Raw genomic sequence first — 121,896 nt, 5'->3', positions numbered from 1 at the left:
CTCCGTAGACGGGCTCTGATATTACCTTAATCACTGTCTTGTTGGCTAAAACACGGCACCATTTTGAAACATATCAGCAACTCCTAGCAACTGTTAGCTAGGCTTAAACTGCAGCGTGGTTAGTTGTAGCACAGTGTTACAACTAAGCCGCCAAGTGTACAACGATAATGAAATGAATACCAGAGGTTTGAGTACTTATTTATATATTTATTTTGCCACATTTAACTTTGTTGGACTTTCACAAACAATGTTGGAATTTAAATGTCAGAGTATGATTTTTTTTCCACATTTGTTTACTATGCATTGATCACTTGTTTATTTATTAAAAAGCCTGTTTTTCATGCAATAAACTCTTTAAAATGTGATTATTTATAATAATAGTTTTGCATGCAGCTGCCACACACAAATATAATTCAATAGCAATTACAATATTTGATTATTTTATTTATTTATGTATTGCAAAACTGTGCAGCCCTTTCATATCTCTATCCATGATATTGATCCATAATAGAAATATGATTGGATTTGGGATGGATGTATGGATACCTATCTATACAGATGTACAAACAATTATCAAACTATACAGATAAAATAGTACTGAATTATGTGTGTTACACACAAGTGTTACAACTAACCCCGTTGTCTGTTACAACCCCAAGTTAAGTTTGCACTTCTGTCACTTTCAATGCAACTGTACGAAAATGGTAGGTCCAAAAACTTTAAGTGTTCATTTGTAGCAGAGATGTGTATGTTGCTTGTGTAAAAAAAAAAAAAAAAAAATGAATCTAACTTAATTATTTTTTAAATAATTGAACCAAAACCCAAATGTGTTTTTGTTGTGCACCACTCTCCCCTATAGCCTAAAAAAAATAAACAAAACCTATAAGCTAACTAAGGTTTAGAGGTGCTACCTATACCCTGCACTAAACAAAGATGAAAATTACACTTCCCTAAGCATCCTCTCTTACCAAAAACAGGACAAAAAGGCTCATACACAAAATAAAGAGGCTCTCTCTCCCCACACTTCCCAGCTAAAGCCACAAACTAGTAGTTAGAAACAATAAAATGGATACAATTGAATTCCCCACACAAGGATAACCTGGTAAACAACACTAAGGAACCGTTGCTGGAACACGATTAACAAAGTCCCACTCGACAGACAGACAGACAGACAGACAGACAGACAGACAGACAGTAATATAACCTCCACTTCTGCCAATATAATCTGGCGTGACAGATACCCCTCACTGCAGTACAGATCCAGGGGGTGGAGCTGGATCCAGATCCAGAGGGTGGAGCTGGATCTCCTTCCACTGCAGTTTGATTGGAGTTTTGCCAAAATACATGTCATTCATACTTGTGTTGTTGCTCTACCGTTTTTCGCATTTTGAGTCGTAACAAGTAAGTTATTGTTATTCTTTTGATGGAAAACAAACTTTTTTTAATAACGTTTTAGACAGCAACATAGTGTCGGCCCATATCCGGCCCACATCTGGGCCATGTGGAATCCATGTATACCAGATGTGGGCCGATACTATGTTGCTGTGGGTAGTTTTAGTTTGTACATTGTGTGAATTTGCACCTTATAATTATGTACAGTGGTGGGCAATAACCAAGTATTTTATTAGAATATTTTCATTTGGAGAAATGTTGCTTTTACTCCAAACCATTTAACAAAAAATAATGTAAAAAAATGTCACCTTCCCTGAAAATCCTGTAGTTACATGTCAGAATAAATATTTCTTAAAAAGAAGTGTAGCATATTCTTTGATTGGCTGATCCTCTCTCAGTGGTCCACAACAGTATTAAGTAGGCACTTCTACTTTTATTGGAGTAATATTAAATTAAGTTCTCTTTCTACTACTAAGTAGAAAATATATGTGCTTTTTACACTACTGATTATGCATAATATTATAAAACTGTATAGCAGCACTATCAGGTTATGGATGACTTCACAAGGGCATCTGACTTAATTTATATAACATAAGAGCATCTCACTAACATAAATGCATGCAAAATAGGCCTACATTACCAGCACAATGAAATAGAAAACAAACAACAACAACAACAACAACAACAACAACAACAACAACAACAACAACAAAAAACGTTTATTTACACACAAGGTAAAACAGACTGAATACAGTAACTTTGAACACGAAACATAAGGAAACACACATTAGGAGCACATCGTAAGCACATTGAACGTTAACAGAATAACACACCAACATTATGGAAACCACAGGACATTAAAAAGTAGAACTTACACACAAAATTAAACAAAAAACACTAATTTCATTCTTTCACACTGCACTGCATCATGCACACACAAACACACTCAAATGTTGCAACTTACTCTTAAAATTGCGGGCTGGAGGAGTTGGATCTGGATCCAACCTCGCCCCCTGGATCTCGTGTTCTGCAGAGAGGATCATCTTCAACGACAAATAAGGAAAAGAAGGAGGAGAAGAAATTGCCCACAAACCCGATTGGTTATCGTCTAGGCTATTTAAAAATGCATAAATGAATCTGTTAGAATAGGCATTGTTTAAATGGCGCGACAGCTTAAAACATTTAAATATCAAGCGCGTCCATATTAGTATTGACAGTTTATTACGCAAATGCTCGAGGTTCAAAAAATGTTTCTAGGTAGGCAGCTCACTTGAGTCGTCGGTAATCGGCCTAATCAGTTTACAGGTGCGCTTGCAAGCTTTCACAGAGGATGTTTCTCCAAAGGATATTCTTTGCCACTTCCCTTATAACTTTAATACTCCTGTTTATTGTTGTAACCTTTTACTACGGAAACTACACCATAAAAGTGCGGTAAGAAACGAAAATGTAGGCTACTGAATTCAAATATGTGTCATTCTGAAATTCAACATTTTACCTTTATTAGTACTGACTTACTATCATGTAAAGTCACAGGCTATAACTAGAGCTGCAATCCCTTTTTCTTAGTCAGTATTTCAACTTTCGGGTGGATGAAGACAATGTCACAGATTCTTTGCACGGAGTTGAGGCTGACGCAGAAGAAAACAATGTTCCTCTTGGGACTCAGCCAACACTTGTGCCCTTTATGGACAAGCACAACTTTACTGCTCAGCCCCAGTGGAAATTTGAGGATCTGTACCGATTGGATGCACAGTTTAAACCGAGTGTAAGTGCAGTAGACAACAACAATAACTTAGAGAAAAGTTTGTGAACATCCTGCTAATGGGTGACATGACCCTGCTGAAAAAGAAAAAGCTCTTAAACCAGCCTAATAATTGTGTGCTGGTCTAGATTGTTCTGTTAACTGGCTTTCACAGCTTGGTTTTGGGCACTTTTCACTCTCTCTGTCGTTTCTTTAATTCATTTTGAACTAGCACTGTGATGACCAAAATACATGTGAAACATGTTTAACCCTATAAAGCCATTTGATACATTAATTTCTAAAGCTTTTCAAAAGTTGCTGGAAAACCTGTCTTACACAATCTTCTAAATCTGCCTAAATTTTTTTTTTCCTGTGAAATCTTTTTTTTCTTTTTCTTTTCTATAAGACGACGGATCATTTTTATTATGACCGCCATTTTTATTATTTATTATGACCACCATTTTTATTATTTCGCGAAAGCGGTTATATAGGGATTGTCAAAGTTTTTTTTTTTTTTTTTCGTCATCTACTGAATTTTTCGTCAACGATACCAGGGACACCGAAACACCGGGGAACATGAAATTTGGTGGGCATGTAGCCCCACTAGACTTTTACGGAAAAATTTCGTTTGGTCCCCGGGGGCCAATCCCCCCCCCCCCCGCGCTGCCCCCCCCCCCAAACCCAAAAATGCAGTTTTTCCTAAATAACTACCTGAACCGTGGCACCGAGGATGAAGACATTTTTATGGTATGTCGCTCTTAAGGGCCCACATCAACCTAGCCCATAATCACTCATTTGTGATTTGCGCCCCTCCCATAAAAAAATTAAAATGCAATATTATTCTGCTTTAATCGCCCCTATCTGCAGTTGAGATGTTCAGAACTGCACTATATTTCATGTGTATGATTAACTGGACATCCTCTGGGGGTTTGCTAAGTTTCGTAGAATTTCATCCATGGGGGGGTATAAAATAAATTCATTTATGTGCACATTTAGTGACTGTACACTCATCGGCCTGTAGATGGTGGTGTTGAGCGAAGGGTTGCTGGTTTAGGATGATACTGTCACTAAGGTTGCCAACTGTCCCGAATTAGGCGGGACGTCCCGTATTTTGGGCCTAATTTATTTGTCCCGTGCGTGACCTCCCGTGTCCCGTTTTTTGACAAGCTGATAAACCACTGACTGATACAACAGCAACAACAGCAGTGCTGACCATGACACTTGAGAATGATCACCGACACCTGTCATCATCCAATCACAGCTTTAATCACTGTTTTGAAACAAATCATTGTTTGATTTGCGAACATCCTCTGCCGTCTGGTCGCTTCCGCTTCAAGCCGGACTCGTCTCGCGCTAACGGTAATTTCCTTTCACTGTCCACGTTTTGATTTCGGCTAATCAATTTTGGCGAATGCAAACAACGTGATTATTGTTCATGAGTCTAACATCCAGCCACGCAAGAAAACATGTAATCTACCTGAGGGAATAATATGCTCAAAAACATGTCTGATTATTATTAATGTTTTAAAGCTTTTAGAAAGTACATAGAAAGCTTTTGTAACATTATCTTAACTGTCACTTTTGATTAATGTAATGCATCCTTGCTGAATAAAAGTAGGCAATTACTTTCTTTATTTTTTATTCCCAAAAAATAATCTTACTAACCCCAAACTTTTAAACTGTAAGCCTAGTGTATAATGTTAAAAAAGCTTTCTATTTTAGATAAATGCTGTTATTTTGAACTATTGTAATGTGACTTTTTTCATGTATGACATTAAAATTATTTTTAGAATTAAATACATAAATAGGTTAAGCAATACAAATGTGTTTATGTCTGATAACCTTTTAAACACAAACTTAACTGCAGACACTGAAATGACGTACACTGTGTGATACAGTACAAATATTTTGAGTGTCCCTCATTTTCCTATAAATAACCACGATTGTCCCGCATTTTCCTTTTCTGAAGTTGGCAACCCTAACTGTCACACACACACATGCAGGAATACAAACAAACGCAAGCATGCACACACACTGACATCCACACGCACAGACACACACCCATACACTTATTGAGCCGTAAAAGACTGCTTTATCAAATATGATTTAAAAAAAAACATACAGTACTTGTCGAGTTTGGAAACATTACAATTTTTTATGTTTTTTTTTTTTTTTAAAACAAGTCTCTTATGCTCACCAAGGCTGCATTAATTTAATCAAAAATATAGTAAAAACAGTATTGCGAAATATTATTTCAAATTAAAAGAACTGTTTTCTATTTGAATTTATATTAAATGTAATTTATTCCTGTTATCAAATCTGAATTTTCAGATTTTATCTTTACTCCAGTTTTTAGTGTCACATGATCCTTCAGAAATCATTCTAATATGCTGATTCGGTGCTTGGGTATCATTTTTATTTTTAATATTATTATCAATGTTGAAAACAGTTGTGCTGATTTTGACAGGTATTGTATACAAAAAGGTACAATAAACTCTTCCATTTACAGGCTTTAGACGGTTTAATATGTTTCCACCATGTTTTTCAGGAATGCACGGCATCCTTGCGAAATTCCTCTAATCCAGAGTTTATGGAGAAGTTTATTCCGAACATTCAGCTGTTTTTACAAAGCGATCATCTCAACGTGAGTGAGTGGAGCCGGCTTTATCATTTTAACAACCCCTTTGGCTATATGGGACTCAATTACACAGGTTTGTTTAATCATAAAGCATGAACGTGATCATAGGTGGTTTATTATTATACCACGAAGCTAAAATAATGCTGTATTTCCTTCTTTTTATAGCCATAAAAGCAGCTGTTGACACCATCCCTAAACTTGCTTCTACCCAGTTACTACCAGTACCTACAAGAGCGAAAGATAGCTGTATTCACTGTGCTGTTGTTGGGAATAGTGGCATTCTCAATGGCTCCAGGCTAGGAACGGAGATTGACTCTAATGATTATGTGTTCAGGTAAATCTTAGAAGTTATCAAGAACAAAACGTGTCTTTTGAAAGCTATACATCAACTTTTTTATGTACTTATTTAATAAAACCACGTATTTACTTGTTTATTTCTGATAGAGTGAATGCAGCCATTATAGCAGGACATGAGGAGGATGTTGGGAAAAGGACATCTGTTTATGTGCACACAGCACATTCCTTAACCCAGTCCCTCATGTTACTCAAAAACAGAGGTTTCAAACAGATTCCTACTGACAAGGTTGGCTTAACGATCACTAATGTTCTTTTGAGCTGCTTTGGATGAACCTCTAATAGTTTTTTTGTTGTTGGCCTTTTTATGGAAGGACATTAAATATGTTCTAATCCCTGAGGGTCCAAGAGATTACAACTTTCTCGAGTCCCTTATGAAGAACAGAAAAATACCATCAGGAGCATATAATGGACAAACGTAAGTCATTATAACGGAAATGTAATTATCAATCAATATTTGTCATCATAAACCAAAAATAAGAGCGATTAACCTGGTTGATGATTGTCGTCTACACACTAATATTGATTTGTTTACACATGCCTAACGGTCAATGATTTATTATTTTGAAGGCCAAGGAATTATTACAGTGGGCATTTTAATGAAAGTTCTTACTACGTCCTCCATCCAGACTTTCTGAGATATTTCCGAAACAGGTGGGGGCTCAAATGTGCACACATTAGTTATGTTAGAATATGTTTAGTGCATGAAGTAATTTGTCATTTAATGTCTCTCACTTTTCATTTTAGGTTTCTTAAAGCAAAACAATTAAAAACTAAAAGATGGTGGTTGGTCAGACCCACTAATGGCGCATTTACACTTATGCTGGCTATGCACACGTGTGACATTGTAAGTGATATATGCACAGTTGTTTACTTATTAGCATTCATGTTTATTTGATCAGATGACCTATGAGTGTATCATTTTATAGTGATGCCTTGTTTTTCTTGCTCTTCACGTAGGTGAGAGTCTATGGTTTTAGCACGGTCGACTATCGGAAATATCCAGCCTACTACTATGACACCAAATACACTAAACTAGTGTTTTATGCTAATCACGATTATAGTTTAGAGATGAAAACCTGGAAGAAATTTCATGACGACAAATTAATCTGGCTGTATTTGGGAAAATCTGATATCTAAGTGAATCTGGGTTTTTTAAAAGTAATTCAGCTTCCTTAATGACCCAAATAATTACTAGAAAGGAAATATAGTGTTATTTCACATTAAGAAAGAGGTGTTACTTGTTGCAAATGTTTTATAACTTTTTGCATTGTTAGTTTCTGCTTTGTGTGTCTGTATTCTGAAATAAACAATAAATTAACTGTAAAAATTCCAAATTCAATTCTGCTTTCTTATATCATTACGTACAAAGAGCATATTAGCGGTCAGACATTCAGTAGTCTTTTGCGTTTAAGATGTTAATTATTAAAAGTCATGGATTATATTGCATAGGCTATATAGTGGTATAAGTCGTTTCTGCAAATTGTAACATTTAGGGAGTCAGTAAATGACAAATTAATATCTAGTTTATGGTTGCAGGTAAACGTAAAAAATTAAAATTAAGCCTTTTTTAAGATTTACGCAATTTAATTAATGGTAAAATGTCATCAAATCCTTACGTAATTTAATTGAATAATTGAACAGTCTTTAATCATTTTTTTAAATAAATTACGTAAATGTAAAAAAAGGCTTATTATTATTTGTGTGTGTGTGTGTGTGTGTGTGTGTGCGTGTGTGTGTGTGTGTGTGTGTGTGTGTGTGTGTGTGTGTAGGAACTTTACATTACATCGTTCAGGCACCAGATGTCGCAATTACTTTAGAAACAACAGTGACTTCACATTAGGATGTCAGTCTTTGATATATCTCCGAAATTACTATCAAAGCATATGGAGACATTTGTGAGATAACTGTTAGTTTTGTCTTATTGATTAACACACCCATGGTATAGGCCTAATACAAACTGTACATGTAACATGCACAGATATAGACAGCTTTAGAACATCGCATCCATCAATGTAAACATTTAGAGAATGTTATATAATATATTGGCCATTATCCTTTTGTTTCTTTTCTGGAATCGTTAAATTGAAGCGGGAGACTTAAAAGCGCACCTTTCAGGAAGAGAGTTACACCGGCGAGGCGCGTGACAGACGCACGCGCGCTCACGCACCGGCCACTTGTGTTGTGTCAAACACGTTCAAGCATGGCATTGCGCTTTTGCGATTTCCCCAACAGGAACATAAATCATAAACGGGATTATTCTTATTGAACTACTTCGGTTTCGTGGAATAATTGGCTTTAAGAGTTGAATCGACCTGACTACGTATTGGTGAGTAGCTATGTTACAGATCTACATGGCAAGCGTATTCCTTATTTAGCTTTTGATTAAAAAAATATTCAGACAAGTAACTGGTCAGGAAAGTTGTCATTATTGTTTAGGGTTATTTAAAACATCGTATTATACGTCCTACGGTACTTTCCATAACAACCAAATAATCACAGAAGCGCTCTAATGTTGTCTTGGAAATGATTGGTTGCCTGTTTATTTCAAATGAAAGATAAATTAAATACAGTTGTGTTTACACTCCACTGGTTTCTTCAGAAACTGTGTTTTATGCTCAAATATATTAAAGTGTATTATGATTATGATAACACTGTATGTGTGTTCTTCCCATAGGTTTCCATGTGATGTTTCTGGCTTTGAGGATGGCTTACATTCAATATATACGCGCTGCTCAAGAACAAACATGTGGCATAGGACCTTAAAAACGACTTCAATACAAATTAAAAGCTTAATGTACTGAATGTTTTGTCCATATTTAAAAAAAAAAAAAAAGCCAAATCCTAGGCTTCGTGAACCGAGAGAACCATGACATTGTGAATTCAGATTGTAACACACTTTTGGGAGCTGGACAAGAGCCATGGGCAAGGAGCAGGACCTTCTTCTGGCTGTGAAGAATAGAGACCTTCCCTTAGCTCATAAACTTCTGGCCAAGATCAAGACCAACCGAAATAGTGAGTTATTTTAAGGCACATGTTTTTCTTTTGCTAATCATATAGTTTATAGTTACAAATTCATCATGTACTGAGTCAATATGTTATCAGCTACAGATCATATTATACATAATGCTTTTTTAAAAAGTGTTTCACATTTAAAATATTTTAAATACGCTAAGCTGCAACTTGATACCCTGTGCAGTCATTCTTGAAAATGCTGTTATTGTGTCCCAGATTACTCTTCAGGTGAAGAATTCAGGTTCTTTATTTAACATTTGTGCTGCATTAGCAATAACGCTGGACTAATCACTGAATCAGCCTTGTATGACACTAAACAACTGCATCCAAACTGAACGTGAAAAGACCATTAGCATTTCTTGGCGATTCCAGTAATGTGCGCTATGACTTTATGTAAACACTAAGATGTAAACAGGTACCTTTAGACATCAACTCTAGTTGGAATAGTATGCCAAAACCTTTAAAACAAGTATGTTACTCAGTAGGGTTCAAGTTAGTGCAGTGCACCTGCAGAGGATGTTTTCAGGACAGTCTGTAAGTCTTTCCCAAGCAGATGGAGACCGTATCGACTGGAGGCCAAACAGGGTCAGTTCCTGGCGGGCCAGACGGTCAATGAACTCCCCTGCATATCTGAATGGTGATAGTCAGTCCAATTATGGTCATATTCTGCTACAGGATCGCAGTGTTATTAATATTGAATATAATTCTTGAATGTGTTCCCTGTCAGTCAAATTCATAGGCTATGGATCTTAATCAAAAGCCTTGACATGATTAAGTGCATTGGAGATTTTTGGAACTGGGTTCGTTTTTACGGGTTTACCGGGTTTGTTGTTTAACTTCTTATTTATTTATATCAAATTAATGTCTTTCTGATTTGAGCTGGACTTTGTTTCATTGTGCTTTTATAAAATTGTCAGAAAATTATTTATTTTGAATTCATTTTTAAAGTCGCAATGAAACTGAAGTAGCGACCGATCTTTTCGTATGTTGTGACGTACATATGACTGAAATGGATTATTGGAAAAGAAAAAAATGTAGGGCGGGAGCTTGGTTCTATCCTTCGAATGTTGATCGGACGGAGGCAGATCTGAATGTGAGCTTGAGGTCGAATTTAAGAAAATGGCAGGGATTAAGTGGACTGATTGGGGAAGTCCATACGCCACCAGAGAGAAGTTATGATATTTTAATTAAAAATGAAGAGGGGATAACCTATAAATCAAACGTATTTCAAGATGCATTTAAAATATATTGGGTGAATTTTCATTTCATGCCCACTTTAAGGAGTCAATCATTCACTCACAGTTTCTGTAGATTGAGCGTAACTTGTATTGAACCCGGAAAAACCTTGAAATTCCTTCTTCCATTTAGCTAAAATTTAGTATCTTGTGTTCTTCCCTGCCCCCACCTGTCTTGTTACAAATCAGGGATAACCCATATGGCAAACTGACAGATTACCTTTATAGAGATCTGGATTTCAGCACAGCATTCACTGTTCCTTAACAATGCCATGGGCTGCTTTGCTTTCAGTCGCTTTTGTTCCCTAAAAATGTAGTAGCCATGTAAATGACTGGGGTAAATACCTACAAGACACATAAGTTGACTCCAAGCCAGTGATTTTTTTTTTTTTTCACACAAAGCATGTTAAATGCAAGCATATACATGTTGTAATACTCTCTCCTCTTGCTCATGACAGATGGGTCAGGCTACTCGGGACTGTTTTGGAATCTGCTCAATGAGTTAATCCATGAGCGATGTTGTCAGTCATCACTAGATCTAGTATAAACTGTGTAAGCCGGCCGTTCCTTCAACTGAGCAGACCTGCATCTTACAGTCAGCTTTTAAATATTCATCGAAACTAGAGATAATGGATGGACAGTATTATTAGCATTATCTGAGAGCTTGCATACATTTTCTATTTTTAGCTTAATTAGCCTACAGAACACAAGGCTACTGTAGAAAACAAACGGCGCAGATCAGAAGACGCATGCATCTTAAATCTAGACTCACATTTATTTGCTTACAGAATGTGACTGCATGTGAATGCGCTCTTCTGAATTTGTTTTAAAGTGATCTTAAGTTTGTATAATTCCTGTTTTGCATCATTTCCGTGTTTCACGCCGTGTCCAAACAGTGAAACAGTAGCATGATACAAAGAGATAACCGATAACGGATATCTCATGTAAATCTGTATTTCTGCCCTAACCGGAGCGTTATGGCAATTTGATGATCATCTGGTTTCTGTTTTTGCGTGATGCAAATGATAGCGAATCTCTACGGGCTTCAAAAATCACAACACATTCACATCGTCATTGGCTTATGTACTAGGTAAAACAACGCAATTTCCCACTAATGTGGAAGCAAACATGATCTTTGGTATCAATATAGCCACTGGTCATATGATCCACCAAGCTTCAGCTCATTCAAAACAGAATATAATTTTTTTTTTTTTTGACAAAACGCTACTGGCCTGGTTATTTCCTATAGCATTAATTTCACACAAATTGGCAATTAAATAGGAGGACGCTTTCATAATAAAAATGTCAGTGCGCAGACTAGCAAGGTGAATTTGATCTGACTGTTTCTCTGCAGCTTTGTTTACAGTCTTCAGCACCAAATCAACCTTACAAAGAAAGGTGACTAAACCAGACTACGCAGGAGATAAAATCAGAACACCATGTCTGCTTTCGTTGTAACGATTTTATCGTCATCCAAGTGATTGACTGGGATCAATCTGTAAAGTTTATCTTCAATACCACCATCTTTACTTCCTCCTCGATGGTTGGGTAAAGATTATCATTTTGAGACGAAATAGACAGAAAATCATATATATTTATTAGAGGTGGGAATCTTTTGGAACCTCACGATTAGATTCAAATCGATTCTTGCGGTCACGATTCGATATATGCATAGATTTGATTCTAGTTTACTGTTTTGTGTTACTTTTCCTATTTGACTGCGGTTCAATAGGTCTAGATGAAAACAAAATCCCACTGAATTAAATGTGAATATTGACTCTTTTTTTTCTCTTCATTTTAGTCAACCCAATATTATAAAACAAATGCCCTTTAAGCTGACTGCAATCATTACACCGTATTCTGTAATAAAGCAAGGTACAATGTACAATTTTACAAAAAATGTAAAAGCATTTTTACATAAAAAATGGGAACAAAGCAGCAAATTACAAACAATAAGACAAATACAATATAAAAATACAAATAAAAAAACCTTGCGTTTTTCAGGTACAGTAGCATAGGTTTATTTAACATGTAAATACTACCAAAATTGAATCATCAAATGTAAAAATAAAACACTTTATAAGCTTCACTGTATGAATTAAATTGATTAAAGGTCTCGTATTATGCCCCTTTTCACAAGATGTAAAATAAGTCTCTGATGTCCCCAGAGTGTGTATGTGAAGTTTCAGGTCAAAATACCCAACAGATCATTTTTTACAGCTTGTTTAAATTGTCATTTTTGGGGGCTCAGAAAAACGCGCTGTTTTAGTGTGTATACCTTTAAATGCAAATAAGCTGCTGCTGCACGACCCAGGGGGCGGAGCTTCATGAGCTCGCGCTCAGTCTCTCAGGACAATTTCAACTCACGGAATGATGATAATATCAGAAACTCTCAGTAACGTGTTCATTTCGAGTCGGACAATAATGCCCACAGAGTCAGAGTGCTGTATAGAGATGAAACAGGTATAGTTTAGTAGTTTAATTACGGTTATTATAACGTATTTGTCATCTGCTTGTATGTAGGCTATCCATTATTTATTAATAGCCTACAAGTCTGCTGTCTGAATGATGATCAAACATATACTGATGAGTTTAATAAAGTTTATTGTACATCACACAAAAGATGAAGCGTCAGTTTTACTTCAGAAAATCACCGTAAGAGCTGAGTAAACACAGTAAGTTATAAGAAGTGCGCAAGTACATAAACGAATTTCCGTAGAGTTGAGGGAGCATTCCTGTGGGCGGAGGTTAGTCAAAAAACGGTTTTAATGACGTCATTAAAGAAGGAAGTAGAGGGATGTAGTCCAAATCGGCCGTTCGATGTAGGTGACTTCTGTTAAATAAAATATCTGGCTTGGCATTGAACTTTGAGCTTTATAATTTTACAGATATTATTTATACTCTAACAACAACATTACACACTAACTAAAGTTTGAAACGGGACCTTTAATATTAAAGATAAAAAAAGTCAAAAGCAGTGAGTTTTTTTTTTTTCAATTAACATTAAAGGTCCCATTCCATGGATTATTTTTATTATTTTATAATGTTTCCAGGGGTGCCCTTATAATGTTAGTATGTTTTTTAGATCAAAAATTGTTATAATTTAAAAATAAAAGGCATATTTCCTTGCCTGATTTCATTCAGTCAGGTCCGAATCTTCAAGATTGTGTAACCCTGTAGGCATTTTTGAGGAAAAGTTGTTATACCACATTTTTAGAAAGTTCAATGTCTCCTGAATAAGGATCCACCGTATAACATTGAAATAAGGGTCCCATTTTCTTGTAATTGTTATCGAAACAATAGGTGCATTATTCACAGACGAAAAACTACAGGTGGATAGGGTAAAATTTTTAAGTTAAAGATATCACCATAAAACCTTTCCAGTTTTTCACTTACATAGAGACAGACATTTTTTGTATTACAAGTTTTCTGAAATGTCATGTTTACATATGCAAATGAGGCATACTAGTATATATATATATACCAGTACGCGGTTCTCCCTTTCGGGCTAGCCCTGTCTCCTCGCGTCTTCACAAAGGTTGTCGAGGCAGCCCTTGTTCCTCTTCAGGATCTGGCTGATCCTAGCTCACTCTCGAGACAAGGTTTGCGAACACAGGGACCTAGTGCTCCGGCACCTAGCTTGTCTGGGCCTTCGGGTCAACTGGGAGAAGAGCAAACTCTGCTCCATGCAGAAGATCTCTTTTCTCGGTATGGAAATCGACTCGGTCGCCATGTGCGCGCAGCTTATGAGCGAGCGCGCGCAGTCACTGCTGACTTGCCTTCGTCAGTTCGAGGGCAAGAGTGCGGTTTCACTGAAACTATTTCAGAGGCTCCTGGGGCATATGGCATCCGCAGCCACAGTAACGCCGCTCGGTTTGCTTCATATGAGACCGCTTCAGCTTTGGCTTCGTGATCAAGTCCCGAGGTGGGCATGGCACGCTCAGAGTCGCAGTGTCTTCGACCTGCCGTCAGACCTTCACCCCGTGGACGAACCTCAGTTTTCTATGGGCTGGAGTGCCCATAGAACGAGTTTCCTGGCATGTTGTTGTATTAACAGATGCCTCCACAATGGGCTGGGGTGCCATGTGCAATGGACATGCTGCCGCGGGCTCTTGGACAAGACCCCAGCGCCTTTGGCATGTCAATTGCCTCGAGTTGCTGGCTGTACGTCTCGCCCTGCACCGCTTCTGTGCATTGCTCAGGGGTCGTCACGTACTAGTCCGATCAGACAATACCACAACAGTAGCGTACATCAAGTGACAAGGTGGTCTGCGCTCCCGCCGTATGTCGCAACTCGCCCGCCACCTCCTCATATGGAGTCAGAAGCACCTGAGGTCACTTTATATCCATTTTATATCCTGAGCCATTTATATCCCGGGAGACCTGAACCGTGCAGCCGATCTGTCTCGGTTTCAGCCTCTCACTGGAGAATGGAGACTCCATCCCCAGTCAGTTCAGCTGATTTGGGATCAGTTCGGGGACGCACAGGTAGATCTGTTTGCCTCCCACGACTCGTCCCACTGCGACCTGTTTTATTCTCTGACCGAGGGCACGCTCGGCACGGATGCAGTGGCGCACAGCTGGCCGCGGGTCCTCTGCAAGTATGCGTTTCCCCCAGTGAGCCTTCTTGCGAAGACTTTGCGCAAGATCAGGGAGGACGAGGAGCAGGTCATTTTGGTTGCCCCGTATTGGCACAACCGCACCTGGTTCCCAGAACTAGTACTCCTCGCGACAGCACCTCCCTGGCCAATTCCTCTGAGAAAGAACCTGCTTTCTCAGGGACGGGGCACCCTATGGCACCCTCGTCCCGATCTTTTAAACCTCCATGTGTGGTTCCTGGACGGGACGAGGCAGGTTTGAGTACCCTAACACCAGCGGTGATGGTTACCATCACTTCCGCTAGAGCATCGTCCACGAGACATGCCTATGCGTTGAATTGGAACCTCTTCGTCAATTGGTGTTCTTCTAAACTTCAAGAACCCACGAAAGGCCTGATCAGTGTTGTGCTTTCCTTCCTGCAAGAAGGGTTGGAGCGAAGGCTGTCTCCCTCCACCCTGAAAGTGTATGGTGCCGCCATTGCCGCACATCACGACGCAGTTGAAGGTAAGTCCATTGGAAAGCACGACCTGATCATCAGGTTCCTGAGAGGAGCGAGGAGACTGAATCCTCCTCGCCCTCCTCTCGTTCCCTCCTTGGGACCTCTCAGTGGTTCTAACTGCCCTGCAGAGTGCTCCCTTTGAGCCTCTGCAATCAGTGGAGCTTAAGTTCCTGTCAATGAAGACAGCACTCCTGGTTGCATTGGCCTCCATCAAGAGGGTAGGGGACCTGCAGGCATTTTCGGTTGACGAAGCGTGCCTGGAATTTAACACTTATGTGATCCTGAGACCCCGGCCTGGATATGTGCCCAATGTTCCCACCACACCCTTTCGAGACCAGGTAGTGAACCTGCAAGCGCTGCCCTTGGAAGAGACAGACCCAGCCTTGGCACTGCTCTGTCCAATACGCGCCCTCCGTGCTTACGTAGACAGAACGCAGTGTTTCAGGACTTCAGACCAGCTCTTTGTCTGTCATGGTGGGAAGCTGAAGGGAAAGGCTCTCTCCAAGCAAAGGTTGTCTCACTGGATAGTGGACGCCATTGCTTTGGCTAACCAGCAGCAAGGTCGACCATGCCCCCTTGGTGTGACGGCCCACTCCACCCGGAGTGTGGCATCCTCTTGGGCTCTAGCGCATGGCACCTCGCTAACAGACATCTGTAGAGCTGCAGGCTGGGCAACACCTAACACGGCCTCTGGGCGACCCCCACGTGTGTATTCCACTGTAAGCCTCTCTGAGCATGTGTCTTTCCCTCGGCAAGCCACCTTGCCACCCCTGGGTTTGAAATATTCCACCTGTGGCTGGACACCCTGGGGTCATGTGTATTCCAAGTCCCCCCCTTCGGGCTGGGCATAATTGCATATTTCCACTGATAAATGCTTCCCAGTGTACCTTGGTACCTTGGCATAATTCCAGCAGCCATTAAAAACTGTCCCTTTCATGTTAATGTTGTTTCATTGTTTACATGTTTAAATATTCTGAGAATGCATAGTTTAGTTCTAATGTTTAATGTTTAAACTGCAATAAATGCATTAAAACGTTTTTTTTTTTTTTTTTTTTTTTGCAGCCATTTTGTTTTTATTGTTTATGCCAAAACCGTGATGTTTACAACTTGTTATACGGCAGAAATGGATTCAGCACCTAAAAATCATATAGAAACAACACTTGAAGTACTTTTCCTCAAAAATGCCTACTGCATCTTATCCAGGGCTATTTATCTATTTTGGGACTCGACTATTTGAACGCTCTGTTTGAAGGGGCGTGTCTGCTGTGAGACTTCAATGTAAATGCCCTCTGCTGTGATTGGCTGACATGCTTGCATATGAAATATCTGGCATTACATGTGGAACTATCTGGAAAACTTTTACTATTACAGCTATTATACGTTTTTACTATTACAGCTATCTGGATTAACGAATCGTGAGAAGTTTAAGTATTTAGATCTATTCTCATCACATAAAAGGTTGCAGTGATGATGAGCATTGAGCAGATGACAGCCTGTTGATCGCGTGAAAAAAGATCTTATCATTGCAACGCAGTTTCTGCACTCTCACTAATGATTTCACCAATGCAAACATGAGGTATATAAATACAGTAAGAGATTCGTTGTGCAGTGTAACAGCGTCATTGATTTCATAACGAGTTTTGGAAAGTGTCCAGATAAACTCGCGCTGTGTGATTGACAGCTTGGGCGATTGGAAAGGGATTGTTCTTTGATCGCTTTCTGTATATTAATCACAGTTTAAGTAAGATTATTTTCATCCTACTAAGAGAAACGATGTGAAGTTAATCGCTACTTCCATAGTGAATCACTACTTACTGCTTGCTGGAATATAGTTGAAATTGTCCCCTTCGTCAGTATGAAACGCTGAGAGAAGCCTGCTTGATATTATCCCAGGTTAGAAAAACAGTTTGCTCTGTCCATCTCACCACGGACTAACAACTTCGAATTAAACTTTTGCGGTACCCGATTATAGATAAACATCAACCATGTCTGTTGACATTTCGCCATCAATATGCCTGTGTTCCTGTGGGCGGAGGTTAGTCAAAACACGGTTCTGGTGATGTCACTAATGAAGGAAGTAGAGGGGTGTAGTCCAATCCAGCCGTTTTTTGTAGTCAACTTCTGTTAAATAAAATATCTCGCTTGGCATTGAACTTTGAGCTTTATAATTTTACAGATATTATTTATACTCTAAAAACAACATTACACACTAACTAAAGTTTGGAACATGGGATCACGCAGAACGGGACCTTTAATGAAACAGGCGTTTATGAGGCTGCTGTCCCTTTAACAATGAATGCACGTATCTAATATACGGTTACGATTTTCTCAGACTGACACACAGACTGTTTACATTGAATACTCAACACGATGTGCATTTTGACATAATTGTGTGTGTGTAGCTGTGAAAGAGAACTGAACGCTTGTTTCTGCCACGAAAAAAAATAAAAAGGGTAACATGACTTTCTCAGTTTATCGAACAAATTAGTTTTCAATTAGAAGAAAGAAGAATGAAGGAACATATGTAATAATTATTATTCACTGATTGTTTTTAATATGGACATATTCGTATAACCCAGTGTGCGTAAAATAAATGGATAGTAGTTTGTAGAATGTTTTTTAAGTGAAACTTTGCATTTATGATATAGGTTTGTGTGAGTCTTTTGCAAGATCATTTACATTATTTTAAAAGTACATCCAGCCAGTATAAGCCACCCTTGTGCACAGTCACGTGGTGTGTGTTACATAACCGGCTCCTTTCGTTTATCTCCGCTCATCCACTGACAGTGAGCTCAGACACCTTGACAATTTTCCACTTGTTTTGTTCAGGGAGGCTTTCATCATGTGGCAGAGTGTTGTTTAAGAAATGATCCGAGATCCAGTGTTTTGGAAAGGTATTACAGTAAAACCTTTTCCCTATTTTGTAGTGGTAATTCCCTTTGAACACACTGTCACAAAGGCTCATGGGATAACAGTAATGTGACTGCTGGCTGGGTCTGGATGCTGAAATCCATGTGGGTAAACCTTATGCAAAGATGAGAAGTTTGTCTTTTGTCAGTCCATTTTTTTGTATTACAGTCTTCATTTCTAATGCCACCTTGTTCCAATAAATTGGCTTTTAGTTTTTACACACCGTTATAGAGTAGAGAGGTTGTTTGCTTGTATTTCACACTGTACTGTTTACTGGAACAAATAGTAGGTAGGTCATTCAACTCTACACCCCAAATTGATTCTGGCAAGCCAAACCCAATCAGAAGTGATCCATGTAAATTAAGTCAGTATCTAATCTGTTGAGAGCTTTACCTCCAACACCTGCTTGTGTCCCTTTAAAGTCCCTGTGAACCGGAAGTTGCAAACGACTTTTCTCCAGTGTTGTGACATATTTCTAAGTGAAACGGAATATTGAACAGAGGGTGGGGTTTTATTTTAGCGCTCCTCCTCTCCATCTCTCGCTCATAGCAGACTAACGGTTTGAGGGGAGTGGTTAAGCGTTTTCAACCCAAGTCGTCAAACTGACGACATCAGAGAAGGAACGCCATTCCAGACTGGAAGTAACTTTTCAGATTTTGATTAAAGATTACGACGGCAAACAATTTTATTCTGTGTAATAACTTGCACGGATTAATTGTTCACCACAAGACTAGTAATATGCGCTAACAAAGTAAATAGAGTCAATTTTGATTTCATGACGACTTTCAGAAAAGAAAAAAAAGGGTTTAGGATCATGAGACACCGACACATTTTTTTTTCTTTTTTTTTACATTGTGAATTAAGTCATTGAATAGTCCTTAAGTCACGACTTTTTTATTTATTCCATTTGACTTGAATAACACGTCTTTTCATAAAAAGGGCAAAATATGTGATCTTTTTAAAAATATTAATGACCTTGTCACAGTAATGGGGAGGGCGTCTATAGGGATCTTCTGTTTTTTTTGTTTGTCACATGACCACATAATGACTTTCTGCATGTTAGTTGCACCGCACTTACTTGATTTGGCTTATTTTATTGTCAAATTTTTCACATTTAGAACTTTAATTTTTTGATAAAATACGGTAATATTGTGAAATTCTTCTTTCAGTCACATGATCCTTCAGAAATCATTATAATGTGCAATTTGGTGCTCAAGAAATATTTCTATACTCTTATCAATTGTTGAAAGCGGTTGTACTGATAATGAATTTTTTTCAGGGTTCTTTGATGAATAGATCCCAAACCTTTTGAACGGTGCAGTATGCCGTCTTCTGTATTTAAATGGAAAATATATACTTGTGTGCATTCATTGGTATGTATGAAACATTGCAAGGTTGTCAGAATGATAGCGTAGCTTAACTGTAATACAGTGCTGCAAAATCAGACCTTAATTCATAGAGGTTTTGCAACAAGATGTTTGTCTTCTAAGTCTTATCATCTCTGTAAAGGTGCATTTCAAAATGGCTTGGCATTAAAGATAATCTAAGAGCTTATATTAGTTTGACATTTTCACAAATGTATTTTCAGTGACTTTATTTTTGGTAGCTTAAATGTGTCAAATTCCTAAAACTTGTGTATACTGTATAGGGCGTTGATTATGCCTTAGACACTCTCTCCTCTCACATGGTCACGGTTCTTCAGATTCACTCAGTGCCTGGTGGTTGTTGTGATTTTAACGTTTTTTTTGAGGGGCGATACTATTCATAAGTAAAGGTGGAAAGATGCTTTCAAGCATAAAAAAAATCAACAGATTCAGTGACAAAGAATGACTTGATATAAAGTGTCCTTTAAATTGGCTCATTATGTTTATTGTGTGGGTTTAGGGAGTGGTTGAGCCCTGTGCGGTTACTGTGGCTCATTTCATTTGAAGGATGCCCACATTAGAAGCAGCTCTTCCATTCAACGAGAAAAGACCACTGTTGACAGACACAAAGGGTGTTTGTGTTTCCACGCACGCTTTTGTGTGGATACTGTGAGTGAGGGAGGGAGAGAGGGACATAGATGGAAATTGAGAGATTGGGTGGGTTAGCCATGTCTGGAATGTTGTCATGTTGAAACTCGAACTCCTCTTGAAAGACCCACATCAACTTTTTTCTTCCCCTACAGTCATATGTAAAGTTCATAGCTCTGTTGGCATTGTGCCCTCTGCCCCCAGGCCGTGGGGTGGTCTGTTGGAGTACAACAAGGCCTGTGATTAGCTCAACACGAGCCAAAGGCATGGCTCACAGACCCCTCAGATCCATAGGAAACCGTTGACGGCAATTTGATAAAATGTCAGCATATACTTGTTGAATTGGCCAAAATAGATGTAGGGATCTGCATTGATCTGTGTGTACTCCACATGTATTTTTTGTTCTTTTGCTGCTTTTTCAGTTTAGTTTATTAAAATGAACTAATGCAACACAGTTCTTGAACATTTTGTCACAACATGGGGTGCGTTCATACTTGACTGGTTTAATTTGATTAAAACAAACAAACTGTGTTAGTGCAGTTCATTTGAAAAAGTGTGATCGCTGCCATCCAAACCCTGGTGTGCACCAAACAAGTGGAAAGTTTGATTAAATGAAAGTTTATTGAATACATTTGCATTAAGACTATATCATTTTTTTTTTTTTTTTTTTTTTTTTGGCAGTAACCATATACATAGAAAGCCAAATTCAGACAGACAAACAAGTTGGGAAGGGATTTGAGCATTATTTTTCAAAATTAACATAATCCATATATGTAGTTTAATTTTGTACTCTACTATATTAAAATTGTATTTTCTTGTTATATATATATATATATATATATATATATATATATATATATATTTATATATATTTTAATTATATAAATTATATATATATTATATATTTTATTTAATTATATATATATATATAATTAAAGGTTAGAGGTTATATATATATATATATATATATATATATATAAAGGTTATATATATATATATATATATATTTATATTTGTAATATTGTGGCCATGTTCTGAATGAAATACTAGCTTACTACTTACCATTGTGCAATGTATGTAGACCGGCTACAATTTGTGAAAAGTAAAATGATACGTTAAACATTATTCCATGATAAACAGTTTACACAGCACTACATTGCATTTTAAAATGGTTATTTTGCATTTTTCAGTTTTGTGTAAAAAGTCTGATCATGTAAAGTAATGAGTCAAGAACCAGGTGTTTAAAGTCATTGTGGAATATTACTTCATTACTCATCACTGAAAATGGAGGGTAAAGTTGAGTGTATTGTATTGTGGGATAGAGTGAATGAACACAATGTGTGGTTTAATTCAGAATAGCATACAACTCTTAATTCTGCCATATCCTTACATAAGTAAGAGTAATTATATAGAGGTGTATGCTAGTATTCATGGTGTGTTTCGATTCCTTTCCAGAACTGGGTATTTTTATTACTTATAATAGGTATAACTTATTTAATTTAAAGTACCCCTATTATGCTTTTTCAAAAATTACCTTTCAGGCAGTGTGCAATATAGATGTTTGTAAATGTATAAGGTCTGTTTTAAAGATCAAAATGCACAACAACAAATAGTTATTGTCTACTAAAAGAAAGAATCGATTTTGAACTGCTGAAACGAGTTATCAGCAATTCCAGTCTCACCTCCTGTTACCTAACTACATCCAGCCTGATGTCTACTTTCACCCGCTCTCAAACACTAGTTGTAGCTGTGTTTGGTTCGTGTTGACATTTCTAGAAGACTGTTTTTAGCGCTGCAAATTAGGGCTGCACAATATATTGAAATTATCGAAATATCGCAAATGTATATATCGTGATATGCATATCGCAATGACTTGCAATAACTGGGGTCATGAACAAAAGACAAAGAGAAAATCACTCACTGCTCTTGGCTGAATGACTTTTGTAGCTTTAATAAGAATCAGTATTTAATTCATACAGTGAAAACTAAGCGTTTTATTTTTACATTTGATTATTCAGTTTCTGTTGTTAAATAAACGTAATGTAGGATAACCTGAAACCCTAAAGCCCGTGGTTTACACTGATGTTAAAATAATACTTCTTATGCTACAGTAAAACACTGCTGTTCACTTCCAGAAGCAGTAGGGATGTTTTCTTGTCACAAAAAGAATGTGAAACACGTACAGTATGTAGGTTATATCATTTTAAATATATTTTAAAGATAATTTAAGTTTAATTTACACACTTTTTAAGCATTATCGTATCATATCGAATATCGCACGCATATAGCATTTTTCTTCAATATCGTGCATCCCTACTGTGAATCCACTTTGCATGCACTTCAAATGGGTGAGGAGTTCACCCAAAAATTAACTCACCCTCAATCCATCCTAGGTGTATATGACTTTCTTCTTTCAGCCAAACACAGTTATATTAAAAATATCCTGACTCTTCCAAGCTTTACTATAATGAGGGTGAATAGTATAACTAGAATAGAATAACTAAGATTTTGAAGCCCAAAAAAGCACATCCATTCATCATAAAAGTAATCCATATGACTCCAGGGGTTTAATAAAGGCCTTCTGAAGTGAAGCGATGCATTGTTTTGAAGAAAAAATTCCATATTTATAACTTTATAAACTAGAATCACTGGCTTCCAGTAACAGCCGTTACATTTATTAACCCCATGGAGCCTTATGGATTACTACTTTTTACTAATTTACTACTTCAATAGTAAATCTCAGTTACTGTTTACTCCCATTTTTTAAAGCTTGGAAGAGCCTGGTTATTTTGGCTCAGATTGTGTTTGGCTGAAAGAAGAACACTTTCAACACGTTGAAAGGTCACGCGTGTTCCGGTTCAAAAAGGTAGGGTATAGGGCGAAAAAATCGCCCGACATCGTTGTTTTACCATATTTATTTTATTTATTTACTTTTTGTAAATACTGTTTGACTTAGTCTTTGCACGTTTGCTTTGTGGTTCGGTACTTCCGCCTGTCACGTGTGATCTTTCAACGTGTCCGATCGTTGCGCTAGATAAGACTGGGATCCTTGGCTGGGATTGTGTAGAGCCCTTTAAAGTTGCATTGAAGCTGCAATTTGGACCTTCAAACCATTGAACCCCATTGAAGTCCACTATATGGAGAAAAATCCAGGAATGTTTTCCTCAAAAACCTTAATTTCTTTTTGTCTGAAGAAAGACATGAACATCTTGGATGACGTGGGGGTATAAATTCAGGAAATGTTAATTCTGAAGTGATCTAATCCTTTAAGTGAGCTGATAGCAATAGATGTCTATAATTCGGGAATAACAAATGCAGTTTTTTTACAATAAATAGGTTTTTTTTCTGATTGGTTTTAATCCAGAAGATGTGGGGGCAGGAATTCATTGCTCCCACTATGCTGGAGGGTACAAATAGTTATAGATCTAATTTCCTGCAGTGTGATTTGGAGCAGGAGATGGGATATTTTTTGAGGCTGATGGTCTTATATGGATTGGATGGAAAGGTTTCTAAGCAAGTGAATGGTTGTAGTGTATAGGATGTAAGAAAACAAAGAAAAGTTTAGGTTTATTAGTCAAAATGGGGCAGGCAGTTGTGTGTGTACTGACAGGTAAGTGAACACCGTTTACATTTACAGTTAAGATTCTTCTTTTCCACGTTTGAGATAAAAGCAGTCAGGATGCTGTAGTTCAGAGATAATTTAAAATGATGACACAGCTCCATGTTGTTTAGAGGACAGACATGTCTACTGTCACTGACAGTTAGGACAGTCTTGCTCTGCGTTCATCGCTAGATCACATTTTCCCTTCAGCGACAGGTGGAGCGTACGATTTTTCAATGTTTCTTTTTTTTTATGTTACAGTGCTTACAGTGATTCAAAGTCTTCTTTTCTTTTACCTCTCCACATCATTAGAACATTTGGTCTCACTTTATATTAGGTGTCTTTAACTACAATGTAAATGAACATATACTACTAACATATAAATTAATCTTTTGCTAGAATGCACTTACAGTATTGTGTACATGCATTATTTTTTACATTGTACTTAAAAATAAAAAAATACCTGCATGTAATTACAGCTGTAATTAATTTCTGTAATTACATCTATAATTACACCGTTGACCTCACCTTTCCTGTATACCCTTAAACCTACTTATACCACCAAACCTGTCCCTAACCCTACCCGTATCCCACCTCAATAGCAGCAAGAGTTTTTTTGCAATACAGTATGAACACAATAAGTACATTGTACTTATTTTTTGATGGAAATACATAGTAGTTAAAGACACCTAATATAAAGTGTGACCGAATATTTTAGCTTGCATTATAGAATCGTTAGTTCCAGATCAGCTTCACAGAAAATGCAATGATTATATCAAAATAATGTCCATATGGCAGTAATATACAGCTACTGTATAAAAGGCTACATGTTATGTGGTTAACTTCATGTATTATGTTAAGCTGAACCAACAAACGTGTGTTAGTCAGCAAATACAACTAGTGCTCATAATGTTTACAATACAAGGATTATGTTACAATATGATATTTGAAAGTTTTGTCTGTAGATCCAAAGTTGCCATCATCTGAAATCTTCGCAATTATCGGTATCGCCCGAAAACATCGCAAAGGCTGGATCTGAACAGATCCAGATATAATTGTAATACGATTATGCAATTAAGAATGCTTGGCTAAAGGGATGTCTTTATTTTGGATTTATACAGAATTTACGTCACAGAGTTCATCTTAGAGGTCGGGAGTTTAAACTCTGGGAAAATTCTCAGTCCAATGATCTAGTAAGCGAATTCATTCAAACAATCAGTTCAAAACGGCGCAAATGAAGAAAACCAGGCTTGTTACTTCAGTGATGGCAGAGCGAATAGAGACTGTGTTTTCAGTGAATTATTCATTCCACTGTGTATTTCGCTTTAAAACACGAGCTCTGTCATTTTGACAGATATGTCATCTGTCATCTTGGAATTGGTCTGTTTATCTGTGACTGATAAACGCATCGCGCTGTGTGAAATACAGACTGAACGGAACGTCAAAACATCCCACCGCTGGCCTGATGATATGCAAACTATGTTTGTCAGCTGGATAAAGCAAACCAGCATCTCGCTAGTAAAGTTTTGATGGATGAGGAATGCAGTCAAGGTAAAGACAAGTGAGGTCTCCAAGTGTCCTTTATTGAAAAGACACCTAAATTTACCTTGAAAAAAGCTGGCAGAAAATACTGTTTTGTGAGAATCATCCTTCAATCTGATGATTTACTTTGCTGGATATAGCAAATGACGACAAAATGAATGTGTTAAACAATATAAATGGTGTATGCTTAATTTAACCATAAGGGTGCGATTTAATCACAATTAAAATTACAAAGGAGCAATAGGGCTATATTATAAGTAAGAGGCAATATTTTATCATTTCTATGGGGCTTAATAGGTAGTCAATGTAGAGATGACCTGATTTTTGACCTGGTAAGAACTGTTTCAGCTGCATTCTGGATTTGGGCTAACTGTATCTTGTTTTCTGAAGATGCAATGACACTGGGACTAACTGCACTGGGACTTTCCACTGTTTGTATCACTACGCTTGTTAGAATTTGCATGTTCTAAAAAAGGAAAGAGAGGAACATTTAGGCTCGTTGCTTAAAGTTTATTCATGGAAATCATTCCTAATTTGGATTGTTAGGAATCCTGCATGGCTTATAAGACAGTGTTTTTGACAGGATTGAATAATGAGACCATCTGTAGACACTGGCTGATCTCTTGGAATTGCATGAGTGTGAGTTAATAATGACAGAATTACCATTTTCTTAGCCCTTTAAGACCGTTTTTAACAGAGAAATACTTTTCAGTTCATATGCAAATTGTTCTAACATCAATATTGTGCCGATGACAAAATAGACACGTAATGAATGCTACTCACTGGAAAAATATGACACAGCCGTCAATCTACCTTGTGTTTGAGTTCAAAACAATTGCCTGTTGAAAGTTTGAAACAAGTGCTTTCATGCCGTAACATCATCATGCCTCATACCTCTCTAATGGAGGGTTCAGCAGCTGACTGATTTGTTTGAAACATCACATCATGTCCTGACTTTTATTTCCATCTGTTTTCCTAGAGTTACTGGGCTCCACAAAGAGGCTGAATGTGAACTACCAAGATCAAGATGGGTAAGTTCTCTCATTTTCCACACGTTTAGTTCAAAATGTGGAGAACAAGGAAACATGTATGCAATATCACATAAGCAGAAGTGGGATATGGCTCTATATCAGAACAGATGATATAAAGGGGTGAATTCAGGGACACTTTTCCCCAGTGATCTCAAAAGCAAAAAGAGCCCCAATCAACCTGAATTCACATTACATAAATTTAACATATATTTTGGTGGGTCGTTTGGTGAGTCATCCAAACCTTCCCCCTTTAGAGTTTAATATTTATGTAGTAAACTCACTTGACTGAAATTTATGAATTTTTCATGTTTATAACTGCTGTCGGAGCAGATTGAAGCAAACGGAGCACATCAGACACAAAAGCTTTAATCACATGTGCAAGGTTTATGTTCATCTTTGGCTGATCAGAACATTGCACGTGTCCCACCTGTTTAAACACTGTCTGAAAATGTGCTGTTCTATCATGTCGATGTCCTTCTTTTTTACAAGAAGGTGGTCTATGCTTTCTGACGCTGTGACTAGTCAACCCTTACTCAATTTAAAAAACTTTAAAAATCTTGTTGAAAATTAATTGTCACAAAAACACAAATATGGGATTTTGAATCCCCTGTTTGTTTGAAAAACGCTATTATTAATAATTAAAAAAAACACCTGCCATACTAGACTCAACATACATGATATATGAATTTATTATTTTACTTGGCTATTGTTTTTTTTTTTTTTTTGTATATTGACACTCTTTGCCAATCTGTGCATCATTTCCCCACTCATGAAATGCGTCCTCATCTGTGCCTAAAGCAGTAATGAAGTTATCAAGAACATTAATTAATTAAACCTAGACGAATATGTTACCTGTAGGGAATAACTGAATATTTGACTCATCCACCAATTATAATTTCCTCTTTGTAGAGTCTTCTGAGTTTAAAATATTGTTCCCCTAGTAAAATAATTGGTGAAGAAAGATAAAACACTTGGCATCAAGCTGTTTAATTACTCATTACAAAATTATCTGTATAATTTTGCATTGCTATATTTAAGTGTGTGTGTTTTTAAATCAATGAATGATTTATTAAAGTGATTTATTTCTTTTTGACCAGTCCTGCATTAGATTATAGCAATATAGGGCCCTATTTTAACAATCTAAGCCCATGGTTTAAAGCACACTTAGAAATTCAGTCCGAATTCACTTTTGCTAGTGTAATGACAGGAAAAATGGTCTGTATGCCCGGCGCATGGTCTTAAAGGGTTGTCTCTATTCTCTTAATGAGTAATTGGTGTGTTTTAGGCGTAACGTCCAATAAACCAGTCAGAGTTTCATCACCCATTCCCTTTAAAAGCCAGTTGCACTCGCGCCAACAATGTGCCTGAACACGCCTCGTTTTACCCATTGGCGCACAAATGGGCGCTCAAATAGGCGCAAATGCATTTGCCATTTAAACAACGTGGCGCAGAATGATAACTGCGTCGGGCTGAAACTAGCAAAAAAACACTTGCGTCATGCCTGGCACTGCATTGGGCCGGGTGTATGATAGGGCCCATAGTGTACATCGGCTGTACACTGTAAATCAGATTGCATTAAAAATATAAACAGAGGGAAGTATGGGACTTGAAATTGTTCACACATTACTGTAAACATTCACACATAAATGTCTGGCATTAGTTCAGTTCAGTTTTTTAAACAGGAATTTGTATTGTAAGAATTAAACATAATACGTCCTATATTAACCTATGTTTGTTTACTGCATGCCCCGCAGAGTAGCAGACACATAATACAATTATATGTCTAAAGTTAAAGAGCAACTTGCAGGTTAGAAGACCCAACAAGTCAATGTATAGAAAAATAATGTAGGAACTAGATTTTCTTAAAAAAAAAAATTATAAATACGCTACAGTGGCTTCTGGAGTCGTTTTTGTGAGAAAATTTTACTTCCGCATCTGAAAATGGGCGTGACGAGCGAGAGTCGTGACGTAGCGCGAGGGAGAGCGGTCGATTCAAACAACAGGGAAAAATGGATTGCAGTGAAAGAGCTCAGGTTACAAATTACAATGGATGTGAATGAAGAAACCGAGTTCTCCGACGAGCATGCCTATGATGGCCCACAGGCATATAATTATGAGCCTCCTAGGCGAGATAGAGGCCAGGAGGGGGAGATTAGGGGCAGAGCCGGCCCGTCCATTAGGCGACATAGGCGGTCGCCTAGGGCCCCGCCTTGCCAGAGGGGGCCCCTGTATCTAACAATAATTATACTTAATAAATCGTTAATTAAGCATAATATTTAAAATTCACTTAGATGCGTGCATCTCGACTTCCGCAGTCAGAGAAGCCCCAAGCCCGACGCATTGCATGGACCTGACTAATCATGATACAGTTCACAGAGACGGTGAGTATCTAATAAATTACCCAGACCTACAACATACATAAAAAGGATAGCTCTGTATAGTTCAGACATGACAAATTTCCGAAAAAGATAATAAATACATAACAATAGAACGAATAAAATACGAAAACATAAGAAATATACACAGTAGCTCGTCACATGCTAATTTGCATAATACCGCCCGAGATATAGTGGGAGACCTCGAGTACCGTAATTATCACAGTATCCACACACACGGATTCCACCACACTTCTCTCCAAAATGCTCACGTTTTAGAAACAAGAGACTTTTTTTTTTTTTTTTGTGGTGCTCTTACCCTTTAGTAATGCTTAATTTCTTAGGCCTATATGAGGCATTTTGCATGACAGAAAATGTGCTGTCAAAAATAAAATACCAAATATTATAATCTCTATGGTAATATCGACTTCACATATTTGGATTGCCTTGTCTGTCATAACGTCACGAAGTCTCGTCAGAGTCGTAGTCATACAGCAATGCTATTTTTAGTTAATTGAAATAATAATATGTTAAACTGTGGTAGAAATGGCATCCAAACGCCATCTTTCTGGAGCTGAAAAAAGGAAGAGGAGAATGGTTGAGGAATAAAGACAAGCTCAAAGTAAAGGTGTGTTCTTCTGACTTCTATAAATAGTGCGTTATTTATTGCTGTATTATTAGTTTTACTAATAAATGTAACAATGCCCATGATCGCAGACAGACAGACAGACATGGAAAAATTGGGCCACATTCAGCGTGTTAAGAATTATCTACCCATGCATTTTGTATAGATTTTAATCCTCTGATGAAGTTATCGTAGTTTTTTTAAATTAAGGTGGACCATCTCAGACCTCAAAATGGCCGTTTTACCCCTTTTGATAGGCTATTTATGCAATTAATTTATATTAACTGTCTCTTTTTCTGCAATTTCTCAACTGAGAATAATGGTAATTAATAATCACTATTATAATTTTGAGCAAAATAATTGTGATTATCAGTTCCATTATTATCATGCAGTCCTAACCCACCCCATCCATTCTCCCTTACCGCTAAAAACAGGTTTCTCACTCTTTCCAAATTAATATTTAAACATTTCTAAATAATACAAAACATTTTTATTATTGTGATCATCAGTAAAAAGTTAAAATGTAGTAGCCTACTGCATTTCTAGTCATTATGCATAATTACTACTGCATTTACAAAAATACCTTTAATTTATGCTTTATTTTATATGCTTTATTTTTTTATGTGTGCTTTCTGTCTTTTATGTACTAGGCTAGGGCTATGCTAAAAATCTCTTAGTTTCTTAGTGTTTTTTCATATGTACGTTGAATGTTACACTTTTATAAACTTATATATTGAGCAATCTATAGCCTAATTTTATTTATATATATATATATATATATATATATATATATATATATATATTATAATTTATGTACAATTCACACATTTTACTTCATTTATTTGAGTTTCATGTAAATATTTTTTTCATTTTTGAATGCTACACTTAATACACATTTACAAACTTAAATATTGAAATTGTCATATGTGCTTTCTCTTCCTTCATAAAATTGTTATGAGAGTTTTTTACTCCAGTGGGGCCAATTTTCATGATCTTGCCTAGGGCCCCACAACCCCACGGGCCGGCACTGATTAGGGGAAGGAACAATGGGCAGAGGAGAGAAGTAGAGTTGTGGTGTCAAGAAAACCAGTGGCGAATAGGGCAAGTGACCTGGTGAGTGCAAGTTAGCACCGTGGCTAACGCTGGTTCATCTACTGTAGGGCTAGTACCTTGATGTTATGCAATAAATCTGCTTTAGCAAACATACGTTCGACCTTGTTCTTGATTAAACATCCATTTAGATTGTCTTAATGTAAGACAGCAACGTTTTGTCTTCTCATATTCTACAACCTACGATTCGAACGCTGAGACAGTGATTATGCAGTCCATCCAAGCTGGTTAGCACTAGCTACATTGACTAATGACCATGCCATAACATAAATAATGACAATACCTAAGCTACAATAACAACAGTCTAACAATCATATCTGTATAAAAATCCAGTAAGTTACGCGGTTTTGCCTGCAAGAGGGAGGGAGAGAGGCAAATGTCTCTCTGATGGCTTTTTGTTGGCTAACGTTAGGTGCTTGTGCGGACATTGCGAGTCTATGACGTCGGCGGTGGACAGCATGTGTTGTCGAGAGGTGGATGCCTATTGGGCCGTAGTTGAGGGTTTAGTTCCGACCACGTATATTACCTGCCTGACGCTCCATCCCGGCTTTGATGCGTGTTGCCTCAACCCGTTTTCACTGCAGGTAGCATACCTCAACTTCAGGCAGGAGCATGGCCCTCTCCAAGTCAACAGACCAGAGTATGTTTAGACGAAGTTATAACACCACATGCCTAATCTATTATAGTTGTCAGTTTTCTACATAAATAAACTTTATATCAAAAGAATGTGCATTATTGATGCTGAGGTTTTAGCAGATTTTCAAACTCAGATGTGCATACATACAGTTGAGGCTCTACAATTAACGTTACCATTATGGAATAGAATAACAGAAAATGTTACATCAAATACTTATCACTTAATTGTAGTGACTATAACAGGATTGTTAATATCATGATTGCCCCCTTCATTGCTCTAGACAATTCCGATGCACAGCCTACAGGCAGGTGGTCCGATGGGCATATGGGTTTCTGGGCAGGGAGATCAGGAAGGTGATACCTGCTTGTGTTGTGGTCGCAATCAGGAGGCAGTTTCCAGAGGAAGGAGGAACATACAGAGGCTTCCAATGGCCCCATATGGGAGGCAATCAATAAATATGTATTTTTGTACAAAATGAACACATCACACAAATTGTCTTGGTGTATAAAATGTATTTCTAATTTCATTGACAGTAATTAGGACTTAAAACGTGAATGACGTTCAAGATGGTGGCCGACTGCCTCATCCTTGGCGATTTTATGATGCGTGGAAAGAGGGGCAGGTGCAGCTGAGGACAGGATGGCGCTGTCTTCTTTGAGGGCCTGTGGTGACCTTATATATCCCTCTCTCAGGGAGACCATCAGGGCTGATGCATATTCTTGATGAGGGAAACAAATATTGAATCACATTCAGTTAAAGGGATACTCCACTTTAAGATGAAAATTCTGTCATCATATAATCACCCTCATGTTGTGTGTTGTAGTGTGATACACCAGCAATACAATACATTCCAGCATGAGGTTAGTGAGGTGATGATTTGATTCCATGATTATTTATACAGACAGTAGGCTATGCAATGCTGTTGTAATTAACAGTTTTGACCTTTTTCAATGAGGTTTTGGCTGCTATATTAGACTGCATTAGCTGTAGCCATATTCATCCATTAACCTTCATCAACATTTACCTGCTGTACATTCCAAGAAAAGAGAAGCCGGTGTGCTTTGGCGCAAAGTGCAGCATGAGTGAATGGAATGCCTCCAAGGAAAATGTTTGGTGTTGTGGTGAGAGCTGTCGAATATCCTTCAGCAGGGCCTTTCTGGAAGCAACACTTTCCAACTTTATCGCAGCTGTTGATCCTGTAAAAAACAGTGTATTTTATAAGTACTATTATTATTATTAGGCAATTAGTAGTATACTCAAACAAATCTTTGACAAGCACAATGCAAATGTGACCTCTGACCCCAATTGTACAGTCTATTGTACCTGGTTCAAGCCACTGCTTGTCTCTTCCCTCTCCTTCCAGAGGTGGGTGTGCACATTGCGGAAATGAAGGGTAGCTGTGTTCATGTATATCCTGAACATGGTTCAGCATGCTCTGCCACTTGGCCTCCATCTTATCAGAATCGCCATTTGGGGTGGAAGACGCAGTCCAGTATAAATGGTTGATGATGGCGGGTCTCCATAGCTTCAGGTCCTCACAATCCTTCTCCTTGGCCACAGTATCCAGTGCTTTTTGTAGACCTGTTCCAGAGCAGAAACGTGAAATATTGAAAAAGCTATTAGAAATCACAAATAACATCCAAACTAAGCAAAACTACGGCACCGACATTACGTTACATACTTTTCCCAATATGCCAGATGTCGTAGAAATGCCTCGTTCCTTCTGGACACAACTCCTCACGGACCCACTTAGCAACCTATAATATGCAACACATTAAGAATGAGAACATTTACTTCAAGTTCACAGTATAGTTTTACAGTAGATATTATGATATAGAGATCCATCTATCTATTCTGGTCTGTACAAGCATCTTTACCTGCCAATTTCTGTCAGTTATTAGGGTTGACACCTGCATGCCTTGGTCCTTCAGGAACCGCACACTGCGCTTCAGACCCTCTATCTCACACCAGGTGCTGCTTAGGACCTCTGAGCTCTAACAAAAAAAAAAAGATTTGATCATATCAGTAGCTTTTAAACCTGACACCTGATTTATGTGTCTAGCATATTATTAACCTACCTGGACAAGTTGAAGATCCAAAACCTTGTTTATTCGGTCTTCAATCAAGGAATATGTTCCATATTTGGCACAATGTCCAGGAGAGTCTGATCTATAAATATATAAAAGACAGGTTTTTTTTGGTTAATGAAAAAAAAAAAAAATCACAGACACTTTAGGTATCTGTTAATACTGTGTTGGCCTGTTTTCTGTATCCGCAATAAGAGCCGAATCATAATACCTGCAGTCACCAGAGAGGATCAGTCCACCCCCAATCTCCTTCAGCTCTCTGATGATCCCTCTCTGCTCATTCTGCCAGGCCTGCACGATGGTAGGAATTGTGTAGAGGCGCTGATGGCGGAAAAAAGTGCTGGCACTGATGCACTGCAGCCCAAACAGCTTCAGCATTCGGATGGTCTGAGTAGCCAAGCAGCCCGAAAAGTGAATGGCACCGCTGAGTAGAAGATTGCAGGCTGGCATGTTTCGGTGCAGCATATTTTGATTCTGCCAGTAACGCTGATAGCCACATGCTGTGCAGGCCTGACCGATGTATATGAAACAGGAAATTAATACAACTACTAATACCATTAATGTATATAGTACAAACACAGACCAAATTCAAAGTCACTCACACTTCCTCTGGATTTCCAGGGTAAGGCCATGATTAAACTCCAGACAAACAGTTCAAAAATATTCTCTTACCTGCTTGATTTTTATGTAAGTCCCTTCCTGGAACTCTATTTGTCCCTGGGTTTCTCCACAACAGACCGAGCAAACAGTGAACAGACACATCAGCTGGCTTAGGCAAACAATGAACTTGTCAGCCACACTGGAAAAAGAAAAGGAGAATGCTCATTAATGCTGACAGTGACAATTTGTGGACACAAAATCACAATAAAAATAGGTATTCATTTTTTTTTAACTTGAGGTCATTGAGGGATTCCTGTATTGGCTCTTCTGGATTCTCCTCATCAGATGTCTCACTACTAATCTCCTCGTCTGGGATCCAGACTGGGATCTGAGCCCTCTGCATCTTCAAAATCTACAGTGCTAGGTGCATCTATCACTTCATTACTGGCTGCACTCTCTGCCAAAATCTGAAAACATAGCAAAATCACACAATAAAATAGGATACAAACTTAGTTACCAACTGGATCAGTAATAAATCAGTAAATAAAAAAGAAATATAAATCCAAAGCAACTCTGACATGTCAAAAACCTTCATTCAAACACATTACTAAAAGCATTTTAGAATTTGATCATTTGAAACATGGCAGGTCACCTCTGACATGGATAAATGGCTTTCAAACAAATGCCTTCTGTACAATTGTGGCTTGTTTGCAGAACCAGCATTATAATGTCCCAGGGAGCTACAACAATTCGTTATTTCATGAATTAAAAACAACCTCAAATCGAATCTAGGGGATTTCTACATATTGAGTAATACATTTGGACCTTGCAATTTACTGGAGAGTATAACGTTAGCTTACGGGGATACAAAATCAGGCGGGAGGAACAGTTTGAATTGAAATGCGGGGGAAACGGGAGAGTTAGGCTAACTGTTAGCTGCCTGCCAATAGCTAAGTTATAGCATTGTGCAAACTGCTAAATTCATGTCAGAAGGCAGACAATTACGACAACCTGTCCTAAAGCTCAGTCTCTCTCCCGCTCTCTGTATTATTATACTAAAACATTACGAAATCACACAAATTAAGAGTTAAAATAATTAAAAGAAAGACTTACTCTGCTAAGTGCTCGTTTTCGTTGCACATAATTTCTCCCGCTCTCTGTATTATTATACTAAAACATTACGAAATCACACAAATTAAGAGTTAAAATAATTAAAAGTAAGACTTACTCTGCTAAGTGCTCGTTTTTGTTGCACATAATTTCTGCTAACGTTAGCACTTGGTCCTCCAGTCCCGCCCGCGCCAAAATCAGGTGTCAGTTTTGATGGTGGACTTGATTCCATCGAGTGCACCGAGGGAACAGCATCAGTGATCAGCCTCACATGTTCCTTACTCCGAAATCCCATCCGAGATTCCAACAAATCTCCAGGTCGATAATTCTCCGGAGTGAAATGTGCGCCACAAACGACCGAGTGTATGGTGACAGACGCGGCAGTGAAGTCTGCTCTCTTCACCTGAACAAAACGCACCCAAGAACGAAAAGCCTTGTTTTTCCTATAAGGAAAATGATGGACACGATGTCCTGACAGGCTGGATTTTGTGCAACCAGCACAAACACAAAAATTTACCATTATGGCTTCTCTAAAACTCGATCTAAAACTTTCTCTGTCGCTCACTACTGCTCTAACTACTACACCCACAATGAGAGCGCTGGCTGAACGCGAGCTCATGTTTACCTCGCCCTACGTCATATGACGCGTTGCTAAAGGGGGAAAGGCGTATTCCAGAGCCTAGCACATTTTCATCAAAATCTCTACAACCAATTAGATTTCATTAGGAATTTCTACATATGTGTTTTTAAAAAACCTCTTCAGACAATATCAAGTATTAATTCAGTTATAAATTTAACCTGCAAGTTGCTCTTTAAAGCAAACATTTGAGAGAAAATCTGGTGTGTGTGTTATATGCATGTACAGGGACGTGAAATAAAGGGCACTTCTCATAATTACGTATTTTTTTCTTTTTTTAAACAAAGTATATATTTTAACGCAACTCTGACTTCATTTTTAAAAAATTAATTTATAAAGTAATTAATTAATTAATCTTCCTTAATCTTACAAAATAATCAGTTCACACAGAAACCATGGTCTCCTTAGTATTCACTAGGTTTAGGAAACCATTCCACAATTTGCATGTTTTGAAAACATTTTCTATGCTACTAGTTTCAAGTATATATGAAGAGTTCAGATGCAAAAGCCTCTAAGTGCCATCTGAATTTTTTTTTCAAGCTCGTATATTTAAGTTCAGTAATTTAACTTAAATGACAATTAATAGGTAATTTTCATTGCCAGTAATGTGAAATAAGTGAACATAAACATACAAGCTTGACCTTGATTAGCTTGTTCAGGTGTGTTTGATTAGGGTTGAAGCTAAACTCTGTTGGACAGTGGCCCTCCAGGACCGAAGTTGCCCACCCCTGTCCTAAGGGATAGTTCACCAAAAAATGAAAATTGTGTAATTATTTACTCTCTAATGTTGTTCCAAACCTGTATTAATTTCTTTCTTGTGCTGAACACAAAAGAATATATTTTGAAGAATGTGGGTAAACAAACCGTTGCAGGTCCCCATTGACTTTCATAGGAGAAAAAAACTACACACTGGGGAGCAGCAACTGTTTGGTTACCCACATTCTTCAAAATAACTTCTTTTCAGCAGAAGAAAGAACTTATTACGGGTTAAATTTAAGAGTAAATTATGACAATTTTCATTTTGGGGGAACTATCCCTTTAATGTTAATAAATCAACAAAACAAAGAGAAAATCATTCACTGACTGAGAACTTTAATAGTAGTTTAATAAGAAACAATGTATAATTTATACAGTGAAGTCTTTTTTAGTCTGTTTTAATTTCATATTTGTTCATTTAATTACTTTCTTCAATGTTACAGCTAAATACACCTACTGTACAGTATCTGAACAAATAAAGCACTGTTTATTTCATTTGTATATTAAGCGGTGTAATGTGTATCTTTGTTCTTATTTTTTTAATAACAAAGAAAATAATGACAGATTTTTATCTTCGCCTCTTTGGCCTAAATGTCTACCTTTCCTTTTTTATTTTATATTTTGTTAACTATGGCTAGGACTTGACATTGTTCACACATTACTGTAAACATTCACACATAAATGTCTGGCATTACTTCAGTTAAGATTTTTAAACAGGAATTTGTATTGTAAGAATTAAACACACAATGAGTCCTATTATATTAACCTGTTTGTTTACTGCATGCCCTGCAGTGTCGCAGACACATATTAAAATTATAGCCTACTCCATGTCTTGACTTGAGTTTGTTTGCTGCGCCTAGCTGTGGTTTTGCTTTCACAGTGTATTTGCATACAGTGGGGAGAACAAGTATTTGATACACTGCCTATTTTGCAGGTTTTCTGCAAAGCATGAAGAACTTTTTTACTTGCAAAGCATGTAGTAGAAGTCTGTAATTTTTTTCATAGGTACTATTCAACTGTGAGTGATGGAATCTAAAACAAAAGTCCAGAAAATCACATTGTATGATTTTTAAGTAATTAATTTTTATTTTATTGCATGACATAGGCTAAGTATTTGATACATCAGAAAAGCAGAACTTAATATTTGGTACAGAAACCTTTGTTTGCAATTACAGAGATCATACGTTTCCTGTAGTTCTTGACCAGGTTTGTACACACTGCAGCAGGGATTTTGGCCCACTCCTCCATACAGACCCTCTCCAGATCCTTCAGGTTTCCGGGATGTCGCTGGGCAATACGGACTTTCAGCTCCTCCAAAGATTTTCTATTGGGTTCAGGTCTGGAGACTGGCTAGGCCACTCCAGGACCTTGAGATGCTTCTGACGGAGCTACTCCTTAGTTGCCCTGGCTGTGTGTTTCGGGTCGTTGTCATGCCGGAAGACCCAGCCACGACCCATCTTCAATGCTCTTCCTGAGGGAAGGAGGTTGTTGGCCAAGATCTTGGTCAAGTGATACATGGCCCCATCCATCCTCCCCTCAGTACGGTGAAGTCGTCCTGTCCCCTTTGCAGAAACGCATCCCCAAAGAATGATGTTTCCAACTCCATGCTTCACAGTTGGGATGGTGTTCTTGGGGTTGTACTCATACTTCTTCTTCCTCCAAACACGGCTAGTGGAGTTTAGACCAAAAAGCTCTATTTTTGTCTCATCAGACCACATGACCTCCTCCCATTCCTCCTCCTCATCCAGATGGTCACTGGCAAACTTCAGACGGGCCTGGACATGCGCTGGCTTGATTTTAATCCATTACGGCGTAGGTCATTGACCTTTCTTCAGGTCATTGACCAGGTCCTGCCGTGTAGTTCTGGGCTGATCGCACACCTTCCTCATGATCACTGATGCCCCACGAGCTAAGATCTTGCATGGTGCCCCAGACCGAGGGAGACTGACCGTCATCTTGAACTTCTTCCATTTCTTGCGCCAGCAGTTGTTGCCTTCTCACCAAGCTGCTTGCCTGTTGTCCTGTAGCCCATCCCAGCCTTGTGCAGGTCTACAATTTTATCCCTGATGTCCTTACACAGCTCTCTGGTCTTGGCCATTGTGGAGAGGTTGGAGTTTGATTGAGTGTATGGACAGGTGTCTTTTATACAGGTAATGAGTCCAAACAGGTGCAGTTAATACAGGTAATGAGTGGAGAACAAGAAGGCTTCTTAAAGAAAAACTAACAGGTCTGTGAGAGCCGGAATTCTTACTGGTCGGTAGGTGATCAAATGCTTATGTCATGCAATAAAATGCAAATAAATTATTTAAAAATCATACAATGTGATTTTCTGGATTTTTATTTTAGATTCCGTCTCTCACAGTTGAAGAGTACCTATGATAAAAATTACAGACCTCTACATGCTTTGTAAGTAGGAAAACCTGCGAAACCGGCAGTGTATCAAATACTTGTTCTCCCCACTGTATATTCTATCCAAACTTTGTTCTGTAACACCTTTGTGCGCAAACAGGATGAAGAAAGTGCCTAAGAGTGCCTAGCTTGTCTAAGAGATACAAATATAATTCTTCTGTTGTTTCTCCTCAATATACAGTATGACACAAACTTACATGTATCGTAGTTTTCCTTTAAACTATAGCTCATGGTTAGTCAAAAGCAACGTGACATGGTTTGACTCGTTTTCTTATGACTCTTCCCATGATTCCTTTGCTTTGAGGTATACCATCACTGTTTGGAATCAAAGCTTAGACTGTTGAGAGAGCCACAGACTCAAAGCTCTGATCACTCTTAAAAATTCTGGACTGTGGCTCTGGGAAATGTCGTCTGGAGATGAAACTGCTACGTGTATACTTTGTGTGCATTTGAGATCACAACCAATCTACATTAAAGAAAGATGACATGAAAAAAGATTTTGTATTTGATGATAATGATTGAGTTGAATGAACAGCTAGACGCCCTAAGGTATTGCTGACATAAGTCACAGATGAAGACAAAGACTTTTGTCTTAATTGTCCTTGGTAAAACTTTTGTTTGGCCAACTTGAATTAGTTTGTTCACTGAATTTCTCATTCAACCAGAAAATTCCTGTCAAGGCAACTACTGATTTTTGTAGGGGTGGGCGATAGAGCAAAAATATCATATCACGATTCTTTTCAGGAAAATTAATTATCGTGATTCTTTTTCAAGTTGGTTTTACTATTTTACAAGTGACTGAGCATTACAGCCAAACTAATGTTCCTATTTTAAAAAACAAAGCCTTATTGGTAACAAAATACAAAATAAAAAGGAATGGTAGACATTAAGGCCAAAGTTGCAAAGATAAAAGTCTTTGTCATTATTTTCTTTATTAAAAAAATAAGAGCAAAGATACTCATTACACAGCTTAATATACAAATGAAATAAACAGTGCTTTATTTGTTCAGATACTGTGTACAGTATGTGTATTTAGCAGTAGCATTGAAGAAAGTAATTAAATGAACAAATATGAAATTAAAACACTACTGTACATAGACTTGTTTCTTATTAAAACTACTATTAAAGTTCTCAGTCAGTGAATGATTTTCTCTTTGTGTTTTGTTGTTTTATTAACATTAAAGGGATAGTTCCCCCCAAAATGAAAATTGTCATAATTTACTCTTAAGTTTAACTCCAGCAACTGTTTGGTTACCAACATTCTTCAAAATCTTCTTTTGTGTTCAGCACAAGAAAGAAATTAATACAGGTTTGGAACAATATTAGCTTTAAGACCGGTAGGCGACACATTTTAACACGCACCAGATTTCCTCTCAAATGCTTGCTTTCACTTTAGACATAACCATCTCTGTTTATGTAAACCTTGTGTGTATTTGACAGTATTAGCGCAATGAGACTCTAAAGATAACTCAGTCCAGTAACCAGGCGCTGTGTGACAGGCTTTTAGTGCATGTGCACTTCGGGTGTATGAGCTCAGAAAAGCGCACGTTAGAACAGCACATCGGCACGCAAATGAAATGTTAAACCGGCAAGGCTTTAAAGCACGTGCAAATAATGAACTTTTGTGAATTGCAGTGTCCCGTACCTCTGCATTAACTTGTGATGTGTATGTGGGTGATTCTTCAATTGGGGGCTATTTAGCCATCTTACATTTTGATGAATGAAATTTGGTTGAATTTTGTTAGAATTATGTCAAGATAATGTTTACATGCTTTGATGTAAAGATAATAATGGCCACAACTGAGCTTAAATATAATTTGAGTATTTTATATCTATTTTCCAACTGGCACTGCAAAACGTCATTCCCGTCACAACATCAAAAAGTCTCATAATGCAAAGAATGTATCAAGGAGATCATTTAAACTCATTTATCTTGCAAACATTGTTAACCTTCAACAATATGTATAAAAAACAAAATGTTTCCATTCAGCGAATTACATATATTTTCTTGTTCTTACCATCAAAATGTGTTTTTCTGTGTTCATCAAAGCACACTTTTGTTTAATTTCTGGAAAATTAATTTTAGATGTTTTTTCTTTGAATAAGTGGATGAGTATTTCATTAGGCTTTTCATGTAGCACCTCAAGATTGAACATAAAACAGTTTTAAAGGTATGTTTGCTGTAAATTAAGCAACGTGGCGGTAATGACATACTGTTCTGGTAATGACATAGTGTTTTGGTAATGACATAAATGAAAAGTGCATTGATACATAAAGCAAATTTAAAGGCTTAAATAATGACTTCTGGTGAATGTTGTTGAAAGAAATGGACAGATTTGAGGATATATATATAAATATGCCACAACCATCACCTTGAACATGTTTATTTATCAGTAATTTGTTAGTCAGAAAAATATTAGACTACCTTAAAAGTATTGCTTAATTTAACAGACCTGTGTGTGTGTGTGTGTGTGTGTTTTATATCACTAGTGCAGTGTCCGTTCTCGGAGCATATAAGCCCGGCCCGCGTGAGGTGCGCCGCTTCCCGCTCGCGCTGTTCTGTAGTTTACTAAAAGTTTATTAATTCTGAACGTGTCGCGTCTCGCATGTCCATCTATATTGCACCAAATGCGACACTGCACTCCTTTGTGAAGTCGATTGGATGAACCGTTCTCGAAATAATAAAAATGCAAACGGACATACCGACACATAGAGATTCCTGCCTTTATTAGAGAGAAGAATATGTTCAGCCCCCTCTCTCCGAAGCTTTGAATATTCGATGTTCATTACTATCGAAGCTTCGAAGCTCAAAAAATGGTATTCGGACCAGCCCTAAAAATCACACTATTATGCTTCTTTAACTTAATTTATAAACACATAATATGATATAGATAGTGACACAGAAAATGTCATTACCACCATCACTGTCATTACCATGACAACAAGTTGTGTGTTGGTAATGAAGTGTTGCAGTAATGACATTTTTAATTTTTTTTTCAGGAAAACAGATGCTAGGTCATGGATTTGCTAACATCACTCAACAGCTAGTACAAAAAAAACTTTAAATACACATAAATCATGTGTGTATATATATATATATATATTTGACAGTATTATATATATACATTTATCAAAATATTGCTGCTAAAGCATTTATGGTAATGACGCTGAATAAGTCTACTCCATGATCAGAAGGAATTCATGATTAAATTACTTACTTTTTCAGACATCAAATATCACTGTTCTTTCATGGCTGACATGTGCTCCCCTGCTAGTCTTCATTTCCATGGTTACGGCATAAACAAGTCTTACCCTCAAAAATACCCTTGTTGTAATCATAGACTGTCGCGGTAATGACAGTATTGTTGTGGACAATACTCAATTGTTAAAAATATTCACAAATTGCACAGATATGAACCTGAATTATGCATCAAGTGCCTTTTAAAGTTACTGTTTAAAGTTATATTTTGTTTTTTTAATGAACTGATAACATTTTATCACATTTTCAGAGCAGATAAGTTTTAAAGTCTGGGTTGGGGACAAGGCCTGAGTAGCCATATTTTAGTGATGAAAACATTTTTAAATATGCAAATCATACTGATTTTAGTGTATAAAATGTTTTGGTGGTGCAATAAATATTATTTGAACTATTTATTTTATAATATAGTATTTTTAACATGAATGTATAACCTGGGGACATAAAAGTTCCTCCAAATTGAAGAATCACCCATGTACGTCGCGTTGTATAGTATGTTGAGACAGAGGCGCCAGAACTGCAACTGATAGAATGCACTAACACGATATTACGATATTTCTTCAAAAGCAGATTGTGGAGACATTTTAATCGTCCACGATCAAAAATCGTGATATTGCACATCCCTAGTTTCTTGTTTCAGAAATTGTAAAGAAATTTCATTGTTCATGGTTTTATTCTTATGTTTTAAATCATCAATAGGCCTATGAAGTACACTCTGCAAACTCTGCCTCACAGAAACTATATTGCACAGTAAAAGTATTTCATGCAGTCAGCATGAAATGAAAATTCATCCCTTTTTTTTAAATGCATGTTGTTGATCTTATTGTGAACAATTAAACTTTACATACATTTATCTTTTTTTATTATTATTTGACAGTAATTTAATCAAATTATCATAACTGGATCATAACTGGACGACAGACTTCTTTCTTGTGAAAAATGCTGAAATTCCAGTCATTTGGTTTGCTTAAACCCCGCCCCTTTCTTACAATTGACTGCAAGCTTGCATTCAGATCTTCCTCCATCCAGTCAACAACTGACGATTAAACCCAAATCCCCCACACTACATTTTTTTTCTTCATTTTTCGATAAATAGAAAACTCTGATGTACAAGACTCTACAGAAGAAAAGATCTGCTGCTGCTTATTACATAATACATTGCTTTAATATTCAAATTTAATAAACTCACCAACCTCAGTCAACAAATATAATTTAGTAAAAACATTTTTAGTATCTCCAATTAATAAATGCCCAACAGTAATGGTTAAAACATAAACAATAATCTGATAAAAAAAAGAAATTCATGCCGCAGTGCATACTGGGAGCCCGCAGTTCAGCTCAGATTGGTTCAAACTCTCTTAGGCTATTCAGTTGGTTACCATGTTTTTTTTAATGTAATTCTCATTTCTTGTATCTGTGACTCACTAAGCCCGGTATGCTAGGCAGAATCTAATTGCTTTTGTACAGTGTCGCACAGGTTGAATCTGTTGTTGAATCTGGGTGTCCCATTAGTCTTGAGAGACAATAGTTGAAAGCGTATCTCGATGAAGTTGAGGGCCTCACATTAGCATGAGTGCTAATTTGCGCTTTCATGAGCAGCAGGGGAAGAACTGAGTAACCGGCTCATGAGGGACCTGCAGCTGAGGTGGAGGAAAAACAGTTCATTAGTCATCACTGCTACTGGCGCTGTTCGCTTCTTTCTTTCTCTCTTTCTTTCTTACTCTCTCACTCTCACACTCTCACACTCTCTCATACAAATAATAATTGATCAAAGCCCAGCAGGATATTTTTTAACATGCACAGTAGCTTTCGTGGGGTGACATACTAGTGTGTAAGAGGTGTCCCTAGTGGATGTGTTTAAGAAGTCTGGATCAGACAGTCTGTGCTGCTGAACCATAGACTGAACACAGCATTATTTAGATATGTGCCATATTAATCATCAGTGTTGTTAACTTCACTCTCAACATCTGTGACTGCTGAACATTAGCTGTAGGGTGCTTTTTTCCAATCTTTTGTTTGTAAAAAATATTTTTTTTTTAAAAAGTTATGAGGAGCAGGGTATTAGATGAAGGGGCTTGTAGGAGCACTGGGCCAGTGCAATGAAGGAGAGAACAGAAGTAATTAACTTAACTTAACCAAGTGGGAAAACATTTAAAGCGATGCAGTGATGAACGACAACCCAAAAGGGAAAATTCTGCCATTAAAGGGATACTTCACCTCTGGAAAGATGAATGTGTATTTAAATGGGGTCATTTATGTAGTAGAAATGTGAAATTATTTTTGAATTTGGAGCCTTCTAGAATGAGAAAAGCCAGAAAATGTATTTTTGGCTCATGTGGATGAAAGACAACAACTCCCAGAATGCACTTGCTTCGCTGCTCTACGAGGCCACTCCCAAGCCATGCCTATAGAGAGCCTAAGACCCTCCCCTTCCGGTCGACCACAATGGGACCTTATTTCGGAAAAATATTGTATGGTAGTGAGCGAGAGACAACAAATATTTTGATCTCGTTTGAATTGTGCCCTGATTTACACATATGATGTTTGTCAATTTAAAAGATACATTTTAAAGTCAAGAAAGTCGCAGCTTGATGTAAAACTGCTGAGGTATAAGACTGTGAAAATACGTAATTACAAAGACTACAAACCCAGAAGGCGCACATGCGACGTCATACCTTTTCTCTCAATGAATGAAGCAAACTTTACTGAAGCTAACGTCTGTCATTTTTTCTATAGTCTTACATTATAATCGTAACGTTACGCCGTCATGCCTGAGTGTTTTGAGCCAGAATACACACATACGAGCAACGGATCTTGTGACGTACATAGTGCGAGACGAGAGATGTAGTTCATTGAGCGATTTTCACATAAAACTAAACGTTACTCTTCTGTTTTATGACAAACTGCGACTTTCTTGACTTTCATAATTACCTTTTAAATTGACAAACATCATATGTGTAGTTCAGGGCACAGTTCAGACGGAATAAAAAGATAAGTTATCTCTCGCCATTGACTTCCATACATATTTTTTCCGAATTAAGGTCCCATTAGGCGGAAGCGGAGGGGCGGGACTTAGGCTCTCTATCGGTTAGAGAGCAGTTGTAAACAACAAAGCTAAGCTACTAGTCTCCATGAGTCTGCCCGGGTTTTTGAAATTGCACAAAATGTCCGGGATTCGGCTTTTGCGTTCTACAGTCGCCGTTCATCATGTTTACTGTGGCGAGCAGGACGAGGCTGAGGGCCGTGGGAGAACGGCGCGAGGCCAGTGGCGTGATTACTATGATGACTGACACCTGTGAGACGCATTGGTCTCGTATCTCTCACAGAGGAGCGGGTATTTTCTTAGCAATGGCATGTTCATTGATTCATCAACCGATCACGCCACCGGCCTCGCGTCTTTCTCCCGCGGCCCTTGCCTCGTCCTGCTCGCCACAGTAAACATGATGAATGGCGACTGTAGAGCGCAAAAGCCGGTGGCATGATTACTGATGAGCGCCTGTGAGACGCACCGGTCTTGTGGGCTATCTCTCTCGGAGGAGCGGGTATTTTCTTAGTAATGGTATAACGCACATCAACTGATCACTTGTTTAGCGTTCATGTAAACACTACATTCAGATTCACCAATCGGAATGAATTCAGTTAGATTGAAACAAAAGGCGTGCATGTAAACAATGAATGGCGACTGTAGAAAGCAAAAACTGAATCCCGGACATTTTGGACTATCTCGACGGCCGGACATGTCCGGGAAAAAGAGGATGTATGGTAACCCCTACTACTCAGCTTTCTCCACACAATAAGAACTCGATAGCTTAGCTTCCAAATAAAGATGGCTGACACTGTTTGTACATTCTGTGAGTGAGATCCCACCAGAGCCCGTCTACGGAGAGCTTTCCCACTCCCTATTAAGTCCTATTGTACCGAATTTTGGTTGTAATTCCACCAGAGTTCCACTGGGGGCGATCGCCCATGAGTGCAAAATGAATGGGAGTCTATGGGGCTAGACGGCTAAATTTGTCTCTTTCATCCGATTGCCGTTGAGAAATCTCAGGTTTGATTCTAGGTTTTGCAAGTTCAACATGGGTTATAGGTCGAAAATTGAATGAACGAGTACTTATGTCCTTCTTATGTCATTTCTTACAGGTTGAGTTGTTGTTGCCCATGGCCATAACATGCTAGCTAATGAACGCTGATTGGTCAGTGAAGGACTGATTACGACCAGAGATACCGCTTGATGGCATCGTGGCATCCGAAGCGGGACCAGAAACAAACAAAACAAAAACTCTTCTAGCACGTGTATTTACCTGTGTCAGCTGTGTTGTCGATGCCTCTGGTGAAAAGAAAGTGCAGAGCGCGAACGCACCAGAGTGAGTGAAGGATTGCCGTTAAGCAGTATCTCTGGTCGTACGATGTGTATGATGTCATTGACACTTTAAAAGACTTTTTAAAGCAAATAAGTGACTAAAAAATCTAACACCCCACAATGTGTAATTTCTTTGCATCTCCTTTCGAATATAACATTCAAATTACTAGACAAAAAATTACATCCTGAGAAAAGTGGATTTTGATGTGTATAGCGCCATAGGCCTCCATTCATTCTGCACTCGTCCTGTGAGCGCCCTCATATGGAATCAGAGTGGAACTGCAACCAGTTCAGAAGCCGGAAGTGTACTGAGAGTGAAACTTCTCCCCTTATTAGACATTCTCTGATCCCACCCTCTATGGGCGGGTTAAAAACATGCGGAACTAGCTCCTCCTACTGGCTGTAGTCTTTAGCCTCTGGCCAAAAAATCCTCAGATGACGCAAAATGACGATTTTTGCGTCATCAGAGGATTTTTTTCAGACAAAAAATACATAAATCTCTCGTCTCAGGGGGATATGAGGGGGGAAAGCAGGGTAATTCGAAAATGCTACAGGTTTTCTACTGATACAAAGCTTAATGCTAAATTCTGAAGTATCCCTTTAATTACTCACCCTCCAAATCGGAACACAAATGAAGATCTTTTTGATCAAATCTGAGTACTTATGTACCTCTGTTGACAACAATGCAACTGAAAATTTGACACTTAAAAATGTTCATAAAGAGATTGTAAAAACTAATCCATATGAGTTGAGAGGTTTAAGCCAAAATTCTCTGAAGAGACACAATCGTTTTATATGATGAACAGATTGAATTTAGGCTTTTATTCACATATAAACATTCATCAACTCGTATATCAGTTGTGGTAAACCAACAGAAGCTCAAGCATATTCGTTCATATCATATTCGAGTGTTATTGTGTTATGCAACACTTTTGAGCTTCCGCAAGAGGTTTTGTTCTCGAGCGTCAATCAGGTTCAGTTGAGCTTCTCTTTATGTTCGCTGATCAATGTTAATATGCGAATAAAATCCTAAATTCAATCTGTTCGTCATATAAAGTGATCGATAAAATTTGGACTAAACCACTTAGTTCATGTGGATTCGTTTTACGATTTCTTTATGAACTTTTTGAAGCGTCAAAGTGTCAGTTGCATAGCTGGCAGAAAGCTCTCAGATTTTATCAGAAAGATCTTCATTTGTGTTCCGAAGATGAACGAGATGAACATGAGGGTCAGTAATTAATGACAGAATTTTTATTTTTGGGTGAACTAACAGTTTAAAAGTAATTTGTCTGTCCACACTGAATGTGAAAAGTTGGTGTTTAATGTAAAGTTAAGAGGGACATAATATTAATCACATAATTGTCGTCACTTTAAGTACTTTCTTTCTTACAACATACTTTGTTGTACCATAATTTAAAGCAAAATATAACAATGGTCCAGACTATACAGTCTCTTTTTCAGTCAAATGGCCTTCTGCTATATATAAATGTAAAAATGATAATAGCCTGATATAACATCTGATCTTACCTTTTAGTATTCATATCCAATTGGTCTCAACTGATGAAATATTTTAATTTTGAATTTAGCTTTGGCTCTTGTGGCCAAATATCCTCATCTTTGATGACTATTTTGACTGTTAGGCTAGATTTTTTTTTCTTTACAAAGCACTACTGCTGGCCAGATGGAAATTTATAACTATTCCAAAAAAGGATTGTAGTTAGTAATTACCATATTAGTAATAAGTAAAAAAAATAGTAATAAAGGACAAAGAAACACATTCACATTACATAGAACAAGTGACAGGTCTATTAATTTGTATTTACGCTCTTAGACTGTTTTGTCCTGTTTATTGTCAATCATTGCAGTTTTGGATTCAATTGTGCATTTAAATACAGTTGTAAATCCGGAAAGTTTGCAGTGTACTGAGCAGCTTGAAAAACAAAACTTTTATTCAAATAGTATACGAGTTATAAAACAAAAAGTGAGCAAAGAGTGCTTCCTTTATAATCACTGAAGCGGTCAATCACTTGGGCTATACGTTCAGCACCGGCTCACTGAGATCTACACTCCTGCGAAAACTCCCTCTATAATCAAAAAATCTATCTACACGGTGCAATCTTATTTACATTGTGTTTACACTTTGTTGGAAATATGAAAGGATTTACAAGCATGCAGAGGTCTAAACGAAAACCGAGCCGTTTTGAGCGGTGTTGAGCGGATTCTGAATAACTTAAACACCTCTGATAGGCCATTTCGTTCTTGCATTTAACAGATATGTCTGTGATTGGCTGCAATGATCAACACTTCTTTGTAAATGGAAACCTTTGATGCTCTTCACAAAGTGCTTACACAGATACTCACAGGAGCGTTTGAAAGCAGCATCTATCAGCAGGTACCGAATATATCTGGTACTCGATACTACAGGCACTGCAGAAATGCTGGTATAATCATTTTTATTTTATTTCAGACAATCAGTGACAATCCTTATGGGCACTTATATATAACTTACTGTATAATTAGTTCATAATTAACAACTTTGGAAATTTCAATCGTATACTGATCGCTGAACTTCAATCCAATTCAATCAATCCATTCACTGTACTCTGTGCACTCTGTTAGGGCCCTTTATTCTCCTGTATTTTAGGTGTTTTTGGTAAAATGGGGTTGTGTGACAAGTGCACTGTAAAATGCATATATGTCTCATCCATCATTAAACTCAAGTCAGAGGGATTGTGATGATGAGTTACACTTATGGACTGGAAAGGAATGTCTCTAAACTGATCCTTCAAACTTTGAATAAATACTGAGTAACTTTAATTGGAGCATCATTGAACCGGTGCACACTGACATCGAACGACAGCATATAGTATATAGCAAAAGCTAGCTGATAGTGAAAACAGTGACATTTCCTCTCTGAGACAAGTAAGTCTAAAGAAATCTTGGTATTCAGTTCCTGTGATACATTTTTAATACAAATTATATATTTATCTGTCTCAGACAGACATGCTTTGTTGGGATTTGCACAGTTCTACCAGATTCAGTTTTAACCCCAGAAACAATCTGAGTCTGCAAGGAAAAGTCATCTTAAACCAGAGAGCCAATTATACACTTATTCTCTGCACTGACACATTTTAAAAGCCGTTCCTAGAACTTTGCCTACTACATGGCATTTACTTATCTATATATGTGGTGGTCAAGTTCTCTTGGCAATCACACTTAAGAAATGATAATCCTTTTATTCAGCTCTTCCACTTTTAACAATCCCTTTGATGTATTGTATATCTGTAGATCTGTCCTCTTGTACAGCACACTATTTATTTAATGTGTTTGGTCCATAACTTATACAGTGAGGAAAATACACCCTGCTATTTTGCAAGTTCTCCCACTTAGAAATCATGGAGGGGTCTGAAATTGTCATCGTAGGTGCATGTCCACTGTGAGAGACATAATCTAAAAAAAAAAATCCAGAAATCACAATGTATGATTTTTTTAACTATTTATTTGTATGATACAGCTGCAAATAAGTATTTGAACACCTGAGAAAATCAATGTTAATATTTGGTACAGTAGCCTTTGTTTGCAATTACAGAGGTCAAACGTTTCCTGTAGTTTTTCACCAGGTTTGCACACACTGCAGGAGGGATTTTGGCCCACTCCTCCACACAGATCTTCTCTAGATCAGTCAGGTTTCTGGGCTGTCGCTGAGAAACACGGAGTTTGAGCTCCCTCCAAAGATTCTCTATTGGGTTTAGGTCTGGAGACTGGCTAGGCCACGCCAGAACCTTGATATGCTTCTTACAGAGCCACTCCTTGGTTATCCTGACTGTGTGCTTCGGGTCGTTGGAAGACCCAGCCTCGACCCATCTTCAATGCTCTAACTGAGGGAAGGAGGTTGTTCCCCAAAATCTCGCAATACATGGCCCCGGTCATCCTCTCCTTAATACAGTGCAGTCGCCCTGTCCCATGTGCAGAAAAACACCCCCAAAGCATGATGATTCTTCTTCCTCCAAACACGTTTAGTGGAATTATGACCAAAAAGTTCTATTTTGTTCTCATCTGACCACATGACTTTCTCCCATGACTCCTCTGGATCATCCAAATGGTCATTGGCAAACTTAAGACAGGCCTTGACATGTGCTGGTTTAAGCAGGGGAACCTTCCGTGCCATGCATGATTTCAAACCATGACGTCTTAGTGTATTACCAACAGTAACCTTGGAAACGGTGGTCCCAGCTCTTTTCAGGTCATTGGCCAGCTCCTCCCGTGTAGTTCTGGGCTGATTTCTCACCTTTCCTAGGATCATTGAGACCCCACGAGGTGAGATCTTGCATGGAGCCCCAGTCCGAAGGAGATTGACAATCATGTTTAGCTTCTTCCATTTTCTAATGATTGCTCCAACAGTGGACCTTTTGTCACCAAGCTGCTTGGCAATTTCCCCGTAGCCCTTTCCAGCCTTGTGGAGGTGTACAATTTTGTCTCTAGTGTCTTTGGACAGCTCTTTGGTCTTGGCCATGTTAGTAGTTGGATTCTTACTGATTGTATGGGGTGGACAGGTGTCTTTATGCAGCTAACGACCTCAAACAGGTGCATCTAATTTAGGATAGTAAATGGAGTGGTGGTGGACATTTTAAAGGCAGACTAACAGGTCTTTGAGGGTCAGAATTCTAGCTGATAGACAGGTGTTCAAATACTTATTTGCAGCTGTATCATACAAATAAATAGTTAAAAAATCATATATTGTGATTTCTGGATTTTTTGTTTTAGATTATGTCTCTCACAGTGGACATGCACCTACGATGACAATTTCAGACCCCTCCATGATTTCCAAGTGGGAGAACTTGCAAAATAGCAGGGTGTTCAAATACTTATTTTCCTCACTGTATGGTATGCATGTATGGTGACGGAGTAGATTTATTTGGCCTAATCCGCATATGTTGAGTTCAGTACTTTTAAAGTATGTTAAGAAATGTTCTTTTTTTCATTTTCCAGTCTTCCATTCCCTCAAACACATGCATATTTTAAAGCTGGACCATCTCCTGTCATAAAGCGACTGTGAAAGCAGAGATCTAACTGCTAATTGGGCAGTGCGCTCTTGCTGTGCCGTCAGGACTGATCTCAGTACTGTACTCAATTGAACTAGCCAACATTTCCCTCTTTCACACCAGATGGATTATTTTTCTGCTAAATGAGATGCATTTTTGTCATGTTCTGTTTGTAAAATGAATGAAGGCCTTTTCTAAGATATTGATTCAGTGTGGTCCATCAGGGCATAACAATACACCATATTTTTGATGTTTACAGTTTATATTAATTAAATCTGAGGAGTTGCTGCTTGGTGAAATGCTTTGTTAATTTAACCAATAAACATACCAGTTCTGAGATCTAAGTAGATTTTGTGTAGGTTTCAGGACTTTTTCCTGATTTTCCGTTCTTCAGTTTTTCAGCTCTTCATCATGCGGCTCTCACTGGCACCGCTGACCTCTTGTCTCTGCTGTTGGAGGCACAGGCCACTGTGGACATCAAAGACAGTAACGGTGAGACCTTTTACCATTTTTATCCCTTAGCCAATGATTTTCTTTACTTCACAATCTTTTTTTGTACTTTTGTACACAATGTACTTTTTTCCCCCATATCAACACTTTCCACCAAAAAAAATAAAATAAACATTATTAATAAAATAATATTAACAAATTAATGAATAAATAATTCATTAATTTGTGAATGATAGATAGATAGATAGTACATACGTATATGATATTGTGTTGTGCATGTGTTGTGCTGAGCATAGAAAAACTAGTCATTGTTTTTCCCTTTTTTAAAGGGGCTATATTATCATACATTCTGTAATGTCATGCAAATAAAAGGGATAAATTCAAACTATAGTCTCACATAGCCAGATCTATATAGTTTATACTCTCAAATTTACTTTATAATCAAACTAGCATAACAGTGTAATTTGAATTACCTCATCTGTTGACATAATGCCGGTGAATTGAAGAGCTAACATATCCACATCGCTATGATCAGATGCTTTCCTAACAACTTTCTCACTACTATCATGTTTATTGTGTTATTGAGATGAAAGCGCGCAGCACATATCTACATCTTCATCTATTCTAAGGTGTTGGAATGTTCGTTAACAGTATACCGCTGCAAAGAGATTTCCAACTTTTTTTTACGTCTAAGAAAAAAGCATATATTTCATGCCTTGAATCACGCTCAGTCTCTTGTGCTTTACGTGTGCACAAGTGCAGGCATGAGCAAAAAGTTGCTTGCTGCAGTTCACTTAAAGGAACACTCCGACTTTTTGGGACTTTAGCTTATTCACAGTATCCCCCAGAGTTAGATAAGCCCATACATACCTTTTTCATTTCTGTGCGTTCTGTAAGTGTTATACACCGCTAGCCTAGCTTAGCACAAAGACTGGATGTAAATGGATAAGGTAGCATACTAATCCCAATAAGTGACAAAATAATGCAAACATTTTCCTATTTACATGTTGTGATCTGTATAGTCACAGCGTGTACAAATAACAAGGGTATATGAGACAGAGACCACTTGCTACAGAGCTACTTGGGCGGAGTGGCTACTTGGGCGGAGTGATTAGCGCAGCACACGTGATGCCCTGTTGATGGTTCCGTAAACAAAGTAGCCACTCCGTCCAAGTAGCTGTGCTCCTACGCCTAGTGAGAATATAGTTCCCAGTATTTATACGATTAAAAATGGTCTCTGTCTCATATAGCCTTGTTATTTGTACACGCTGTGACTATTAAGTGTTCCTAACTATTGAGTGTTCCTTTAACAGCCACCGGGGTCGCTAGTAGTGAGTTTCTGAATTCTACGTATAGCCCTTTTAAAAGAAAAATGATTGTGCCACCAAAGAAAGCACAGTTTCTTTCCCTGCATGAAAAAAAAAAACTAGAAGCTGTGAAAATAATGATTTTCTGCTCACTGTTGAAGGTATGCGTCCATTGCACTATGCTGCCTGGCAGGGGAATGCTGAGACTGTACTTATGCTTCTAAGAGCTGGAGCTTCTGTAAATGGGGCTTCACAAGATGGACAGATCCCTCTCCACCTGGCTGCACAGTACGGACACTATGAGGTGGTACGTACCTCACTACTCCTCTACTTTTGACCAATTTGTGCCTGTCTACGCTGACACAAGGGACAACAATATCAAGAGTCAAATACTGTAGATACAAAATTGGGTTTGGTATTGGGTTTAGTTGACAGCTATGGTGGGGACTTGTACTGATGTAGTCTGGTTTGCTTGTAGCTCGGTTCTCTTGGTTCTTTTGGTCCTTTTGGTCTGGACCATGAAAGAAATGATACATTCAGTCCTGGTTCGTTTAGCATTCATACTGACTTTTTTAACACTGAGCCTAAAGCTACAAAACATAAGGCATAAGGATAGGGCCACAACCTGATTGGGCCGCTTTTATGACATATATTTTGCAAGAGAATTGACCAAACATCCAAAACAGTGCTGTGTGCTGGATTAAATGCACGTTGTATGTGTGTTCATTCATATAGTGGTATTTTTACCAGCTGAGAACTCACAAGTGTGTAAGGGAATCAAAACAGTGCAAGGAATTCCTCTGTTGCACATAAATGAACATCTGCTGGAAGGAAACGGCGGTTCCGGCTTCTGTATCGAACTGTAGTAGAACTGTGACATCAAACCCAGTTTAGAGTTAATTTGGATGTGGACAGAGACCCCCTGAAAATGTAGGTCTCGGTTTGCTTGTTTGGTGCACACCAAGGTTCGGATGGCATTGTCACACTTACTCAAATGAACCACACTCAAATGAACTAAGCAATCACACCAGAGTTTGTTTAAATCAGACCAAACCTACCAAGTGAACAAACACCAAGTGATTTCCATGCAACAAATTATTTTTCTGTTTTACGATAATCATAGAAGTTTGTATTGCCATCACAAACTATGGGTCTGCATTTACTGAATTTAAAGGAAAGCGGAAAATAAAGTTTATTTAATAATCAATTAATAAATCACATTTATTTAAAAAAAAGACAAATCCTTAATAAAAAAAAAAAGATTTTTACATTTCGTAAAAATTTAAATGGTGGCTGCAATAACTTGTTTTCATGACAGATTTACTCAAACACTCTTTAAATAATAAAGACAGGTTAAGTAAAAATAAGATGAATATACAATACAATATAATGCTAAATTCTCCCCTCATTTTTATGACTAATGAAATATGTAAATTAATGGCTTTTCTGAGGTAAATGTAACATAGTGGGCCAAAATAACTGATTGAAGCGCTGACATTTCATTCAATTTAATAATATTATAATACAAATATTTTCAGTTGCCAAAATTTCAGTGCATCACTAGTTACATCACTCAGTAGTTTGTTAAAAAAAATGGGCGAAAAGACTGAATGCAGCACTGATAGTAACTCAAACCAAAATATTGCTTTTGAGGCTGTTTACAGATCTTTGGCAGCTAGATAAATGCGTAGTGTTTTATGTTGTCTTAAAGGAAAGGAAGGAAAATGCAAGACATGTCTTTGCACGCTCCAGGCAAAAAAAAGAGGTCCCTACTCCTAGCAAAGATATAACATTACTTTGCAGATCCAGGGCTTTGTTTCAAAACAATGCATTTTTTTAGTTAACCTAGCTGTGTATTTGATACCTCTCAGAACCAGGTTAGATTGACCAGTTGTTTGGCTTGAAATGCTGGGTATTCCCTTTCCAAGTGTCCAACCTTTTCTTACAAAAAATGTCATAGGATACACGGTGTGCCATATAACATAATAATTTACAAAGGATCAACGGTATTTCTCTGGCTTTTCCCTTTTAGTCCTTGACCTTTTTGGATGCTATTTCAGCTTTTCATATATGTGTAGACTAAAACCGATATGACTTTTGACATTGTCTTCTATTGTGTAATCCCAGAAACCTTATGCAGGCAGACACCGCTCCTCTGACCTTTCACTGTATCTCTGTTTCTGTGTCCCTCAGTCTGAAATGCTACTACAACACCAGTCCAACCCCTGTACTGTCAACAAGGTGAAGAAGACCCCCCTGGATCTGGCTTGTGAGTTTGGCAGACTCAAGGTGAGCTGGGAGGAGATTTTGAGAGTGGCGCTCTCAATAATAATAATAATAATAATAATAATAATAATAATAATAATATCTGTTGTGACCTTGTAACTTGCACTATACCCCCTCAGTGGGATTAATGTGTTTGAATTGTGCTATTCAGTTTTCAAAACGCATATATCAGAGATGCCACAAAAAAAAGAAAAGAAAAAGATCTATGATAATCTTCCAGTTTACCTGCACAGTGCTGACCAACGATATCAAACAGAATTAACTTTTGTTAACGAGTTAAAGCCTTATTGACAATTATTGAGTGAAGATGGCTTGATTTAAGCCATCACAATTATTAAACAAGACCAACAAACAAAGAAATAAGATTTTCATTACATTGAATTGAAATAAGCCTGTGGATATGAAATAGTCTCTATACAATCATTTGTTTTCAACTAGATAGGTTAATTGGTGGTGAAAATGGTTTATATCCAGTATTGGCTGGTGTGTGTATAATATTATTAAATGTCATCTTTTGGACATCTCAAAATGAATATAATTTATGTACTGTACATTACAATTTTGTCATGCCTACATGCATCTGTAGCAAAGACTTTATATACAGAAAGCCACGCCTCAGTCTCAAGCTGCTACCAAAATGTGTGGCTTACTGCGCTTAATTGGTCAAACACACAAAATTCTACACAAAAAGTCAAAATGCCCGTCTTGGCAGGTATTTAGTTATACGCAGTCAGTTTTGGAACCTAATTAGTTTAGAAAGATAACGTAAGTTGTGTAACATTTATATTGGATCCGTGCATAAACTCTTAAAGGGACAGCAGTCTAATATTCCTGCTGGTGTCTGTCATGTTAATAATGAACAAAAGAGAAGAAAAACACACTCTGCTCTTGACTGAATAACTTTTGTAACTAATTGTAAGCATTAAGGCCATTGCACACTGAGTCCAAAATTTTCGTATGCGTTTTTTTCGTGTTCGTCAGCCTTAAAATTCGTCACGCACAGAAACCTTGCACACTGAGTCCGATGCGTATTTATTAAACCTTGGCGAAAAAAACCCGCAAAAAATACAAAATGGATTCGTCAACCAGTGAGGGTGATTTTGTTGCCCTCTTTCTTCTTAAAAAGAGAAAAAGAAAGAGGAAATATTGGATCCAATCCTGAGATTGCGCCGAGAGGAAGAAGAGTTTCACCTCCTTATCAAGGAGTTTTGAAATTATCCCGAGCGATTAAAAGTTTACCTCAGAATGTCAGTGGAACAGTTTGATGCTTTGCTAGCGATACTGGAGCCACATATTAAAAAGACCACCAATTTCCGTGAACCAATCGATCCTGAACAGAGACTGGCAGTATGTCTAATGGACACACACACGCGCGCGCGGCCGGCGGAAGCGCTGGGCAGACAGAACAGCTGTATACAGGTTATATTTTATACCCAAATAATACATGATTAGTAATCGAATTGGCTGCTCAATCACACCTTAATCGATCCAAAATTTCAATCTGATTGAAAGGGGAGGTTTATTCCTTTTCGCTTGAGGATCTGAATTGTCAAAAAACCTCTCAAAATACTGGCTGTAGATGCGAAAAACGCAGAAAATCGAACCCAATCCGAATTTTTTTATTACGAACGAAAGTTTCGTAGACAGTGTGCAAGCGTGATTGACATAACGTGAGGTCGATTTTTTTTTTATTTTTTTATTTATTTTACGTGCGAAAATTTCAGTGTGCAATGGCCTTTAGGCCTAATCTTTAATCAAATACTGTTACTATCTCTCTTTATTCTATTGCATTTATTTGTTCTTAATTTATAAGTCGTTTTACTTCTTTTTTTTAATGAAATTGAATAAAAGTAGATTTTTGTTTGTATATGCTGTCAATTATGATGTTTTTTTTCTATACTATTTATACAAAATAGTATAGAATTTTATATCGATAACTTATTGTTATTGGCCATAACATTTAAATAATTATCAGATTATGTATCAGCTGGGTGCAATGGAATTGTTCAGCTATTGGTATTTCTGCATCAATATAGTTTGGGCTTATCCGATTTAAAATTGCTGTGCCTTTTATAACTTCTAACGTATTTATCCCAGTCTCAGTGTAAGCTTATAGCGCTGAATCTATTTCCACACTGCATTCTCAAATATAATTATAAGCAGGAGTTCATGACATAACAAAGCTTGAAAGAGTTCTTGTTTATTTTTGCGAAGACTGTATTTCGTGCGCATTCAGTGGCAAAGAATATCAGTAAGCTCGTTCAAACTGCCTGAGATAGCTTTCCTGATGACAGAGAGATCTTTAATTCACCTCAAACTAGATTCGCCAGGGTGAACTATTTCTATTTAATCTTTCGCTCTAGTCATTCGGAATTCTAGAATGCAAATGCTGCAGAGAGTCGGGCTGATGGAATGAGTCTAATTTAGCAGCACAACAGCGAGTCAGTTGCTGGGCTGCAGGAGGATTCTGCCCCAGCTGGAAACTGAATTCCATTTGATAGATTCTCAATGCCAGGGAGTACAAAGTCATATGCCTGGGCTGACAACCAGGCTGGTTGTTTTCCTGTACTTTAAATTGGCAGTGACATCTTGTTTAGACCCAACTAGGCAAAACTGTAGCGCTTTTTGGCTGAAAGTTCTCTAGACTCGGATCACTTTCTCACTGTTTCTTAATTCTTTCTTACAGGTGACCCAGCTGTTGTTGAGCAGTAACATGGTGGTAGCTCTCTTAGAAGGGAATGGCAGAGATAACACCCCCCTGCATCTGGCTGCCCGCAACGGCCATAAGGACATCATCAGGTCCACTTTTCCCCAAACCCCTTGAATCCTGTTGTGTTTTTCTAAATCTTCCTTTAAGTCTACAAATCAGCTTGTGCACTCAAACTGTTGTCTGTTTCAGAGAGGTGAGCTCTTTTTAAAAACATAGTGAGCTGCATACTACCAACATAGGTGGTCATGGAGCCTCACAAGTGAATGATTTGGAGTGCTTGACATAGGCAGCAAGTCCCTGCTCCACACAAATAGCAGGGAGACTTGACTTGGCTCGATAATCTAATAGATATATAAAAACAAATAACATTTGCGCGCACAAACATTAGCTAAAATAGTACATTTTTGTTTACACCAGTTTTAATCCATTTAAATTATTCTTGATACATATATACATATACACACATATCGTTAGCCTCATAGCATAATTGCCTATAAGTCATTTTTTTTAAATAGGACATAGGCAATTATGCTATGAGGCTAACGATATGTATATGTGTGTATATATATATAGATATATAGATATGCATGTATATGTTCCTAAATTAACAGTGTGAATTTAATAGGATACTATCACCGGATTCACCCAAAATTAAATAAAATAAAATAAAAAAACACTGCAATGCATTTTAGGATTGCATTCTTCACAGAGAATACATGCAGTGGCATCTTAGAATTTGGCCAAAATCGAGAAGCATCATAAATACATTACCTACATTTTAATATGTCCGTTGCATCTGGAGCACACCGATTATGCCTTAAACTTCTATAGGCAGTCAGTTGCAATAAGAGTGATAAAATATGGGTGTTAATATACATGCAAGCATGCCAGGAGGGAGGGAGGTTATCTGTCTTTTTTGCAACATACTTTACTATGTTGTCAAGCAGTCAGTCAGGCAGACATTGGCTGGACACCTTGTTGACATGTTTGTTGAGCAAGGTGTGGAATGAGTGTAGTGCGTTTGTTAATGTGTGGATGTGTTGACCTGGGCTGCCCTCCCCTCTGAGTGCGCTGTGATGGTAACATGCATAGGAATGAGGCCGAATAGGGTTACACCAGCCAGTCAGCTGCTCAACATGCTCCTCTAGCAGTAACCATATATGAAAGTTCAAGCTTCAGCTCTCCCCTCCACTGCCTTTCTGGAATGCTGGAACTTGTAAACATGGGAAAGAATGACAGTGGTAACAGGCGGCCGCTCTACACTTCTTAGTATAAAACATTCTGTTGCTAGGCCTTCATAAAAACTGAATGAATTTATGCTGAACAAAATGTGTTGAAAAAAGAACTCAATGAACATTTTTACTCAAGTGAATGATAATAATTATAATTATTATTGTCGTCATGTTGATTACTGACTGATAGTTCAACCAAAAATGAACATTCTGTCATCATTTACTCACCTTCATGTTGTTCCAAACCTTTGTGGCTTACTTTCTTCAGTGGGACACACAAGAATATATTGGTTGCTCTTTTCAATATAATGGAAGTTAAAGGGGTCTCCAAAAAGTTCTACAAATTTGATCCATATGCACAATGTTCCAAATCGTTATTTATGGATAATTTCTGCAAAGCTTCAACAAAACAACAAAAGTCATACAGACTACAAAAATGATGTGTCAGAAGCGCACAACAGGTTCTTCACATTTCTCGTGATGTCAGTACATTAGTCAAAAACCTGTCATCATGACTAAATGGGTGAATTTTTGGGTGAACACTTTTGGTGACCTCTTTTAAAGAGGGAAGGCAAGCCTTTAATCTATTCAGTTGGATGAATGATTTAATTAGCTCAATGGGAAATGGAGACTGCACTGCTGCTTTGGAGACTGAATCCTGAAGAGACACTCAGAATGTAAAATTGATTGATGCATAGGCTGTTTTTGTTACTCAAAAGCTTTAAATTGCCATGACTTTTGACCCCATTGCTGGTGGTCTTGAACTTACTATCATCATGTGGTTGTGGTTTTAGTTTCAGTTCAGCCCACATTTTGGTGTTGATTTTAGTTTTGTATTGTTGCAGGCATAACAGAAAAATGTCCTAGTTTTGCTAGTTTCATGTTTCTCATACTGTATTTTTCTATAGCCTGTTTCTTCTCGCATTTTAAATTAATTTCAACAGAAATCAATATTTTATATCAATTTGTTAATTAATTTGGCAACTATCTATTTAATAAAGGACATAGTACAGTATAATACCTGATGACCATGCCAGGTTTAATCTTGTGGTAATGAGCAGCTTATTGTACCATTTATTAAAGACATGAGTGATTTTGTTCATGTCTTGTGGACAGGATGGCTCATGTGTCGCTGTGGTCTATCACTCATTTTTAGACTGCTGCTAAAAGCTGGGATTGACATAAACAGAACCACTAAATCCGGAACGGCTCTGCACGAGGCTGCCCTCTACGGGAAAACGGAAGTAGTAAAATTATTGCTTGATGTAAGTAGATACGAACAGAATAATAGGAACAGTGTTGATTGATTTACCATCTGCATATTTTCTGTCCCCACACAAGATGCACTATGGCAATACATGATTTATTTCTTAGAGAGTTTAAAGTGAACTTATGTCAGATTTATCATCAAGAATAAATACTCTGGGAAAGACAATTCACAGTTAAGTGCTCGAGTCTGTCATATCAGAACACAGTGATACATCATTTTGTATTTTTGTTTATATACAAAGTTTTTTCTTTACTGAACTAACCATCACATTTCAATCCACTCGTTTACCATCTGTCACTTAGACTGGCATTGATGTGAACAACCGCAACACCTACAATCAAACAGCCCTGGACATTGTGAACCAGTTCACCACTTCACATGCCAGCAAAGAAATCAAGCAACTCCTTAGAGGTGACTCAGAAATTGAAAACTTCTTTTTGAATTTTCATTTTTTAGTCTTTTTGGTAACACTTTATTTTACAGTGTCCTTGTTACATATGTTACATGTACTTACCATAGTTATAACAGTAAGTTATGCATAATTACATGCAACTAACCCTCAACCAAATCCTAATCCTATCCCTAAGTACATGTAGTTGCTTAATATTACTCAGTACTTAAATATATAATTACACTGTAACAATGACCCCTTAAAATAAAGTATAACCATCTTTTTTATTCTTCCCCTTTCCTTTCCTTTCCTTTCCTTTCCTTTCCTTTCCTTTCCTTTCCTTTCCTTTCCTTTCCTTTCCTTTCCTTTCCTTTCCTTTCCTTTCCTTTCCTTTCCTTTCCTTTCCTTTCCTTTCCTTTCCTTTCCCTTCCCTTCCCTTCCCTTCCCTTCCCTTCCCTTCCCTTCCCTTCCCTTCCCTTCCCTTCCCTTCCCTTCCCTTCCCTTCCCTTCCCTTCCCTTCCCTTCCCTTCCCTTCCCTTCCCTTCCCTTCCCTTCCCTTCCCTTCCCTTCCCTTCCCTTCCCTTCCCTTCCCTTCCCTTCCCTTCCCTTCCCTTCCCTTCCCTTCCCTTCGCTCTCTCTTTCTACTGTTGATGTACCTTATATTATTTAATGTCAGGCCACATGTTTTTGTTCATTGTTAGCTTCGACTGGATGTAGACAATAGTTGTCTAGAGGGTTTTTTTGTGTTGTGTGTTCGTTTCTGGGAATCTGCTTTCATATCATAAAGCGTATAGAGTTGCATAACATTACTGTCCTGGGGCATATCAATGGCAGCCATGCCTGGAGATTTAGCTAAAAGTTTTATTTACCTCTTTGCGTGTCTGTGTCTGGGCGCACTGTATGTCTGGATGTGTTTAGTCGCTGCACCCTTCTACTGTCCCTCCTGTAATCCAGCAGCTTGTTGTCTTTGAAGTGCACGCTTTGATACGAGCACTAAAACAGCTGAAGGAGCTGTGTTTGAAGATGAGGGGTGTTTAGCACCCCTGTTTTGAGCTCAGCTCGTACATTTTCAGATGTGCTTCAGAGTATTTAAACACTACATTACTCCTCTTTAAATTCTGCTTATTACACTTCTTTATTGGAACAAACCCCAAATCGAATTTCAGGTAGTAGTTTTGTGTACCTTGGTTAATATCAAGATCTCAAAAATGACTTCCACACCGAGTAGAGGAATGATGAATATTTTCAATGCGAACTGTTTTTCTGTCTCTCTCATTCTCACTCATTCATGCATCCATTGTCCTGGGTTGTGACATTAGATGCCAGTGGAACATTGCAGGTGAGAGCTTTGAAGGACTACTGGAATCTCCATGACCCCACAGCACTCAACATCCGGGCAGGAGATGTAATCATGGTAGGCTTAAAAGCAACACCCCACTATTTCTCACAAGAGGTGTCCTAATTTAATACTGTATAATGTGCGTTATGCAATTGGCCTATATAATTGGCAATGTGCTTGAGCGTTGCCTTGATCTGCGTTCTTACCAAATAACTGTATTCTGATGAATCACAGAAACATCAAAACCCAAAACAACAAAGTTTAGACTAGTGGAAGAAACAGTAAAGCTGAAAGCAGTTTTAGAACGCTGAAAATATGCACTAAGATGCAAGACAACACTCAGCATTGCACGTCATATTTCTAACTGATATAATCATGCCCTGCACATAAGACACAGCAGTAACGTGAACAAGTGAGGATGGTAATTTGGTCTTCCCTACAGAGAATACTTTAGCATGTTGCAACAGGTTTTTGCCAATCAACCTTTGATGTCTGACTTGAATGAACCGTAGCTTGTTGTTTGTGCTATAGTAGTGTGTGTTCAGCCTAGTTTCCCTTCATAACAGTGTGCTTCACCCCCACTAAAAGACTGTGCGTGTACTCTATAGAGTGCAGCCTGAGGCTCAGTGCCGCATGTACGCTATGTCACTGTTCACACCTTGTCTGTATAGATAGCTTTAGGCACCCATTCTGCTAGCATAAAAGACTGCTGTGCTTTTGTGGCAGTGAGACATAAGAGACTTTAGGCGTTTTTAAAAGATAGCAATGAAAGATAGTTCCCTTACAGCAATATTAGGACTTTAGGAAGTTGAATTAGGGGTAAATTAACATATCTCAATGATTAATACAGTAAGAGGGTAAAATATGAACCGTTATTCACCTTTAAGAGACAGATGTGGACCTTTAAAATGTGGTTTTGAGAAACAAAGCACTATGGGGTGAGTTCATTAAACAACGTGGTTCATTTGCAGATTCTATTTCAGCATAAAAAAACTTATTTACTAATCACCAACAGTAGTTTACCCAGGCACTAAAATGCTGAAATAGTACTTAGCCATGAGTATTCGTCATTCTTTTCCTCGCAAACATGTCCCCTTTTAATGTAAATGATTTATTATTGAATTATATAGTAAATTGCATCTTTTAAAAAAACTCAGCACTATTTACCTGGTGTAAATAGCATTGTGATGTTCCTTTCCTGGAAAAAAAGGTGGTAAATTGAATTCCAAATAAATGTTTATTCATAAAATTATTGAGTAGAGTTATTTATAGCTTTTTACAGATCTTAATAATGCTTTATTTTAATTTACCTTACAATAACGACGCTGCATTGACCAATTAAAATAATTACAAATTATATTAAAATATAAATATTAAATGAAAAACTTAAAAATTTGAAATGTTGCCTTGGCAACTAACTGAAAGTTCTTAAATACCTAAATATAAAAATAAAGCTAAATAGAAGTATAAAAAACTTAATAAATTTACTAAAGAATAAACTAAAATGAAAATTCTAAATATTAATGCATACTATAAAAGTATATAAATTATCCAAAAATATAATTTGAGCAGTCAAACATTTTTATATAATTACTCTAAACTGGACTAAACATTAGAAAAATAGAAAACTATTGTTTTCAAAGCTGAAGTAGAATAATAGATTTATTTCAACCCAAATCAATATTGCATGTCCACGTTTATTCAGTCTTCTTCACATTGGTCCTGCAATCATACAATGCACATGTTTGCCCCATTACCTGATTTGTAGTTTTTCTTTTATTTAATCGACTTCTAAAAAAAAAACTCAGACATGTATTCGTAGTGTCTATCTCCAGACTTGTTTCAAACACACATTAATGTCAGTCATGTCGGGTCCTCTCTGCCATGTGTGGAATGTCAACTGACTTCATTTACCGCATTGTTCGGCCAAATGAGGAAACGATCACAGGCTTGGCCATGAGGTTAGAAGAAAAGGTTAGAAGATGGTTATTTAAAACTTGATGACACAAAGGTTATTCAACTTTGAATAGTGGAGGGTACACTGTGGGCTATAATTAAATCGTAGATTATTTAATATGATTACACAAAAAAATAAAAGAGAAGTCTCATTAGCTCGAATTCTCTAAAAATGTGTTAGCATTCTAACACAGTGTCCTAACCAGATGCAATGCGATAAGATTCTAGCCATAAGCTTTTTGTCTGTCCACAACAGACGCGACACAACTATGAGACAGAATCAATACAAAAACACAGCCAATTAGAAGAGCATGTGGGCGGAGTCTCTAAGCGCACAACACTCGCAACGAAATTGATAAGTACATAAACAAATTCATGAATATTACACCATTTTAACATTATTAAAAATACACTGAGGGACTGAAACAGTCTTTGTCATAGAATACACTTGTTTGTTCACTTTGAGTTCACAGTTTGAACCTTAAATAATCCTTTCATTTATTTTCAAGATCTGAGGTAAATTATCCATTGTCGCTTTAAGTGTGGCTATAAAGGTCATGCGAAATACAAACTCACTTAAAGGAACACTCCACCGTTTTTTGAAATGAGGCTTATTCACCTTCTTTCCTACATTTAGATAGGTGGGCAAATGCATTTTTGTCTCAGTGCATGCATTGTTTTAGTTTGACTGGGTCAGCGCTAGCTTAGCTTAGCATAATGAATGGAATCCTTTGTTGCCAGCTAGCATGTCCTGAGTAAAAGTGATAAAAAAAACAACGACAAAAAACAACCCACCTAATTACTTCTTGTGGCCTGCGTATTCACAACGAGTACAAATAGCGCGTAGATGTTTTTTTTTTTTTTTGATCACTTTTACTCAGGACATGCTAGCTGGCAACAAAGGATTCCATTCACTAAGCTAAGGTAGCGTTGACCCTGTCAAACCTAAACAATGCATGCACTGAGACAAAAATGCATTTGCCCACCTATCTAAATGTAGGAAAGAAGGTGAATAAGCCCTATTTAAAAAAAAACGGTGGAGTGTTCCTTTAAGACGCTTTTAACATGAAATAAATCACATAATCCGTCATACTTTGTATGTTGTTCCTTTTATACCTTTTATCACGTTTCGTTGTGACTGGTTAGGACACGGTGTAAGACCTGTTGGTCCTGAATATCCTGTGATCTCATTGGTCTGTTCCAGGTCTTAGAGCAACACATGGATGGACGTTGGAAAGGGCACATCCATGACAGTCAGAGAGGCACTGACCGTGTGGGATTCTTTCCTCCCTCCATCGTGGAGGTCATTAGTCGCAGATCAGGTATATTGAAAAAATCTGTTTATTGTTCAACATACTCGAGCATTTATTTGTTCACTACAAAAATATGGTCCATTGTCAAATTATGATAACCTATCTACTTGGCTACATTTCCTACTAAAAAAGCCATTTACAGTATTATTTTTTATACAACAACACAGGATACTATGGGGTCCAAAAATCCACTAGGGATGTTTCCGATTTCAATAAAATGTTTTTCATTCTGAATTATCAGGGCTCTAGACTGTGACCTTTTTTCTTGCTGGTGCAACTTAATTTTGTTAGAGGTAACACTGGTATCACCAGTACATTGCTCAACTGATAAGAGCTGCCTTTTATGTTGCATATGAGAAACATCAAAGTGCAAACAAATGGAAACCGCACTACTCGTTTGAGCTGCGCGGACAGTTTATCGGCTCGGAGCAATGATAGACAGCACAGCGCAAGCTCAGAATAGGTTTACTTGTGGGACGATATCAATTCTCGAGCATGCAGCACCGTTACTACACAGCGCTGGGAGATCCAGTGAGAAAGCGTTTGAATTTGCGGCAGAATTAACAACATTGCACCGAGATCTATTGGGAAGCGTTCAAATTTGGCGCAGAATTGTGTTATAAACCACAGATATCAGATCAACCAGCGCTGACGTGGAAACCAGGAGAGACATTGTTCCTGGAACGAACAATTCATAAAAGTCTTTTCAATCCACAAATCACCAACATTCATGTATTTAATGTATCAATACAAACTGTAAACATGGTATTGTGGCAGAATGTTTTTTTTTATATATTATTAATCTCAGGGCTTTCAAGTGCTTCACACTTTTTCCAGCACTCTGCTCTAAATATTGTCCCATTTTAATGTTATTTTTGCACTTTTTAATGCAAAACAAAAGTAATTTTATGATTAAATTTGATTAATAATCCTGGCACCACCATCTGTAGAACTTTGTGCACTGGTGCAACTGCTCTCGAATGTTAGTTTGGAGCCCTTATTATATTATCAGCATTTGTATGAAATTTTGTCACCCTTTTGCTTTAAAGAAAGCTGCATAAGTTTTTGACTTAAAAGTAGTGCAGAATTATTTTGAATAACTTTTTTTTTTAATCCTTCATAATCCTGAAACTTTAACTATTTTCAGGTTTAAAATAGAATTTGAATCCCAGATTTTAAATGACATTTGTATCCCACAGTATGCATATCAAAATAATGCTATACTGAACTAGTGCATTTCTCATAAATTCTTGTATAGACGTGGACATGTAGTCCATTGATAAAGGCTCACGCAGACACACACTTTAATGGGATTAACAGGAACATATTGGGGGCAGGCGGATCAGCTTTAGAGCCATGTGCCTTTATGAAAGGGGGAGCTGGCCTTAGATTGCTAGGGCCTGAGCAGAAAATCTTTCCTTGAAATGAGTCTGGTATTTTTTTTCTTTCTGTGCGCGAGAGCGAGCGCAGCGGCAGACTCAGCATTCTGTCATGTCACAGCATCAACATCCTGCTGCTCGTACGAAATTAGCCTCCACTATAAGCTCCTGCTTCAATACTGCTGAAGAGGACATGATGGAGGCAAAACCGCCAGATTAAGACCCAACCACTTATCTCGTTGTGCTGGGGTTTTTCTCCCATCCGTTTTATCTCCTCAAGATGCTAAAACCTCCCCAGGTCTCAGTCTTTCATGTTAAAAGGATAGTTGACACAAAAATGAAAATTCTTTCATTCCAAACCTGTATGACTTTCTTGTTCTATGGAATGCTAAAAATATTTTTTTCATACAATGAAAGTCCAATGTTGTTTTAGACCCCATTTATATTTATTGTATGGAGAAAAACAGGTTGAACAACATGAGGATGAGTAAATGATGACAGAATTTTCATTTCTGGGTGAACAATTCCTTTAAAGATGTCATTTTCTTTTGTCACTTTTATTATTTATTTAATGAATAATAAAATTAATATTTACACTAATTCAGAACCTTGGGGTTGGTAAGATTTTTTTTTTTTTATGTTTTTGAAAGATGCCTCACCAAGGCTACATTTATTTGATCAAAAATACAGTAAAACACTAATATTGTATATAATAAAATAATAATAATTTAAAATAACTGGTTTCTATTCTAATATATTTTAAAATGTAATTTAACATTACATTAAATCAATTATTCTAATATGCTGATTTGGTGCTCAATAAAACAGTGCTGCTTAATATTTTTGTTGAAAATGTGATACTTTTTTTAAGATAAGATTTTAGAGGAATAGAAAAGTCAAAAGAACAGCATTTATTTTAAATAGAAATGAATTGCAACAAATGTATTTTTAAAAATGTGTTTGATCAGTTTAATGCATCCTTGCTGCATTTTTTTTTTTTAAATGTACTAACCCCAAACTTCCATAAACTACCTTTAGTTTATATCATTTAAAGCATGTCTCCAATGGAATCATCTTTCTCAAGGATGATGTTTCATTTGTGCCCATGGTGCCTTATTTATGTTTCAATGTTGTGTCCATAGGGGGCGTTCTCTCCCGGCAGGCCTCACTGCCCAACCAGAGACATCACATTCTGTCCCGAGCCCTGCCCTCACACAGTTCTCATCACACCTCTCACACTGATGACTCCTACACCTTATACTCATCCACCCGTCCTGTACTGACTCGCCACAACGGGCTGGATCAGCACTCAGGTAGCGTGAGAATTAGACTGTTAGGGATGAATTCAAGTATACAGGCCTGCAAACTTATAATCTAACCTCAAGAGCCCATTCAAGCATCTTTGAGGGCAAAAAAGTCCTCCATCCTTGACCATGCGAACAACACAAACTGCACTTTAGCCCATCACATTTTCCAAACTCTTTTGATTCCTAGTCTAAAGCTTATTTTGATTGGCACTTATCCCTAAATGCCTTAACACACCAAACCAACGTTTGGCTGTCAGCTCACTTTTTGTGGTGTGCTCTGCACCGTGGCCCATCGGCACTAGTCGGATCCCATTGGTGGCTTTTTGGCCGATTGAGTATGTTGAATCGGCGTTAGGCAGTCTGTGAGACGATCACTCTAATTGACTTTTCAGTTTAGGGAACCACTGTACGAGAAGAAAAGATAGTGATGTATAAGAAGACACAGAAGCCTGTTCTAAATTTATGTAATCTTACCTGAGAATTCCAATATGCAAATATTTTCATAACGACATGGTCATCTGTAACTGAAATGGAAAGAAAGTGCTACTTTGCTTGCGGTTTGTATAATCCGCAGTCCTAGTGTCTGTTTCCCTTTTGGAGTGACGAATATAGACTAATACCACCATCTGATAATAGACCGTTATTCCCTCATACAGGTGCAGAACGTACAGTGTGTGCTTGTCAGCCATTGGCTGTAGTCTTTGCGCTGTGTTCAAGCAAAAACTTTTAACGTGACATGAAGAGAACAGTCTGCTTTCGTCGCTGCTAGTTCTTTGATGTCGGCCTTAAGACTTCCCCTCTGGCCCGTTAAAGTATTTGTGTTTGCTAGGTGTGCTTCCCGAAAGTCCCAGTGCCCTGTGTAAGCCAGCTAGTCCCAAAGAGCCAGAGGATATTTGGGTCCTCAGGACCTCTCTCAATGGTAAGAGTTGCGCATCTCCCCTAGCCTGTTTTGTCCTCCTCACGTCCATCCACTGGTCCTAAAGCCTGCACACCATTGACTTTCGTGTCAAGTTGAATTTTTCCCAGCTGTTTCACAGGGTTCCTGTTCCCCTAGGCTATATTTGTCCTATGCTTGTCAGCCTACAATCAGCTTGCCATTCACGTTCCTTAATTTGCACGAGTCCTCCTCAACTTTCCCTTGTACTCCTTAACATTCTCCTTGTCTAGAGAGACCTTGCTGGAGTTCAGAGGTCGCAGGGCAAAAAGTCTTTCCCCCATTTGTTGGCCAATGTGAAGAAAAGGAGTGTTTTTTTTTTTTTTGGGGACAGTATTTCACCAACTGTTCTTTTTCTTTCTCCTATGTTTGTCCGTTCCTCTTTCTTTCAGCAGGAGACAGGAACAGTGTGGGGAGTGCAGGCAGCATGGGCAGCAGTCGCAGTGCTGGCAGTGGACAGAGCACTGAGGGAAACTTTCCTCACAATGGACCCCATCAGTCACCTTCTGTTGTCCAGGACACCACCAAGGTGGGCTTCAGTCTCACACACGTCCAGTGTTCCCTTTAAAGCCAGGGCTAGGCAACTCTGGCCCTCAAGATCCACTTTTCTGCAGAGTTGATCTCCAACCTTGATAAAAACTAATATTCCTGTAACTTTCTACAATAGTGTTGCTTCCAAAATATACTTCCCTACTATATAGTTTGTGAAAAACGGTATGGCAACATAGTAATATGTCCAAATACATAGTATTCGAAAAATGGTAGGCGAAAAGTTCCCAGATGACCTACTACTTCCACCGAGATTCTGAAGTGCGTATTCGATGGACCCTTTACTATCCCGTGAGGCCACCGGAGAGGATTTATGAAAGGAAGTGAGGTGACTCTACTGACGCTGGAAACAACTAGTAACAACCTGGCGGATGTAGTACGTTCGAATTTCATTCATACTTACCCGTATTCATTCATACTATATAAAACATACATTTTTAACGGTCGTAAATTCAAATTCAAATGTAGTACCTACTCAGACAGTACGCGATTTCGGACGTAGCTTAGTAGTTTTGAAGACCTTGATTTGCTTGCACAGGTGTGTTTGAGTTGAGTTTGAGCTAAACTCTGCAGGAAAGTGGATCTCGAGAGCCAGAGTTGCCCACCCCTGCTTTAAGATGGAGATTTTCTAATTCTGTCTGCATGGCCATGGATTTTCATTAGGTAACTGAAGCTGTGAGAAAACTTGTGTGGTGAAATATGCAGCACTGATTAATTTTTGAGATAGGGACTCTATCACAGTACACAGATTTCATGGTTCATAGAGGCACCAAAGGGAATAAATAATTACTGTTACATATAGAAGCCCACAGAACCCATTTTTGTCATGTGCTCTCAGTATATTAATTTTCATGTAATCTTGACAAAACAGTTGAGTTTTCTTGAAAAAGCAAGTCAGACAAATAACAATTCTTACCAATATTAAATAACTATTATCCTGTTGTTATTATTAGCCTAAATATTTGAAATATACTACATTATATGGAATAAACAAATAATAATAAAGAAATTAATGATTCTGAATTAGGTCATTGGTACATTAGGTGTTTTAGTTTACACTACCGTTAAAGAAGTCTCTATGCTCACCAATACTGTTTATTTGATCATAAATACAGTAAAAACATTAATATTGTGTAATATTATTACATGTATAAATATACCATTTATAATAATTGTTTATATTTAAAAATGTAATTTATTCCTGTGATGGCAGTCTTCAGTGTCACATGATCCTCCACAAATTATTCAAATATGCTGATTTGTTGCTCAAGAAACATTTCTTATGAATGTTGAAAACAGTTGTGCTCCTTTTTTTCAGGATTATTTGATGAATGGAAAGTTCTATAGACAGCATTTATTAAAATAGAAACCTTTTAACATTGTCTTTACTGTCACTTTTGATCAATTTAATGCATCTTTGCTGAATAAAAGTATTAACTTCCTTGAAAAAAATCTTGCTGACCCCAAACTTTTGAACGGTAGTCGTTGTGCCTGAAGGGTCCGGCTAATAGAAAAGGATTTTGCTAAGCAAGAACAGTAATTAAAGGGAACATAGCTCTCATCTCTATCACAGTGGTATTCCCACTTATTACATAACACAATAATCTCTGCATTTTATATGCAGCTGAGCATAGGGTTACTCCTATTGCAGCATTTATTGCATTTAAATTACCATTGCGTACTTAATGTTGATTTCATGGTGTGATTTATCCTCAATATTCTCAATGATTGGGTCTGTAAACGTCTGTAATAGAGTCTTACATTTGAAATTAAAGAGATATTAATTTATGTGTTGATAATTGTAATTAATATTCATGTGTAGTAATTAGACTCTCTGTGTGAAGTCTTTCACACGCAGTGTGGTCTCTGTGAGCTATTTCTGCCAGACAGCTGTTGAGTTAAATGTGACACAGTGCTGTGTTTTTCCTACATGTAGCTGCCTCCCTCTGCTGGAGAACTGGTGGAACAGTGCAGTCACGCACATGACCCCGCAAAACACACGGACCCTCATTCAGGTCAGCACTGTCTTCAAGAGAGTAAGCAGTAAAAGCAGAGCTGAAGAATTGAAACAAATCATAAGATAGATAACTTGGGGAAATATATGGGGAGATCTATATATACAGTGCTGGGTAGTAACTGATTACATGTAATCTGGATTATATAATCAGACTCCAAAAACGAAGTACTTGTAATTAGATTATCTTAAATTCTAAAATACTTGTAATCAGAGTACAGTTACTTTTTTATTGATTACATGATTACAGGTTATTCTCACAGTGGCAGTAAATTATTCACAAGTCATTGATTCTCCCTACTTCTTTTTTTATATTTTACATTTTCCTTTCTAAAAAATCCTTGGATGCGTTCTTCAGGGTTTGTGGAATTACACACATTAGTCATGAGCCTATCATTGGAAATCATCATTTCACTTTTAAGAAGTGCTTTCTCAACATTGCATATCTAATCAACTCCTGGCGAACGCATTAATTATTATTTGAATTATCACTCAGTGAGTCATTTATCCATGTATTACCTTCTATAACTTTGGAAGGCTTTTGTCTTTCAAACACATTAAATGTACAAATTCACATCATTTCATATTTATGCAGGGATTCCACAACTTTTTTTTGTCAGCTGAACCTCGATGACCTTATCTATTTACTTGAAGTACCCCCTGAAAAGGTTAATAGTTCAGGTCAATAATAAAATTAAGTCCAGTGATAGAATCAAGTTCACGGTTCTCTGATGTTTATTAATGGTCACATGATATGCAGGTAAAAAAAAAAAAAAAAAAAAAAAATATATATATATATATATATATATATATATATATATATGAAGAGTTCAGATGCAAAAGCCTCTAAGTGCCATCTGAAATTTTCTTCTAGAATGATCATTTTTATGAAGCTTGTATATTTAAATTCAGTAATTTCACTTAAATGGCAATGAAAATTACCTATCAATTGTCATTGTATGAATATATATATATATATATATATATATATATATATATATATATATATATATATATATATATATATATATATATATATATATATATATATATATATATATATATATATATATATTAATCTTTATTAGTAAGTGTTTTATTTTGATTTTTAAAAACAAAAAATTAATATAAAAGTTTTATGGTTTAATTACTTAATAGTTTTGGTAACACTTTACAATAAGGTTCATTAGTTAAACATTAGTTCATGTATGAACTAACCATGAGCAATACATTTGTTACAGTATTTATTAATCTTTGTTAATGTTAGTTAATAAAAATACAGCTGCTCATTGTTTGTTCATATTAGTTCACAGTGCATTAACTAATGTTAACAAACACAACCTTCGATTTTATTAGCGTTTTAGTAAATGTCGAAGTTAATATTAACTAAGATTAATAAATGCTGAAGAAGTATTGTTCATTCTTAGTTCATGTTATCTAAGGTAGTTAACTAATTTTAACTAATGAGCCTTATTGTAAAGTGTTACCATAGTTGTAAAGTGTTACCATAGTCCATGAAACTCATGTGATATGCTTGAGCATGTCTTGCCCATGAAAAAGACAGATTCTTAGAATGGTGTAATACAAATTTCACCTTATCCCTGTATTCATTAATTTTATTCTTTTAAAAAAACATATATAGCCATTTATTTCATATATCTATTGCGGTTTAAATGTAAAAAAAAAGTTTCCTCCTGAGTCCCAAGACCACAACAAAGACACGAGCAAGGCAGCATAAAATACCTGTTCATACCTGCTCAGTTTTACTTCTAGAATGATACTGTGCAGTGTCAGATTTCAGTAGGAGGGAAGGACAAAACAGAGGCAAAGTTGTGTGTAAGTCTAAAAAACCAAGGAAAAGAGAATTTGAGAAGGAGAGAAGATCAATGGCACGGACACAATAGTGTTTTTGTTGTGGCTTTGACTTGAAGAGGATCTAAAAATAAGCATGAGATCAAGAAACGCTCCTAAAATCTGCTTATTTTATGGAGGTGAGTTAAATGGAGGCGTATTAACATGCATGTTATTGCCACTGTGGACATTTTAAAAAGGTACATATCAATTCAATCTTATCATCATGCTTTGTTACAAGTTAATGGGTTGTCATTTTATGGATTTTTATTATTTCATAACTTTCTAACCTTGGGTGTACTGTTTGTTATCATAGATGAAGGTATGTGCTAGTCTGTCTCTCACATGAACTCATACTTTTGACAATCACTCAGCCTTAGGTCTTAAATCCTCATCTCTAAATGTCAGTGATTGCACTATTCTGGTATGATCCATTGTTAATGAAGTTGAAAAAACTGTGCCTCGGGTCACAGGAGAACATTTTTTTCTGCTGAGACGTACTCCTTCAGCACACTGATTTATAAACATGAAGGTACAGTAACATGTATGAAAGACTGCTCTGGGAGTCTATACTCCACAGCCTAAGGCAATAGCCGAGTCTATGTCTTTGACAGAAGTGTGTGTGTGTGTGTGTGCGCTTTAGGTGCTCTTGGACGGAGGATTCCACTGAGCAGCTCCAGACCTGGAGAACAACATGTCATCCATCCACAGCAACTTCTAGATGGCAGGGTGAGGCCAAGGCTGAACGGCATACTATCATATACTACATTGTCAAAATAATATATACTGTTGTATGTGTACTGTGAGCCAGATGCAAATTGTCTATATTCAACAAAAAGACAGCTTGATTTGACCCTTCATTTCCAATATAATCAATGTACCAATTTTTTGCAACTCTTTCTTGATTCATTTTGTCAGACTAATCTTTTTTGCAAAAAACTGGATGGTAATAATTATAGGGTTATAATAATAATAATAATAAATTACTATTAAGCAGTACTAGGTTATTATTAGTAGTAGTATTATATTACAAATATTTTTATACATTTTACAGTACATATGGGATTAACAATGTAAAATAACTAGTGCAGTCAAAATGATTAATCACATCTGACAAAAGTTTTTGTTTACATAATATATGTATGCATATATATATATTATATATGTCTGTGTGTTAGTGTGTGTGTGTATGCTGCTGTATATATACTCACTCACATACATTATTACTAATTAGATGCCACTTGCTGAGGTCTTGTGACAAATATAGTAAGGTCATGTGATAGTTGCCCACTCTTTCACTTTCTACTTTTTTTTTTTTTAAGCACTACATGGTATGCACTGCACACTATTTATTAAGTAGTAAACTAGTATTCTCTTAGAATAGTAGCCATAAATAATCATCTGAATCCTCTTTATTTTTCTTTGTTTTCAGTAGTACACCACCTATTAGCATTTTCACATCTAAATGACCTGTGGCCCTTAACATGATGGACTATTCTGCTTTTACTTTTGTGCATAATGCTCAATCATTTCTTTGAATCAGGATGCTGAGGCAATTTACCAGTGGCTCTGTGAGTTTCAGCTTGAGCAATACGCGTCGAATTTCCTCACAGCTGGTTATGATGTGCCCACAATCAGCAGAATGACCCCTGAGGTGAGCCATCTTTTTGTGTATCAGCATTTTAGTACACAGGCTTATGTTTGCGTCTTGCTGCATTTCTGGCACAACACTTCTGCATCTAATAGATATCAAAGCTGAACATACCGTAATAAGGTTTCTGAGATGCTTTTATGAAAGCTATTCATTTTGTGAGTGAATCAATCTTTTTGTATGGTTTTAGGATCTCACTGCTATTGGCGTTACAAAGCCTGGCCACCGCAAGAAGATCTCCATGGAGATCAGCAACTTGAATATCCCAGAGTGGTTGCCAGATTACATTCCAGTAATTCAATGCTGTATTTTCATATAAACAGTTTTAAACATTTACCTACATGTGCTATAGAAGTTCAAGGTTGTGACACACCTAATGAGAACTTCAGTAGTTAAAAAACAGATAATTGCTAAATTCATATCACAGACATTGACTTTTATAGGCTTAAAGGATTAGTTCACCCAAAAAATGGAAATTCTGTCATTAATTACTCACCCTCATGTCGTTCTCACCCTTTCGTTCATCTTTGGAACATGGTTGGAGATCTTTTAATTCAATCTGAGAGCTTTCTTGACCCTTCATTGACAGCTACGTAACTACCTTTTGTGTAGTAGTTGAATGTTATGTTTGCACAAAAAAACATAATTTACCACTATTTACAAAATATTATTCTCCAACGCGCATTCACGAGAGCACCACGACACATGCATGTTGTTGATGTGAGAGCAGACGTTGCGTACACGTTCGTTGGAGATTAATATTTTGTAGTAAATAAAGTGGTAATTTTTTTTTTGGCGCAAACAAAGAACTTAAGTCACTTCATACAACTGAGGTTAAACCACTGGAGTCAAATGGAATACTTTATGATGTCTTTACTACCTTTCTGGGGCTTGAAAATGGTAGTTGCGTAGCACAGAAAGCTCTCAGATTTCGTCAAAGTCATTTGTGCTCTGAAGATGAACGAAAGTCTTATGGGTTTGGATCTTTGGAACGACATAAGGGTGAGTTATTAATCACAGAATTTTCATTTTTGGGTGAACTATCCCTTAAACCATCAGAAGCATTGTCAATTAATCAAAATGAATAGGAAAATACTTGTCTGTTGGTTTCAGTCTGATATTGCGAAATGGCTCAGTGCTATTGGGCTGCCACAGTACCAGAAAAATCTAGCAGAGAATGGATATGACTCCATCAGCATAGTGCAAGATATCACATGGGAGGATCTACAGGAAATTGGCATCATTAAGCTGGGTAAGTGGATTGATAGATGCACTACCGTTAAAATGTTTTGTTTTTTTTAAAAAAAATTTATGACCTTTAATGTTTTTGAAAGAAGTCCTTTTTGTTTACAGAGGTTGCATATGTGATCAAAAATGCAGTAAAACTGAAATATTATTACAATTATAGTTTTCTATTTTAATATATTTTAAAATGTAATTTATTCCTGCAGTGTTTTTCCTCCAGTCTTCAGTGTCGCATGATTCTTCAGAAATCATTCTAATATGCTGATTTGGTGCTCAAGTAATTTTTTTTCCATTATTATCAAATTTGAAAACTGTTCAAATGAACAGTATTTATTTGAAATTGAAATCTTTTGTAACATTATAAATGTCTTTACTGTCACTTTTATTCAGTTGCATTAAATTGATCAAAAGTATTAATTTATTTCTTGACCCCAAACATTTGAACGGTAGTGTAGATAGTGTTCCACACATGCATTTAAATGATGCACTCAGATTAGGAATATACCAGATAAACGACTCAGTTGACAAAATGTCATTAATGCCCATGTACATCAGATTATTTTTCCTAAAAGTATATCTGTGGATTAACATAATGTTTATCTACAGGCCATCAGAAGAAGCTGATGCTTGCTGTTAAGAAGCTCAGTGACGTACAGAAGGCTCGTAAGAACCAGGCCGAGGGCCAGGCGATGCTACAGCGCCGGAGAGTTCCCCCTACCCTCGAGCTGGTGGCCATCGAGCACCACGACAGCTCTGACTGCCCCTCGTCCCCTCTGTCACCAAAGATGCTCACCTTCCAGGACAGCGAGCTGAGCGTTGAGCTACAAAACGCCATGGCTCGGAGCGGATACAGTGGAGGCCAAGATGGTCTCAGCAACGTGAGTGGAACAGCCATGCGTCTTAGTCAAGAAAGCATTGGTACACGGTCAGGAGGGTCAGGACGGTCGCAAGAACGTCCAATGGCGTCGGTAACCCCCCACAGCCGCTCACAAGAGAGTCTGGGCAGTGTGGACAGCAGTCCCAGCAAGGAACAATATGCCATCATGGAATCTCAGGATAGAAGCCAAAAATCACCTATCAAAATGGCGCCGGTGTTGCCGCTACAACCTAATCACCCCTTATCTGGTCCAGCAAGGACGCCACCCATAATCACTAGTAAAATAGCGCGCTTTGCATACCCACCCATCCTCACCAAACCCAGACCGGTGGTTTCTCCCTCTCAGCCCCATCATGGATCACCTCTTCCGAGGGGCTTCAGCTATCTGTCGCATCAAAAATGCAATCCCAACATGGGAAACCCAGGTCCAATCAGACCCCAGCAGCCAAACGGTGACACACCCCGGTCCAAAAAGCGAACTCAAAGTCTTTCACGCTATGCTATGTCGGATGGAGAGAATGATGAAGACGACATCTCAGCCCCTATGACAACTTCTGCCAATGTGGCATCTTATGCCACGCTTACTCGCAAACCTGGCCGTAGCCAACCGTCTTACGTCAGCGAGCGTCAAGTAGGCCGCAGTCATTCCTTCGCCATACGTGCCAAGAGGAAAGGTCCTCCCCCTCCCCCTCCAAAGCGACTAAGCTCTGCCCCGAGTGGGGTAACTACAAGCGGGGTTGAAACGGAGAGTGCAGGAAGTGTCCGCAGCATTGCAGCCAGGCTGGAGAACAATAAAGGAAGCCCCAGTAAGACATGCAACAGCCCCGTTTTTAAAGCCATGACGCCAGCCACCCCACCAAAAAATATGTGCAACCGTAGGAGGACCGCTAGTGAATCTTCGACATATGAAACGAAGCATGGCGTAGAAAATCCTGCAGATGAAAACATCGGCCCTCTGAGGAACCAGCAATGTGCAGTTGCAACATCCTCACAGGAGAGCATACCTTTCGCCGAAGAGGGCAAAGTTACCATCAAACAAAGGACCAAAATAGCACCGACTAAGATAGAGTGTGAGGCCGATGTTGAAATTCTGAAGCCGGCACAATTGATCAAATCGTCCCTAGAGGTGCATGAGTTTAACTTAAAGGAATCGGACACGGTCAAAAGGAGACACAAGCCAAAGGAACTGCAGATGATAGGTCAGGGCACCAGCACGCAAATAGGAAATGAGAGGGCCACAGGGGCCGAGATGGTCTCGCAACGCATGCAGAATGGTGGATTGACAAAAAATCCTTTTAAATCTGGCCTCGCTCCAAAACCAGGCTCTCCACATAAACCTCCCACCCCTTCTAAGCCCACACGCCATTCTACTGCAGCAACCTCAGGTAATGCAAACTGTTTAGGCTATTGTTTAATTTTTTATTTTAAACGCATTCATAACTACTTACAAACATACACTACTGTAAAAAAAACGTGTGGTCTGTAAAAGGGTTGTTTTTTTGTGTGAAAGTAATAAATGCTTTTATTCATCAAGGACACATTAAATTGATTAAAAGTGATTGTAAAGACATGATGTTACAAAAGATTTATTGTTAGAAAAGATTGTGTAAGCCCATTTTACTTTTCTTTACATTTTACTTTTCTTTACATTTTACTAAAAATGTATTATGCAGAACTCCATTGTTTTATCCATTAGGATGGATTGGCTCTAGTGTTATTTTTGTATTTTTTTTTATTCTGTCATAGTATTTATTAATATTTTGAATTAGCTATTATTTTTATATTTTCAGTTTATCATTTGGTAACACTATTTCGATAGTCCACTTTAGACATTCTACTAAGTATAAGTAACTTTGCAACTACTGTACATGTCAGCTACCAGTCATTATTAGAGTATTAGTAGACTGTCTTAATATAACTTTATTTTGAACAGGTATTCTACTGAACAGACATTCTACTGCATATAAGTAGTCTACTAATACTAAACTAGGATTCCCTGGGAATTCTCACAAGCATTTGCCCATAATTATAAGGATACTTGCGATCCAAGTTTATGCTCTTACTAAATTATTATCTCCTCCCTTTGGCTAAAAATTTCTTCAGGAGTGACAGTCAATGTCGCCCAGAGCGTGGCCTTTGCCGCTTCACCTCCCTGCAGTCCTCTAGCTCACTGTCCCCCAAGCAAAGCCCCTCAAGGTCAGGCTGCGCTGGCAGGAAAGCCACAGGCTGTGACCGAAGGCCAGGACGTGTTGGTCCACAAACGACTTGAACAAACCAGCACGTCTCTAGAGGCAGCACTTAAAGTTGTGGAGAGAAAGTTGGCTCAGGAAGATCCAGCAGAAAGGTAACACAAACCACTTATTTTTCTCTCTTTGTATCTGTCCTCTGTCAAAGTAGTATTAAACAGCTTGAATCCCCTTTTTCACACAGTAGAGAAAATTGTGTATTTCAATGAGACAGCCTTGCAGATGGTACCATAATGACCGAATGACCACTTGTCACAACAAGCCTGCTGGGAAATCTAGCAATAAGTGATCTCCCTAAAACTAGTGCCTCTTTTTCCTTTGACTCTTTGATCTGTTTGGCTGCGATGAAGACAGATTGTTGATGTACTTATCTCATGGACAGAGACAGATGGTGTCTCAACAATTTAGACTTTCATTTGATTCCCCTTCTATTTCATCACAACAAATCCACTGTCAGCAGTGTTGCTGGTCAATCTGTCTGCGTTGAACCTTATTTTGCATTTTGAACAGATTTAGCTCATAGCATAGCATATGCTAATCAAGGATAAACCCCCCAGTCAGTGTGTTTTAAATAAAGTAACCCCACTCCTGACTATGTTCAGATTGGAGTACTAATATACTAACTACTGTATACTGTGCTGTATATACTATACTATATACTAGACTTATATTATTATTGATAAATGAAATTAAAAATAGTTATTTTGGCTATATTAATGGCTAATATTACCTCCAGTTCATCTATCACATTGAAAGTTCAGGACAAGAGCATCTCATTGTAGGAAACTGTACGCCAACATCTCATCGCCGACGGTCGCTCAAGCGCCTAAAAAATAGCAAACTCTCATCGAAATGTAAAAGGACGGCAGGTTGCTTGTCAGTGTAAACACGCCTTTATTAAAGACCCCCTGTGGTAAAAATCAAGTTTTGAATGTTGTTTATATGTCTATGTGGTGTTTTTAATATGCTTTAAGACAAACCATGTGCAAATTCAACACCATAGCTGAGTATTTCCTCATTAAAAGTGAAAAAATCGCATCACAAACTACCTGGTAACCAATCACGTCACGAGGGTAACGAGCGTTAGCGTATCATTAACTATGCTGCGAAGCAGGGGAGTCCCAGGTTATCCCGGTATATTTTTCTGTTGATATGAAATATCTGGTACATTTAGCAATATAGTGGGTGAATTTAGTATGTGATGTATATTACAATGTTATAATGAACTATATGCCTTTCTCCACTGATGTTCAAAGCATTTCTAAGGATGCTGATTGTTAGAAGGCATCTAGTCTGATTCTGAGATGGTGAACGCAAACATGGCTTGTGTAACTTTAGCAACACATTATTAGCTGTTCAATAACGTAGTCAAGCAAAAGGCTAATCATATTAATTAGTGCCATGTGTGGCATTCTAGAGAGCGATACATAAAACTCATTAACATTCTGATACATCAACTTGTAGACGAGTCTGTGTGAGTGAGTGGAGTCGGGGCTCATTTGCATATTCATGGTTCCACGAATACTAAATGATGTAGAGTTAAATTCAAGCTTTTTCAGGCACAGATAAAAAAAATTAACAGGAAAAAACTTTAAATATGTCATTTTGGTGATCAAAAATTAGTTTTAAGGGATAAAATGATTGACTACAGGGGGACTTTAAGACACACTCACAATACCTCCAATTTAAACCTTCTCAACCTTGTTTTTGCTCTTCTTTCTCTCAGGGGCATTAACACAGTGAAGTCAGCTGGGAACATTCTTGATGATATAGGGAACATGTTCGATGATCTTGCTGACCAGCTGGAAGCCATGTTGGATTGACCTACTGTAATTCCTATAACCTATGCATGGGGCCTTCATGCGAGCTTCTGGATGATTTAGACATGCGATGTCTAACTTCTCACACTTTGTTTACAACACACCTTGGTGATCCTGCTTACAAGTATTGGTTTTAACAGTTGAATTAAATTAGCTAATTTAAGATACTAGTTGCAATGAACTGCGGTGGATCCTGCCTCAAATTTCCACAAAAGATCCACTTTCACATCTCTAATCTTATCCCAAAATGTTGCTTTCTGCATCTTCGGTTTGCTCGGACAGGATATCTACAGTGAAGATTGCAGAATGTAAGCACTTACTGTTCAGATCTACTGTACTAAAGCTCTTCCCACAGAGACACTTTTAATTTCCTGTTGTGCTCAGATCAAGACTTACAGTTGGCCTCTAGCAAATGGATATACGGTGTAAAATCTAAGTGAGATACAACCAGATCTCTGTTTCAAGTGCTCTGAGACTTATCACTCTTCAATTGGGTTTTCTGTAGACGGGAGGATCCTTTATTTGGTTCAAAAGTAAGCAATAATACAACTGATCAAAACATAAGAAAACTGCTCAGCGGACATCATCATTGTGTAATGACCCAAACCTCATGGACCAAGTATGTTTTACTATAATGAAACTTCATGTCCTGCCAACAGATTCAGTGTTGTACAGTATATTTGTAGTTGCACTGTGCAGTGTCTGTTTAAACCTTTGCTTAACTAGATCTTAAAATGTTAAGAAAATGACACTTCTTAACAAAATAATAGAGCCATAGTATATTTTGACAACTGTTGTGTTTTGGGAAAGAGAAAACATTGTATGGATTACATCTATTATATATTTTTGTACCAGAACGATAATTTATTTGCTTTGTCAGGTTAAAAAGGGACAGTCCCTCTTTGTGAATGCTGTCATTCTGGCAAAACTAGAAACTGCAAAGCACTACATTTTTTGTCTCGGCTGACCAAAAGGGAACTTGCATTTTAATAAACAGGGGCCCATGTGGTTAAAACACAAAAATATCACCAAACTAGAGGACGAGAAGTGTTCAAATGGAGCTTTAAAGTCTCAAACGGCTATTCACTTCTGTGAATCTTGTGCACTTTTACATATTCAACATTTATGTAGTGTATGTACTATGTATATTTTATTGTATCAATTTATTTCTGCATGTACTGTACACTGGTAAAACAACCAGTACTTGAATGAAAGAGACTTTCTCTAACTGTCTGATGTAAACTACATTGTTCAAAAATCTGCGAGAAGACCAGACCATCCTGTTCTTGCATGCTTTATTTTTTTCTAAGTAGCAATCTGGAATCCTATATTTTGTATTATGTGGCATAATGATATTTTAATGGACTTTATGAAAACAGCACTGCTGGTGCTACAGTATCATTTAAATGAGCACTGTGTACTTTATTTACCCAAATTCATTCCTTTCTGCAGTGCTTCATGTGGCATTGCTCTGACAAAAAACATACACATGGTTCGTTGCTTTGCCTGAATGGGGCCACGAATACCATACAGTAAGAATAAATAGGCTTCTAATTCATCCATTTGAACTACTTGAAGTATTATGTTCAATAAATCCTTGAATTACATGACTTGTGTCGGCATGGCTCGAGCTTTTGTTTTATAATATAGTACCAGCTCATTGAAAGTGTCCCTTGAACTCACAGGATTTATTGTTTTATTGAAAAGACAAGCACCAGAAACATTGGGGGGGGGGAATGAAAAAGAACTGAATCAAAGCAGAAACTCCAGAGAGGGAGAAATGTGCGGAGAAATGTGCAGAAAAATAACGTGTTCAGCCATTGAGCCAGCTGTCCTGACATTTGGTGTAGTCACAGATCTCGTCTGGTTTGAACCACAGGTTGATCTCAGCGTTGGCACTGTCCAAAGAATCACTGCCGTGAATGATGTTCCTGAAGCCAAAGCAATTTAATGTTAGCAAAAACTAGTGCAGGTAAATAAATGAAAGTGACAGATACATTCTAGTTAGTGGTCGGTAAAATGTAAAGTCTCTTATGCGCACCAAGGCTGCGTTTATTTGACCGAAAATACAGTAAAAACGGCAATATTGTGAAATATTATTACCATTTAATTTTTTTAAATTGTATTCCTGTGATAACAAAGCTGAATTTTCAGCATCATTACTCATTACATACATCATTACAGTCTTCAGTGTCACATGATCTTTCAGAAACATTTATTATATATTATCACTGTTGAAAACCGTTGTCCTGCCTAATATTTTTGTGTAAACCGTGATGCATTTTTTCAGGATTATTTGATGTTCAAATCAAAGTTCACTCTGAAGGGCCTTTCACACGGAGCACGATTAAGCGACGTGAATTAACGACGCAATGGCGCTCTTGAATCGAAGCAACAGTATGGAGTTCATTTTGTGCCATAATTAAACAAACAAATACAGCATTTTGCAAACAAACTCGATCTGCTTGCAAAGGAAAACTCGCCTCGCAAACAAACAGAAAGCAATGTGCAAGTACAAAGTAGTCTGGCTATCACCAGACCAAGCTCAATCTTTTAAGATTGAACATTAGTCTGGGGAGTCTGCTCTGTATTTTCTGCTGCACAAGAGGCGTAATCAACGGGTATAGTTCAAATGACTCTGTACGCAATTGGATAGTCCTTTAACCAATCAGACCAACGTGAGGCAGGAAACATGTCAACACAAATGTGTTGGTTTGTAGCATTGATCAGCGGTTTGCAGAAGCAGCAATGGCATCGAGTGATTTTTGCAGGTTGTGCAAAAAAAAAAAACATGAAAGTGAGTGGTATTTACACCCACTCGAGCGATTTGTTTGCTAAATTAAAGAAGCCATTGAGCATCGTCAAGAGGTTAAAAGGAATTGGATGGACGGTCAAGCGAGAGACTGCTTGCCATCGCTTCTCTATCGTCATCGTGTTAAACACGGCAATAGCGCGCCAGGTGGGTAAGCCAGTTTGTGATTGGTCCCCGCAGATTTGTATCAGAAGCAGGATAGAAAAATGTACAGGTTTCCAGCCTGAGCTGCAGGGCGAAATCAAATCGCCGGCAGATCGGGCTGGGTTTACCCAGTCTAAGTACAAAGGTTAATCTGAGCGAAAATGCAGTGGAGTAACAAATATATATTGTGTTTTACAAATATAAATAAATGAGCCTAGATAATATTTCACAAATAAATACAAACCATCCTACAAATTGTATGTAACCTTTGAACAAGTACCAAATCTAGTGTATACAAATGCATATCTGTCTGTTATGATGAGACAATTGGCTTTTTGTGAGATCTCGGCTCGATTTTCTCACAATTGTGTCCAGGCAGATTTTCTCAGATTTTCAGACGCTTCAAAATGAAGTGATATACAATGTATATTGTGAGAAAATTCAAGTGTTTTTTTGACCTTGGATGCATGTAAACCTATTGAAGGAGAACAAAATTAGGAACCTTTAAAATAGCACTTTGAAACAAAGTCATCAAAATGTAATTTTAGAATACAGTATGAGATCTTACCGGGTAACCTGAACGCAAAAGTCACCTCGGATAGTCCCAGGCTTGGAGTCAATAGGATTAGTCTCGCCGAGCATTACTCTACCGGTTTTAATAATGTTAAAACCCTCCCACACCTAAAAATATATCACGGAAATAACATTAGTACAGTCAACTTCATGAAATGTATGAAGAATATTTATTAGCAATAAGGGATAAACATTATTAAATTCAAAGTGCCTTAGAGCCGCACTCTGGGGAAAATAAATATAAATAGGTTTACCATGGCAACCACAGGGCCAGAGGACATATAACTGACAAGCCCAGGGAAGAACGGCCGGTCCTTTAGGTCACCGTAGTGCTGTCTTAGAAGATCCTCATCGGCCTGCATTAAAGACAAGCAAAAAACACAGCAGTGGAGAAAGTTTTGTGAATTAAAGGTCCGTTAATCCCACATCCCCCTTTGAGTTTTTTTTTTTTTTTTATGACAAAATCTTCATTTTGTGCTTGTGGTCATGTTTACTGTAACGAGAAAGTCACATGATGATATATATGTGCAGACCACAAGGAACTAGTAATTGGTTTAACCCCTAAAACAAGTGCGTGTCTGAGAGAGTTCAAGTTCCCTCACACTAAAAATAGAGTTTTCTAAAATTATAGACTAGGGAAAAATCGAAAATATATAACGTTTTTAATCTGTTAAGTAATATAGTAAAAATGTAACAATCAGAGAATCAAATTAAATTGCAGTTCTAATAGAATTATATAAAAATTATAAAAAATTTTGAAACCATTAACTAGAATACAGTATAGCCTATTATATATTTACATAATATAGGCTTAACTTATTTTTGTCAAGTTAGAAATATTTCTAACCATGTACTGTATATAGTTTATATTAAAAACATTCATTAGATAATATAATATATTTTAAAATCATGTGTGTGTATATATATATATATATATAATGTATTTTCATCTGCATTTTTTCTTCATTTTTACTTAGATATACACAAAGATATATAGATATATACAAATTCTGTCAAGTAGCATCCTTCTGCTAGAAGATGCTGAAATAACAGAATGTTGCTATGAGAGCTGCCTAGTGATAATATATAGCCTATGATAAATATATTTTTAAATAATGTAGAAATAAAAAAACAAATCTTGCATTTTTGTTACATTCGCATTGCACAATACATCCACAAATAAAACTAATGTTATAGCATGTAACCGCCATTCAAGGGATAACCCAAAAATGGAAATTATGTAATCATTTACTCATCCCCAAGTTCCAAACCTGTATGAGTCTTCTGTTGAAACCGTGTAGAAGTCATATAGTCAATGCGGGTGTCGTCAATTGTCTGGTTACCAACATTACGAACAATCCCTTTAATCTCGACGCCCTCTTTAGCACTGTTTGGCTATTAAAATGCAAGTCCAATACAAACTATTGAGATTAAAAAGGTTCATTTAATTTACCTGGATTAACTTCATAGCAACTAACTTGAACCCTTTCTGTTCGAAGCGCTTGATGATCTCTCCGACAAGTCCCCTCTGCACTCCATCAGGCTTGATGGCAATGAAAGTGCGCTCCTCGTTTCCAGACATTGGGCTAAAATTAAAAAATAAATACCGGTAAAACATACACGGAAAAAAGCTGCAGACAGAACTGCATTGAAACTTACTTCGTCCCACATTTATCACACTGGGCTGGAGGTGTGGATGGGGGTTTCGTTGATGAAACCCCTGACCCCATCACTAAAGTTACATTTCAAGTGACAGGGGAAGATCCTTCTGTCTTGGCCTGTATTGACGGCTTACTGTAACTGTAACTGGCTACTTAAATCGTGACTAGTGATCTGATCTGATCGCTGTCCTCAAGCATCCTGATTCCTGACCCCAGCATGTTATCTAATCACCTTTTCATATTAACAAACTTTATTTAGCCAAATCTATTCTAAAATAAAAGGCTGAAGTCTTATAAAATCATAATTTCATTCGAATTTCCATTTCAACTGACACTTTTATTAAACTATTATACAGGATAATTATAATTGGGAATACAAGTAGCAACCGATCTGCGCGTGTGCAGAAGCATGCCGTGATCTCAGCATTGTCATTATTTCATTTGTAAGATTAAACTTTTGTCAAATAAACACGACAATAAAACACAGTGAAAATATTTTTCTTACTTTCTTTGACGACAGTCCACGAGTGTGCAGTTGATACCTCGCGCGCGTGCTTTCACTAATCCATGATCATCTGCAGTTTGTGTTTTATAGAGGTGGGCGGAGACTGATTCAGTGCTCGCGCATTCAGTGATGTTTAATCTGTTGCGATGGAATCCAAATGATACTCAAAACATATAACTCCTTAACAAATCTTGCTTGATTTTACGCAATTATTAATTAATAATTAATTATTATTATTAGATTGTTTTTTTCCCCCGCCAAGATAAAGTTATTTAAACTTTAAAAAGACAACATATCTTTCTGTGCATCATTTCTTATATTTCCACCAACAATACATCTGTATCTTTAAAAAGTCTTAGGATAGATTGTAAATAAATAGGGGGGGGGTGGTGCTTGTTGTCACATTTTTTACTCCTGCAGTGAATATTTCTCAGAGTAGGTTTATTACATCAATAGATTTTACATTTACAGACATTATTTTTTTAAATAATAAGTAAAAATTATATATATTATATATAATATTATAATTATTATTAAATTATTATAATGAAAATAATAACTTTTTACATTTAAATAGTTTAAAATAATTTAAAAACATTTTAATAATAATATTTTACATTTTAATATTTTCAAAAGATTATATAGGCCTATATATTTCAATTCATATTTTAATGAATTTTAATCAAAGTAAATTTTATTTAATTAAATTTGAATTTATTTATTACAATTTTAAAAAAAGTTTTAAAAAGTTTCTCTTTTTAATTTCTCTTTTCTTCTACATTTTCCCCTTCTGTTTTGTTTTTATTCCCTCCCCCATAAGAGTATGATTCTGTATGCGTCCCCGTTTATAAATGCATTAATAATATAAAAGATTCAGTTATTCAATTAACGTTTCATGTTTTTTTGTAATGTAAATTTAGTCTCATGGTAACACTATTTTCAATGGAGCTCTAATGGGTTACAGTAATTCTAATTGCATATTAAAATTCATCATGCAATCACTGAAAAGCACATTAGAGCATCATAAAATATCTTATTCGTTAAGTGCATATAAAGCAATTTATCCTCTGAGCACTAATTTAACAGCTCCAGTTAAGCCACAACATTTTAACGTATATCCTGCACATGGCCATTATCTCCATCTGTAGAACATATATCCATGGTGGAAGTTAGATGGTGTAAGATTTGGGACCCATTAGACTATCTGTGCAGAGAAGAATTATGCATTAAATCTCTGCTCATATTCAGCATCATCCTCATGCAGGGAATCACTGCACTGCAGTAATGTCAGTTACTTCATACTCTTTTACACAGTTCCATTAAATGTTTTATGCAACAGTGCCAGTGTCTAATACATGCACAGTGTAGTGGCACTTTTGGCTGTTGCTTTTATATCACTATTAATTGACAGTCTTTTGAAAACTTGTAGTGAAGGCATGCAAGGCAGTTCAACTTCAGCTTTGTACAAAAGAGCGTTTAAGAGGGTTCTCAGTCCTATTAAATAGGCCTAAAGTATAGTGCACCACACTGACAATAAAATGAAAAGCAAAAGTGTGGAAAAGAGTGTTCATTGCTCATAAGTGTACACTGAAAAAAAATGAAACAACCACATTTATATAAGTGCATTGTTATATTGGTCTAATTGAAAACCATGTTGTCTGGTTTAAACCCATTTTTGTTCAATTTGTCTAAAAGCAAATAATACTCCCAACAGAAAAATGAACACCAGACACCATCAGAATACTGATGTGATGTAGCCTATATTTTTAAAAAGACATCACAATAAGCAAAAAGTTATTTTTTGTTGTTTTATCTTAACTCAGCATTCTACTTTCATAATTAATTTAGCTTATGTTTCATCTGGTGAAATTTTGTAAAACTAAAAAGCCCCAACATTTGTTGGGGGGCTTATGTCAAAATAAATGTATATTGATTAGAGATGGGCTTTACAATAACATTTCGGTAACACACTTTACAATAAGGTTCATTATAGTTAACATTAGTTAATGTATTAACTAACATGAACTAACCATGGGCAATACATTTGTTGTTAACGTTGGTTAATAAAAATAAAGTTGTTCATTGTTTGTTCATGTTAGTTCACAGTGCATTAACTAATGTTAACAAGATTTTAATAAAGTATAGTAAATGTTGAAATTAACATTAATAAAGATGAATAAATGTTGTATAAGTGCAGTTAATTATTACTTCATGCTAACTAATGTAGTTTCCTCATAATATAGAGCTAGTAAGTCCCGCCCATCTGTAAAACCCCAAGTGGACCTCTACTGTAGGTTGAAAAATCGTCAATGCAAGTGAATGTGAGAAAATAATTACTTTCTGGTCCCGTTTGAATTGTGCCATGAATGTGAACATATGTTGTCTGTGAATTTTTTATATAATTTTTCATGTTACGAGTTTGACAGTATATTGCACGAGTCTTTGGCTAGCAGTTGTGGAAAAGACATAACGAGAAAGACTACATGTCGCCTATGTGACGTCACCCCATAACACATTTTCCCTCCACTTGTCAAATCACGGTGCTAATGCTGCGATAATCTATGGAGACAGATCGAGATGCCTGTGTGTTTTGTACCCAAATGTCACCATTCAAACCAAATGGGCTGTTCTTTCTTCAGATTCACGTCTGATGTAAAAAGAGTTGTAGTCCACAAAGTGCTCTCACACAAAGTCTAACCGTATCAAACTTCTACCTGCTAAATTGTAGCATTCTTCACACGAAAAATTATATTAAAAATTCACAGACAACATATGTTCACATTCATGGCAAAATTCAAATATGACCAGAAAATAATTATTTTCTCACATTCACTTGCATTGACGATTTTTCAACCTAGAGGTCCAGTGGGGTCAGCGGAAGGGGCGGGACTTACCAGCTCTATACATTTGCACATCATCACATTTTCAATGACTCTCAAACGACTCGTCGAATGAAATCTAAATCCCTCCTTTTCTCTGTTCTGATTGGCCAGACAGCTCAGTCTGTTGTGATTGGCCTACCGTGTACAGACTGTTGAAAACAAAACCTCCCATTTCCATAACAACGTCAGCTCTGCTTGTCCTGAGGCTTCCTACACCTAAACACAGTAACAAACAATGACGTCGATTTTACCATATCAGTGCGAGCGCGAGTCCGATGATGAAACATTGGAAGAATTCATTCAACCCGAACCTCCATCGCAAGGACGACTCGAGCAGGACTCAATTTTTCTCAGTGACACACTACTCAGATAAGGTGCATTATATGAGATGTTGCAACTGTAATTCCTCACCATCAGCATCACCATCAAGTGCATGTCCATCAACAAACCCATTATTTTACTTGTACTAATTTATTTACCGAGTCTTTTTCTAATATATTGCGGTGAACACGTGGAAACTGTATCAATAACAGTGCATGTATATATATATAAGCTGAGTTCTAGCGTGAATGATCTGATGTAACATAAACATTGGTAAAACAAATATTTCCTCAAAGTAGTGAGAACGACAGACAATCAGCATTAATAGACACATTTTTTTTTTAGGAAATAGTGGCCCACAACTGATTAGCAGAAGTATTTCAGTTAGACAGTGATAATGTGAGTTAGCCAGTTAGCAGGAGACCTACACAATATAAAACTCAAAACTAAGTATTTTGAACACCATCTTTCAAGTGCAAGCGGTTTGTGAATCCTGTATTGAACTCTGAGATTTTAGAAGCAGTGTTCAGTAAAATAAAGGGAACACAGCAAACGTTTAGGATTATACTGCTGTGATATCGTGGTAAAGATTAAAGGGGGGGTGAAATGCTATTTCATGCATACTGAGTTTTTTACACTGTTAAAGAGTTGGATTCCCATGCTAAACATGGACAAAGTTTCATAAATTTAATTGCACGTTTGAAGGAGTATTTCTGTGCCAAAAATTGTTCTTCCGGTTTGTCACAAGTTTCGGAAAGTTTTTTTCGAGTATGGGTATGTATGACGTCAGATGTAACGGAATTTCCTAATATGGGTCCTAAGGGCACTTCTCCGGTAAGATCGCGGGCGCGCGTGCACTCCTAGACCAGAGAAAGAGAGCGAAAGCAGTTCGCCATCAAAGCGCCCTGCCCGGCTTTTGGGAAGCCAATGTCACCAAAGAAGTGTGTTTTTGGTTGCCAGGGCAAGACAACCCTGCACAGATTCCCAAAGAACCCAGCGTTAAGGGACCAGTGGATGGAGTTTGTTTTCCTGAGCATAAACGGAGTTGTGTAGACTGTTTGTTCCCTGCATTTCGACGATGATTGTTTGGATTTGCAGATCGATGGATTTGCAGATCGTCTAATGCTTAAGGATCGAGCAGTCACAATGATAAAGGTTCGGTGAGTAAAACTGCTTCTAATCTATTGTCTCTGTGTGTTGTTACTAGCTTGGCGCTAGCACAGCTTTAGCTTCGCCCACACGGCCCGCCTCCAGCCGCTCGGTTTTTTCGGGAAAGACTCGGTACATCCAATCTTTCTTAATATAATATAATAAAACTAAAGACTTTTTGGAGATATGAAGGGTATACAATACTACTAGTAGTGCAAGACAATACTACTCTATAGTTACTCAAGATTAACAGGAGATTGGGTGAAAATGAGCATTTCACTCCCCCTTTAACTTTAACCACTGATTCTTTACATGCTCGTCTTTGGGCAGTGAAAAAAAACTGGCTTTGCCTTCACATTATAGAGCACAGCGTCTTCTCGACCTGATGCTATCCAGTATCCAAAGGAATCAGCTGCTGGTTTAAGGTTTACGTTTTCCCTGTTGTCTGTGTGCAATAAGTGGGTGGGCAATATTCTAATGTATCGTCTTGACGTCACAACGAAACGGCTCGTTTGAAAAACGATTCATTTAATTGACTCAGTCTCAGAGTCGACTCTTACTTTTGAAAGGCAATAACTTTATATACGGTGCACTTTCAGATTTAAAACTTTGCAGGAAGTTTTCATTCACTTAGAGCTATGTTACACACTACATGAAATGTCATTTTCAAAAATCCATAATAGGGGCCCTTTAAATAAATATTTGATATGAACTAATACATTTGGCTGTAACAAGTTATTATTAAAAATAAAAATAAAAATCAGTGTACATGTATGCAGTCACATACACATAATGAAAAAAGAAACAAAGAAGTAAAAACACAAAGGTTTATCTGTAGCATTAATCAACAATATAGTGCAACTTTTCCATATAAATACAACCCTACCAAAGTTTAGGTGTACTCAGTCTTTTATCCATTTCAGATATGACCATGACATGACAAGAACGATTGCTGACAAGATCTGTCCAGTTTTGGCAATAATTCATGTTTGCATTCTCAACCCATTATTCCTATTTGCAGTCAATGCAGTTTTTGGCAACAGAGGTATTTATGGTGCTGACCCTGAGAAAAAGACAAGAAACAAACAACTCATGCCCCCAGCAACTTCAGTACCCAAACACACACTGTGCAATGGTGGGGTAATCATGTTACTGACCAAAGATTTTTTAGCAAATGTTGGGCCTTCACAAGTATGTGTCATGCAACACAATGTATGATAATGAGTGATCTAAAGGTGCAGACGCAGTCACATTTACCATTGTTCGACTAATTTTCACAGGCAAATTCCAGTCATTTCAATAGGAATCCACACAACTGGAAATTTCGCATGTAGGTGAAAGATTTCCTCACGCAGATTTGTGCTTCCTACACTATTGATAATAGACAATGGAGCTTTTTGCCTAATGTGAGCACACCTTAACACATATCTGAACATGCAATCTTCTAGTTCATCATGTGTGTAGAATAAGAACCACTAACTAAAGGGACATGATGGCCAGGGCTCTTATTTCCACAAATCCTTCCTTCTACAGAATATGTACTTATCTGACTAAATGGATAAATAATCCTCCACTAATCTCTCCAACAGTACTAGATGGTTTGTATTCCATGCTCTATTTTTACCAGGGCTTAAAGTATAAGGATTAAATGAGGTAGCTGCAAAGTGGTGGTCTGAAGTACTGCCTCCTTAACTTTGATTTAAGTCACTCTAGATCTTGTCCTTTCTCCTTCAACAGAAATGTTGCCCCCTTTTCAGTTTTAACTGCTTTAATATACATCGCTTGTCTAAATAAGTATCTTGTGTATCTTGATATTTTTTTGTTAGGATACCCGATTAATGTGGCAGAATGTCAGCCAATCAGCACAAAAGCATTATGCAATGCTCATTGAGGTCTAACAGCTCTGGGGAGAAAATGCAGGAAATATTAGCAAGTAAAAAAAGTCTCTTGTGAATTACACAATTTTCTCTACTATCTTTTCCATTTGCTTATAATTACATTTGTACACCGGCAGCTTTATTCGGGTCACCTCATGTAATTGTAAATCACTGTGATTTTTTTTGGTGCTCTAATTTTCCGCATCATTTATTTGTCTGCGTTGTAGGAAGCAGAGTGCACAGAACCAATAATAAGCAGGTATTCTTAGTGTATGATTTCCTTTCATTGGAGACTTCATTAAATTATTATAGTACTCAGATGATGTCTGCTCCAAAGTTAGAAGACAAACCAGAAAGTAAATGCTTGCTGTTCTTGTCGGCTTGAAACTTTAGTATGACAAAATTCAGTATGACATTCACTTAGTTCCCTTTCGAGGAACATCTATGCTGCGTCAGCTGCTGACGCTATGGGGGACTTGCCCTCGCAGAACCCGGTGTCTGAGGCACGTGTACAAACACACCATACAATGGCCGATGCAGTGCGATCTGCGATGACGTCGCAAGATGGACCCCAGCGTATAAGAAGGCCGCCTGAGAACACGTCATCGGCTTCTTTGTCTTCAGGAAGTCGCTTGTGTAAGTGCTGTGTGAAGAAAGAAGAAAGGATAGAAGGTAGGCAGAATAATGGCGAGCAGACAATTCAAGCGTTGTGTTCCTCGTTGCCTGCGTTTCTAAACGCCTGGCTATAGTCACAAGCTGTGTGTTATTTGACTGGGAGTTCACAGTTCACATTCAGCCCTCGAGGGGGCTTGATGCATACATTGCAATGATTTCTTACTGAGAAAACTCCGCTCCCAGCTGACTTTATGAGTAAAGAGTCAAGTCGCTGAGCCCCACGGCTCTAGCGTCGCATTTGCTGAGGCAGCGCACAGGTTACAATAGTGAGAATCTCAGACGGAGCAGGTAGAGGAGCGTGATGGAGTTCCCCTCACCTCTCTCGTCGGCTCCATTGTCTATGTGCCAAAAGCGGAGGCTTGCTCAGCGGTTTCTTTCACAGAAAGCGAGGACTCATTGCTCGTGTGTGATTCTGATATAATAGACTTGGTGTCTGTAGAAACAGATATATTTAATAGATCTGTTTCCTGCTCGATACAGCAAACCACTGAATACAATGAGCTAGTGAAACTTATGACTCATATCACAGTCTGGGTTTAAACTGGCCCGGCTCCAGGGTTCGAATTACGGGGGAGCTAAGGGGAGCTCGGCTCCCCTGAAAAGGACCTGGGCTCCCCTGAAAGCCTACTTTGAGACATTTAGGGGGAGCTCTAAAACACTGTCCATTTTTTGTGTCGCATATAGATTTTGATTTTCTGTACATTTCTTGTACATTCTGTACAAGGGAAAACTCCTTTTCTCGAGAATATTGAAGCCTTTATTTTAAAACGCATTGCAGCAGCACAAGCGAGAGCATCAGAGCTCGCGCTGATAGGCTGTGCTGAGGCAACTGCACAAACCAATGGCGAGAAAGCACAAGCGCGCGATCCAATAGGAGCGCTTGGCACCCTGCCAGACTCTGCGCGCCAAATAGAAGAGTATAAATACAGAGAAAACTCGCCATATGACAGATCTAATCGACTGAAGCGAAAACACCTGACGTGAGAGAAATAGCACGGCAAGGCAACGCAGTACTCGTTCCCTTATCTCTAGTCTAAGGTAACCAAGGTTACGTAAGTAACCAAGTACGTTCTGTACTGTTTACTGTAAACCTATTGATTTAAATGCCCGAACATGCACCAAAAGCGTTAAAGTCAGTCAGGGAGGATCGGAAAATAGGGCTCCCCCGAAAGCCACTTTGTAATTCGAACCCTGCCCGGCTCAAAGTGTTAGACTATAGAAGGTCGTTTAGATGAACGATATCTGCGGAGTCATAAGTGTGCAGCTACAGTACACTGAGCCTTCCCTTTCTCCGAGACCTGCACAACAAAGTTTCAGGTGCTTGGAGACATCCATACTCTACCTGGGTGGTCCATTCTGCTTCGAGCAATTTGAATGTAGAGGGGCTGAGCGAGCAGGGTTATGGGTGGATGCCTTGGGTGGAAAGGATTTTAGCGAATTACCTTTCTCCGGGGACATCCTCATCACTGAAGGCTCCTGTTTTGCCCTCTAAACCATGTCTGACGGCATCGAGGTTGGTGGGCAGAGCGTATGTGGAGGCTGGGCAGACTGGTGGAGCTCTGCACTCTATGGCAGTACTGCGAACTTACCAGGCAGATCTGCACAAACCTGGATCGGGGGAGGGTTTATCTCCTGAGGTAGTCACTAAACTGCGTATAGCCACAGATCTACAGTAGCTCTCTACGTCATCAAGCAGGCAGCCCACTCTATTGGCCGGTCCATGGCTGCTATGGTGGCAACAGAGAGACATCTCTGCTTAATTTGTCAGGGATCAAGGAGTCAGATAAAACTGTCCTCTTTGATGCCCCTGTCTCGCCCTCTGGGCTGTTTAGCACTGCTGTTGAGATGATGGTGGACAGGTTTAGAGAGGCGAGAACGTAGTAGGCTGCCTTCGGGAAGTATATCCCTCACTGGGTTCAGGCCCCTGCTAAGTCATCTCCCTTTTCACTAACAAATTCCTGGGGAGAAGTGCGGCTGCCCCTCCTCATACTCCGAGGAGTGGGGAGCAAAGGTGGAGCAATACGAGAAAGCCGTACGTCGGGGATCTGTGGGTGTGGCAAGACCACCCAGTGGTAAACGAGTTCCTGGGAGAAGAGCAAAAGGGTGGCTAAGGCTAGCTTTCCTTTTGAGGAACTGGGAGCCAAGCAAAAAGGCCACACACAGTTCTGGGTGCTGTATAAAAAAAGACAAAAAAAAGTGAGTTATCGAATGGGGTCACAGCTTAAGCTCTCACCCCCTTTTTCAGTCCTTTCAGCTCCTCGTAGATCGTCTGTGCCCTTTCCAAGAATGAATTCCTGGGGAGAAGAGCGTGGCTAAAGCTAGTTCTCCTTCTGAGGAACTGGGGGTGAAGCGAATTGTGTCACACACAGATCTGGGTGGTCCAAACTGAGCTTTAGTGCTTAGATCAGGGGTGGGCAAACTACGGCCCGCGGGCCACATGCGGCCCGTTAGGCTGTTTAATCCGGCCCGCCGAGTATTTAAAAAAATTGATTTTATTATTAATTTTGCCTTTTTTCTTGCAATACTTTGCGTTTTATATATATATATATATATATATATATATATATATATTGCGTTGCATATATTTGACAATCGGAATATCAGATATTGCATGCCATAGCTAACAAATGTAAAAAAGGAAAAATGACATAAAAGCAGATCATCATTCATTCAGCGCTGTTGTGGCTGCGGTGTGTCACGTAACAAGCAATGACGCGTCACCATGGAAACCAAACAGACAGCGACTTAAGCGCATAGACTTGTTGCACGTTAATGTTTTTTCCTTTTTTGGAAACTCAATGAGAAAAAAAATGTTTGGTAACCGCTTGCACACCTTAGTTTTTCCTTTGATTTGTCTGCTATTTAGTTTCTTTGCTCCTCTGGATTTGTGGATGTATCCTGCCCGATTCCGTTTACCGACCTTTATCGTCCGGCTTCGACTACGCTCCCCTGTCTGCCATGTACAGAAACCGTTTTTTTTTTTCATTAAATGTTCTGATCTCCCTTTGCCTTTTATGTTTTATTTTATTATTCTTAAATAAATTTGTATATTCGTTTATTTCCACAAATGTATGACTTTTGGAAGTGCAAATTGCCATTCAGTTTTAATAAAGTTGAATTAACGTAACCTGTAATTTTTACTCTTCTAAGTGTACACTTGCAGATGTTTTGTTTCTAATTTACTGTTAGGCCATTAAATAATAATAAGGATAAACAATATTTAAAAAGTATAGGCTATAATTATCTAACATCTTTAAAAATTAACATCAAAACATAACATGCTAAATGGGGGATATCTAGCATAAAAAAATGTATTGTCAGAATGTCGTCTCTCAGTTGTTGAATTTCGCACAGACATTGCCACAACATTGTCTGTTTGCTCAGCCCGATCTTGGTGCGAATACCATGCACGAATTGTATTTGTAGTGCATAATAGCCTATGTTTTCGCGTGCATATGCACTTTATGACGTGTAATAGGCACGCACTCCACACCCCTAATCCTAACCAAGGGGTTTACAGTGTGTAGCATGCACGAAAAAAACCAAAAAAAAAAAAAAAACCTTTTTGGCATATAAATGGCACGAGAAATAAAATTTGTGGTATAGATACGCACTTTCATGAGATCGTGCTTCATAATCTGCTACTGGGCCGGCCCTCTGTCAAGTTTTTAAAACCCAGTGTGGCCCTTGAGCCAAAAAGTTTGCCCACCCCTGGCTTAGATTGTTAGATTAAGAATAACAAGCATGCATTGGTCAGCATGCTGTAGTTGGTACGACGTCCCCATAGCATCAGCAGCTGACGCAGCATAGAAGTTCCCTCGAAAGGGAACGTCTAAGGTTATGTATGTAACCTCTGTTCCCTGAGAAAGGAATTTAGATACTGCTTCACGCTGTAGGCTTCGGGCATGCCTGCACGTTTTCCTTCAGACAATAAGAATCTGATGACGTGTTCTCAGGCGCCCTTCTTATACGCTGGGGAGAACCTTGCGTAATCTCATGCATAATACAGCGCAACGATTGGATTAAAAGAGTTCATTCCTATGAATAATGCAGAAAAAATCTCAGAAAATGTTTATATAGACACATATTCTCCAGCCACGGTAGCCAATCACCACACCGAATTTACACATACCTCACTTTTCGTGACGGTGCGAGGGGGCAGGGAAGTGATCGGCTCTGAATGCATTTTCAATCGCTCCAAAAAACGAAGGAACCCCCCCCCCACTTTCCTCTTTACAATAAACTTAGTGCTATTGATGTTTTCATGGATGTGGAACCTACATATCTGTTAACATCTCAACATTTTTATTTTGGGGATTCATGACCAACTATAATACTTTTGGCTCTCCAGTGGTCAAAAAATAAAATTGCATGTGTCTTGCGGAAGAACATTGCTTTGGTTGTGCTTCGGCTCTGCTCTTCTTCTAAAATATAAATGATTGTTATAGATTTATCAAAGCATATTCGGGTAAAGTAAAACAAGATTTGGAAGGTGGATTCTTTTTTTTTTTGGATGATTTCCCACTCTCCCAGTAGCCTAATGACGTACCTATATATATATATATATATATATATATATATATATATATATATATATATATATATAAAGTTACATTTAGCTTTAAACAACAACAAAATATTCCATTAGCAACAGCTGCTCTAACACACGGCCATTATACACACATAGATTTTCAAAAATAGGGTTTAGTGGATTAAGCGAGTATGACTTTAGCCTACAACAAGTGTTTAACATTTTCTGATATCAGCCAACAAACATTCCTTTCAGCACCAAAATAATAATTTTTCAGCCAGTAATTATTTTTCTAACCCCCCCCAGCCCTGATTCCACTTAAAGCCACACGAGGGAGGTGTATAGGCAGCGCAGTCATTTCAGATGGTTTCATAGCTTCATTCTCGGCCTGCCAACAAACACATATTATTGACAGAGCAATCTAGCTGTAGATGGATCCTCATTCAGTTGCACCCCTGCAAGGATGAATTCGGGAGAACTTTAAATGAGGACTACCATATGGTTGGTAATTTACTGTGATTTACATATAAATTGATATAGAAAGAGATCCCATCCGTTCACACTTAACTTTCCACTTGTTCTCCTGGCTCGTTTTAGTCCACTCGTCTGGAAACGGGTAGTTGGGCACAAGTTTAGAGCTGAGCCTTTTAAAAAATCTGATCTTGTAAGGCATGTGGCGATTAGGGCGGGAAAGAAATTCAGTGCTACAAGCTGTTGCTGAGATCACCGAAACAAAGGTTATTATCATATTTACAGTAATAAAACCTTGTCATATTTAAATCATTAAACACTAATATATGATACTATTGGAAGATAATGTTGTAATGATTGATTATACATAATTGTATTTGGTTCACATCTCATTTATTATTATTTCGTTTTATGTCCTACTGGTTGATTTGTTTTATTTTTATTAAATTCTTTTAGAATTTCTTATTAAAGCTGTCTGGAAGGCTTTTATCATTATCATATCAGTTTTTTTTATCTTATCAAGCTTTTTTCTCTGTAGTTTTTGCTACATTTCAAATCTTTTTATGTAAATATTTTATACTCTTTTCCCAGAACCAGACATTAGACTCTTAAACTATTTAAATTCATCATAAAAATATGAATAATTGCATGTTTAAAACTATGATGATGAGTAAACACCTCTGAAATAGTTGTATGCATTGCTTTATGGGACAGGTGATCTGGGTCGTATATGGCATATATATATATATATATATATATATATATATATATATATATATATATATATATATATATATTTTTTTTTATTTTTTTTTATTTTTTTTTATTTTTTACAGTTGCTGTAAAACGCCATGACCAGCATCAATCTGGTATTATCTGTTTTGTGTTTCAGGCTTTTTTATTCTTGCTGATTGGAAGTAAGGTGACATTATGAAAATGCACTTATCCTCCATTTCTGGTGACTTGATGGACTGAGAAAGACATTACATAATTTCTTGTAAGCTATATAACCAAAACCTTTTAAGGTTTTTTTTTTTTATTGACTGTTGGCTACAACTCAATTCAGTGGTGTCAAGGCTGTAATGTGATCATTGTTTTATCAAGGCACACGTGATCCAAGTTAGCCATTACACTTTTTACAATGGTAGAGCTATGGACCCTCTTAACTCCCAATAATAAGACTCTGATATAATGCTTACAGTTATTAGGGTGCATTCTGGGTTGTAAGGGTTTATAAGCAAAGCATTAATTGGTGCACACTTTGAAAGTATGACATCCAGATAACTTTACACTTTATTCAGTGTACTGTGAAATCTATTCTTGTTGCATGGCTGTGTTAGGGTAATTTGTTTGAGTCAGATTATTGTCATGCCCAGGGCTTAATTTGAGCCGGAACACGCCGGAACATGTTCCGTCACCTCCGACATTGGATCCGGAACCTTTTTTATTGGATCCGGCACCTCCTGTGTCACTAAAATTAATTGCCTAAATGAAAAAAAAAAAAAAAAAAAAAAAAAAAAATACTGTTTGTGTAGTGTTCAATGTTTGTGACACGTCTTGCGCGCTTGTTGTACGAGTTGAGATTGCTGTTAGCCTCGACCGTTTCACTCAGGGGAAAAATATCAAAAAGACAGTAAAGTTTGCTTAACTTTTTCAAATACGCTGGACAGTCAGATCCCAAACAAGCAAAAATCGTTTCCGCTGATCAAAAAGGAGACCACGGTGGACACAGTAGCCTATATCGACATAATATCTCATAATAATATAATATCATTAGGCTTATTTATGTGCATTTCTCTCTATAAGCGCGTTCACACGGAGATGGCGATCGTCAACTTCATCTTTGCAGCCGAGTCGACACTTTTAGAAAAAACACTTGTTTATTAATAAAAATCAATACACGCGTCACCGGATTTACAGATGCACGCACACATATTATTTCGAAATAACGAGATATTGTGTTGAAATAACATTATTATTAATAGCCTACATCTTTTAGAATAGGCCTATTTGATTGAATGCTGAATGTTGCGCTTGTTCAATTTAATAAAATGAAAACTTTAATTGTGATCATTAACATAGGCTAACTGAATATTAAATATTTAGTGGCCAAGTTTTGCGCAGCTCCCCGTCAATGATCTAGCACCCCCTCAGCACATGCGTTAAAAATTCTCTGGCGCTGTCCCTGCAGAGAAGCTAGGCAGTGTATTTTTTTTTTTTGTTCCGTTACCTCCAACCCCCGTTTTGAGTCGCCGGATCCCCCCCCCCCCCCTCCCCCTCTGCGCTCCGGGACCTCCCACTTTACAAATTAAGCACTGGTCATGCCTTAAATGTGAAGTATTTAGTGCCTTCCAGTGGCAGGCCTGAGAAACTTGCACTGACAAAAGGCGGTCATTGTGACACTGTAAAGTGATGACACTATGGAGCTATGTTTAAAAATAAAAAAAATAAAAAAATCATAGGTATAACATTACATTCTCAGCTCGGAAAATACACTAATATAACAAGAAACGCCAGAGACCGGAAATGTAAAGGATAATTCCACTATGAGTTGGGCGACTTCTGCATTCAGGAAATTTTTGGATATTTGTGCATCAATCAAGTCAAAGTATACAAGTTTATTACAAAAGTGTCCTAAAATATTATTATATTAAATTATTTTATATTATATTATATTTTATTGCATTTAAAACAGTTCTCAAATCTTGTTGGCTGAGAGCCTTTTCCTGCCATGCGATATTTCCCCAGTATCAGCACTCGTTCCCCGTTTCAGCGTTTAGCCTATATCACTCCGCTTGCAACATTTCTCACAGAGAGTGTCATGTCGGACGAGCAAACCACCATAATTTTACAAATACTACAGTAATCTTTTAGGCGAGAATGTAGGCTAGTTATTTAGACCTCAAATATGCAACCTATATATAAACATAGCGCATTATTGACAATTTGTTTAGATGTTTTTGAGATTGAGCTCCAGAACGTCAGCGGCCGTTCAGCGCTCATGTAGGCCTAGGCTACACGCAGAGAACCATGGAAGCATAAGGGTAGCAATATTCAATTTGAAATGTAATATGCAAAATGACAATGCAATATGTAAAATGACAATGCAATATGTAAAATGGCAATGCGTTTCTGTATTTAAATTTTCCATTACATTTGTGCAACGTTTGGTGCAAAACGAAAATGATAATTCAATTATAGGCTATAATTTACAATTTACCATTTCATACACTAGTTTTAATATGTAAATTGTGTAAAAAAGTGCTTCGTTTGTGCTGTAAAAGTTTTGTTTGTTCTGCTTCGGTTTTTAAAATATTAGACCGAATTATAGACGATGATGTTACCGGCCCGACCTGCTCCAAATTCACCCAAAATAGGCTCAATCGTTTGTGCTTCGTTTGTGCCGGTAAACGTTTATTTTGTGCTGCTTCGGTTTCTTAGATATTAAAATAATATGTAGGCTATTGGTCATTCTGAGGTCACTCAGCCCCTCACATGCTCCAAATTCATGCAAAATAGTCTTGTTTGTTTATGCTTCATTTGTGCTGCTTCGTTTTTTTAAATATTAGACTCTGAATTATAGACGATGATGTCACCAGCCCCCGACTTGCTCCACATTCACCCAAACTTCACGCAGTGATTGACAGGGTGGGAGGGGGCGGGGACGTGATCGGTTCTGAATGCATTTTCAATTTACACATTGAATTTTGCTACATGCATTGTGGGACATTTAATGAAAATGCAATCGCACGTGTCTTAGCTGTGAGTGTAAAATGTATTAGGCTACAGAAATGATTAGATATGTTTAACATGTTCAAGCAAAAACTGTAGCAAAATGATATTTTTTTGCGTGAACATGTTAAACATAATCATTTCTGTAATACATTTTAATTTTAATTTAGCAACTTATAAAGCGTTAAAATATGTATTAAATTTACATATTAAAACTAGTGTATGAAATGGCAAATTTAAAGGGGTGGTTTACTGCCTTTTTTCTTAGCTTGATTATGTTTATGGGCTGCAATATAACATGTCTTCGTGTTTCGTTTGTTAAAAAACGCCTTATTTTTCATAAATTTCACCTTTATTGTAAGCCGCTTCCTCCTCTGTCATTTGAACGACCGGTTGACTTCCTGATTCTATGAAACCACTCCCTCAGAAAGAGGCAATGAGCTCAGATTGGTTAGTTCGGCTGGTGTGTTGTAATTGGCTAAACTGCGTCCGGAATCTTCACGCCCATTACCTTTACGGGCGACAGTTGCATGTGCTCCGGACCCGGTCAAATGTAATGGTGTCAATATTGCCTCATCAGTTTGAGCCAGAATCAGACCCAGAGAGCGGTGATGAAGAGAGTCAAGCAGAACCTCCGCAAACACGGCTCTTACTAAACGTTTCTGAATGGTAATTTTTTTTAATTATTATTATTTTCTCAAAGAATTCCCATACGCTGTTACTTGAAAATGCTACTGCTGTTTGTTAGCTTTTGAGATACGCTTTCCCCCTGATTAAACATTTAATATAACTGAATACATGACTGAGTAATACCGTTTTTTAAAGATATTGTTTTATTGATAGAATGAACAACCGTTTAACTATTCACAACACTTACCGGTAGTTTACTCAGTTTGTCGTTTTCTTTAGGTGTACATGTGATAACAGCAGCTGAAGTTCGCTGTTGCGATAATTTTTTGAAGTTTGTACACGTTTCTTATACACACAAAATAACATCGAACTAACTAGCTACTATAACCAAACAGCTTTGGCATTGGTTTGCGTTCTTGATCAAATCAAAAAATTACGTCATAAAGTATACATGGAAAATACGTTTACAAAATTTGTACATATACAAATTCGGGTCCAAAATGTTTATACGCATCTGTCATATACTAAAGCCAGCGCTGGCATTTTTTTACATCCTTGATAAAACTAAAACGTACGTCTTAAATTATACAGGCAAATACCTTTAAAATGATTAAATCTTACTTGCAGGTTGTGGCCTCTGGTTTTAAAGCTGTAACTGCTTCATGTTGGAGTAATAGTTTCTTGTTGAATCCGACATTGAACTCGTGTAGATTCTGGAAGCTGTCTTCCGTAAAATGCGCAGCACAGAGAGCTAAACTACGATTGTAATTGTCAGGAACATAATCAAACTTAAATTTTAACCATTGTTGACGAACTACAGCGTCTGTAGGAAGCCTGAACACAGAAGACCTGACAGCTACAGCTCTCCACTATAACTCCTCCTCTTCGACAGCAGAACATGTTCCGGAGGGAGGGTTGATGTAAATGTATGGGTTAGTTACGTATAAAACCCGGGAAGTATCTCGTTGTAGTCCCATTCGAGTCGTTTTTGTAGGCATTAAACTTCCTGATTTTTAAAAGACAATATCTCTGCTTACGTTGAACTTTCAGCGCAGCAACTTTGCAGATACTGTTCATGCACCAACAGCAACATTACACAGTATTTAAAATGAAAAAAGTGAAATAGCAATCAACCACCCCTTTAAATACGGAAATGCATTGTCATTTTGTATATTACATTTCAAATTTAATATTGCTACCCATATGCTTCCATAGTGAACCGCTTCATCTCTGCCAGTCCTTCGGGAATTGGCCGCTGGCTTTTATGTACATAGTTTAAACATGAGGTATTTTTCATTTTGGGTAGGCTATATCAAGTGGGCAATCTTTGGTCTTATTAATCTATTTTTCCCAGAGCAAATGGCAAAGGGCAAAGATAAGTTTCATAACTTTATATTTAACTGAAATCCTGTACTAGCGTTGCTGTTTTAGCTTCTTTTGACTGAACTGTTTGTTTGTGTTTATTTCCTGTTGTACAAACTTTTTACACTTTTATAATGGCTAAAATTGTTTATTTAAATATTATTTTCAATAATTAGAAAGGGTGTGTGGGTTAGTGTTTGTGATTTCGAGTTCAGTGATAGTTACATTGTTACACCATTAGATGGCAGCTAAGACTGTCTTTATGAGTAAGTCAGGAGCAAAGACTTTTATATTGAAAGGGACTTAAGATTGTAAACAATAAGATGCAACTTACAAATGAATTGACTAGCTGTCATGGACAATCCCCTTAACAGTTTCAGGGACAAAGACATCGGGACATTCAAACTGATTTTGTGATTATGAGCATGAGATTTACCTGAAGAATATCAACTAAATGTAAGTAATGCCATTACTTAGTCGAGCTATCTCTCATAATACTCTACTACATCAGTGGTTCCCAAACCTGTCCTGGGTTGTCCTGTCCTGTTCTAAACCCATGTGATAATGAGCTGATGAGTTAAATCAGGTCAGGTGTGTTTGATTAGGGAGACAAAGAAAACGTGCAGTGTTGGGGTACTCCAGGACAGGTTTGGGAACCACTGCTCTACATAACACAATATGCTTCAATTAAGCGACTAAAAATTCCTTCGTTACTAGTTCTAAAGTGACGTTTTAGAATTATTAACAGAAGCTAGGGCTCAACTTTTAAACTGTCAACTTGAGATTTGAAGTAGTTCTGCACAAAAGAGACACTGTTTTAAAGACATTGTTGTTTATTTACCCACTTGTGTCGTCGAACTGTTGTATAAATGCAGTATCACACTCGTAGCTGTGCAATATGGCTGTATATCAGCATGCTGTGATGACCTTCGGCCGTGCTGATATACAGCCATGCTACTCGCACTGTGTGATATTGCTCATATATTATTATTTTATATCATTATATATTTTTTAATATAACATATTATATAGGACAAAGGCAATTTTTTATTTATTTATTTAAACTTAAAATTACCAATACAGAATATTATTTGTGGAATGTATTGTGACTTTTCAGTAGGGATAAATGCTAAATAAGGGTGGTTTCATGAATGTATTACCAACTGTGATTGCACTTTTTAAACGATAATGCTTATTGTTATATCATGCACTGAGAGTTTTGCTGTGGTGTTCAGACAATCCATCTGTGCTCTGTCTGTCTGTATTTGCTCGTGTATTCCCAAAAGTCAGAGAGTTTTACAAGGAAGGTGAGTAGTCATGCCAACAGCTTAATTTCTATCACAACGGCCTACTTTACGTCCAGACTGATGCAAGGAAAAGATTATATTTTTGAGTAACACATCTGAGATGAGGGTGACTGATGCGGCACAGTCAGAAAGCTCGAACACAGGAGCGACACTCTGATATTTTCAACACTTTGATAAAGTTGTCATGCCAGTTGCAAGTTATCAATGAAGCTTAAAGGAGAACTCCGGTCAATTTTAACATTGAGCTCATTTTTTTGTACATTTGGAGTGCTGTCAATACAGAGAACAACGACAAAAATCGGTGTTGCCTACACCGAGTTATTCTATTTTTAAAATTTGCACCCTATTGACTTCAATGGGGCAAGTAGTAAGCCTGCTTTTTAGCCTCTTAACATCCTTTAAGTGTCATTACAAGTGCACAGAAAATGTGAGTGATTCCTTCCGAGTGAACACGGGTGGATCTGACTGCAGTAGATGTGAAAGATATTAATAAAAATGAAGTTAATTCAGCCAGCGCTCATACCTTTGTTTACATCCTGTTTTCGGTGGAAGGCCATAGTAATCGATTGTCGAGTTCACGCACATAGGTTTAGTACCTATGATCACGCGCGTGAACTCGACAATCGATTACTATGGCCTTCCACCGAAAACAGGATGTAAACAAAGGTATGAGCGCTGGCTGAATTAACTTCATTTTTATTAATATCTCTAACATCTACTGCAGTCAGATCCACCCATGTTCACTCGGAAGGAATCACTCACATTTTCTGTGCACTTGTAATGACACTTAAAGGATGTTAAGAGGCTAAAAAGCAGGCTTACTACTTGCCCCATTGAAGTCAATAGGGTGCAAATTTTAAAAATAGAATAACTCGGTGTAGGCAACACCGATTTTTGTCGTTGTTCTCTGTATTGACAGCACTCCAAATGTACAAAAAAATGAGCTCAATGTTAAAATTGACCGGAGTTCTCCTTTAATGGCCTGGGATCTTCATCACACAGTTAGGAACTACTGAAATTGAATTGTGCGTGTGAGATGGAGAGAAGTGAGCGTGGAGGTTAAGGATGTGATTTGAGAGTAAATGTCATTTTGCATGATGATTGTCAAGTATATGTGTGGCGCAGAGTCAGATTTACATAAAGCTAAGTGGTTATGCTACTTGTCCAAGTAGGAAATTAAATGATTGACAAAATGTTTTATTTAAATTTGAAGTATTTTTATTCATTTTGACAGGACTGTAATATAATAAATCTTGCCTTTTTTAATACTTTATTGCTGCTAGTCTTAAATTGTTTAGCCCAAAATTAACATTTTGTAGTTATTTACTTGGTTTCACTGCCATAATCTGTTATTTTTCTGTGGAACTTTTTAAGAATCTTCATGCAGCTCTTTTCTGTAAAACGTTTTAGCACCATAAAAACAACACAATCAGATGTCATTGTGGCTTAATTCGTATGAATCTGTACAATCTCATTTATATGTTTTAGTATCTGCTTACACCCCAATGATGGGTATGTTTAGGATTGGGGTTAAGGGTGGACCTTCATGCTTACTTTTCCCCCTTATAATCATGTCTTTTACATGATTCGCATTTTATGAATTGATTCGAAATTGCCACCTCGAAACAGTCACATTTACCTGTGAGATTAGGTTGCTAAAAATGATACACACATCTTGTATGACTTCAGAAGACTTGAATAGCACACATTTCCAATAGCTAGTAAAAGGCAGAAATTTGAATATTAATTTGAGAACTCTAACTGGTTCACTGAACTGCCAGACTCTGTGATCCTTTTGAAAGTTAACAGCTCACTGAGGGGAGATTATCAGTGATTTTGATTAAAATATTACCTTTCATCACACAAATGTATTGTATGACTTCAGTTTGGGTTTTTAAACTAGTTTTATGAGACAAAGGATGCATTACATTGATCAAAAGTGACAGGAAAGACAATTCTAATGTTATTAAAGATTTCTAATTCAAATAAATGCTGTTCTTTTGAACTGTCTATTCATGAAATAATTAAAATATTTAAAATATTTCGGATCACAGAACAAGGTCATATGGTTTTGGAACGACATGGTGAGTAACTAACAGAATGTTATTTTTGAGCGAACTAACCCTTTAAACTCTTTTCATGTTGTCTCTATTACAAAAATAATATATTTTTTACAGTTTGGAAACATGACTTCCAAAGAGTCAACTAATAATAGAAGCCTAATTCTCAACTTTGTTTGAACCTGCTGCTGTAGGAGTAAAAATCTCAGGTTCCCATCTGTCTTGGGACTTAGTTTGACAGCAGAACTTGCTGAATCCTGAAAATTGGGCTGTTTTGGGATCTCGCTACAAACACAGAGTTAGTGTTGTTGTGAATCCCAAACATGAACATCAAGTCCCTGCTGAATAACTAAATATGAGAATTATACAGTGTGATTCACAAAGCAACTGACACACCACCTCTTCGTAAAAATGCACTACGTGAGAGTAAAATAAATGGCTTAAAGCAAGCATAAGCCTTTTTGTCAGGAAGTTCCAGTCTGGGAAAGGGTCATCGGGGCCACATGATTTGTCAAGGACAGAGGAGGTCTCCATTAATTTAACATTAACCTTCCTTCCCCAAACCTCTGCTTTTGTCTTCATTAGATGCCATGACGTGTTCTCCGAATAGCTCAGAGTGCCTGTTAGCAGACGTGGAGCATCAAACACCCTGTGAAGACTTTGCGTCTGTGAAATCGATTTTCCAGCTGGGTACGATGGAATACATTTTCATTGGAAAAGCGAAAAGCCGAGAAATCCAGTGAATACAGATATTTTCAGAAGCCGTACTTTAGCTTTGTACCCGAGCAGATAGTTTCATGGGAGCAGGTGTACTTTTTTCAGGTGTGGGATTTGTTGTGCCTTGTCATTACAGAGGAGCAATGGGAACTCAGCCATCACTGTTGTTCACCTCTCTTGTCATTCTGGGAATGGATTGTACAGGGATGAAAAAAACAGCAGACAGGCTCGAGATAGAAGGCTCAGTTGAACTGTCAGATATTCTGAGCCTCTCCACATGAATAAGACTCCTTAATGTTGGTAACCTTGAGGTTTGTGTTTGCTCTCCATAGAAACAGACTGCTGAATCTTTGTTCCCCTGGTAACCTGCAACGTGAGGCAGTCCAGCTGGTGAGAGTGGCATGCTTATTGGAAAAATTCCCCCTATACCAACTGAGCAAATAGGGTGACGATGATGAGAGAGACTGTAGGTGGAACCGCGATGACAACGTCTGAGGGAGAGCTTTGGCACAGTCTTACATTACATAAAGCCTCAATGTTGCTTAATATTCACCGCATCTCCGTCCTTCTGGCTCTGGGACTCTGTCTTTATCTTATTGAAGAGCTTATATTCTTCCAATTCTTTTCTTTGGATTCGACTTAGGATTTGACTGAGCAAAACTCAGCTGTCAGAACAGGAACAATGCATCTCCTTTAGGCAAAGTCTGCATCTCCTTTAGGCGACGGTATTGCATGACTGATGCACAACTTTGACCTCAGGGCTTGGCATTAATGCACGTCTTGCTTGTTTATTTGAACAAAAGCAGTAATGTGTGTCAAATGCACAAGATAAGTTCGACTAGTGTGTCTTCTTGTAGTCTTTGAAGTGAGGCGATGAGTCCGGACTCCTCAGAGGCCTTATCAAATAATGAAAGCGTTGGGGTTACAACATATTCAGATTGTCTGGTGAACACCCAACAGATGCTGGTTTGAGACAGCAGAGGGCAGTGTTCTCTTTCTCTGTCAGGAGAAGGCTGTTTGATTCAGTGGAGGTGTGTTTAGGCTGTGTAGCTGTGAGAACGTTAGCATTAATTAAAGATAATTTCAAAAGCATCATTTAGCAAGTTTTTCAATTCTAAGAGTTACAAATGGGTGATATTTTATTTTTGTAGATTTGTATAGGCCTGCATTAATGTTTTGGGGTCAGTAATATTTTTATTAAAATTTTTCTTACTTTTATGTAGCAACGATTTATTAAATTGACAAAATTGACAGTAAAGCTATGGGGTTATGTTAAAAAGATCTTCATTTCAAATAAATGAATACTGAAAATGAAAACAATCACGGTTTCCACAAAAACATTAACCCTTTCCCCACCAGCGTTTTTAAAATCCTCACAATCCTCTATGAAGACCATCATTATGTGTATGTTTTGGAGTGGCACACACATATAATATGTAAATGTAAATTCTGTTTGAAAAGCTTCTTATACGTTAAATGCATCCATTGTCAATAGCAGGTATTTTCTCTCCATGGAGAATTTTAAGATGTTGTGAATTAAGCCTATGCTTCTGTACAACGGATGAATCATTTTCTGTCAAGAAATTGTGTTTTCTGGGAATCCACAGAATTGCTTCTACCCTGAATCATTTCGTGTTGTTGTCACTTTGTAGACTGATCCATTATCGCACTCATCCCGCTAGCTAGAACTGTTGATCACTTTGTTAATTCACTGTGACAGAAGGCTTCCTGTGGTCTTTGCCTCCTGAGACCCTGTAATTCATGTTTGTCCCCTGTAAGCGACTCAAGATCTGAATTCATGGGAAGGAATAGCTTCTGGCCTGAAACCATGTTTTAATAAAGACTCCATACTGGGCTTTTCAGTGATATCCCATTTGTTTGATTAAACCTTGGCAGTCATTTGTCCTATCTTCTCAAATACTCACATGCCCAACAAATGTCCTGGACCGCTGGGTCTCGGAGGCTCCACTCTGTATTCCTTTACTTCATAGACATGATTTACTTGTGAATTTGGTTTATACTGCATGTAATGATATGTAAACTAATACTTAAAGACTGTTTAGTAGGGATGCACCGATTGGGAAATTCTGGGCCGATACCGATACCGATGTTTAACATAACAACTTGGCCGATGGCCGATGTCGATGCCGATGTTTTTTCTTTTTGTTATTTATTCCTTCTTTTGTGCCACGGAAACATACAAGTCTTTCGGCTCTTGATCACACTAAATGATCACAAATTCAATCAGACCAATTTATGAAACAAAAAAACCTTTAATGTCACTTTCTGGTTGACAGTTATAACCTTATTTATGGCAAGTTCTTTTTCAGTTGTTATGAAGAGCATATGAGAGAGAAATTTGGTAATCATTGTCTGACCCAACAAAAAAAAACCCATTATATTCACTTTATTTTTCGTGTTCGTTTTTTGAGGGAAAAAACACGGGTGAATGTTCATACCAAAATATGAAATTTTAAGAGCGCACGCGCTCTTCTGCCTCGAGCAGAGAGAGAGAGCCCCGGCCGCGCGCGCGCTCTCTCACTCTATTCAGAGCGGTCAAGCTTCCCCGTACTTTTTGACAAGCGCCCTTGACAGGGCGGCCAGAGCTTCTTTGCAGCTCAAGTCGGCGGCGGTGTGTACAGTTAACGCTCTATCTGTTGACGGCGCTGAGAGAAACGCTCCCGCCACTGGAAGAAGCGGTCGCCACCTATTTGTGTCCTCCTGCGCACCCATCAAAGCCGTGCAGAACGTCTTCAGCACTCGTGGATCGTGCATACTCCGCCGCTGCTTCTGCTACACACCATGGTCGTTCTTTTCTCGAGAAAAGGAGTTTTCTCATAGCGTTTGCAACGCAATACTCGTTCCCTTATTTCTCAGGGAACCGAGGTTAAAGTAACCGAGTACGTTCTGCCTTCCGTTCCACATGAGTCAGGTAACAAAACTGACAAAAATGTTTTTTATTTCACCCCAATGATGATATTTCATATATTTCTCACATTTCGATCAATATATAGGCCTATATAGGCTATAGTTTTAGCTATTTTAGAACAAATTATGAGCTTATTGGCGAATTATTTTTTTTTTTTTAAGTTTTGGGTGGGCCTGTTGAAAAGTGGGGCCGTGCCTGAGCTACAAGGACATCGTCTTTTAAAACATAACCTGCGCAGCGCGAAAGAGAGAGAGAGAAAAAAAAAATGCGTCATTGTAGGCCTACCCAGCACTTCTGAAAATGCACTTCCAAATGCGTCTCTGTCCCCAGCATATCAAACCAAACTGACACCCATATGTGACATCGGCGAATGTCATTTTTATTTCCCGATGGCCGATGGCAGTTAACGAGGCAAATATCGGCCGTTACCGATGTTCAGCCGATGCATCGGTGCATCCCTACTGTTTAGTTATATTCCATAATATAGTTATATTTAAGACTAATTATACTTTACAGTTATGTTGGAAATTATGAAAGATTAAGCAGCCAACTGTATTGAATCTGACAGCAGCTGCATCACAAAACGTAAGTAAATGATTTCATAACTCTTGCATCACGTGCAATAGCAAGTGGGCGTTGATATTGTTTCTAATACAATGACGCTAACCAATCATAACAGTGGCCATTTACTGACAAGCCTTAAAGGAGCTGACCCTTAAAAACTGATAATTTCAGACAGGTCAGAATGAAGGTTGAAAATAATAATTTATAATTTATATATATATATATATATATATATATATATATATATATATATATATATATATATATATATATATATATATATATATATATATATATATATATATATATATACAGTACTGTGCAAAAGTCTTAGGCATGTTAATACCCCCCCCCCCCCCCAAAAAAAAGGTTTTAAGTCAGTTATTTATATCTTTTGCTGTAGTGTGTCAGTAGGAAATATCAGTTTACATTTCCAAACATTCTTTTTGCCATTAATTGTAATAATCCAGTGAGATTTGTGTATGCACAAGGAGTCTGACAACAGCCGGTATGATCCGATCTCACCATCATCGAGTCCGTCTGTGATTACACGAAGAAACAGAAAAAACTGAGACAGACTAAATCCAGAAGAACTGTGGGAACGTCTCCGAGATGCTTGAACAAACCTTCCTGCAAAGCTACCTGAAAAACTATGCACGTGTACCTGGACAAAAGCCGTTTTAAACGCAAAGGGTCGTTACACCATATATTGATCTGAATTAGTTAATAGAAGTTAAATCATAAATAAATTCAATTTGTGATTTTTATTTTTGAAAGCATTCTCACTTTACAGCATTTTAACACAAGTGCCAATACTTTTCACAGTACTGTAGCTTTGCAGGAAGGTTTCTTCAAGCATCTTGGAGACGTTCCCGCAGTTCTTCTGGATTTATTCTGTCTCAGTTTTTTCTTTTCATTCAACAACATGGTTCTATACAACTATTTGCAATAAAAAAAAAAAAAAAAAAAAATTCACACAAAATCAGTTTAGTTTACATAAAACAATAAATATATCAATATTTTTGTGGATCGGTTTGTTATTTTTCAAAATTCATCTGCACATCCCTAGTCAAAAGCATTGTTAAAATCATCTGGAGCTTCATGAATGACATCTGAAGCCTCTGCTCAAAATTACATTGTAAAATTGAAATGCTTGCCACTTGTTTGTTTTTATAAATCAAAGCAAGGCTTTTTGGGAATGTGCTGTATGAAATCCCAGGGGTCATATAGTTGGTACTTTTTCATGTTGGGGCAGAAATATGGCTGCGGTGCTCTTTAGCTCTGCCAGAGCATGGCCTAGAGCGGCCCTCTGTTCTGTCTGAAATGAAACTGTCTGGAACACAGTTTAAATCCCCCTGTGAAATAAATCCTTATCATCAATTAGATGTCAAAGGAAAGTGTCTGACATCACCTGACTCTCCTAATGTCTCCCACATTAATGGGTGTCTTTTTCAGATTTCATCTGCCAAACCGCTTCAGCCTGCCTCTCTCCCTCTGTTTATAGACCAGCATGAATAAATGATGAAATGATAATACACAGCAGCAGAACCTTTTTTTCCCTCTCCCAGAGACGACTCTGCAGGAGACCGGGGACTTGCCTGTATTAAAATGCATTAACAGTAAATCAGGTCAGGCCCCCACTGCCTGCTATAGGTTTTTTTTTTTTTTTTTGCTTTCGAGGTGTGGGGCTGCAGGCAAACATCCCTGCAAGTAAACATGGCTGAGATTGGGATCGAATCAAGGGAAAGCTAAAAACTAGGATGAGTATCCACTGAGAGATACGCACTAAGTGTAGAAGACTCAAAACTGATTGTTTGCATCTGGAGACTATGATATAACCACTTAACAACAAAACAAAAAATGTTAGAGGGCTTAAGATCTAGTCTGTATGATGGTGTACACAGTATACTGTATAATGTTCAGTTTAGTTGTTTATGGTTGCCAAGCAACACTGAATCTTGCAGCACAACTGCACTTAAAGGCCAATTCACCGCACCAACAGACGCTTCGTCGGATCAGTGTGTTACGCCTGTCTGTTGGAGCTTGTTTTAGCAGATTGAACATGCTGAATCGGATTTAGAACGTCTGAGAAGTGATGTTCTGTAATCTGGTGACTGTCTGCGTCTGTCGGTGCAGTGTGAATTGACCTTAAAATGATGTATGGTTATTGAGTGTGTGTATCGGCTATTTTATAGATTTAGAGTCAGAAGTATTCATTTTTTAATATTAGTTTTACCGTTTGGCAGAAGTAGTTTAAAGCTTTTTTAGACTGATACCATACCTTTCGTTTGTCATATACATTCATTTGTAATCAATAATAATAGTAATTGAAACATTTCATTTGTATTCTAATTCACTGGATTGTCCTAAAACATGCAGTACTACATGGTTATTTAATATATCAACCATTTTTTGTTTACTGATATTACAATTTTGGCAAATAAGCCGCTAATTATTTTCATGCTGAAACCTAAATGGCTAATATTACAATTTTATAATATTTTGCCTAAAATAAATAAATAACTAAACTAAATTCAGTGCAAAATGCTACGTGAATTTTGGTATCACATAACATTAATCTCATTTTGAGATTTGCTAAAGATTACATTTAGCAGTGTTATTAATTTATTAGTGTTTTCAAAGATTAACTTATGTGAGCATTAGTTGGCAAAGTTAATCTTAATAATTTTAAAAATAGGGCAAAAGAGCACACAATATTTAATGGCAAAAACTCTTCTTAGCTGATAACCGATATGTTGCGCTTCCCTATTATCCAGCAAAAAAGTAACTACATGATGATATACAGTAGTGGCCAAAAGTGCTGGACATCACTTTTGGCCACTACTGTATATCATCATGTCGTTACTTTTTTGCTATAGGAAAATTTATATCTTTGCCCCTTTATTGAAATAATATATTTGAAGCATATTGCATATTGCATAGTTGTGCTTGAAGTCAATTGTTTTATTTCTGATAATGAATTGATCCAGAGACAACCAACAAAATATTAATAACTGATTATTGTAACCGACTCCTTTCACCAAGTGATGTAAAGTGCGATTCATTTCCGCGATCCGGTTCTTTCAGACAGTTTGTTTCAATAAACCGGTTAAAAAAATCGGTTCCTAATGCCACTAAGCATTTCTTTTCTAAAAACTCAGTGTCATGTAATGAAACATTCAAATTAAAAAACAAATATCCCCCCTGGACATCCCTTTTGCCCATCAAAAAATAATAAGAAAATATATTTTTTTTCATGCCACTCACTCATAGAAAGGAGCCATCTATTAACCAACACCTGTATGGAATTGACCATAAACAACTATGAAATGGAGATGTATGGAATTGACAGCATTCATATAAAAAAAGTTGATCCAAAAAAGTCAATGATGTGGGCTTGAATCACAGTGGCTCTTTTTGTCAGAGTAAAGGGTGCCTTTGGCTGCAGCCCAGCTGAGAATATTGAAAATACAACCGTCTTTTGGATGACTGGCTGTATGTAAGAACAGAGATTACTTTTCAATTAGCTGCCGGCGCAGATTCACAGTATGACCAGGGCCGGTTCTAGACATTAGGAGGCCCTAGGCAAAATTCATGTTGGAGGCCCCCCACCCCCAATAAAAAAACACTTGAAACAAATATGATTCCTAACCTTTTTATTTATACAACATTTAATTTTAAAAGCAGTATATTTTTACTTACACAGTACATAAGTTTGGACACATTACTATTTTTAATGTTTTTGAAAGAAGTCTCTTATGCTCATCAAGCCTGGATTTATTTGATCAAAAATACAGAAAAATAATATAGTGAAAATAGTTAAAATTTAAAATAATGGTTTTCTATTTTACTATACTTTATATTTCTGTGATGCAAAGCTGAATTTAGTGCCACGTGATCATTCTGATTTATTATGTTAGAAATGGTGCTTAATATTTATTTTATAACCTGTGATACTTTTTTTCAGGATCTTTGATTATTAAAAAGTTGTTTTAAAAAAGTCTTCACTGTCACTTTTTATATATTTAACACATCCTTGCTGAATATTCCTGTTTTTTTTTTCTCTGTATTTTTGATCAAATAAATGCAGGCTTGTAGAGCATAATAATAAACTTCTTTCAAAAACATTAAAAATAGTAATGGGTCCAGACTTTTACCGGTACTGTATGTACATATTAATCAAACTTTATCTAAGGTAATCTCTTTTTTGTTTAATGAAGATGTTATTGTTGTTGTTGTTATTTTGCTGTTTTATTCAATTTATTCACAGTTCCAGAATCCCACTTCAGTAGATGAGCATAAGTGATTTTATATTGCATTGCTACCTTAAATATGCTATACACAAATCAAGTGGAAGAGAAAGACACGATCGCTACTGAGCAGAAAAAAATATATAAAGTGATATTATTGGCGTAATGTCAGGAATCTAATCATCAGCAGAATTTAGAAGATAGACCCATAGATATGAGATCCTTTATTTGAAACATTTAAAAATGTTGTAGTGTGTTGGCTTTTTAACTTAGAATACAGACGTCTTGTCTTTTAATTGTGTAGCTTTTTTACTAGTCAGCTCCCGACGCGATGTTATTCATTGTACGCGCAAATTCAAAGCGTCGCGTCTTGGGCACGTTACGCTCGCGCTCTTTTAAACTCGTAATAAAGCGGTGAATGATTTTTCCAGAAATGACGCTGATCTACAGTACAAGTTTATATTTAGAATACATTGCAATCACTCCAAAATAGATGACGACAACTAACACATCCATGCTGTATGAGATGTGCTTCTTTGTGTGCTTATTAGGCTTTTGCCTCGCAGCACCTGATGGATGCGTTCTTTACACATACTTTCAGAAGCCGGCACCCGCTTTGTAACGGACACATTAATTGGTTTAACTGTAGTAATGTAACAGTCTATGGTTAAGATAAACATCGTCACTATTTTTAGTTAATAAATAAATATTGAAATAAATTGTAGATAGGACATTTGTACATTTTTTTTTTTTTTTTGTCCCTCTGTCTGGGCCCCATCCCGCCAATCGGGCCCTAGGCACGTGCCTAGTTTGCCTTTGCGTTAATCCGGCTCTGAGTATGACCATGCATTCATAGCTATTCATTATCAAACAGCACTGAAAACGCACATACCTGACTAATCCTAGAGGGCTGAGATAGGACCATCACTCCAAATCACATCGGCTGTTCGTCTTCCTGTCCTCAAACAGCTGCTGTCATGCAATAATAATCTGACATTCAATTAAGCTTGAAATCATTTAGTGAGCTAATTAAGAAGGAGAGACGTAGGGGTGTTAATCTGCCGCTGAATCATTACCAGTTTAGGGTGTAAAAACACTGCTGTAGCCACATTAACCAAATAAAAGTCAGTGCTCTTTTATTTGGGTTGTATTTATGTGTCCCATTAAACCTTTTTTAACAGTTCTACTGTAAACTCTGTGCCTCAATCCTTTACTGAACTGTAGTGCATCTCGAAACCCAGTTTACTATACTACATACTTGTGTACTGTGAAATAAGTGGGGAAAAAAACATATCAAATATATATGTCTGTTAGAAACTATTTCTCCAATTGATGATCAATTTCTCACATGGTGCTGATTGAGTTTTGCATCTGTCGGTTTGAAGATATTGCCCATTTTGCACCCCACGGGGTTGAGAGCTTTCTCTCAGATGCCACTATGATGTCTCCCAGCATTCTTTGTTCTTGTAATTACCTTCTCCCACCGTGTTTTGTTCTTGCAATGCATGATAACAAGTCGCAGTCTTGGTTTAGGAGTTGTGAGGAGATTTAAATTCATTCAAAGCACATTCATGTGTATTCAAATCTGTGTAAAATTATCAGGGGATATTGATTCATTTTCAGCATCGTCGTGATTCTGTATTAGCAGCAATGAGCGTCAACTGCAAATGGTCTGCAATGTCTTTTTGCCTGTAAAACTATGACCCTCATTTTCAGAATGAATTGGTTGTGCGCAAAGCAAAATTTACTATTGCGTTAAATATTCTGCTGTCTAAATGAAGGCCAATAAATGTCAACATGCATTATTCAAAATCCAGCAAAGGTATTATGAATATGGATTACAGGTAGTGAATTGCAGATTTTTCCTTTCATATGTTTTGGATACAATGAAACTGAAACATTTAACTGAAACTGGAGCTTGCAAAATGCATGATAAAACTAAAATGAATCAAGCACAGCCATTATCTATCCATCTATCTCTGTCATATAATTTTTTTTAGAAAAAGCAGATTATATGCAAAGAAGTGACTTGATTTGAATTGACAAAATTTAGTCCCAAGTAGGTGATTGTAGACAGAAAGTTTCCATTATATCACTTAATTTTTTCATTTTCAGATATTTTTTTAAGTGAAAATTCCTTAAATTATGACGTTCCTGCAGCTGTAGTTATAAACTACAAGGTATGTTATTGAGATCCAAACAATGACATTCATTATAATGAACATATGAAGACCATGATGTGTAAGAGTAAGTAAATATGTATATATTGTATTTTAACTCCATTGCAAATGAAAGACCTGTTACCAAAAGATGGCATGGAGCAATCAAGACTCCACAAACACCAATGGTTGGAGTTTGATTTACCTAAAGAAACTCATATATTTATATATAACTCCCCTCTGGCAAAGTTTGACAAACTCTATAATATAAAGAAAATGATGTGCAAATCTTCATAATTTTTAGGCTTATCTTTGAGTGAGGAACTGGCAGTATTTCCCTTGCTGGTGATGGTATCAGTCAGAGTCGCAGACCTAGTACCTGATGGTAATCATCAGCTGCTCTCTCTCTCTCTCTCTCTCTCTCTCTCTCTCTCTCTCTCTCTCTCTCTCTCTCTCTCTCTCTCTCTCTCTCTCTCTCACACACACACACACACACACACACACACACACACACACACACACACACACACACACACACACACACACACACACACACACAGAGAATCTGGAAAGACCCCAGAGAGAAACAGAATTCTTTTTCTCTCTTCCACACCCACATTGACATTTCCAATATCCCCCACCAATTGAGCAGCCACTGCTATTATTTGTTTATTTTTCAACCCTGTATTATTCTCTCATTTTGGCTCATTGTTTCCCAGACCAATTTCCAAGTGGGTTATTGTCGCTCATTGTGAGTATCATTCATTAGTTTGCGCCAAATGGCAGCGCCTTATTGAATTGTAGTTATATTCTGGTGACGGAAGAAATATTCCTACGATACAGGCACTTGTCACTCATCTTTTTATTGCCTTCAATAAACATCAGCCGTAACTTGTTTCCTGACTTCCTTGGCCATTTGGAGGCACGCGGTTTCTGTGCAGTAATGGCATTCAGTGTGATTGGAAGCAGCAGGAATCTGTCCTATAACCTCTAATTAGCTCAGCACTTGTGTGAAGGCGATATTCTCACCTCAGAAGGTCTATTTAAGTGACTGGTGATTAGCGTCAGTGACACTGCTCTTGTAGAGCTTCATCTGCCTGCTTTATTACCCACAGATCTGGGAAGACCCTAATGTACAAATGCAACGGCATATGATCTGTGTTGTGTTGGATGGAAAAACAACAATCAATAGATCCTTGCATTGCTTTGAGAACAGCTCTTACTTTGTCTTTCTTTCTTCTGGAGAAAACAAAAGATTATATTTTGATGAATGTTAACAAAGAACTGAATGTCATACAATGAAAGTCAGTGGGGTCCAATGCTGTTTCGCAACAGTGCTGTTTCGCAATATCTTCAAAATATCTTTTTTTATGTTCCACAGAAAAAAGAAAGTCATATAGATTTGGAATGACATGAGGGCGTTTCATCTTGAAGTAATCCTTTTAATGTTAAACAATTTCATTTACATTTTGCAGTGAATTTACACAAGCTGCTTTCCATGTTTGAAATACAGAAACCATCAAGAAGTGTACATATACAACCATTGTGTGTTTGTAAGAGTTCAGACTCTTGAAAGCATAGCATGTACCTATACTGTTGTAAGCCCGACTCAATCGGCCCAGTGGAGGCATCCGGTCAGCGGGTGAAGGTTTCTGCGCGTTACTGTCTTTCCTTGTGGTAAAGTAATTTGATTAAATGAAATACAGTTTTTCGTATTACCTCGTTATTTCATCTGATCCATAAATGAAATAGCCTAGAAATCTAGACGCACCCTAGCGGCAGCAAAATGTATTTTGCAGCCAGGGTAGTCTAGCAACTCTCCATTGACTTTCATGCTGCAAAAACCTAAATTGGGTCAGGCCAATCACGTCGTGTATAGAGTAGGCGGGGCGGGCTTAACATAATGACGACAGAGTTGCGACGGTTCCCTGCTAACTGTTACTTGAAAACAAAGAAGAGCTGCTGCTGGAGAACAGTCTTTCGATTCGGCTTTGGCCGCGACTCTGGAGGACTTGGAGTTAAGTTCTTCTTTGAGAAAAGAGCAAAGAACGGCACTTAAAGGGTTAGTTCACCCAAAAATGAAAATTATGTCATTAATGACTCACCCTCATGTCGTTCCAAGCCTGTAAGACCTCCGTTCATCTTCGGAACACAGTTTAAGATATTTTAGATTTAGTCCGAGAGCTTTCTGTTCCTCCATTGAAAGTCAATGGACGGCATACTGTTCATGTCCAGAAAGGCAATACAGACATCATCAAAGTAGTCCATGTGACATCAGTGGCTCAATCTTAAGTTTATCAAGCGACGAGAATACTTTTTGTGCACAAAAAGTAAACAAAAATAACGACTTTATTCCACTATTCATTTCCTTCTCTCTGGGCCTCGAGCTATTTCACGTAGTGTTTTTGCGCAGCACGTCTGTGTTCTAAATCCCCAAGTGCATCGTAAGAAGACAGAGTTATGAGGTCACCTCCAGGACAACCGGCAGATTACACCTTTAACTTTATTCAAATTCAATGTGATTATAATATAAGGTTTTGATTGTACTTTATTGTACACTTTTTTGTTGGTTAAATTAATGTATAAATAAAATAAAAAGGTCAGAAAACAAAACAAAAAAATATAAATAATTTAATCTTATAATTTTAATCAAAATAAAGGAATGAACAAAAAAATAAATAAAAGATGTAATATGCTTCAAAGACTGGGAAAAATAGGGATGAACAAAAAAAAAAAAATCTGTCAATGACTTGCTGACATGCACGAAAACCAGCCATGTATTGGGCATTTCTTGGTTGGCCATCATTGGTCCCACCACCTGTTTTATTAAATGTTGTCCTCTGCAGAGCCCTTTTCCTTTTAGAAAGGCTGGCAAAGTCCTGCCA

At 37.6% G+C, this 121,896-nt stretch overlaps 3 protein-coding genes across 8 annotated transcripts; 2 read left to right on the top strand and 1 right to left on the bottom strand.

Annotated features, from left to right (window-relative positions):
• Positions 1-2,463: 2,463 nt before the first annotated feature.
• st6galnac1.2 (ST6 (alpha-N-acetyl-neuraminyl-2,3-beta-galactosyl-1,3)-N-acetylgalactosaminide alpha-2,6-sialyltransferase 1, tandem duplicate 2) lies at positions 2,464-7,465 on the top strand. Of its 2 annotated transcripts, none has more exons than XM_081392802.1 (9): positions 2,464-2,838; positions 2,959-3,157; positions 5,682-5,844; positions 5,937-6,105; positions 6,216-6,354; positions 6,440-6,543; positions 6,696-6,779; positions 6,873-6,972; positions 7,086-7,465. In XM_081392802.1, the coding sequence occupies exons 2-9, from the start codon at positions 3,077-3,079 to the stop codon at positions 7,263-7,265; spliced, it is 1,020 nt and encodes a 339-aa protein (XP_081248928.1). In that variant the 5' UTR covers positions 2,464-2,838; positions 2,959-3,076; the 3' UTR covers positions 7,266-7,465. The 2 variants fall into 2 exon arrangements, with proteins under 2 accessions (XP_081248928.1, XP_081248927.1); XM_081392801.1 differs by having other exon boundaries at positions 2,473-2,823.
• An 875-nt stretch (positions 7,466-8,340) lies between these two features.
• LOC308706904 (CASK interacting protein 2) lies at positions 8,341-83,306 on the top strand. 5 transcript variants are annotated; one of them, XM_081392796.1, is made up of 22 exons: positions 8,341-8,454; positions 8,803-9,140; positions 26,518-26,569; positions 51,968-52,065; positions 53,492-53,637; positions 55,524-55,619; positions 58,303-58,415; positions 60,715-60,823; positions 61,131-61,239; positions 62,539-62,633; positions 65,719-65,836; positions 68,349-68,519; positions 69,343-69,432; positions 69,840-69,976; positions 71,933-72,011; positions 74,505-74,590; positions 75,405-75,515; positions 75,703-75,804; positions 76,626-76,764; positions 77,364-79,019; positions 79,738-79,978; positions 81,607-83,306. In XM_081392796.1, the coding sequence occupies exons 2-22, from the start codon at positions 9,047-9,049 to the stop codon at positions 81,701-81,703; spliced, it is 3,939 nt and encodes a 1,312-aa protein (XP_081248922.1). In that variant the 5' UTR covers positions 8,341-8,454; positions 8,803-9,046; the 3' UTR covers positions 81,704-83,306. The 5 variants fall into 5 exon arrangements, with proteins under 5 accessions (XP_081248922.1, XP_081248925.1, XP_081248924.1 ...); XM_081392799.1 differs by lacking the exon at positions 69,343-69,432 and having other exon boundaries at positions 69,843-69,976; XM_081392798.1 differs by lacking the exon at positions 69,343-69,432.
• Positions 83,307-83,362: 56 nt separating this feature from the next.
• Positions 83,363-117,812, bottom strand: nme2a (NME/NM23 nucleoside diphosphate kinase 2a). The gene is made up of 5 exons (XM_081393442.1): positions 117,745-117,812; positions 86,683-86,815; positions 85,484-85,585; positions 85,225-85,337; positions 83,363-83,631 (listed from the first exon to the last, which is right to left on the bottom strand). Exons 2-5 carry the CDS (start codon positions 86,809-86,811, stop codon positions 83,514-83,516), a joined length of 462 nt encoding a protein of 153 aa, XP_081249568.1. The 5' UTR covers positions 86,812-86,815; positions 117,745-117,812; the 3' UTR covers positions 83,363-83,513.
• Positions 117,813-121,896: the final 4,084 nt, after the last annotated feature.

The sequence above is a fragment of the Scardinius erythrophthalmus genome (assembly GCF_964197995.2).
Source record: "Scardinius erythrophthalmus genome assembly, chromosome: 18".
Classification (NCBI taxonomy): Eukaryota; Metazoa; Chordata; class Actinopteri; order Cypriniformes; family Leuciscidae; genus Scardinius; species Scardinius erythrophthalmus.
The sequence above is the reverse complement of the archived record's forward strand: the minus strand, read 5'-3'. Positions and strand labels throughout refer to the sequence as shown.

Excerpts from the sequence above, each read along its gene's own strand:
- st6galnac1.2 (XM_081392801.1), top strand. The coding sequence starts at position 2,723 with ATGTTTCTCCAAAGGATATTCTTTGCCACTTCCCTTATAACTTTAATA. Across the intron at positions 2,824-2,958 it reads AACTACACCATAAAAGTGCG|TCAGTATTTCAACTTTCGGG; the intron begins GTAAGAAACGAA and ends CCTTTTTCTTAG. Across the intron at positions 6,355-6,439 it reads AACAGATTCCTACTGACAAG|GACATTAAATATGTTCTAAT; the intron begins GTTGGCTTAACG and ends TTTTTATGGAAG.
- LOC308706904 (XM_081392796.1), top strand. The coding sequence starts at position 9,047 with ATGGGCAAGGAGCAGGACCTTCTTCTGGCTGTGAAGAATAGAGACCTT. Across the intron at positions 55,620-58,302 it reads GTGAGTTTGGCAGACTCAAG|GTGACCCAGCTGTTGTTGAG; the intron begins GTGAGCTGGGAG and ends TCTTTCTTACAG. Across the intron at positions 68,520-69,342 it reads CGGGCTGGATCAGCACTCAG|GTGTGCTTCCCGAAAGTCCC; the intron begins GTAGCGTGAGAA and ends TGTGTTTGCTAG.
- nme2a (XM_081393442.1), bottom strand. The coding sequence starts at position 86,811 with ATGTCTGGAAACGAGGAGCGCACTTTCATTGCCATCAAGCCTGATGGA. Across the intron at positions 85,586-86,682 it reads TTGCTATGAAGTTAATCCAG|GCCGATGAGGATCTTCTAAG; the intron begins GTAAATTAAATG and ends TCTTTAATGCAG. Across the intron at positions 85,338-85,483 it reads CTGGCCCTGTGGTTGCCATG|GTGTGGGAGGGTTTTAACAT; the intron begins GTAAACCTATTT and ends ATATATTTTTAG.